Source organism: Anomalospiza imberbis, chromosome 16 (assembly GCF_031753505.1).
Source record: "Anomalospiza imberbis isolate Cuckoo-Finch-1a 21T00152 chromosome 16, ASM3175350v1, whole genome shotgun sequence".
NCBI lineage: Eukaryota > Metazoa > Chordata > Aves > Passeriformes > Viduidae > Anomalospiza > Anomalospiza imberbis.
Window position 1 is genome coordinate 11,766,049 of NC_089696.1, and position 121,896 is coordinate 11,887,944.

Here is a 121,896-nt window from a genome sequence, read left to right on the forward strand (position 1 = left end):
AGGTGGTGTGTGACCCCCATGGCATGCAGGGGCACCACCAGGAGCTGTACCAGGCTCTGTGCATCCGCTGGCATCACAATTCATGGTGACAGTGATGGAAGGATCTGTGTTCCCATTGCTGACTGATAATATTTCACCACCTCTTTTGTAGCCATTTTCATTTTGATTCCAGGATAATTTGTGTCAGTTTATGAAATGTGGCCTTTCTTTCATTGCAGAGGAACACAAACACAACTATGCTGTCTAGGTATTATTGACTTAAGGTATTATTGACTTAAGGCGTGTATAGGCGTGTGTTTTTATTTGATCACCTTCATTTTTCTAATTTTCCCCTTCCCATATTAATTTTCCTTTTTAGTTGTTGGAGGCCCTTAAATAGAAATAAACTTTCTATTTATTTTCTATTTTTTTCTATTCTATTTATTTATTTTTTCTTAATAAAACCCATCACTTATTATTGTTATTCCCTACCAGTGAATGCTCAGCTCCTTCTCTCATTTGTTAGAAGTCTAGATTAACATCTTTTGTGGGAAGGCTGGAAAAGATACCTGAATTTGACTGCAGCTGTACCCAGTTGTAGGTGTGCTAACAGAGGTCAGGTCTCAGCCACTGGCAGTGTGTCACGTGTGGCAATTCCTTGCTGCCACAGCTGGACACTGAGTATAGAAGAGATTTTGTTTCAGGCTCCTGCATTTACCCTGTAGTGCTGAGAGGTGAGAGGCTCCTGACACCAGTGCCTGACCCTGCACCACTTGCTGTCCTTGCTGCTCATTGAATCTCAGCTCAGATCCTTCCCCTCCTGTTTGCTTCAACAGTTCATCGGGAAGTAGGGGTAGAGATGCCTCTGGAAGACACCTGAGCTGTTGTTTACTGTATTGCCATTTCATGGAAAAGCCTTTTGTGTAAAAGACACAAAAATAACTAATGGCATTAATATAAACATATACTTTAAATACCGTTTAAGGCTGTCACTGGGCTAAAATAATCCCTGGTGCTGCATCCCAAGTGCACAGTAATTACGTGGCGAATCTCTTTATTACAGGGTGTCAATCAAGCGACGACGTAGCTGCGAGTGAAATCTCTTTGTGTCTCCACTGATATTCCCAGCACGGAGCTGCATGCTCCACAATGCTTCTGGAGCTCTGCGTGCCTGTGCCCAGGATGTCTCATTAAAACATGGCTCTAGGAAGGAGAATTGGGCACAGCAACTGTGCTTGGCTTTTGGGGAAGGAGATGCTTCAGCAAAGTATCTGTCCAGCTCCCTGTGTCAAAGGAAAGCACACAGAAATATTTGTTCTAATTGTGTGCATGGCCAGGTGATGCTCACAGGCCACTGCACTGCAGTCTCCAGCCTGGATGGCCAGGTGGTTGGGCAGAAGCTGGTCCTGCCTCTGCTGGTCCTGGCAAGCACTGAGCTGTACATGCGGCCAGCCCCACCACAGCCCCAGCCAGAGCCTCGGTGGTGCTCCCAGGACCTGCCTGCACCACGGGCTGTGGTGTGCAGCCTCCCCTGTGCCTGCACAGGGGGTTCTGGGACCATCTCTTGCCATTCCTCCTGCTGGAACAAATGCATGGTGGCCAGGGACAGTGGCATGGAGCTGAAAGACTGCCAGACCTTGAGTGCAGCTGGCTCCTGGCATCCCCACACAGAGGCCGGGGCAGAGGTCAGGGCAGGCAGGTTAATCCTGCAGCCAGGGTCTCTGGACCCCAGTGGGTGGGGTGGATTATTTGGTTTTAGCCTGGAGGATGTTCTCAGCTGCTGGGATCTCATCTGCAACTTCTGCAGAGACAGAAGGCCTTGGGGAGAGACATGGCACGCATCCTGTGGGACTGCACAGCACCAGGGACTGCAGTGAGTCTCTCCCTCTCCCACCCTGCCTGGCCATTGCTCATTGAGGATAAATATTCCCTTTCCTTTTCCACTTCCAGTTGCACTCCTTATCTCCTCCCACTCCCCTGCCCCTCCACCTTTCATTTCTCCACTTTCCTTCTAACACTGCCTTTTCCTTGTCCATGCTCTAATATTGGTGGGTCAGACAGTTTTTGAGCAGGTTTTGCTCTGTGAAGATCTATCCAAATGAAGGGCAGAGAAATGCATTTCCATGTGTTCTTGACTGAGGACCAGAGATGGTGGCTCAGGTCTGGCAGCTGAGGTGAACACAGTTCCCTGAGGGGAACTTGTGTCCAGTGTGGAGCAGCAAGGCATGGGTTGGGCTTGAGGCTGGAGCCACTGCTTTTCCCAGGAGCAGTGTCCCAGCCTGGCCAAGGTCAGAGTTTGCTCTGTCATCCCATCTGTCTATCATCACACAGACAGAGAGGACTGTCTATCTTTTGGGTAGGGCCATAAATCCCACATCCCTGCTGGTTTGTGAGGGTCTGAGGAACCAGGATGTGATTTTCTTGGTCCAAATTCCCCCTTCCTCTCCCCTCTAAGCAGGGTGGTGGCTGCTTTGCTGCTGTTGCTTCCCACCAGGGCCTGTGTTTCAGCAGCTTTCAGAGGACATGATAGCAAATCACTTTGGGGACTGTTTATGATAAAAAGTGCAATACAAACAGATAACATCATCATACTCCACTATTAACAGGCTTAAATCCCAAGGATGGGGAGAAGCTCCTGTGGAGAGCAGAGCTATCTCTCAAACACGCCTGCTGCAATTTAAGAGCACTCACCTAGCCTGGCAAGGCTAATTTCACTTTTTTTTTTTTTCTTTTTTCTTTTTTTTTTTTTTCTTTTTTTCTCCAGGGAGTAGATTTGGGGCTCTCCCTGCTTGAGGCAGAAGCCCTCCATGCTGATTGGATTCAGACACTGGTTTTGGTGATTGCTCTCCATGTGTTCTGATGGAATGTGATGGAGAAGAACACGTTACATGGTTGTCACCCCCACTGAAGCCAAATCAGCTGTGAGCTGGGCAGGATGTGCTTACTGAGTTGTGTCCCAGTGAAATGTGCCACCTGAGGTGGGCAATGGGGACAGCTGGCCAAATTTCCCCTTTTTTTATTGCTGCCACTGCGGTCCTTGGCTGGTCTGTGTGGGAGAGTCTCGGAGGTGAGGCAGGAGAGTCAGTAAAAATAAAATAGAAAATGAGAAGAGCATGAAAAGCAAAAATCCTTTTCATAATTAAGGCAGATATTCCACCCTTTCAGTTTGTACTGAGGGATGGAAATTGCTTTTTCAGATTATTTCTTTGTCTGGAAAGATATTTGTATCCAAATATTGCTGGTGTTGTTGGTGTCTTGACCGGGCCTTTTCATTTCAGTGGCCCTTCTGGAAGAGCCACGTTTTCATGCATTAAATTTGGTTTCTGCTTTGAACAGTGACTCACTGAGCCTTAACCTGGGTCATCCCTGGTGATGCACACGAAGGCAGTGGGAATGCCAGGGATGAAGACTGGATGAAAGGATGTCCTCAGCAGGAGGAAAAGGGGTAGTAAAGATTGAGTTGTGCTACAGCTACAGCCCCATAGTGCCTTCAGGAGAGCATCTTCAGTTCCTGCAGCTCACCCTCCTGCCAACACCTGCTCAATGCACGACTGGGCCTCAGTTCAGGCGCCTCTTAGTTCTGACTGGTTTTAAATCACTGCCTTTCCCTTCTCGATTTCTTTTGCAGTGGGGGCTTTACCCCACTCAGCATCATTTCCCTGCTCATCTCCGGCTCAGACAAGGCAGGAAACATATTTTCAATGTATTAATTAAAATGTCTTTGCAGCAGAACATCTGCATGGAGAGCGATAGATCACCGAAGTGTGCGTGTGCGCGTGTGCCTGTGCGTTGCAGCCTTCTAGATAACGCATTGCTTTGCATAATTTATTCCAGCCAGCACAGCAATAATTTTCATAGCCTGTGATCTTCAAGTATGTGATTATCAACCTGCAACCCAGCTCCATGTGACCCAGACTTTAGATTATTCCCAGATAAAGGAGATGTAGGACATTTGGTGCTCCATCACCTCTGGCCAAATGGTTGTATGGGATAAAATCGAGCATTGTTATGTTAGATCCCACCTTGCTGAAGCAATGGATCTTCTCAGGTATTCATCACTGTCAGCTATTTTGGGAGAGGATGGTCTTTGCCAATGATGCTATTCAATTTCCTGATTGTTCAGCTCATATCAGTTTAGCTTGAAAGATAATAAGATAGAAACCAGAGACTTCCCAGTCAATGAAAGGAAACCTCAGAGGCTTTTTCAGTCTTGCATCTGTCATACTTTGTTGATATTTTAGCTGCTGAGCATTTGACAGCTGGTTGTAAAACTCTTATTTCCTCCTTCGAGAGAATTAAATGAAGAACATTTAATTTATTCCATGGAGGTTTCCCCAATTGACCCATGGAACAGGTCTCTTTCTGGCAGCTGGACCAAATCTGGAGGGATTTGGAGCTTTCTTCACTCAAGGGAGGAAAAAAAGTGATTTCATTAACTTTTTCCTTCCTTTTTTTATCATCAAACCAATTCTGCATTTTCCAGCATTGGTCCTACTTCCCATGAATACCACAAACCATCACTGGCATCTGTGGTGCCAGCCTGGCCCTGCCAGTGGCAACTAACATCTCCCGAGTGGAGAGCTTGATGCAGGATTGCACTGGGGTCCAGCCTCCAGGCGCTGGTGCAACTGGGAATGGCAACTGGGAGCATTTCTCCTGCAACAGGCACAGGGTGCTCCTGCATCAGCATGGGCAGACGCACAGGTGGGCACCCAGCACCATCACTGGGGACATCCCACCCCCTTCAGCAGGTCAGGACTTTAATGGGTTCATGGTTAATGTCACTAATCAGTATCAGGGGAAGGTTCCCTTAGCTGTGCTAAGGGCAGGCAGCTGCTCAAAGCAGCACAATCATTTTGTATAGCCCAAGTAATTATTTTTGTCACATCTTCCTGGCAGGAGAAGACCATTTGTGGGCTGGGTTTAGCTGCCTTCCACAACACGCCTGTGTCTTATTTATCCAGAACAATACACTCAGTGTGATTTTTCTGTCGTCTTTTTCCTTTTAACGTCGTTTCCAGCCCACACTGCTTTTAATTTGGTGAGGTAAATTGAGACTGGGAGGGGAAGCTGCAGAAAACCTCCAAACTCCCATTCTCTGAGCAAAACATTCCCCTGGGAGCTGATGGCACTGCTGAATAGCTGGTCCTTCCCTTCTCAAGGGGCTTGTGAGTCTCACTGGAGACAAATGCTATTTGGGATGGCTGTAGTCACTGCACGGCTGGGGCTCGTCGTGGGATCTGCTCACAGCTTTGGATCCTTCCCAGCAGCTCCTTCCTTACCTGGGGACCTCTGAGTCAGCAGTCCCAGCTGCCCTGTTTTGAATGTCGTGTCAATAAAAGGGACATTACCAGAGTGCTGCCTTAGAGTCCTGCTGCTGGCTTGGTGTGGATGGAGGAGATTGCTCCCCACACTCTTATTTCAAGGATGCACTCAGCCTGCCTGGGTCCAGCTAAAGACGGTGATGGATGTGAAGGTCTCTGCTCCTGGAATCCTGGGGAAAGGAGATGTACCACAAGACCTATTCTGAGCCCATTTCCATTCCCTTCCTGAAAGCGCTCATGTTCTCCTGGATCTCCAGTCAGCCTTAAAATAGGAGAAGAAGCTGAGATGCTGTCATTAATCCCAGATTTGGTGGACTGAGTAGCTGGATTCCCATCTGAATTTCTAATTTGTTCACTGCTTTCAGCCATCTTATTTTTTTTTCTACTTTTCAGAGCAAATGAGTTTAAATGTCCACAGCAGAGCCATAACCAGTCCTGTCCTGTAGCTTCACCTACACATCTCAACTATTCTCTCCTTTCTCCCCATCCCACTTTAGCCCAAAATACAAATGACCCTTAAATAGCCTTAAATAGTGCAGGTGGCCATGGACAGGAACCAGTGGCCAGTCTTCATGGTGGCAGTCAGACAGGGTACTGCCATTTCCCCTTGTTATGGACATCTTGAAAATGCAGCTTGAAGGTCCTAAAGAGGTTTCCTTGTCTGGATTTTGCACCCCTCACCTGTTGTATCCGCTGTGGAGTTACACAGCTTTGAAAGACACCTTCTGTTTTGCATGGGGACAACCTCCAAGTCTGCTTAATACATGAGTGCTCACTCAGAGGTGTCCTTTCATTTACTGCTTTCACCATCAGCAATTTATAGAAGTTTAGGGATCCTTAGGGAATTCCTGGCTTTAGCATCTTTTGCTCAGTAACAGCACAGCTGCTCCTAGTGCAAATGGGTTTCTCCCGGCCCCCTCCCCACCACGTTGCAGCATCGCCCATCCTGTCTTTCTTGGCTTTCTCCCTCCTCCTTCCTCTTCCTCTGGGTGTACTTGCAAAGTGTTTGCTATAACTATTGAAATGGATATAGTGGCAATTTGGGGAGAAGATGCTGTTTAAAGCTCTTTAATTTAAAGGATGCTAATTCACTCCACTCCATCCTCGGGTGAGTTATCCAGCTATGTGCAAACCTCCTTTTCTCTGGGTGTCAAATATGAGGATGATTTTCTTCAGTCTATATTTAGAGACTTTGCTAAGCCCATGGCCCACAGACCATCCTGCAAGGGCAGCTCGGGGAGCAGGGAGCTCGCAGAAGGCAGAGACTCTTTGGGACACAATTCCCATGGAGCTGGGACGCTGCTGGGATGCTGTAGCCTGCACTGGGGTTCCCTGGGCTCTGCTTTGTCTCTCCTGCTTGGGACCACAGAATGGAGGGAACCTGAGGCAGGCTGTGTTTGGCAGCCAGGGATCAGGGTGAAGGCAGTTGCTGGGAATAATAATAAGAAACTTGGCTACAGATCTCTGTCCTAGGTGCTCCAAGGGCTGTAGTTAACCCATGTGAAAAATTGGCTGGAGACCTCCCTGCAAACCAGGTTCTGCCTCCAAGGCAAGCTGGATAAATAGCTCTTCAAGCCAGGGGGGCAGCTCCAAAGAGAAGCCACAGGGCAATTCCCTGTGTTTAAAAGATCCCTGCAGTTACCACCCCAAATGATTCCTGTCCTGGGCCCGTGTGTGCTCCATTATCCCCCACGCTGATCCACGTGTCCCCACAATTGCTCTGCAATTGCGGGGATATTGCGGGATATTCCACTGCATTAGCAAGTCGAACATGTTTTTACTGCCCACTGTCTCTCCATGCAATATTTCACTGTCTCCCTGGCTATTATCCTGGCGGCACAAAGTCCCATTGAAATTCATGGTGCAAGTCGCCCATTTGTTTCCTTTGAGCTTTGCAGGGTTGTTCCATGCAGCTTTATGCATATCATTTTTTGCTATGCAAAGTGAGGGTAATGACTTTACCTGCTCTCTTTCAAAGCACTGAACAAAGCCTGTCCCCATGCTGTAGACTGATTTTGGAATATTTGTTCTAGGGTTTGAGAGGGATGAATCAGAGCTCTTAGGGAATGTGCAATCTGATGCTCTGTAAATAAAAAGAAAGTCTTGCTGCATCTACATGTCTCCAAGGCAGGCGTGTGCTCCCTGTCAACCTTTCTTGCTGGAATCAGCTTCAGGGATGGCTTTGGCAAAACTGAATAGCTTCATTTTAATGACAGCCCTGGAACAGCATCACTTGGTTTGGCCAATGCCACTGACAAACTTTGAACTGGCTCTGCCTTTTGAGGAACAGATGATGTCCCTCATGCAAGAGCAGGTGAGACTCCTCAAGCAAAGGGTCACTGGAGATACCCTCATGGACATCAGGAGCACGGGAGAACCAAGTGCACAGCAACAAAGGAAGGGTTTTGCTGTGAAGACCTTCAGGCTCGGGCTGACCCTCCTCCACCACCACCCCAAAGGAGACTGAACCTTGGGTACCCACAGCATGGCTTTGATGTCTTCAGTGAAACCCCCAAACCAGTGACCACTTGTAAAACTGGGGTTCACAATGTCTGTGCTTGGATCCGTGCACTGCCAGGAGGGCAGAGACAAGGCTTCCCTCTCCACACACTGGTGTTTGGACATGGCTAAGCATGCAGGGTGGATTTTGGACATTGCCTGGGATGCATGGTTTGAAATATGTGCTTTGCTGGACCATGATCAAATTGCTACTTGAAGGTTTGGTGACACTCTCCTTATTTTGAAAGCATGCACAAGCTGAGATTTATTCTCCAAAGAGACTTGTGAATAGCACCTAACAAGTGCACTGGAGAATTTCTCATTTTCTTCATGGACAAGGTATGTGAGATGGAGAAAAAAGAAAAAAAAAGGCAAAGATCTTTAAAGAATTTGCTCATTTTGAATTATTTACTCTGTCTACTTTCTTAGAGTCCCCATGAGGAAGATGCTGTGCAATCTGCATTACAATAGCATGTCAAGGTATCCAGAAGGTCCAAAAGAAACCATCAACAGTGGGATGAGTCCCCTGGGGCCTTGGTGAAGGACATCCAACTGTGCTGCACTGAATCCAGAGTTGCAGATGTAGGCTCCACAGGGATGCAAGCACAGCAGGGAAGCAGTGATCAGCATCAACAAGGATGAAGAGCACCAAATTAAACAATTTTCATACTTAGTGGTCAATACAAGCAGCACACAGGACAGGGAAGTGTCTCTGCTTTGAGAGGTGGGTGAACAGGAATGTCTATGTGGGAACTGCACTGTCCTCATGGACATCTCCTCAGCTGCCAGGCCCAGCAAGTAAGGGTAGATCTAGAGACCAAGCCAGTCCTGGATGTCCCCACCAGCTTCAGGTGGTGAGCAGAGCAACTCACGATGCACAATCACTCTGCACCTGGGCTGTGGGCTGGCAGGAGTCCCTTGTTCCCACTGCTGTCACCTCTTGCTGACTTTCATTGACTTCTTGAGACTTTCAAAGTCAAAACTGAAAGAGAAGCTCAGAACAAATGAGGACCTATAAAAACACATCCAAGCTGCCAAGTCTACAGCAGATGTGATTTGCAATGGATGAGGTATTAATGCCTTGAAAAATTGGAGTAATGATGTGCAGTAATATTTGTCATCACCAAGGCTGAGTATGTTAAACAAAAATGTTTTGAAATGCAGCTTCTGCCTGGGCCTGGTAACTTTCCCAGATGTAAATATTGCAGTTGTTTTCCAAACACTCTCTAAATACCATAAGGCCTTAGTCCACTTACAGCACTAACAACCCATAAAATGTCATTTTTTGTTTTCTAATTAATCTGATGATTTTTAGATAGGATTTGACAACAGCAGTGAAAAAGCATTTCAGGCTGAAAAAAATTATCCCTTGGATGTCAAGTCACCCACAGCCAAGCTGGTGCATCACTGGGTACTGCAGAGCAGCATCCCCTCATCCCTACTGGATGGTGACTCACGGTTGGGCAGATCTACTCACCCTCCAAGCCAGGGGACACCAGCCAGTCTCGCGGGGATGCAAAGGGGGAGATCGCACCATTCCTGCAAGGATCACCCTCCCTTTTTTCTGGTAAGAGCTCCCCTTTGTGGTGCATATTTCAGATGTCCACAGCAGAGAGGGGAGCTGAAGGCAGAGCCCTCACAGGGGTCCCAGGTGGAGCAGGGCTGGTTGGATTTTCACCCTCTGTGAAAGGTGGGTCGTTGCTGTTGAGGGTCTCACTGTGGGGCTTCAGGTGCTTGGGATTTTTAAGACAGTTGAAGCCACTGCTTTTGGGGGGAGATGAACCGTGTAAGCAAGCAAAGTACACCAGACCTCCATCCCTTGCCCACACAGGGTCCCGTGGAGGTTGGTGAGGACTTGTGACTCTCCCCCAGGCTCTGCACAGAGGCAGTCCCACGGCTGTCACATCGCCACCTTGCCCTCCAGACTCCCCTCTTCTGGTGAGTGCTTCCCTCTCTACAAGGACACCAGGTTGTCACGCTCACTGTGACACAAGGAGAATCCAGAGTCAAGCCCTGCTGCTGTGGGCACTGCAGGGGAACAACTCAGTCCCTGCCCTGAGCAAGGACAGAAGAGACATCGCCTACTCAAAGTCACACTTTGTTTCCTTATCTTACTCAACACCTCCCCGTTCTGCATGGGCAAATGGAGCAGTGCCCAGCCAACACTCTGTCTCTTGGCCAGCATTTCTTTCCAGGTGATTCTCAAAAAGGCAGCAGAAGAGCTCTCATTCCCATGCCCCCTCCACATCATCATGGGAAGCAGTCAGTGTTTTATTAACCACCTCTCTCTTCTTGTTAAACTGGGTTAGGACTGCCTGAGCCTGCTGTGTTAGACATCTTCTGCTGGTGGAGGGGAAGGGCTCACAGAAGCTCTCCTGACCCCAGACACCTTTCTCACAGCCCTCCTCCCGCCATCTCGCATAAATAGATCATTCATCCCAGCACGGCTATGTCTTCTTTTACTCCTTCCTGTCTTTAATAATATTATCAATGTCTGGTTTAGATTTTTACTAAATATAGGGACCAGAGTCTGGACTGGCGTCACTTCCTCCCAGAAGAACTGGAACAGCTTGCTCAGAAGTACTTGCTCCTTTTATTAATTTATCTTGGTTTGCAAAGTTGTTTGATTGCACCAAGTCTTTCCACCCCCTGTTGACCTGGCAGCTGGAAGAAATGATGCTGCTTAAAGCCTGTCCTTGATCCATGGGCGAGGCTTGAGGTTTTTTGGGACTGCCTCTCCCAAAGCAACGCTGAGGAGCAGGGACAAAGGCAGCAAATTTGCAAAGAGCCTTTGGCAAATCTTCCCTCTCCTCACTGCTGATGTCCATGGGTGAAGATCTCTAATGGAGTGCCAGTGGCATCCGTGTCCCCTCTGGGTGGTTCTTCATCCAGCTGCCAGGTGTCAGTTGCAGCTCCAGGGCTGACATGAACCTTCAGTGTTTGTGGCTGGCCCAGGGTTTGTGTGGCACAGATGTGGGGGCTGAACCCCAGAACACCCTGCTCTGGCACCAGGAGGGACCTGGCAGTGTCTGTTCCCTGCCCAGGAAATCCAGCCTGTTCCTTCTCCAGCAAAGGCAGAGGAGGGATGGGACCTCTTATCTGTCATCTGTCATGACCCCAGAGCCACCCTCATGGTGGCCCCTGCTATTTCATGTCATTGCCTGGGTATTTTTTAGTCCAAAGCAATTTCAGTGGGAATTCCTTGCCTTTAGGGCATCCCATGGGACATGGGAGAATGGGATATCCCTGCTCCAGGGAGGAAAGGGTCTTCCATGCTTCAAGGGCATGAGCAGAGGTGGTGATGGCAAAGGGGGATGGAAGAACCTCAGATCAACCTACTCACCGAGAGACCAAGCCCCTGGGGACTGGGTCACAGCTGTGGAAGAGAGGATCCATTCTCCATGCCCATCCTCTCCATCATGCAGGGTATCTCCTGCATTCCCACGGGCACTTTCCCTGGGCCGTGTGTCTAATGCAGCTGAGTGCTGTGCCAGGTTGCCAGCTGCCATTTGGAGAGGGGCCATTGCTTGCCTGTTCCCAGGCTGTGTCCCAGATCTATTACTCCACGCTTCAGGTTTTTTGGCTGTGGTGGTGTTGGTGTTGTTGCTATTAAATTGAAAGGAGTAAAATTTCTGTCCTGCACCCATCCTTTTCTCTCTCCCCTGCCACCTTCTAGCAGAGCTGCAAAATGAAATTGCTGCCTAGGAGGTGGTTTTGGAGATGGTTTGAGACACCTCAAACCATCACCAAAAAATACACGGGCTAGTCCTTACCTCAAATGACAGTGCCTGGGGAGAGAAAAGAGCACTTTGGTTCCAAGGGCCAGCTCAGTGCCAGCCACACTTTAATCATCCTGATTAAAGGTGTATTGTGTTGCTAAAACAGCATAAAAAGCCTGCCCAAAATGGGGAGGTAGGATGGCAGTCTCTGGGACAGGGGAAGGGAGGTCTGAGGCAGGAGGATGCCTGGGAAGGGCTGAGCACAGGGGCTGGGTAGCCCTGGGAGCTGTGGGCGGGGGTCGTGGCCCAGCCCCATCAGTGTCATGGCAAGTCCCAGTCCTCGTGCTCCCAGCATCACCTGGTGCTGCCCAGCTGGGACCAAATTGGCCCACGGAGGTTCAGTTTTGGTGTGAGGGGTGGGGTGGCTGTCACGCACACATGGGGACACACAGAGATGTTCGCACAGGCTCACAGAGACACAGACCCGTGTGTGTAAATACAGACACACAGACACACCCAGACACACCCTGGACCCTGCACCCTCCCACTGCACAGATACACCCCAACACACAAACACGATCATCCCTGCACCCCCTCAGGGTGTCACCACACACACACACAAAGGCAGATGTCCCCGACACGGACACTCACACCTTCACAAGCCCTGCACACTCACAGCCCCACTCTCACAAGAGGTGTCACTCACACAGGCAGTGTCACACACACGCAAGTGTCACAAATACAGTGTCTGTCGTGTACACACGGTACCGCGCAGTGTCACACACCCAGTGTCACAGTGTCACACACCCCGTGTCACACTCACAGTGTCATCCACACACAGCCCCCAGCCCCCGGTGCCAGCCCGACTCTGCCGGCCAAGCCGTTTATCGCTCCGGGCCGTCACCGAGCCCCGGAGAGCTCTACCCATCCGTGCCATGCCGAGCCGGAACCGAGCCGAACCGGCCGTGCTGAGCCGTACCGGACCGTGCTAGGCCGTACCGAGCCGAACCGTGCCGTGCCCCATCGCACCGCTCCAGCCGGCCCGCAGCGAGCCGAACTGCGCCGTGCCCATCCCATCCCAGCCGAGCCGCGTCGAGCCGAGCCGTGCCGGTGGAGCCCCCCGGGCCTGGCAGCGCTGCCCGGCGCCGCCTGCACGGGCAGGGCTCTTCGCCTGACGCAGTGAGGAGCTGCAGCCCTTCTCTTCTCGGAGGCCGGGCTCCAGCGCTGGGATTTGCTCGGCTCCGGCTGCGTTTCCCTGCCCGCCTCCTGCCCCCGGCCCGCCCGCTTGGAAGGGCGCGGGGAGCCGCAGCCGCGGGTGCGTCCGCCGCCCATCACCGCGCTTCGGGGCTGGGCGCGCCGCCGAGCGCCGGGAGCCGCCTCCGGAGCAGGTAGGTGCGCCCGCATCCCCCGCCGCAGCGCTCCCGGGCCCCCCCGCCGCCCCCGACCCCGAGCGGAGCCCCCCGCTCTGCTCCGCTCCGGCCCCGCGCCCGGTGTCGCCCCGCCGCGGCGCCCCGCGCTGCCCGGGCGCCCCGCGCAGCCCCCGGTGGCCGTTCCGTGTCGCCAAACTTTTAGCGGCTGCAGCCCAGGTTGGGGCTCCGGCGGGAAGGGAACGCGGGGCCGGCGGCGGGGGGAGCGGGGTGCCCTCCCCTCCGCGGGCGGGGAGTCCCCAGGTTCGGCCGGGGCTGCTCCCGCTGTCCTTATGCCCAGGGCGAGCGGGAGATCGGGACCGGAGCAGCTCCCCACGGCCGGGCCGGGGCCACGGAGCCGAGAACCCCTCCGGTCGCTCGGCCCGTGTTCCCTCCCCCGCCCAAGGGGGATCCCCACTTCGGGGTCTTCCTCCGCCGCCGGGGTGCGCCCGAGCCGGAGCATCCCCCGGGGCAGCCTCTGCAACTGTTGCCTGCGGGAAGCCCCGGTGCTCCGGGGGAAGAGCCGGTGCCGCGGGCAGTAGCATGGCCTCGGGGGCAGGGGTCTTCCGCCCGGGTCGCCACAACGCCGCACGGAGCGCTCGGACAGGGCAGATCGTCGCCCTTACCCCAAATAATGCTGGAGGCTGCGAACCTTGGGGTGCGAGCTGTGGCAGAGCCGCTCTCCGGCTCTGCTCCCCCCGCCCCCCCAATCCCTTCTGCATTCCCACGCCGGCAGTTGGGACCTGCTTCCCCCCACACGCGCTCCTTCAGCGGCTATTTCTGTCCTCGCCAAACGCGCCGCACATAGCGCTTTAATTAAAGAAAATTAGTGGAGGAGGGCGGGGGGGGTGTCCGTGCTCCGAAGAGGGGGACGGTCCCCAGGACCTCGCCGGGTGCGGCTGCCGTCGTCGATAGCTCGGGGGAGGTCGGGGGCAGGTGCCCGCTTGAGAGTTTGAGCCGCTTTCGCTTGGTTGGTTGGTTGTTTTTTTTTTTTTTTTTTTTTAAGGGCGGCGGTGGAGGTGGAGGGTGTGGGGGGAGGTGGTACGGACACACGACGACACGAGAACGTGTTCCTTCCCGGAGGGTGTGTTGCAGTTTTAATTATAATGACAGATGTTGCCGTAGAGTTCCGTCTTGGTTCCTGAATACAGGCATAGCACGAAGCACCGACAAACTCGCCCGTCGGACTGGGGTACTCGCCCGTCGGATCGGGCACTCGGCCTTCGGCGCAGCGGAGTTGTCAAACAGTTTTTTTGGTTGCGTTTTAAACGAGGCTCGGCCGGGTCTGGGAGTCCTCGGGGCGGCGGCGGGGCGGTGCGTGGAACCCGGGGATACCAGGGAGATGCGGGCAGCCTCCGCTCTCTGGGCAGGATCCCTCCAACCAGCCCAAACTCCCGGCGGTCCCCAGTCCTCGTCCCGCTCCATGTGGAGCGTGGCTGCTCGTCCCGTGCGCGGCGGGACCCGCCGGGCAGCCGCGCCCGGTGCTGGGGAGATGCCGGCGTGTCCCCCCCGCAGCCCTTTCCTCCTCCAGCTCTCCCTGGACAGAATCCTCCACACCTCCGCTCATCCCTGCCTTTCCGGCTCGGGCAGCCCGGGGGACCTGCGGTTGCTGCCCACGTCCAGGCTGTGATTTGCAGCCCCGGGAAAGCCCCGCGGTGGGAGGGGAGGGGGGGACTGGCATCACCAGGCTCCCCCGGGCAGAGCCGCCGCTCCCGCCTCCCCGGCCGGGGACTCGCCTCCTCCCGTCAGCTTCGCGCCTTCCGCCGCCGGTTCGCGCTGGATTAAATATTTAGAAGTTTGCAGCGGTGAATAAAGCGATCGTTAATAGAAATTGATGGCACCGATGCAAAGGGGGTGGCACCGGCGGCAGGAACGGCGCGGCTCAACGGGAGCGGGCGGGGCGCTCCTGGGAGGGTTTTTAAGGGGTTTTACCCCAAGTTGAAGGTTGATCGCTCCGAATGCTGTGGCAGCGCCAAAACCCGGGAGCTGCTCTTCACATTTCCGACGATGTCTTTAAAAAGCATGTTTTTTCCGCCCTGCCTGTCTGGAAAGAATAACCCCCTGCTTTCGCAGAGACGAGGCAATCCGCTCGAATTTAGCACCTAAAATCCCCCGTCAGTACCTCCCGCCGTGCTGCCTGACACCAAGCAGGGCTCACACTCCTCTAGACCCTCTGGGTTTGCCATGGCAGCGGGGGTATGTCGGTAGGGACCGGGAGCGTGTCCCCAGCCTCCCGAAGTACAGCTCTGGGCAGTGGGGGGACCCCCGTCCTGGAGAAGGCTGAAGCAGGGATGAAGTTTGCCCGATGACCTGGAGGAGCGAGCGACCCCCGGGGTCGGGTCGGCCTCCGCAGGGTGGGGTGGGAAGGACGCGGGGCTGGCCGGGTGGCCGGTGAGCCCTGGCCCCGCACGCCGGGCTCCGCCGCCCCGCTCCGAGCTGGAGTCAGCGCTTCTGTCAGCGGCGGGGATGGGGCAGCGCTCGGCGGAGCCGGATGCGGTCCTGGCGCGGGTGCGGAGGCAGCGGGAGAGGGCGAGGAAAGACGAGCTGGAATAGGATGGAGGGGCGAGCAGAGAGGGAAAGAGAGAAAGGGCGAGGGTTGCCCGGGGAACGGCCGGGGGTGCGGGCCCACCCGTGCCCTCTCCGCAGAGCTGCTTCTCGGTGGGAGCGGCTTGGCGTGGGGATGGGGAAAGCGGAGGACAGAACGGAAAGCCCTGGGGCCGACCCGACGCCCCTGCTACGGGTGCCAGAGACAGTCTGTACCCACCAGGGCGGGTCGGTGCCGTGCCCACGCCCGTCCACGCCCCTCACCCCGAGCTGGGGGACGCTCCCCCGGCCCTGTGCTGCCCACGCGTGTCCCAGCCCGGCCGCCGCTCCGGGCTGGGGCAGCGCCGCTCTGTGACAACAGAAAGTGGCTGGAAAGGGGCGAGGCGTCACACGGTCTGCCTCCGGGAGGCAGGGAAAGGCTGAGGGACCGATGGGAAGGCATGAATGAATGAATCTCCATAAAGAGCCCCAAGCAGCAGGGAGAGGGAGAGAGGAGGAGGAAGGAGAGGAGGAGGAAGAGCCGGAGCAGGGCAGGCAGCAGCAGACGTGACGCCGGCAGGTAAGGGGGTGCCAGTGCCCTACGGCCCCGCGGTGCCCGGGATGGCAGGTTGGGGGGCACAGCCTAAAGGGGACAGGAGCTACCGGGACCCTGCATGGGTTTGGGCTTTTTTTTTTTTTTTTTTTAGAAAGCATGTTTTCCTCCTGACTCCTTGCAAAATGTGGAGTCCCTAAACTTCCAAGGACTCCTTTCGTCCCCCGGAACTGCCGCCCCGAGCCCGCCGGCTTTGGAGGGTTGCGGGCTGAGCCCAGCGGCAGCTCCCGTTGGGGACCGGTCCCGGCGGCTGTGCCGCTGTGACCTGCTCCGCACCGGGGCAGCCCCGAGCCGGGCCAGCCTGCCCGGTGGCAACGCCACTCGGCCGGGCGTCTAGAGTTACGTTGCCGGGGATATCCAGCTTCTGCCGCGGCCCCTTTGCTTTCGGGGCTCAGTGGGGAGCTCCTCTCCCCCCGGTCTCCATCCCCCTTCGGCGCTCCGTCCCTGCCGTGGTTACATAAGGCAGAGGAGCCCGTAGCCAGCGCTGACGCGGGCCGGATCATCGGGATCGCACCCAGGGATGGCCAGAGCTGAGCTCAGCCTTGTCCGGCTGCTCGCCATCCTCGGTCGCCCCTGCCCCGCTGCCCGCGCTGAGGCACCCGCTGCCTGTCCCTGCTTGCTGCGGGGACTGTGCGGCACAGGTAGCCCTACACACACAGACACCCTGCCCTGCCCTGCCCCTGCCTCTCCCGCAGAGCTGCCCCGCACTAACGCCGCTGGAATGTGCACAGCCCTCGGCGCGCACAGCCGCCCGCACACCCCGTCCATGGAGCAGCCTGGCTCCCGCAGACGGGCCACGCCAAGGCGATGCACACTGAAGTGTTTGCACACAAACAGCGCTGCAGGCAGCACGCGGGTCACGCTCCCGCACACACGTGGGCTGGTGCTCGCCAGGGGCTGGTGCTCGCCAGGGGCTGGTGCTCGCCAGGGGCTGGTGCTCGCCGCTGGCGGCACGGGGGTGGTGGGTGCTCTCGTCGCGCCGGACGGGGCCGGCTCCCAGCCCAGGCAGGCGCTGGGAACTGCTGGGAACGCTGCAGGCCTGGCAGGGCAGCCCTGGCTGGCTGCGGTGGGCAGCTCTGCGGCTGCCCGCAGCTTCCCCCTCCCTGACCGAGGTACTCCGAGCAGGGATCAATAATGCCTTTCTGATTGGCTTCAGTTCCCCATTCAAAGTCACTGCATTAGGACTTGATTTTTCTCCCCTTTGACTCCTGGCCAGATTAGATTGTGAATTTGGCTGATTTCAAGCTACTGGGGGAGGGAAGAGTCATACAGCGAGCAGAACTGAAATATCCTACAGGATCCCCTGGAGGGGAGAGAAATCAGGTCTAGATAAGAGCTTGTTCTCCCTGTCTGGCTAATGCTTCCCTGTTTGATGATCAGAAAACACAAGATCTAACCTCTCACCAGGATGCTTAACTATGAAAGGTCAGGCTTTTGGCTTGTTCTAGGTGCAAGGTTTGTTATTGTGAGCAGTGGATTATGTATTCTGGTTCTCCTGTCTGTGCTAAACACAGGAGTGCATGATGCATGCAAACAGCAGGACGTGGTCAGTGCTTCTGAGGTTTATGAGTTGAGCTCTGGGTGTAACACTGGGGTTGGAGGAGCTGTGATGGGGACAGGACACGAGGTCCATGCCCTGGAGAGCCCAGAGCTGTCCTATCTGTTCGTCAAGTCTCAGCCCCATCCTTGAGCAATTTTTTCCAATACTTATTTCTCCATGTATGTGCTGGCCATAAGTGAGTGGGTTACGCCAGCGAAGCCCTGCATTCCAGAGGGACACAGAAAGCAGCACCCAGGAGCATCCCAGCTGTGCTGGTCGGGATGCTCTTCCCTGCTGGCTGCTCCAGGACCAGGATTTCATGCTGAGGAAAGCCACAGCAGCACAGCATCACCTGCAGCATCCCAGCTGCCAGCACTTGCTGTGAATTGGTGTTAGCTCCAGGTGAAGCAAAAGCCTGGGATGATGTGATTTTTCGGCAAAGGGCACTGGGAAGTGTGGTGGAGCAGAGGGACTTGTGAAAGAGCTGTTGCAGGGCAGTGAGGAGCCTGAGGAGGAGAGGATGTGGGGCTGGGGGCTTGCTGCAGGTAAGCTGTGCTGTTCTGGGCAGTGAGGAGGCAGCTGTGGAGTCACCAACAAGGCTGTGAAGTGCAGGGCTGAGGAGATGGGAAGCTATGTGGAGGCTGTAAAGGGAGTATGAGCAAGGAGCACAGCCTTGAGCAGTGTTTGGCATGATTTTGTGCAGCTGCTGTATTTTCTTGTCGTTGCAAACCCAGGGCTTGGGGAGGGTTGGAGTGAGCCCGATGTCAGGACAGCGTTGGGGTGGAGTATTTGGGTGTGGGGAGTTGGAGATCTGATGGCCAGCAGTAAATTTGGCCCAGAGGAGGCTGGTGGGGAGGAGAGGAGCTGTGTGGAGCTCGATGGGACAGCTGTGGAGTCATACACTGCCCAAACTGTGGGTGAGGAGGGAGGCAGAGCTGTGAAAGCAGTTGGTCTGTGAGGACCTTGGGGTGAAGGGACTGGAGGCCCTGAGCCTTGATCCAGGGTGCAGAGCAGTGCCAGGGGCTCGGTGGGGAAAAAGAGGACAAAGAGCATGAAATGATTTGTGTGGTGTTATTTGGCTGCTGGAGTGGGGAGTGCATGTATCCAGCACGGGGGTTATCTCAGTCCCTGAGACATCTCTGGAATAGGAGCAAATAATAATACATATCAAAGAAAGGAGTTGTGAGAGTTAGCTCCAGGTGAGGGGGGCCTGGAGCCTCATTGCACCACGAGGAGCTGGGGCAGGAGGGTCTGGGGGAGGTGGCACTGAGGGTGCAGGGGTTTATGAGCCTGGGTAAGGAAGCTGGGGGGACACAGCAAGAAGCTGGGGAGGTGGAGGTGGGAGTTGGTGTGGTTATGGCAGGAGCCCGTGAGAAAGCTGTGTGTTTAAAAAACCACCTCAATAAACAAACCCAAAATGCCTATCAGGGCAGGCTTAAATCTCTTTTTTGGGCTTGGTCTCTGCACTCCCTGGTCTGGTCCCCTGTGCAATGTGAGGTTCAAGGTACAGTTAAAGATGGCCCAGTGGCTGTAGAGCCAGTGCTCATGAGGAAAGCCCTCAGCTAATGGAAGTGTGGACAGCTCCCTCAGGGAGCAGAGCATCCCACATCTGTGCCCTGAGAGCTCCTTGTCCTCTCTGGGGACTGATGAGGGAGAAGTGGGGTCCCAGGGCTCTGACCTCTGTTCCTGCTGGGTGGGGTCCTGCCCCGCTTGGGGACCAAACCATCAGGGGATTGTTCTAACACACACATCATATGTGTTCAGGGCTCTCAGAAAAGCCAAATGACCACAATTCTGCTGGCTTCCCCTACCCCTCTCTCCTTTGTGCTTAGAGGGAGTCAGTGGGAAAATCTCCAAGATCTGTTTTTTTTTTTTTTTTTTTTTCTTTCCCATTCCAGCATTTCTTTATGAGCTGGACAAAGGCAATCTCTGAACTCATTCGTATTTTTAAATCTGCAGGAATAAGTGTATGGAAATGTATGTGTTTTACTGTATCAGCTGCTATCAGCTTTTAACTTTATTGCAGTAAGTGCACAGTTTTCGAGGGCCAAACTCATTTATTGGATTTAATGGAGTTAAACTGCAGGCAGATTTGGCTACTTGTTTGTGTATATCTTTGTAAAATGGACAGGCAGAGATCATAAAATCTTATACTCTCTATGGCATCTTTTAGGGAAAAGTCTTCCAATATGTTTTATAAACAGCATACATATTTTGCTACAGTGTATGCTCATACCTAACACAAGGCACTTTAGTGCTGCTTCTTTTTCCCTTTCCCAGAGCTATATGTATGTATATGAACTTGGATTTGCCTGCATTCTTTTCTCTTGCTCCTTTCCTTAAAAGAGTCTTTAGCAGTTTTAAACAATTTAACCGGATTTATTTTTTTTCTTCTTGGTGTATTTGTATATCTTCCTAGAAATGGTAATAAGAACTCTAACTCTTGCTCTGAAGGGCTCAAAATGAGGGAAGAATAATGTTTGCAAAGCCTCATGCTAAATATCCAAAGCACTCCTAAACAATCCCAGCTGCAGATGCATGATCTCAGGACGTTTCACAGGTGCTGTGATACATTTGAGGGCTGATTTTCTGCCCCCACCCTTTTCCCTGAGATTCTGTTTTCTTCTATTTTCACAATGTGATGATATCCATCTCTTGACCTATTCTGGGCTGGGTTTAGATCCTGCATGTGCAGGGCCTTTCCCAGTGTAACATGGAGCAAACCGACACTTGAAGCTTTAGAAAAAATGTATTTCTAGGAGATGGATTTATTTTCTAATGAGGTATTTGATGTTTTTCCAGGCTCTAAACAAATTAGACCCAGATCTGTGGCTGCAGGGCATTGGGAGGGGAAGTGGTTGATGAGCTGAGCTAATTAATTGCACTTACTTATGACTTATCAAATGGTGATCACCACCCCATATGGAGCACTTGAGTGTGTGGAATTGAGGGGAGAGGATATTGATATGTGGGATAAATGTAAAGCAGTGGTCAATGGCAAGGACATAAATAAATCTGGAGATTCTGGTGACATTAAAATAAATTGCGGGTAGTGAGGTATAAGAGAGACTTGATGTTAAAGGAACCCTATAATGTATTTATATTCCCACTTAGAATTTGCTGGGGTTTCTAAATAATGCATTAATTCAATTACACATTCTTAATTAGTGTTTTCTCAAATTGGAGCAACATCATTAATTTACTGCGTCATATTTTTATTTTGCTGTTGTGGTGAGTTTCATTTTCGACTCTTTCCCCTCTCTGGTTTGTGGGACTCGTAGCACTCAGCTGTGATGCTCATGCCACAAGCTGCAGCTTCTTTGGGAATACCAGTTTTCTGTATTATTTTTTAAAAATATTTTTTTTTACGCTGACAGGCTGCATAGCACTGACCTGACCCCGTAATAGGAGGAAGAGGGAGAAAAAGAGCCCAGATCTGAAGCAGCTCCTTTTGAATGCTGAGCAGCATCTGTTCTCCGTAGAGCAGGGCGATCTGCAGCATGCTGGGGCAGGATTAGGCCCTTTGGGCTCCCCCAGATGGGGTTATTTGATGTTTTTCCTCTCTGAAAAGTCATGATGCTTGCAGGGATGGGTGCTCCCTGTCCCTCTGGGGCGAGTGCAACACACAGGGCTGGTCCTCCCAGGACCTGGCACTATGCAGGGATGGGGGGGCACAGGGAGCTGTGTGCCACCCCGTGGGGCTTGTCTGCCTGCTTCTGCGTGGGGAAGGTTGAGGGACAGCTCCTGTGCCCTTCACTGCTCTGTCTGCAGGGAAGATGTGCTCCCGAGAGCTGCTCTCGGGCATTTGTTCTTCGGCAGCTCCTGGAAAGCAGAGCTGGGTCAGTGGCACGTGTGCAGGTGGGTGCTGGTGCCAGGGCTCTGGTCCTCACCACGAGCCAGGCTTAGGGTTGGCACTTGCTTGAAACAAATGTGTTACCTGGTTTATTCAAGTTAGAGGATGGTAGCTGATCAGGGAGACGGAATGCAAGCCAAGACTGTTCCCTCCAAGCGGCGCCTTCCAGACCAACACTTGTCCCAACTTTGCAGAGAGCGGTTTGGGCTTCTCTACCCCCCGCCCCATTTCTTCCTTTTAATTTTTGTTCCTGGCTTTGCTTCTCTTCCCCACCCCCTGCCCACGCTCTGCTCTCGCTCGGAGGCGAGCGGTGCAGCCTCCAAAGCCCCATTCATCACCGCCTGCTCGCCAGGCACCGGCAGCCGCCGCTCCATTGATTGACTGCGGCGGGGAGTGAATTTAAAATCGTTACGCTCCTGAGACAGCTTTTAAATATGAGGAAAATCAAGTCTGTTAAGAAGCCTTGTGGAAAGGGTGTCTCCAGCCAGGGAATTCCATGTGGCACCAGGTGCTGTTTGGATCCAGGGGAGATTCTGCTGCTCTGGACCTCACAGGTGTCCTTGTGTGAGCCTGGGCCACTCCGTGCTGGTGTGATGAGAGTGGGCAGGCAGCTGCTGGTGGAGAATTAAGTAGAAATATTTCACTGTAGAAAACACTATTGTGTAAAGCCATCCATCTGCTGCCTGTCTAATGCTTTGCATGAATTAATGAGCTGATTGATTAGGAGAACCTTGCAGCAGCCAAGTGAGGGAAATATTCTTGTCCTCCTGTTACAGGTGGGGGAAGCTCAGAGGTGCACAGGTTAAGATTAAGGTTTCCAAGCTGGGTTGGATTTTTTTGCAGTTAGTGAAGGCTACAGTTGAGACATTTGTCTGTCTTGATCAGTCTGATTTTTCTGGATGTGTTTTACCTTCAAGAGAAGTTGTGAGAGCTTGCTGTGGCTGCGACTCAGCCCCGGACAGTCTCTCTCAAGATCTGATCTTCCAGCATGTTTGTGGCAAAAAAAAAAAAAAAAAAAAGAAAGAAAAAAAAATCTGCTGCAGTCTCCTTTCTTTCTACTGAGAAAGACAAACTCTCACCATTTGTTACAACGTTGGCTGTTTAACACACCTTCCTGTCGCTCCACAGCCTGTACCAGTCAAAGCTTTCTGTGAGCATCCCCCAATTCCTCACAGTATCTCTCCTGGCCACCTGCAGCTGGCAGAGGCAGGTTGCTGATGGCTGATGCATGGAGCATCCCTCTCCTCCACGCTATGACGAGTGCAGCTTTTCAGGAACGGTGCATTGAGCAAATGTCACTCCACAGCCCCAAAAATCTATCAAAGGAAATGACAGTGGCTGTAAGCATTAATCATCCCCTATCATCAAAATAAAGTTGTTGCAATGGAGTATTGTCAAAGGATAAATGTCTTAACTTCAGCTCAGTGCTGGTTCCTTTAATGCTGGTGGTTCCCCAAGCAGGAGATGGTAGTTGTGTGGCCCAGGGGCTCATCTTGTGACATTATTAATTAACCCTTCCCTCTCCAGGATAAACAGTTGGTCAGTCTGGTTACCAGGAAAAAGCCTGGAACACTTGAGAAGCTGAAGTAGTTTCTTTTCATCATTGTGCTGAGAAATTTGTGCCTGGCCTGGTGTAAAAGCAGGGGTGTGTGGAGCAGCACTGTAGGGACACTTCCCACTCAGCCTTCTGAGCGCTCACTGCCCCCACCAAAAGAAGGGTGGATTTGTTAAAGCAATGCAAAAAAGGCAATGATTAAAAGAAGGTATTAAACATCTGATTTGCAGTGTAAAAGTACCTGTTTCTGCTTTACTCCTGCCAAAAGACGGGGCTGGAAAGCAAACCCTCTAACCCTTGTGTTGGTCTCACCTGCTCAGGGTGAAGCAGGTACAAAGGCTGATGTGGGCAGACATCACGAGTGTGCCAGACACGGCTTCCCTCAGGACCAGTGGGATGAGGGATGGGACTGCTGCTGGATTGACTCCTGGGGCTGAGAGAGGCACTGCAATAATGTCACTTCCAGCTGCTGTCTCCAGGGAAGGTGGTGCTGAACAATGAACTGCAAAGTCTGGTGTGTGGCCCAGCGGGGATGGAGAGCTGCTGGAAATCTCTTTGTGTTTAAAATCTGGGCGTTCAAGCCAGTCTCTTGTGTTTTCTGGCACCACTGAACTTCTATGCTGCCTGGGTTTGAGCCTTTGTCCTGTAGGGGCTGCAGGGACCTGGCCTGTGCTAGGGGCAGGCTGTGCTTTGCCAGCTGTGCAGCAGAGCAGGACACTGAGGGGGCAATGGAGTGGAGCTCTGCCTCTGCCCAGCCCTGCTGAGCAGGCAGGTGGGGCTGGAAATGAGGGGTGCACAGAGGGTGGATGGGGATTCACACCTCACTGAGCCCCTCTGGTTCCTTTTTTACATTTTCCATGGAAATGCTGAAGCCTGGGCTCAGGAATAACGCAACTGCTTGTGGAGAACATCTACCACAGAGGAGCAAGGGGAAAACTTCAATAAATCAACACGTTTCAGCCTCTGTTCAAGTTCACAAAGGAGCAGAAATTGGGCTGTGGAGTTTGTGCAAGTGCTTCATGTATAAAGAAAAAAAGAAATAAGTCTGTGGGATGAGATTCTTAAAGCTTCATTAGAAACCATATAGTCATTTAGGCTGGAAAATAGCCTAAAAGACAAAGTCCAACCATAATGCTTACAAGCAAAGTGAACGTTACAGCCACATCCAAGTTCAGAGAAGTTTGTGTCTTTGTTTACTGTGTAGGTCAGTTGCTGATCTTGAGCTTCACTAATGACTTGATGATCTTGGAGGTATTTTCCAATGCAAATGATTCTATGATTCTCCAACAATTTTGCAGAAAAGTCCTCTTCTATATTACAATCCTTTTCGGTTGTGACCTAGCTTGTAGGTTCTCTAATACCACATTGGCTTTAAGAAAAAGCCCCAAACTTTCTGCATGACTTTTCCCCCCTCTGTCAATAAAGAATGGATGATTCATGTTAGGATTTTTTTTTTGTCCATTCCAGTCCCAGTTTTAACAAAGCAGCCATGAAACAGAATCATCTTGTATAGCCCTTATTTGTGGGGGTAAACAGAATAACACACTTTGTTTTAATGAGGCTGGCTTGGGAATTGTGTGTCACTTATTGATCTTGCCTTTTCTCCCTATTTATTTTAAAAAGCTGTTGTCTTTATTTTCAGCAGATGAAATCTGAAGTGTTGTTGCAAATGCTTTCTTCTGTGGTTTAGATTGCAAGCAGCTCCTCGGAGCCAGGGCCTGTGGGCTCCTTGGAGGTGCTGAGTTACAGGTAACCTGTCCTGCACACAGCATGTAAAGATGGGAAATGACCTCCTGAGCTGGTCAGGTTTTCTGTGACCATCTGAGAACCCCTTACCTGTCATCAGAATGATATCCAGGGAGCTGGCAGCTGCATTCAGTGGGTAAACCTGGAAGTGAAGTGACATGCTCAGGGTTATCTGGGGTGTCAGTACCAGAGCCGTGCTGGGACCAGGTCCTTCAACACCTGCTTCTGCACTACCCACAAGACTTCCTTGCTGTCTTTGTCCTTAGTTTTGCAGTGCAAGGAAATTCTTGTTTAATTTTAAATGTTCTCCTAAATCTTGGTGACGGCAGATTGACGTAAGCGTGTGCTGGATCAGGGCCTGTTCTCTTATGCATATGGATGCAGACACAGCTGTAAGCCTTTTCCATCTCGCGGCTTCTGCAGGGAAAGGAGAGATCTTCCCTCCCTGCCCATGGGTGTGTCCCCTCTCCCATTGCACCAGGAGCAGGAGCTGGCCTCCAGTGTGAGAGCATGGGGGTGAATTTGGGTAGAATGGCTGGTTGCTTGGCTCAGTCCTTGTCCATCAGGATTCCTGGTGAAGCCCGTGTGTGTGTGCAGCCTCCTGGGACACTTGGGAGCTGGGTATGGCAGCAGGGAGAAAGCCTCTGTGTTGTGGTTACATCATCCTTGGACCTCACAAACTGGGAAATTCCTTCAAGCTTGATGCTCTTGAAGGTTTTGGGTGCTATGTCAGCACATGAGCAGCATTATTGCATGTCAGCCATGTCTTGTCTGCCAGCTTGCCCAGGATTTTGCTTTTTCTGGTGTCACCAGCAGCCAAAATGCGGCTGCTGCCTTGGGGTGGGAGCAGCAGCTCCTGAAAAGGGCAGCACAAACAGGCTGGGTCAGGTGGCAAGGCAGGTTGTGTTCATCCCAGCTGGTCAAAAGCGGACTGGAAAGCCCAGGCTCTGCATCTCTCTTCATGTGTGACATCCCTTCTTCCTTGCTCAGCTTGCTTCAGAAAGCACAAGCTGCTTCCTCATCCCACTGCCATATCTGCAACATCCAAGGGGGCTCCATCCATTTACCAGCATGGATTGTGCCCAGGAAGCTCCTGAATCAACCTGGATGCAGCCTGATGAAACTGCAGGGAGAATATTAAAGGAAAAAAAGGTGGTGGAGAGAGCAAGTCAGCCCAAGTCTGTTTATGGCAATTCCATCTTACTTAAAAAGGATAGCAAAGTATAAACCATTTAAATATTTCATCTGCAGAAGAGCTCTGAATGAGTTTGTACTACATGTGCATGTGTGATGAATGACTGGGGGTGGCAGCAGGAGCAGCAGCAAGCACCAGCCCTGCTCAGGCCCATATGCATGTGGGGGAAGTGGTTGTGTTGGTTAAAGTGCTTTACTTAGAAAGGGAATTCATATTTTATTCTTTTGTTGGTGAAAGTTATCACTGTCTTAACAGGTTGGGTCTGACTATCTGAAGACAAGGGCCTTATCCTGCTCCTTGGTGCTTTTTGCCTGCTGGGTGCCTGGTGACTCTGGAGGATGCTCAAAATAGCCCCAAGTCAGAGCCGTGCCTGCCCAACCTTGTGGAGAGTCACGAGGTCACTGGTGTAACTGGGAGGAGAATTTGTCCTTCCAGCTTTAAAAATAGCTGTGTTTTCTTTAATGGCATTTTCCTTGGGGCAGCCAGGAGCCAGGAGTGCACAGCCCAGTTGAGGTGCTGCTGAGCAGGAAGGGGTGCCAGGACACCCCAGTTAATGCCATTTCTAAACCACATGTGTCTCTAAAAATGAACCAAACCACGCTGGATTTCTTCTTCCTTCCAAATTTTTTTATTTGACTGGATTCCTAGAGCCAGATTGATGATGTTTCCTCTGTGGAAAATGCTCTCTGGTATAACTAAATAGGATTCTGTAATCTCCAGCAGGTGAAGTGTTTAGTTAGGGTCCAGGGGTGGTGTTTTTTCATCCCAACTCTGTCTGCCCTTACCAAAGTGCGGGGTTTCTAGCGATGAGCGATTTGGGGCTTATCTCTGGGAAGTGCCGTGAATGCCAGACCCGTGCTTACACAAGGAGAGAAATGCATGAATTTTTCCACATCAGTAGGAGCTGGAGATTTTGCTAAAGGTGTCTCCAGCTGCAAGGAGTGAGATACGTCTCTGCTGGAGAGCTCCGAAAGGCAGAACTGAGCAGAAAATTTAAATGTGGATTTAATGCCTCAGAAAGCCATCTGTAAGGGAAGGTGCAGGTGCTGGCTGGCTCTTGGCCATGCAACAGGTCACTTGGGCTGGCTGGTTGTGAGGCTGCTGAAGCACAGGCGTGGTGTTTAATCTGACTTGGGAGATGTTCATTAGGGAGCCCTGGGCTGTGGCACAGCCCAAGGCCAGTGATGTCCCTGTGAGTGCTCTCCATGCACTGCTTGCACAGGGTCCGGCTGGATCAGCTGCTTGTTGTCCCCATTTTTAAATGGAAAAGCTGCATTGAAGGTTGTCAGGACCTGGGATGCAGATGGACAGACTGACCACAGCCAGGGCAAGGCGACTGGGATGCAGTTGTCTTCCAAATTCCAGCCTCTTGCTGAAGGAAAAGGAAAAGCAGTAAGTACAATCTGTTTGCTGCCCTGTTAGATGTTGAGGCAATGGCTGAACCTCTTAGCCAGTACTACACAGCACTTCTGTGGAGTTACAGGGCGCCTTGGTTAAACCCCAGCTCTGTATGGACACGGGGCTGAGAGATGCACCTCCTCCTGCTGCTCATTCCATTTTGGCAGGGAGGCTGTGCTGGGCGTTTTGGTGTCCAGGGCAGGTCTGTGCAGAGCAAACCCACGCTGGGAGGGAGCAGCACCTCAGCTTCTCAGGCCTGAGAACCATCTGTGCTCACCCCACCACAGCAGTGGTGGTGGTCAAGGTGCAGCAGTGCCCTGTTTGGGGGTCCCTGCAGCCCCCTGTGCCCCCAGCCTTGCTGCTGCTGGGTGCTGCCCTGAGCATCACATCAGCCTTGCCCCTGGCCGTGCCCCCTCCTCACACCCCACCGTGGGGTTTTGTTGCCCAGCACGTAGCTGATGTCAGTTTGTAAAGCAACACTTCAGCATTACCCAGTGAAAACACAGACAGCATTGTACAGCTGGGAGCAACATTGATTGAAGTGATATTTAATCCAAGGAAAATACATGATACATAGTCTAGGATTCCTCGCTTATCCATCACATAATGCAGTTCATGGGGATTAAATATCCCTCCTGTAAAGTTGGTTGAGATCAGTATTGTTATTTGTTTTGCAAATGATCCTGACAGTGATGCTGAGAGCTATTGATTACCAATGATTCTTTAAAAATTACTATTATACTGCAAATTACAAACCTTGGGGGTATCCAGTTATATGATAATGGAAAGGCATTGGTGTGTAATGACACATGCATCATAACAAATTTGGTCTGGCTATATAATGGAGATTGAAAGGGACATGATTTATAACCAAGAGGATTAGCTGCTTGCCATGATACATCTGAGGTAACATGACAACTGTCTAGTTGTTCATTGTGGCAAGAAGTTCTGATGATTAGAACAATTTAAAAATAAATGAAGGGAAAAAATAAAACCAAAATCTCCTCTACTTTTTCATTTAAAATATGTAAACCACTCTCCTAATTAATAAATAGCAAAAATCCCTCCATCACTCTCCCAGGAGCATCCACAAAGCACTGCACAGGTGCAAACCAAGGCTGCCAGTCCTGGGTGGAATTCCTGGGTTTGCCTGGAAAGCCTTCAGAGCTTCTGGCCATGGCTGTGATGGAAGTGCAAACAAGATCCCTGAATCTGCTGGGAATTTCAATGCATGTGTGCCCTTGAAGGCAGTGGAGGACACTCGTGTTGAGTTGTGTGCTCTCGTTCCTGATGATGAATGCCTGATAACACAACTGCTTGTCTTCCAGGCTCTCCTGGTGTTTCCCAGCTCTGTAGCTGAGGACTGAATACTTGATGTGTTTGAGTGGAGCCTGAGGGCTGCTTCAGCCTACGGTGGCTTTAGCAGTGTCACAGGAGCCTTGGCTACTCGGGGGGCAGAGCTGTGACCTTGCCCTGCCATCCTGGGATGGCACAGAGGGCTGGTAGGAGGATTTTGCATTCAGGGAGGTGTGTGGTGTGAAGGTTAACTCCTGTGGCGTCCTGTGCTCTGGGTGTGCTGCAAATACCAAATGCCAGCAATGCAGACAAACCTTTTCCTCATCACCCAGCTGATCCACAGTGGAGCCCACAGACAGCAGTGCCTGGGTCTGTGCTTCTGTGTTAACATGCTCAGCTGGGCATGGTGAAATGCATGTCCAGGAGCCAATGCCAGCAAAAGCACTTGCCAGTCAAAAGGGAGGGAAAAGCAGTTTCCCTTCTTCAGCAGCACCTTCTCAGCATCTTTTGTCAGGAAGCTGTGTATTGCACTGAGAGTCACCAGGCTGCCACTGCTGAGAAATACCCACGGACAGGAAATACCCATCCTCTTCCACAGACACTGATTTACTTTTGCCCTGTGCTCTTTTATTCTTTGGTGCTGCAATAGTAGGGACACTTGCCCAGTAATTTCTTTAAAGAATTTTAGCACTTGATAACACAGCTCTTCAGGTGGGGGAAGAAAGAGGTGCATACTTGTTTAGGTATTATTCTGTACAACAGCTGAAGATCCAGCTCCAGCACTTGATAACATGGCTCTTCAGGTGGGGGAAGAAAGAGGTGCATACTTGTTTAGGTATTATTCTGTACAACAGCTGAAGATCCAGCTCCAGCCTCCCATGAATCCCACTAGCTCACTTGGGAGTGGGATGGAGGAAGTTTGAAATAAGAAAAGGTAACTTGGAGCCCCCATGCACGAGTGGTTGGTGGGAGGTGAGTGCATCCCTGAGCACGGGCAGCACTGTGCTGTTTCCCACCTTATCCAGAGGAATTACTCCCTCTGCCTGAAGTGTAAGCAGTGTCCTGGGATGAGGCTGACAGTCCTCCCAGAGTGAGGAGAAGCAAGGGCTCTTTGAGACCACACCATAGAAGCAGTTTGTGAGATAAAAATCAGTGCAGAGTAAAATCCTCCTCCCTGTGGAAGTGCTGGCCCTTGACTTGCAATAAAGCACTTGTGCTTTTTACTCAGCCCAAGTCCTCTGCAGGTCACCATGTGCTGTACCCTGTCTTGTGGCCTGTTCCTGTGTGTGCTGTGCTTCAGGGGTAATCAACAGCTGCAGAGATGCTGTTTGTTTTTCCAATAAAAATGAAATCCCAGTGTTTTGTCAGTACTTCATATAGGAGAGTTTCTGCTTGTGGAGACAGAGAGCTTTCCAGAGGAGCTGCAGTTTCAAGATTGTGGAGGAGGGTGAACCAGGAGGGGAGGACTCTGGGACTCTGCAGCTCAGTTTCTTTTTTGAAGCAGGACTTTTGCCAGTGGTGACTCAGGTTGGTGTTGACTTTGTCTGGACAAGTCTTAGAACTCCTCCCAGGGTGGATATAGGTGGTGGGCTGACTGCTCAGGTTCCTGCCTTCTGGGGGGAGCAGAGGTATTTGGGGGAACAGGTCATGGGTTTCATCCTGTGACTGCAGACCCAGTGCAAGATCCTTTGGCACTTCAGAAAGAAGGAGGGGCGAGGACCTGAGCTGGAGAAGTTGTAGGGCGTTGGGGAAAGGGCTGGTTTTGTCTGTTTGTTCACCTTCTTTATCACTCCCAGCTGAAGCTGGGTCAGGGTACAGAACTGGACAAGAGATGCCCTTACCCAGAGCGTGCCTGACCTCTGCACAGATGTGCACAGACATGAATGTGCTCAGGAATGATGTTTTTCCCACCATTACCTTTGTAGATGACCTGACCTGATGTCTCTGATCCAGGCCCTCCCAGGTGAGAGGGCTCTCTTGCAGGAACTCTTTGACTAGCAAACACTTCACTGTGGCTCAGGGGAGGCTGGAGTGGGAGGAAGAGAGCCCTTGTTCCTCTCAGCTGCTCTGGGTTGGGTGGATCTAAAAGTAGCAGGTATGAATGCAACTGTCATTACCCTTAATGCTTTATATCACAGCTGGAGTGGGACACTGTCACATGTATGGATTCTGGGAGGTCTTTTGATCCAGCATTGTATCACATTTTATGACAAAAATCAGTGTAAAATGGTCGTGGTTGAGCTGTGTCCTTCAGCCCAGTAACTGGCTGCACAAGTCACCGAGTCAGTGTGCACAGCAGCAAAGCATTATTTTATATTACTGGGTAATGCATAATTCAGGAGGGACCTCTGAGTGACACGGGGACAGAGGGGCCACGCAGCTGTCACTGCACTGTGTGAATCAAATTGGTTGGGTGAGGGTGGTGAGTCCCCCCTGTCCCCAGAACACTCTGGGCAGAACCTGCTGTCCTTCGACCAGCATCACTGGGGTTGTGGTGTGTGAGACACACATTGGGGCAGGATTTGCTTCTCCTTGGAAGAGTTTATCTGGAAAATGTGGGTATACAAGCATTGCTGGGTGGAGTACCCCACCCTGGACCACTGCCTGTCCTTAGGTGTGTGTCAAGCAGCCCCTTCCAGCTCTGATAGCATATCCCTTGCTGGGACAGAGTGGGGCAAAGGGAGCCTCAGGGTGATGTGGCCACGGTTTAGAGAAGTTTGTACGGGATTTGATGACAGCTTAGGAAAACTTCCTCCCTTTCCTGTGTGCTAGTGATAACTTTCCATTTATTTCTCTGCTGTTGTAATGAAAGTCCAAGTGCTACACAACTGCAGAGCTCCTGACATTGGAGCAGCCAGCATGCACTATTTCTCTGGAAAAAAGGATCCATCCAAATGGTTCCTTTATGTCATGCTCTAATTTTGCTGCTGTTGGTTTATTTTTGTTTTTGGCTTCTTTTATTCACGGTATTCTTAAAACTTCCCTTTCAGGGCTTAACAGCTTAACCATTTCAAAATCATGCCAAGCGGAAATGTAGCATACGATTTTCTCACTAAACATTGTGCTGATCGCTCAAATGTATTCTGGATTTGTGGAAAAGCTGCAAAAAACTGGGATGAAAGAGAGTGAGAATTAACACTCAAATGAAGAGCCAGGTCTTTGCATGATTGGGAAAGGTCTGTGGAAGCAAACAGAGTGCTCCTGGTTAGCTTCGTGCTCTGCAGCATGCCACACTGGCATGGCTCACAGCAGGATTGGTGGGCAGGCAGGTGGTGAAGCACAGGTCTCAGTCTTATAACATTGGTCTTAATCCTGGTTGTTAGTCCCTGATATCTGAATTATGCCCCAGGCTCTGCTACCAGATTCCTCTCTGGGCTTCAGCAGCTCCTTCAGTCTCTTGGGCCTCCCTCTCTTCTTCACAGGAAAGGGATTATAGTGCCAAAAATAGCCTATTTTCCTAGGTGGGCCTCTTTGTGACTCTCTTCTGTGAAATACGTCTTTCTCCCTGTTCCTCTGAGTGAAATACAAAGGGGATGTGATTCACCACCAGCGCTGATGTGCCAAGGCAGCAGGAAAGCTGCTGGTGTGCAAAGGATGCTTTGTACCTGCACATGTGCCCTTCTGACACACAGATCCCCTGCCTGGGCTGGTGGCTTCCTGCTCTGCTTGTCCTGAGGAGCTGGAGGACTCAGGGCAGAAATGGCCCTGCTCCTGGTGCTGATGGAGCACCTCTGATGGGAGCAAAGGCCACATTTGGGAGGCAAAGTGGATGGTATGTGATCATATGGACAGTCCTGTCCTGTGAGAACTGATTTGGGATGGGTCTGTTATGACATTTGTTTGGCTCTTGCTCCTGCAAGGAGCTGCATTTTCCGAAGGAGGAGGAGGGCGAGGGACACACTTGGAAATGCAGACTTTCTCTTGGAACTAAATTATCACCATCTAATGACTGATGTGACTGCTGCTGAGCAACCCTGGGCTCCTGGGATGATCACAGGGGTGCAGACTGGCACAGGAGAAGTCAGATCAGTGTTGCAGAGCTGGGAGGCTTGTTTTAGTCCTGACTTTCAAAGACAAGGATAAGAGAGTATTTTTTTTTTTTTTGCCATTTCTGGCTTTTTATGGTTGCTTACATTAGAAGATCTTTTAAGGGTTCCCACTACTTGCAGAAAATGCCTGTGGGACCTTGAGCTGCGGAGCTGGGCTGCAGACCACAGCTTACAGATGCTCCGAGCTGGAATTTGCACTTTCGTTACAGCTCTCAGGCTTGTGAGGTGAAGTGAGGGACAGCTGATGAATATTGGTAGCTTTAAAATTAATATTGGTCTTTAGAACATTTAATCTTTCATTAACAGTGAATACAATACATGCTGGGGCGCATGCAGACCAAGAAACACTCAGGTTCCTGCAGTGCTACAGCTTGGGCAGCCGTGAGTTCTGTGAGCAAGGGATTTTCCAAATCAGCAGAGGATGTGGACAAGGGCTCAGTTTGATTTCCAGAAATCTCATCTGTGTAAATCCTGGACGGGGGACAGGCAAGACCCTCTGCCCTGCCAGAGCCGTGTGTCTGTGAAGCAGTTCCACATCCCTCCTTGCCTCACAGACCAAGAGCTGAACATGGCTCCTGATTTATTTATAATATTCCTGGGAGAAGTGGGAGCACGTGATGGTCTGGACTACAAGCAGAGGTGAAGAACATGGCCTAGGTACAAACCACATTGAGGGTGCAGATTTTGGACATGAAATGAGAACACTGAGTGAGTGACCGCTGTTTGACAAACCTCGTGATACAGGAGAAGGGAGTAGAGGGATTCCTCAATTTGTCTCCTTGCCTATCCCAAGGAAATCCTTTCTGGCTGATGTGGTTGGCATATGCAGAGCATCTTGGCTTGGTGCTTCAGTGGATGGTCTCCAGTTGGGGTAACAGCTCAGAGCTGGTGGGGGGGAAGCATTAGGGAGCCCAGGGGGCAAAATGTCTTGCCATGATCTTCAAAGAACAGGAAGGAAGAGCATTTTTTCTGTTCTTGTTCATATTACAGGAAATTTCCCCACTCTCATTTCAGTTAATAACCACTGGGGCAAGAGGCTTTCCTAGCTCGTAGGGGAGCAAATCTGAATAAACCAGTAACAGTCATGTTGTTGAAGAGTGGTTCCTCTTGAGTTGTTTTTCTGCTGTTTGGATAAATAAGACAATAAGAAGAGCTGCTGAGATAGTTGGCAGAGAAATGGATCCCCCAGGAGACAGGACAATGTTGTTTATTCGTGGGAGCTGCCTGTGCATGAGGGGTCAGTCCTGCAGTTCTGTAGAGAGAAGGGAAACAAACGTTCTCTGTTCTAGCACTGGATTCATTGCAAGGAGGTATGCCAGGGATCATTAGTGCCACAGCCACCATGATCTTTTGCTCAGATTAGTTTTCTCTTTTTAAGGCAAAAAAAAAAAAAAGAATAATGGCAGGTTCCTGTTAGATCAGATATGGACAAAGTAATAGTAGTATCACAGAGATTGAGGTCTGCAAGATTAAAATGTGAAAGGGAGGAGAAATGATAGCTTTGGCCCTGCTTGCTGTTACAGCAGCCATGTGAATAAATGACTCTATGCAGATAAGCAGGGCAAAAATAAAAGGGATGCTTAGGACGAGACAGCAAAAAAAAAAAAAAAAAAAAAAAAAAGGGAACTAATCAGCGGATTCAACCACTGTAATAATGCAGTAAACATGGAAAATTACATTATATTAGCTCCTCTGCTTCCCCTTGTACACATTAGCCACAAAGTCATCAATAGGTGATTCCCTGTGAAGGTGCAGTGCTGCAGAATCCGGAACTCCCTGCTCCTGGGGGAAGGCGTGAGTGGTGCTAAAGGGGAAAGTTGACTTTTGAACTGCCTGAGGAAGAAGTGGCTCAAGTGGAGCTGTGGAAAAGTTCACAGCTCACCGAGTTAAAAATCTGCTCTCAGGAAAAGGATGGCCGGTGTGTTTGTCCTCAGTGCTCAGGCAGCTGTAGGGTTTGTGCTGAGCTACAGCTTAATTGCAATCCTGGGATGTTCCCCTGATGTGGGAGAAATTGGTCTGCTGCAGATTTTTTATTTATATATATATATATATATTTCTTTTTTAACTAGTGAACTGATTTCCATTTTGTTCAATTTCTCACAAAGAATGACAAGTAGCCACTGCAGCTTTTCCCTGCGTTCAAGCAAAACCAGCATGTAACATTATTTGCAAATTAGCTTCATCCCTCTGGCTCCCAGTTAAAGCAGGAACTGCTTGGTCCAGAGTTGCTCCCAAAATATCCATTTAAACCATGTAATGATTCTGACTCTCTCATGCATAGTAGATGAAAGACGATCCGCGATTTATTTTTGAAGCTTTGAACCCCAAACATGGTCAATCATAGAAAAAAAGATTAAAAAAGGAGGAAGTCATGATAATGCAAAGCTGGGAGAAAAGCAGCCCTACACTTCACAGTAAAATCCTTTTTCTTTGCACTTTTTTATTAACAGCTTCAACTATGATCAGTGCATAAATCTACCTGCAACACAGGATGTTGGAAAATTACCGAGAGACAGCAACGTCCTCCCTGCTGCTTGTTGAGAAAAGAAGGATGCACCTTCAGGTATGGACTGGAAAATTGTTTCATCCTCTGTTCCCTATTTGTGTTTCACTAAGCTTGCTCGTTGCATTGATTAGAGGGGGGAAATAAGGTGTTTGCAAAAGGGAAACTTCAGAAGGGATTCTCTAAACTTGTCTCAAGCCACAGAAAAGTGTCTGCCTGCACCCAAGCAGTGCAAGGCTTTTCAGGCTTTAGTGGGGGTTAGTGGTGGCATTTTGCCCTGCATTTGCTGTTGTTCTTTCCCTGCCCTGTGGAGGTTTTTGATCCTCCTTCTTAGTGAGAACCAGATCACCTCCGTTCTGGGTGCCCCCGCGGCCTCCCAGGAGGAGCAGCTCTGCTCTGGGTGCTCTGGCAGCATTGGGAAGCAGAGCACGGGCCCTGCCATTCCCTGCTCCCAGTTCAGGGAGAATCAGCTCCCCTCTGGGTTCTCCTGCAGCGTTGGGAAGCTGAGCACATGCCCTGCCATTCCCCGCTCCCAGATCACGTCGAACCGCGCATACGAAATCGCCGCTTCCCCGGCCCTTCGAAGGGATGGCATGGAGGGCTGAGCAGGATGAAGCTGCGCTGGATGCTGCTGCTGAGCAGCTTTTTTAGAGCAGGAGCAGAGCTAAGCACTCCTCCTGGGTTTTCTTAATCCAGCCTCAATCCATGCACTTCAAACAGGAGCCTTGTTTTAGGGCTGTGCTGAGCACTCTAGTCTCACAGAAAGCTGTTCTCGTGCCTGGAAGGGCAAGCCAGAAGTCAAAAAGCCGGTTTTACTCTCTTTTGAAGAGGATGGAAATTTCTCCCCATGAGCAGGGGAGTACGGAGGGGAGTTGTGGTTCCCAGTACAAGAAAAGGGAGGGTTGGTGACTTTCTGAATGTGGGTTTTTCTGACAGTTTTCTGATGCTTTGGGCTCAACACGGACAAGTCACTGTCCCTGAAATCCAGCATAGCAACTGGATTATAGCTGTCACATCCATCTCCCTAGGGAGAAAAAAGGGGTTTTCTCCCTAGGGAGAAAAACTGAGGCCAGTTTAAAACATGCCAGCCTTCTCCAGCATGCTTCCTAAATGTATGTTTTGTAGCAAACAAGGACCTAAGGGCTACTTAAATCTTGGCAACTGGTCAGCACTGTGATGTTGCAGGTTGGGGTTTCTCATTTATCTAGGTGGGTTGGTTGCTTGTTTTGCCACCTGTGCAAGTGATTTGAGGAAATAGTGGGAATTATCTCATCTGTTGTCTCGGTGTTTATGTATGCCTGTCCAGTGGGAGTTGTTGTTTCTGGTAAAGCTCTTGCTCTTCATCATGTCCATCACTCCTGTTTGCATTTCCCTTATCGCCACGTTTGCTCCCTGCAGTGACCTCTGGGGACTTGAAGTGGACAAATTGCTGTCACTGGGGCTGGTTTTCACCTGGGGCCTCTAGGAAGGTGGCAGTATTGGGAGCACTGGGGTCCCCAGCATGTGACATGGGCTCCAGAGGAAGCCTGTGGTGGGACCTGATGTCCTGACATTTCTGTTGGAGTGTGTCTGTGCCAGTGGGTAAATGGGGTGGAGCGAGATGTGCTGGGGTCAGAAAGGAGCTGCAGATTTGGGGACTTGACTAGGTCTTTGTTTCACTGATGTGTTTCATGGATGTGCTGGCCAGCACCAAGGCTTCCTCGTCTATGGGAAATACTGGCAGTCTTAGGGAGGCAGCTTAGGTTGAGTTGTGTCTGCTGGATGGCGCTGGGTGCTGTCTGGATGTGGATTAGTTAAACAAGTAGTTCTGTATGTGTTTTCCAAAGGTGAAGAAACACAAGAGGGGATGGGTGTTAGAAGTGGGGTGGGTGAGAGCTGCCCTCATGGTACAGGGTCACCTTTGTGCTGAATTTTCAGCTGAATTTCCAGCTTTCTGCCACTTCTGCCTTGGCTGTGATGCTCCATCAGTACTTTGCACCACACTGATCTCTCCCCACTTATTCCTTTAGCCTCTCCCTGCATGACACACGATGCACAAGGGCCTGATGCCATGTGCCAGGAGACACCATGAAGGTGGGGTTTGCTCCCTGCAACCTACTGTTCCCACCCTGCATTTCTTGGGAGAACTCTGGCATCCTGTCAGGCCATGGGGGAGATGTTTTTCACCCCTTCCCACATCCATGCATGCCTTCCTCCCTGCAGGGAAACCCGCCTTGGCACAGGACAATGTCGGATGATGCTGCACATTCAATATGAGGACGCTCCTCTAAAGCAGGATGAAGGCTGAGAGTAACGCCTTTTAATGTTCTTTCTCATAATTATCCTCTTAATTACTCAATGAAATGCCCAATAAAACAAATCACTATAATTTCTATTTTATTCCCTGCCTTTTGCGGGTTATTTAAGAGCTCAGGATACATTAAGGAGGCGCTTTCTCATGAGGGAATGCTTCCAATAGACGATACTTGCTAAATGGTTTTATGTCCCTATCCTGTGTGTTTCAACCTCATTTTCCTTGCCAGTTTGCTAATTACCAGAGGCACTGGGAAGCACTGCCTCCCTTGCTCCAGATCTCTGCTGTGATGAAGTCACAGCTCTGAGTTTGTGACATCCCCATGGCAACAGCCTGTGATGTCACTAGTGGGGATTACAACTTTGCAAAGCATCCAGGCACAGGCAGCCAGGCTGGAACTCTTGGGCTCTCACATGTCTTTAAATAGCAAGGAACTTAAACACAGGGAAGTCTTTAAGAAGGCTTTAGATTTCCCTTTTTTTGCCCTGAAGGAGGGGAGGCTGTTGACTGCAGGGCTGCCAGCAGCAGTCCTGTCCCCTTGTCCTGCAGCAAGCCCAGCTCCCCCATGCAAACCTGGGGTTTGCTTGGGGGGGCTCAGCCCTGCAGTGACCTTGGTGCAGGATTCCGTGCCCAGGGCTGATGTGTTGGGCATCTCCCCAGTGTCCCTGGGGGCTGCAGGTGTCCCCAGCCCTGTGCAACTCCCTTTTGCTCTGTACTTCTTGCTGATAAAGTGAACATAAAGCAAACCTGGGGACCACTGATCCCCACAGCCCACCCCAGCCCATGCTTCACTCCCTCTAAACTGCTGGCTCCACCGGTTTTCTATCATGCTTCTTGTCTAATACTCCTAGTATTTGCATAATAAAACATTGTTCATGCACAGGCAGTGAGGGAGGAAGATTCATGTGTGTGCCTCTCTAGCAACAGGAAAATCATGTAACAACCACACTTTATTTTGCACCTGGGGAGGAAATCCAGCTCCCACGGCTGGTACCACAAACTGTGCAGTGTGTTTAAACACACAGCCCCAAAACTTACACAGGGCAGCCACCTGACTGATATTTATGTACCTTATTTAAACAGCAGAAGCAAATCAAGCAGATGGAAGAGTCAATCACTTTATTTTAGCTTTTCTAAGGTAGGAATGAAAATGATATTTCAAAGGCCAACGTGTCTCAGCTGAGCGGTGGTGGGGAAAAGCCGGTGCCGCAGAACATACTGTCCTGTCTCCTGCTTCCTCAGATCATAACTTCTAAGCTGGATTCAATAGAAATAAATGTTCAGTAGTTCTGGTGGTGGCCTTTGGAAATGGAGCTAATGGAACAAGACAAAAAAATAGTTACAACATTTTGACAAGCGCTTAAATGTTTAATGCTATGCACGGCGCAGCCCAACTGTGGGGAGGTGGTGGGTGCACCTGCAGGGAGCTGTGCCCCTCGTTAGCACGACAACGAGTCCTCCCACAGACTCAGGAAATTAAGCAAATGCTGTTTGAGCTGTGTGGTTGTAAACAGGCCGAGGGCTGCTGTGGCTTTGGCAGCCCCACACCGTGTTGCAGGTGAAGGGCTTGGTGGCCTCACGCTGGAGTTCCCCGGAGGGAGAGGAGGGTGGCCAGTTCTTGGAGAAAAGCAGTGAAGGAGAATGCATAACATCACCCTGAGCTGAGACAGGGGAGATGAAGAGGCTGCAGTGATTAAATTGGATCTACTGAAATCCTTCCAAAGCAGGCTTAGGAATTAAGAGCCACCAATGTCACATTGAGGGTCACTTGCTGCAGGACACCTCCGGCCGGTGCCTGGCCTCCCCGCCCGTGCCTCTGTTTAGCCCCATCTGAGCCTGAGGAAACTCATCCTTTGTTTCAGAGCCCGGTTTCACATTCCCCTCTGCCACAGAACAGTGAATCTCAGCGAGGAGGGCCTCTAAGAAGCCAATTTGTCTGGAGAGGAAGGATTAGACTGTGTATGGCCAGATTTGCTTTGAATTCAGGTGTCATCCGGGATTTAATAATGGGGGAAGGCAGTGGGGACAGAAGCCATTGAACGGGCTGGGCTGACATTGCCTTCGTGCAGAGATCTGCTGGCTGGTCCCTTGGCAGCAGCAGTGATGGAGACTAAGCCCAGGAGGTGTCAGCTGGTGTCCCCTGTGTGTCAGGGACAGCGTGGTTTGCTTGCTCAGACGATTCTTACCATGCTTGTGGGACCCGGCTGAAGCCACCATGCTGTGCTGCAGGCTGGACATGCCTGCCTGTCCCTGGGGCTGGATCCAGCTCACCACAGTCTCACCCAGAGGAGTCCCAGCCCGGAGCAATGCTCCAGCAGCACAGCTGTGCCATGGCAGCCTGCACACACCAGCTGTACCTCAGTCTGGGATAGTACCCCCCCAGTGCCAGCATAGGAATGTTGGTGGGACCAGCCAGAGCCAGGATGGAGCCCACCCATGAAACTGGCAGGCATTCCTTGCCTGGGAGTGAGCTTCCAGTGTGGCTCAGCTGCTTTGGTCATGCTGACCTGCTCTAGACCAGGACCCCAATTCATCTGCTGCCACTGGTGCCACATTTACACACATCCCCATCAGTTCTGTGAAGCAGAGCCACCTCTCAGCCTCATACAGGCACTGAGCAGAGCCCCAGAGGGACTGTCCTGCTTGACAAACCTCTGTCTGATCTGGGACTCCCACTGAAGGGGTTTTTTATGCCCCTCCTTCGCCTTTCTCCTTATTCTCCACAGCTGGAACGACGGGTCACAGCAGGGAGATTTTCACACATCATTAGAGCCAAGTGTCCAATTCCACACAGCCGTCAACCCCAATCAGAGCGATTTAAAAGGCAGCGCTTCCTTTAATCATCCGGGGACGCTCAGATCTGTTAGTGTGAACTGAGTGCTCCCATAGGCACGGGAGAAGCCTGGGAAATGATGCCGAGATGAGACTTGTGGTGTTCAAATGCAGCGACTCCTCACTTGTAGATCAGCCCCAGGGCAGACCTGGAGGGTGAGGTCCTTCCTCCCTGTCTGTCTCTTCTGGTTTTCCTCCATGGATGATTGAGGTGGCCATGGGTCCATGTGTGCGTGAGAAGGGCTGCTGTCTGCAGCTGAGACCTGAGCCAGGGGTGATGTATCAGAATGTTCCTAAGCAGGAGAGAGCCTCAGCACCAGCATTTCTGACTCACGAGGTGGAAGCATCCTGCTGTGTGAGGCCCTGAGCACTGGAGGTGTCCTGGAGACCTGCGGGCGCTGCGTCAACCTGCGGCTCCACGAATTCCCACGGAACAAATGAGTAACCCGAAATCTCGGAGCTCTGCTTCACCTCTGGCTGCTCCAGCCAGCATCCCTGACCCTGGGCCACTGTAAAAATGTGTGCTGGGCTCTGTGAAGTGATGCAGCTCCATGTCCGTGCCAGCAGCAGGAGACACACAGGCACAAAGTCCCTCCTTTCCAAACGGCACCTGGAGCCCGCAGAGCCGTGCGTGCGCAGCCTGCCAGGGGCACGCTGCATTTTCCCTCTGTGCAGCCACACGACCTTCTCCTGGCCTTCTCACAGTCCTGCCACAGCCCCCATGCAATGCAGATTGCACGTGGATATGGGAAGGACAAACACATGAGAAACATCACGGAATTACCAACACACCTGACTGCAGGAAGATGAATGTCCTTCCCAAACGCTCTGGCATGCGCAGAATCACTTCCCATAGTCTCCCTGTCTCAGAGCTTTCAGTGCTTATGATTTGTCCAAGGGCAACTTTGCAAAATGTCAATGTTTTTATCAAAATTCCCTGTGACAGGCTTCAAATTTTAATTAATGGAACTTGGGGGTGTATGTTTGTTTGTTTGTTTGCATGAAATTAGTTTTATTTTTTTCCTAAGAAAGCAAATGTTTTTCCAAGGAAGAAATGACAGCCCCTGTTTTTTTTGGGTTTTTTTTGTTTTTTTTTTTTTTTTGCTACTCTGCCGTGTCTTTCTGGCTAACCTGCTTTCTAAACCAACCTGTGAGCCTCTCCAGCAGAAGACATGTACACACCACTGGCCAGATCCACACATGCCAAGATACTTACAGCCCTGAAAACACAACCAACTGATGCTGTAGATAAAATAAGCGACTTGCAGACAGGGTTCTGCCTTAAAATCCCTGAGACCAGCAGCAACACAGGCAAAGGCTAGGAGAAGTTTTGCCATTAGCCTCTGAAAACCCGAAAATTTCTGCTAAAGAAGCAATCATGTTGGTGTTTGTTCTGCCCTTGCTGCTGCAAATTGATTGGATTGATAGGAATTAAGGCAGTGGTATAAGAGAGAGTCAGAGCAGCCTTCTGGACTTTGATTTGATCTCTGCCTTTCATGGTCTTCCCTTTTGTACTTGCTCATCGCTTTTAAAAGCAACTCTTTGATGAGAGGTGGCAAAATATCACTTAGGCAGAGCTTTTTTGGCAACAAACATTTGACTTTTGGAGCTGCCCTCATCTGTTGGGTAAACATGAAATTATCATCCTTGACTGGAACTGATCCTCTAGAGCCATGTCATTCCACTGGGGAGAGGTATTTGCACCGATTTTCAATGTGGATTATTTCTGTAACTGACTGTAATAGTTTCTTTGGTGGCATTAGGGCTTATTATGTCAGGATTTATTTTGGCGTGAGGTGATTCAACATGCTGTCGTCCTGTAACTTCCCTTTGCTTGCTGCATCCAGGGGCCCATCTCCTGCTCCCACCACAGACACAATGGGAGCAACCTCTCTGCAGCTGGACCTGTCTCCCAAGGTCAGCTTTCCCCCAGCTGCTTCGTAAATGCTGAAGGAGCAAGTTAAGAGAAAGAATTCCCTGTGAAGGACGGGTAAAAACTCACCTAGGTGAAATATCTATATAGAAAAGCCTCCTAGAAAGAGGAGAGGGCAGCAGGGAAGGGATTGCAGCTTCAGAGGAGCAGTGCAGGCTCTGGGAGCTCCCTGGCATTAGCAAAGGGGTTTACTGCAGAAAACACAATTGAGGATTAAATGTGGATTATGCTGCAGCGATCCTGAAACATCAGCAGTGCTGAGGCAACTAACAAAGGACTTTATTTCCTTAGGAGAAGAACTGCTGGGCCCAAAGCAGTTGTAGATAAAACTCTCCAGGAGCTGCTTGTGATGAAGTGGTGAGGCAGTGAGCCTCAGAGAATTTGGCAATGCAAACTGGTGGATCTGCTCCCCAAAACCCCATGTAATATGGGATTTTGGACATCACTTCACCATCAAACACTGCCCAGGCTCCACCAAGTATCAGAAGAAAAGGTTCTCATAAACCTCTTCAGTGCTGTTCAGTAGAAAAGAATGAGTAAGACTGGCTGCTGTTCTCTCTCTGTCAGCATCATTAAAATAATTCAGGACCTTGGGTTTATGGCGCACCTGTCTTGCTGGGATTGGGAGAGGATTGGGCTCATTATTTTTGGTCTCCTCTCAGCCAAAACAAAGGCTTATGTGTAGGAACTCCTCTGGGCTCTGCAGTCAGCCAGACTTGGGGCTTCTTTGGTTTGGCAATTCCAGCTGAACACCTCAGGGAAAACATCAGCTTGGTGGAACTCAGATGGAGAGATGGATGATTGGGATGGATGGACTAGGTCATGTTGAGGTGGCAGAGGCCAGGAAATTGGGACCTCACTTGCCTGCAAACCCTGCCTTGCTCAACAAATGACATTGAGCAACACTGACCTCCTCAAGCTGGAGTTTGGATCATGCTGTGCTTGGGCAAAAGGAGGCACTTTCAGCCTGCTGAGCTGACCCCTCTGGCTCCCTTCTCAGGCTGAGGCCCAGCAGGGTGTGTGCAGGAAGGGGGATGCAGCCTCTGCTCCATAACACAATCAGCAAGGCAGTGCTTACACCTTGTCTGCAGCAGCAGGGCATTTGTCGGTCCCCTGGCATGACCTCGGGGCTGGGAGGAGCAGGGGGCTGTCTGTCTGTCCATCCTCTCCCACCACAGCAGCCAGAGTTAGCCACAGCTTCTTTTGGCAGCCTGATTCCCTGCTCCAGCAAGTGCTGGGCTAATGGGGAGGCGGCCACAGGAGGAACACTCTGTTCAGCAGCTGCACATTCCATTAATTTAATGAGGATTTTCTTTTTTTACAAGGCAGATGGTAAAATAGCTATTTTCTGTTGTCTAATAAATACCATCAGCAAGGCATAAAATGTGCAATCTCGCCAAGTCCTTTCTGATTCCTCGCCCTCCTGTACTGGTGCGTTTCCCTGTTCTCTGCTGGCAGCTGGTGGGGCTGGGAAGTGGGATGGGAGGGAGAGGTGGGACACCAAAGGCAAGTCCAAAATTGCTGGAGGGACCTGCAGATTGAGTTACCAGCTTTCCCTGATTGGGCAGAGCCTCGGTGTCCTGCTGGGAGAGCTGTGCTCTGGCAGCCTCCGCCGATCCAATTCTCACTTCATCTGATTGCAGTAATAACAACTCACACAAATTTCCTGCCTCAACCTGAAATCTTCCAGCTCTGCAATGCAAATAATATAATGTGTGATGAGGAGCCCAATGACGGGGATAATAATAATAATAGTGATGAAGCCTTTATTCAATGAATGAGTGAATCAAGCAAGCAAAAATAAATGGTATTCAGGGCTTGGAAATCAATAGGAAGAGAAATCAGGAGGAAATGCGGGGGGACTTGCATCTCTGGGTGAGTGCTGTCCTTAGGAATGGCGTAGAGGAGAGATGAGCAAAGCCCTCTGATCTGGGCACTCCTCGTCTGCCCGTGCTGCTCCTGGGCTCGCTCCTCTCCTGTGGTTGCTCTGCTGAGCTCACTGCTGTGCCTGGTCCCAGCCTCCCTTGATCTCTTTGGCCCCCTTGATTTACAGCTCTCCTGGGCTCTCTGAAAGTGTCTAGGCAGCTGGCAGGCTACAGACCTGACCTGGGGTTGGGTAATAACTTCTCTTTTGTCCCATGCCCAGGAGGTTGGCCATAAAAAAGCTCCAGACATCAATTTTCCTCTCCACCGGGGTGGAATTGCAAAATGATGAGTTGGTCTTTGCCCTCATTTATCTCTTTTTTCCTTTCTCCTCCTCTTTTTATCTTCCTCTATTCTTCCAACTCTACTGTTCATTGCTCTCTCTCTTCTTCAACCCCTTTCCACTATCTCCTCCATCATTTGCCAGCCTCCCTCCCCTCTGCACATCACTGCTTCTCCTCTCTCCCCCTTTTCCCCTCTTCTGCCTCATTTTTTTGTGTGTTTCCTTCCCATCTCAAAACTTTCATGATTTTTCTTGCTGTGCATAGCAGTTTGATATCTGTACCTGTAATAGCTTGCTAATACAGTAATTCTACAAGAGACCCTTTAAAAACCCAAAGCCTTGGCAGGTAGTAAAACTCACCTTTTAACTTGGCTTCCTCTTTATCAGGGATTCATTTCAGACAGGATTTCTGTGTGCACAGCTCTGCCACTCTCTGTTAGTAAAAAAAAAAAAAAAAAGGGATTAATTCCTGCAACAGGTGAATATGTTTCACAGCTCTGGTGAGCAGGATCTATTCTCCACCTCCTGCAGGTACATGGGGGATTTAATCATCTAACATGGTGCTTCTCTTTGTCCAGTGTGTGTTTAAACTGTGCTTTACCTGTACCTGTGCAGAGACCTCCTGGGGAATGCACCAGTGGGGCCTTCCCATGAAACCTTTGCATTATCCAAGGGATTTTTCCACTTTCTGGAGAGATGCTATGTAGCAAATTCTGAGCTGACATCCTGCTCTCTCAGGTGCTTCTGGTATGGGTTGAGGTTACTGAATGCTCTGTCCCAGCACCACCAGTGCCAATCCCTGCCCTGAACCCACCTGTTGATGTCTCCCATGGCTCCTGCCTGTATCTCCAAGCAGTGCTTGCTCAGGTGAGGGACTGGCACAGCTCCAGCCTGGCAATGCCCCTTCTCCAACCTCTGAGAACAGAATCTTCCATAAGCCTAAAGAAAAAGGACAAGCTTCTCCTGCCCTTTTCTTCTCTAGCCTCTTTAGATGGTGTCTGCAGCTTTGTATTGTGTTTAAATCTATGCAAATATGTTAGTGGATAAAATCTGCAGAAGGCAAACCTGGGAAATTGAATCTGACTTGCAAATGTGCTGGAAAGAGGCATTTGGTAAATTGAAACCAGCTTTTACTCCTTTTGCTCCAACACCTCCAGCAGGACCTGCCCTAGGGCAGTAGGGAATAGCTGAGTCCTGACATCCTCTCCATCTTCACTGTTGTGTGGGTTTGGGGGTAATGAAGAAACCTGGGTATTCTCCTGTATTGTAAATATTGCAGTAGGACTGACTTCTCCTGGGCTCCCCAGTGTCATCCAGTTTCCCTGCTGGTCCCTAAGTGTGGGTGGAAAGGGCAGCATTTGGTTTCTCTGCAGTAGTGGCTGAGGTGGTGGTGTCTTGGTGGGGACATTGAGAGTGATGGGAACAGGCAGTCAGCAGCCCTTGGAGCTGGCAGCAGGCAGTGAGAACTGCCTGCCAGTTCTTGCTTTGGGATTGCCAACCCTCTCCCAGGGTGAGGAGCCCAAATTTCATCATCTCTACTGGGTTCCTGAGCAATGGGGTAGGAGATGGCACTGAGCAGAGAGATGTGACTTGCAAATCTTCCTGTCAGGCTGTTTTCTGGACAGCACAAATCTGGAATAATTCCCCTGACCAGGCTGCCAGCTTTATACACAGGAGATGAGGTAGGAGATAATACAGCATGTCTTGTGCCAGATATTCAAGAATTTCTAAGTGCATTGCAAACAGGGAGCTACAGGGCAGCATTGCTTTTTCCATTTCACACGCAGGAAGGCCCTTGAAAATGGTGACGTTTCCTGCCAAGTCACCCCAGGGACCATAATCTCTGTTTTATATTTACAAAACTTTGGAACAATGGCTCTCTGTGCTTCCCTGACAAGACAGGAGAAAGTATTCGTCTTTTCTAAGATAAAAGAACCTGATCTGACAGAGGTTCCAGTCTGGACTAGTCAAACATGGTATTTTTCAATAGCAAAAGCTGGCTAGCTCCAACCAAAATGGGATTTTCAGCAAGGAAGGTGACCAGAGTTTGTGGAGAGGGCCTGCAGGTAGAAAGACAGATACCCAAACATTGTGGTGAGCCGTATTTCCTTGATAACAAAGTTGTGAGATGCCCGTCTTGCATTGCTGAGCAGAGCAGTGGTTGCCATCTGGTCCTCCTTCCTCATCTTACTGACCCTCACCAAAAGAGTTGAGAGGGGCTCAGGAGCCCTGTTGGGAGGCACAAGTGCCTAGGGGGAGCTGACCCAAGAAGTCTGTGGCTTTCTTGATCTGGCTTGATGTGAACTGCTGGTTCCCTTCACCAGCACTGTCAGACCAACATTCCAGGGCATCCAAAGACTCCTCATCCTGCCAGACAGCAGGATCCAGGTTGGAAAGGCAGCATGAAATAACTACAGCTGCTTGGACAGAGGTGACAGAGCCAAACTCTTCCCAAGAGCAGCAGGCAGCCTCACAGAGGGGCAGAGGGCACACAGGCAGCTTGGGAGGCTCAGGCTGGGCACTTGGAAGGAGATGTGCACCCAGAGTGTGGCACAGCTCCACAGCAGATGGCCAGAAAAGGCTGTGAGATCTCCATCCTTGGAGGTCTCCAGGACTCAGCCACACCAAGCCATGGCTGGTCCAGCATTGAAGATAATCTTGGAAATAACTCACAGGAGAGCTCCCTCCTGCATCCAAAGGACAGCAGACTGTCACCTGCATGCCTGGAAGAGATTTGGCACCCCAAACTGGTGTGTACTTCGTGCTGAGAGAAGAGCCAGGCTTGAAATGTCACCTCATTAGAGCTGATAGGTGAGATCTGTTACAGAAAAGGAGAGCTATCAGTCTTCTGGCTCCTGAGGGGACGAGCTCTTCAGCCAGAATGACTGGGGGATTGTAATGGAGTTAACTGAGATTGCCACTAGGGAGCTCAGACGCTGGCATTTAGCTGAAGAGGAGAAAACATCTAGATTTCTTTCAAACCCCAAGAAAAGAGCATTTTCTCAAAGCAGAAGGAGGGAGCTCCTGCCACGTTGGATTCCTGCTGGAGGCTGCATGTTTGGGGCAGTGAGTGTGGTCAGTCGAGGTTACAGCAGGTGGATCAGCCCTTTCCTTTTGTGGAGGGTGGTCCTGTTGTCCAAGGTTGCTCTGGGTCTGCCCAGGAGATCTGATGGGCTTCCATGGAGCCAGGGCTGGCATGCAGCCATCAGTCTTCCCCTCCTCTCACCCAGGTGGGAAGTCTTTCTTCTCAGTCAGCCTCTATCATCTTGCCTGCAGTGGGAAGCTGATGGAGAGAAATCCTTTACGGGGGGCAGACTCAGGTGCAGGGGAGATTTTAGCAAACAGCTCTGAACTTCTGTGTTAAACAGCATCACCCAAGGGGGGTGGTTTTGCTGCCGATGATCCCTCCCTGCTGCAGAGGTGCCCACCTGAGCCCCGACCCAGCCCTGGCCTGGCAGCTGCTCTGCCCTGAGGGTCCCCTCTCCAGGGGCTTTGCTTCATTAACTTCCTGATAAGTTGAGAGTTCAGCGCTGAGTCTTAAGAAATTGGCAATAACGCCAAGCCTTCATACAAGGGTAAAAATAGCCCTAATAATTTAGGCAATTAGTTAATTAGCCTCATTTACTTGAAAGCACAGAGTGGCGTGGGAAGACTTTTCTGCTGGGTTTGTTATGCTTTTCTCATTCACTTTGTTTGCTTTTCCCTTGCCATTTTCTCTGCTCCCTGACATAGATACAGGGACCCACAGAATTCCAAAGCAGTGGCATGCCAGCAGGAAAGTGAATGCCAGCCAGGACAGGATGCAGGGCAGTGCTGCAGGGAAGCAGGACTGTTTCTGATACCCAGGCTGAATGTGTCACATGGGGAAGTGGGTAGTTCTTTGTGAGAGGGTCTAGTGGTCGTGGTGGCCTTTTCCAGTCTCAATGATCCTGTGGTTTTTTTACATGCTGTTCCTTCCTCATCCCTCCTCTGACCCTTCATTGCAGGTAGAGGCTGTGGCACATTCAGGGTGTCTCACAGCTCTTTGTCAAATACCTAAGGGCAGTACTCCATGTTGATAACATTTCTTGTTTGTTCCCAGTTCGAGAATTCCTGTCTAGTCTAATTCCTTAGACTAGAACTGACTGAGGCATGAAAGGAGGCAAGATAAAACAAGTGTTTACTGGGGGGAACTGGGGTGCTGGAGTAGCACAAGGCTCAAGACTGTGTGGGTCCTTAATATGCTGGCAGAGCAGCCTTCTGCTGTTGGCCTGTACCTGCCAGCCCCAGGGCTACTGCAGCCCTTGGTCCTCACTGTTCCCACCCAGCCCCTCTGCAGCACGTGTGGCTGATGCCTTAGGTTTTAACTTTCATATTTCTCAGATTCTGTGCTGCCTAGGTGTGTAGCTCTGAGCTTCATATTAAGTGTTAGTAAGCTCTCTTCACAAAGTTAGACAAAACAATCCTTTTCCTGCTTGAGACCAAGGACAATTGTTACAAGCTTCAGGACCAAAATTATAAGCAATGAAGAGCTGAGCGGAGCAAACAAGAAGGATGGGACTTCATTATCCGAGCTGTAACTGGACAAGTAACCCCAATATGGAAATGGACCAAAACTTCTAAAAGTGTGAAACCTTGTGACTGGTCACGCATTTTGTGACCATTTTGGGTCCATCTAGGATGTAGCCCTGGCTGGGCTCTTTTGCTGCCCAAGGTGTATCCACTGAGGCCTTTTAATAAATCCCTACTTTATTCTTTAGCTCTGTCTAGTCTCTGTTCCAGGTTCAGCCTCTCAAGACATCACAGCCTCAAGTCCCAGCTGCTCAAAGCCTTTGTCAGTGCCCTTTGCATGGCTGCACAACCTCACCTGGTTTTGGAGAGCTGGTTTTGGAGAGGTCCCCTCTCTCCTCTGACTCACACGAGTCCCATTCATTATTGACCTGGGCACCTGAATGAATTCTGTCTTCCTGAATTATTTCTGAAGACATTAGATCTTCTCGGATTGTTCATCTTCCCCAGAAATGACAGCTTGCAGGCACCTGGGAATAAATGGTGCCTTGGAACAATTTCATTGTTTCTATTCCAGGCAACAGGAATTCCTCAGATCTCAACATCAGTCCCCAAACCCTGGTGTGTTAGCATAACCTCCAGACAGCTACGAGTTTCTTGACCCAGAAAAAGGATAGGATTTATTACGAACCCTGGGAGACCAGTGTCCTTGCAGCTTGTGTACCCTAATGGTGTGCAGCATATTGTGTGCTCCTCTGGTTGGAGTTTTCATGTCGAAACATCTCTCTGTCAGCAAATGCCACTTCCACAAAACAGGCTAATGTGTGTGAAATCAAATCAATGTTGATTAATTTTCAGTTTGGAAAAGAGGGGGGAAAAACCCCGTTAAAAATGTCAAGATGCCTTCTCCTTTCATTCTTGCAAGAAGAGCTTCAATTTTTATCTCTTAATGACCTTTTGTTTAAAGCCTTTGTGTTTTCTAAGAAGTATTCAGAAAAGGACGAAGCAAAATGAAGTGTTAAATATCTTTTGAAGGAAAATGTGTCTGGTTCCATAAGCTCTTTGTTGTAATTATTATTTAAAAGGAAGCAGGAATCACACTTCTTTTCTCTCTGATTTTTTGCCATTTTGTCCCAAACCAAGTATATTTCCAAGGCTCCTTGCTCTGCCCTGGCTGACACGTGGGCCCTGTGCTGTGCACTGTGACACAACAAACAAACTTTTTAGCAGGGCCAGTAGGGGTAGGACAAAGGGTGATGGTTTTAAATAAAAAGAGGGTAAATTTGGATTAGATCAAGGGAAGTTTTTTAGAATAAAGGTGTTGAAACATTGGCACAGGTTGCCCAGAGAAACTGTGGCTGCCCCATTGCTGGAAGTGTTCAAAGCTAGGTTGGATGGGGCATTGGGCAACCTGATAGTGAAAGGTGTCCCTGGCCGTGACAGGGGATTTGGACTTGGTGACCTTTAAATGTCCCTTCCAACCCAAACTCTTCTATGATTTTATAATTCTATGATTTTTTTGCACAGACAGTTGTGGCGAAGCTTTCATATAGAGCTGGTCCACATTGTTTCACTCACATTAAGGGCTTTTGTTTAGGCTTTTTTTTAATCCTGGGAAGAAGTTTTTTTGACCTACATAAAAAAGTTTGCTGAAAGCTCTTGCATCCTTCAAAATCACTCATAAAGCTTAATTTTTTTTTTCCAAGTTATTTGAAACTCATGTAAAAAAAAATCATTCTGGTTTTGTTAGTTTTCTTTCCGTCATCTCGGTTTTTATTAAACTTTATGTAAAAAGCAGAGTAGTGGGGGAGAAAGGAGTCATTAAAGAAAACGGAACATTTCTACTTGAAAGGACAAGAGTTGGACTGGAAAATGTTCTTTCAACTTAAAGAAAAAATCAGGAAAAAGTTTTTTTTTTTTTCTGAAGGGTAAATATAAATGTTTTCAGTGAACATGTTCTGAGGGGAGAATGGTTAATTTGGAGCATTTCTCTTCCTCAGCCCCATGGGATGCCCTTAGTTGTACACTTAAAAATCTGAGCTGCACAGATCAGAGCCAGTGAATGCCTGGGCTCCTCCTTGGGACTGTGATTCCCTGCTGTCGCTTGGGGGGACAAACTGTCTGGGTGGGGGGGTCAGAGTGAGCAGGGGTTTGCTGCCAGACTAAGGGACAGTTTTAACCTCTGGAGCTGGGATTTCACCCATGAACAGGGCATGAGCACTCGCTCTTACGCCTAATGAACCCTCTTAAAAAAACTCTTTACTGATGCTGTGAGGGGCAGCCTCAAAGTCGTGGAGCCTTTTATTCAATCTGCATCTCTTCTTGTTGCACAGAGCTGAGCTCTCCGTGTGTGCATCACTTTTCTCTTTCCTGGCACCACATCCCTCTCAGCCTTCTGACACATATGTCTCTTGCTGGAATTTTTTTTCTCCCAGCCTCCAGCACTCAAGCAGCCAGGCAGCATTTGTGTGTCTCCAACAAGTAGCCACTGAGCCTGAGAAATGCATTAGCTGCCTGACCTGGTTCCATCCAGGTGTGAAAAGATGCAGTGGCTCTGGCTCAGCTCCACCTTTTCTGACCATGTGAGGAGAGGCAGAAGGCTTCTCCTCTCTCCCCCACTTTGCATCATTCAAGTCTATTTAAAAAAAAAAAAAACCAAACAGGATAGGAGTGGTGAGCGGATAGACAGAGCCAATCATGGGGAAACTGGGCAGACTAAAAGGCATTTACTGGATTTTCTGTACTAGAAATGAAAGGAAAACCCTTCAATTAGCTGTCTGCCCGAGGAGCTGAGCAGAAAGGGATGAAAGCTAAGATGCTTTTGCAGGAGCAAAGGGAAATGGCCAGCCAGGAGATGGTTTGTGGGCTCTGAGTCAGGCGTCATCATCAGAGGGGTGTTCAGCATCTCCTATTGCAAGGTGGAGAGTCTCCCTCCGTCCAGCTTTTGTGCCTTCCCCTGCTTTCTTCCATAGCTCTCCTTCTTGGCAGTGTTTCTGCAATCCTCAATTCATGCTCAGGGCTTTGGAGCTTCGCCTCATCAAGTGCTGGTGCTCATGTCTGGAGCTCTCAGCTTGTCCCTGTGCCCAGGAGGGTGATGTGGGTGCTGAGCAGCAGGATTACAGCTCATGGTCCTTGTCCTCCTCACCCAAGGGCCTCCTGCCCCATGCCTCTGTACCCCATATATCAGCACATCCAACCCTCCCAGCCAGTGCTTTGGGCCACTTGTCACCATTTTGTAAAGCAAACAGGTCACCTGGGAAGGGAAGCAGCAGCTGTTCTGCTTCCCAGGGTTTCAGGCATCTGCTCTTTGCACACACACACACAGACACACACAGGCTGCCTTTACCTAACAAACAATTATTTAACAAAGTATGCAAATAGTATAATTACTGTTATTTGTTTAGCTGTTATAAGTGTTTGAAATGTAAATGTCAACTTTGGGATTTTTTTGCAGGGTATATGTGTGTTGCTGGCTTTCTCTCTCTCTTGTGTGTGCTCTCCCTGGATTGCAATTTGATGAATTTCTCCTTGTCCTAGAAAAAAAAGCTAATGTGATTTCTCTGCGATTACAGCTGAAGACGTCGAAGTGGGGATTACTCACAGTAACTCCTCTTACTTAGCAGATCTGAGTGGGAGGCAGGATTCATTACACCGAGCAGAGAAACAACGAGGAAATGTCTTTCAGCTTGTGTCTGCCGAGGCAGCATCCTCACCAGAGCCAGGGCTTCCCTCCCTGGAAGGCAGAGGGTCAGGCAGGGCAGTGACAGCGATGTCAGGATTTTGGCAGCAGGCTCACAGGAGCCTGTTCCTGGCCTGCCACAGTTCCTCCATGCACAGGAGGAGCAGCAAGTCTGAACTCTGCTTTTCTAAGCAACGTTTTTCCTTCTGCAGGAGACTGGAGAAATAGAATTAACATTACAGCCACCAGCATGCTCCAGGTAGAGCCCTGGTAGTCAGCAGAGTGACATTTCCAAGGGTGTGTCCCACTGTCACCTGCCCTGGCTGGCATTCCACACAAATGGAGCTCTGAGGAGGTGCTCATCAGTAGGTCACAGCCTGTACTTCAGGCAGTCGATCCAGGGCTTGTCCATCGCCTCAGTCAGTCTGTACTCTTGCTCCTGACTGGCTTTGCAGTCCAGTCTCAGCAGCTGGTCAGTGCGGGGAAGGCTGTCATGGACAGAGCCGTCCTCTGGAGCTGCAGCATCTCTCTGATATTTCACAGCATCCCATACCTGCTGGGCAGAACCCCGCCGTGCTCTGGCTTTAGAGCTTTCTCAGATGCACAGATCCAAGATGAATCCAGTTGGATTCATCAGCTGGCAGCAAGCCTGGCACCAGCTTTTCCTTCAGTTGGCTCAAAAGCCAGCCCAGGAGATGGAGTGAAAGTGGAAAGGCTGCACTGCTGCCATGTCCCACCCTCCATCCTCTCTGTGACCCCTGTTCATGCAGAGTGCTGGCATGAGGAGCTCGTGGTTTTTATGGGAATCCCAGGGCTGTGAGAGGGGTAAGAGTTTTCCAGTGTGAACCAGAGGGACTGGAAAGAATGAGGCAGTAAACACAACTAAGAGCTCGGCTCCTGGAGGAGCAAGGAGAGCTTTGTGCCTAGCTCAGCACCAAGGGGTGAGCCCCAGGATCCAAGTCTGCTGGGATCAGTGGCTGTGGCTGAGGGTGTGTTGGGGCATAAGCCTGCACAGAGTGGTGGTGGAGCACAACCTGGGCTCTGTGGCATGGCAAGAAGATGCTGAACCAGGCTTTGCTGCTGCTTCAGGTTTCCCCCTGCTCTCTGGCAGGGCTTGAGTTGCTGGCACAGGAACACTTTGGCATACTGGCAGAGTTCTGGGAGTTGGTGCATGGCTCTGACAAGTTCATCTCCTAACTGGGGCTGTCTGTGCTCTCTGGACCAGCTTGTTAGTGCCCATCAGCAAGGCTGCTGGTCCCTGGGCACTCCCACCAGACAGTTGTGCCATGGGGTGGAACCAGCAAGGCCATTTGGTTTTTAGTTGCAAAGAGAGGAATGCAGTGACCTTTGGCAGATTTCATAGCCCAGCAGGCTTGTGTAATTGAAGCTGGTGATGATTTGTCATGGCTCTAAGCTTTCCCTATCTATTTCATTCCTCACTCCCTCAGTCTCTTTTGTTCTGTCTTTCTCTTTCCTTCTTTGTGATCTCATTATCTCCATGCCTTTCTCTTTTTCTCTCTTTAACCATAGCATTTCCCAGCATGGAGAGGTACCTCAGGATCTATTCGTCTTCGAGGGACTTAACTTCTGCCTGTCACAGTATTTTCTCCACTTCACATCCATTCTCCAAGAAAACCTCTTTCTACCCATGACCAGGAGACCTGCACCTGCCAGAAAAATCCAGTCCATTCCATCATAAATAATGCTTTGCTGTGGTCAGTACCCCAAGCAGCCATGAGCTCCAAATCCCAACTTTCCTCCCCCTGTCAGGTGAAGGTTGAAGTGACATTATCACTTTTATTGAAATTCCCTGGTAGAAGGCAGGTTCAATGCTATTAACATATTTCAATTCAAGCCATTCTTATTTTAATTAGCCTTAAGTAATTAGTTCTAATTCATTGCCATTTTTTTGCTCTGCATATTTTGGGTTATTTACTTCCCTTGCTAAGTAACAATTTGATGTAATTATGTGCTACTCATTCTTTCTATTTACATATGCTCACTCACTCAGATTTCCTTGTTGAAATTTCAACAGATCCTTTGAATTCCCTCTTGAATTGTTTTCTGAGTTGTCAGTGGTGTGGAAATTGTGGGATGGAGAGAGAATTGATCCTCTTCTTTGGACATCCCAGGTGCCAAAGGCAGTGAGAGTGCCTGTGAGCACCTGGGCTGGCAATGGGCTGCTCTTGGCAGGGAAAGTCCATTGCCAGGCTTTGTTCCTGGGAGACAGGATTCCCATATGAAAGGAGTTTGGGGACTGTATCCAACTCTCTCTGTCTCCCTCTTGGGTTGCTTTAGCCCAAATGCTAAAGGGACCAGTCAGTGTTGCTGCTTCCTTTCATTTTCTTTGTGCAGCCAAAGATGCTTTGGCTTTCCAGAATGGAAATGCCCTGGATTTTCAGAAGTGCAGTGCCTCTGTTGCTCAAAAAGCCTGCACCCTTTCAAGTCCTGTATTTTTTTAGACATTTTGAGTACTTTGAGCAATTTGTCACATTTACATACGTCAGTGTCTTATCTGGAACGTGCTTTTATCTCAGCAACCATTTTTCTAATTCCTCTGAAGGACTATATTGTTGTCTTCTTCCTTCTGTAAGGATTGCCCTTTTTTTATACCTTCTCCATAGCTGAGGTTCTCAGAGGCTTGTGGTTCATCCATCTGAGGCTGTTTGCTGTTCAGCTGCTCTGAACCCATCTTTTTCATGGCCTCAAAACTTGATTCTGAGCAGTCTTAACATCTGCCTGCCTGCAGATCCTGCAAAAACGTGGATTTCGTGGTCACATGGAGTGTGTTTATACCTGTGTGTATATGCCTCACAACTTTTAAGTGCATTATCCAACTCCAGTCGAATTTGAGAGAGGGTAGCAGTCTCAAAAATAGCAAGTTCCCTCAAGGTTTGAGCAGACAGGCAGAGGTAGAAGAGAGATGCCCTACTTCTACAGAGGAAAAAGCTGCCATGTTGTGCTGAGCCTTCATTTGATGCTGGTGAATCCATTTGGGAGAGAGCACAAATCTCAGCACCCCACCCACAGGAAGGACTTCAATCAGCCCATGCTCCTTCTCGGTGCCGAAGTCAATCAAGCTCAAAGAAAGCAGGAATTCATAGTTCTGATGCTCATGGAACTACTTGGGGGTTTTTTTTTGTTTTTTATTTCAAGTATCTTTTTCACTAAACTCTTACCAGCCGTTTGAATCCATGTTCCATTAGCAAATCCTATTGCTTCATGAATATGCACGTTCACAATGTGTAGCATTGGCTTAACTGCTCCCACTGAAGTTGGTAATAAAATTCCTGCTGACTTCAAAGAGAATAGAGTCAGGCCAATGCTGAGTGCTTTGGAAAATCCCACCCCTTGTTGTTATTTTATTCTTAACTCATCTACTCAGGAGCTGTGGGATGAGACTAAATACTCCAGAATAACTAAAGAGGGGGAAAAGTTAACAAAAAGAAAAGATCAAAGAGCCAAAAATTAAAATCCAGATTCTGAGGTAAATATTTAAGGACGTGTCTTTCAAGACGGGAAGTGAGAGCAGGTCTGCTTTTGTTTGAGGAAGGGTCACAAGGTGCAGCCTTGAGGCAGGACGGGTGCCTCACACCTCACACTGAGGCCATCGGTGGAAGTTCAGATCTGAATGACACAAAGTGTGGGACCTCCGAACTGTGTCAAGGCTACACATGATCATGAGTTGGAGTAGAACTGATTCCTTAAATTCTGTCCTTACACATCAGTTTTCCACGTCTAGGAGGGTCCAAAGAGGTTCTGGTCGCCTCTGCTGGCACCAGGAAAAGGCAAAAGCCCAAAACATCCCATGGGTTATCAACATCTGCAAGTGAGCAGATTCCTCTTAAATGATCTCTTCCTCTGCTCCTCTCTTGCTGTGAATTATACAGGGAAAAGGTGTTGCACAGCTTTACAGCTCTTCACTTGGTTTTTTTTTTGTTTGGTTTTTTTTTTTGTTTTCTTTTTTTTTTTCCCAGATGAATGAAGTTCTCAGGTCTTTGTTTTCCCAGTATTTGAAGCCATAGCTCCAAACTGCCATGGGAAGATGAAGGTTCTCTGTTACCACCCAATTTAGTGGTACATTATGCCTACTGACTTTAAAGAGACATAAACAAAATTGTCATACCCAAATGACTTCCACTGGGCAGACCTCCCTTGGCATGAGCACATTCTTACCTGTTTTGCTGAATCAGAGCACGTTCTTCTTGCAGGGACTTTGTGTTTTAGTGTAGGCTATTTTGGTATTTTCTTCTCCTAAGATTATTTCCACTGGAAAAAACACAGTATTTTTCATTCCAGCAGTATTTTTGGTAACAGTTACTATTTCCTGACAATATGTCTGTATTTTAGGACAAAACCAAATTACATGTTGGAAGTGCCTTTCCCCACTGCAGTTTCTCCAGCACTACTCACAAGCCAGTTACATCAAGAACGTAATCTGGAAGAGGCACAATAGAGGCTATATTAAGTTTTATACAGACTTGCCATAAAATTACATGCAATAGCTACTTGATCGTGTTATATCAATCCATTTTTGCCTGGCCATTTGGAAAGCAATTGCTTTTATCTTGATGGCTTATTTTTTAATTCAGACCTTGCAAGGATTTTACCAAGAGTTTTTGTCCAGTGGCTGCAGAATTCTCCTGGTCACATGGTTTAGTACAATATGACTGTTAGTGCACTGTTGCATGATAAGGGGTATTGGCAAAAAGAACCCTCTCACTGTAGTTCATTTTCATTGTTTTTCTGATTTTTTTTTTGTCTTTTACTCTCTGTTCCTTGACATCTATAAAAATTTTGATAGCAGTTAGAACTGGATGCTATAAAACAGGCTAGAAACTGTGACATTTTTTTTTTGCTCTCCTGCCTGCCACTGTGCTCCAGAAGAATGTGAATTTACCATCAAACTTCTGCAGAGTTAGAACCTCTCCTTTAAGCTTGGTAATAATAGGTAAAATCCTACTCCCTGGCTGCACCATATAATCATTATTATCTTACAAATCCTAAGTGCTTTATGTAATCTTCAAGGATGTGTTCCTAGTACTGTGCTTTAGGAGAAAATAGAGGGATCATAATTGTGGAAAATTGCATTTTGTTGCATCTTTTGCCAATTCCCTGAGATCAAAATGGTTAATTTCCCCCTGCTCTATGCCTTGTACAAACTTTGAATCAGTGCAATTTACTCTGGTGAGCCAGAACAGGGCTGCAGATTTATACTGCAAATTTTTCTTATTGCTAGATTCCTTCAGCTTGGTTGTGGAAAGACCTAAGGAGGTTGAATGTCCAGTTTTGATTAGATACAAATTATTCCTAATTTACCTCCCAAATATCTGTTGTTCATCTGGTCTGTACTTAAACTTGAAGATTAATATTGGTTTTTTCTAAAAAGAGTTGTGAGGTTGATTTTTAAAACTTAATAAAAATTAAGTTTTAAAAATTAAGTTTTTAATATAAAACTCAATAAAACTCAGTAAGTTTTATTATTAATAAAGGCCTGTATAGATATGGTTGCACTTTTTCTTTTTTAATGACAAAGGAATTTTGGATAGCTGCAGAAGTAACCCTAAGAAAGAGGGGAAATGATGAAGGAGGAAGTTCATACAAATGCTGCCTTGTTGGAACCTGTGTACTTTGTTCTACTTTGCAGTTTCATTCTGAAACTTATGCAAAAGCGCCGTATGGGATGAAACTTTTAGGTGTATTAAACCCATCCCATAATGTTTATTTTTGTACATGGACAAGAGATTACAGCTTTTCCATTGAACTTCCAAAATCATCATCAAAAGCGATCGTTACTTTGTGAACACTTTGCAGTCTGGTGTCTGTCCTACACTAGTTAATTCATGTAAATCTAAAGAAGTGGTTGCAGGCAGGATGGCATCAGAAATATGGAAATAGAGCATCTGGGTAGAAAGGGTAGGTTTTTGCAATGTTTCCATTGAAATTATTTTCTCCTGCCAAGTGAACAGATGCAGTGAAAACAGACAGTCTTATCGGCAGCCTTTCTTTTGGGGAGAATAAATGAGTGAACAATCTATCAAAATATTTCTTTCATTTGATTAAACAGATGATATTTATAGCATTTCTAAATATAAACCAAACTGAGGTGAAAAAGAGGAATATTCACAAAGAATGGCTACTCTACAAAGTCAAGTGCTGTTCCTGTACCCAAAAGTATTTTTAAATTCCTATTTCTTCACCCAAGCTGAGTGAATGCAGTTCACTGCACTCTGAGGGTGTTTAGCAGACTTACAGTCCTGATGCTCATATTTTGTTTTGTTGCTGTGGGCTGCAGATACTTTTGCTTATAGATTTCCTTTTGTTTCACATTAGAGTAACAACAATATACCTAAGGGTTTCAAGAGTCTGCCTTTTTCTTATGTTACAGTACAGGTTCTGGAATAAATAGCTAGAAAGGCTGAAAATTTAGCAATGAGAAAATAGAAGAATTTGTACCTTGCAGAAAAATACAAGATTTTGACACTAGGTTGCATTCTGAATAGAATATTAAGTTATTATTAAAATATAATTCAGGTTAATTTTAATGTCATTTAGATATGAATGTATAAAGATTTTGTTATGTGATAAAAATAGAAATGGAAAATTCTCCTGAAGTCTTGCAAATGAAATGTTTATCAAGACATTCCTAATTCTTTTAAAATATGATTTTGCCAGAACTAATTAGTGTCATGAGAAATTTCAGCTTTGTTGAAATGCAACTTTCTGCTGGGAAAGTGAACTAACACTTGACCAGGTCTGCCTGGCTGTAGAGCCTGCTGGTCACATTTAATTATTTTGCCAGAAATTGCATGTTATTAACCCTTTGACCATTCGTATGATGCTGTAATGTAAGGCTTTTTTGGTTTTGCCTTTTTCCAAACTGAGATACATCTTCTTATTAAAATAATTTTGCATTTGTTCTGAAAAATTTCCATATTTTTGTACTTTATATAAACTCCCTTATAATAAGGCAAAGCAAACCCTTTTATCTTGCTGCCCCTTTCATGAAAGTCTCCTTTGGCCATTTTATTTGTGATTTTGCCTTTTCCCTTGATTATGTGTTGAGATTTCTGTTAGACTCTTTAGCATTCTGTCCTGCTTTTGAGTTACAGTATTCATCTTTGGAGCTTGTTGTCCCTGTGTTTCTTTATCAAGGGAAGCAGCTTTTTCACAAATGCATTTTCTTTGCATTGTTAGCAATCCCAAAAACTGTCCTGAAATAAGAGTTTTCACTGCTTAATGTAAGATGTCCTCATGAGTAATCCTGAGCCATTTAATTTCATATCTTTTAAAATGTCTTTTCTAAGATGGTCAAACTGACATTTGTGTTCTCTGTCAACATAGTATTGAGTCTAATACTGTGTGTTCCCTTCTTTTCACTGAGCAATCTGAACCCAGAAGATATCATTATTTGAGCGTTTTTGCTCAAATATTTAAATGCTGGTATGGAAGATGATTATTGACTTTTCACTTAAATGATGTAGTCATTTGCAAAAATCAATTTTCCTTATATATTCACCAGCTGTATTTAAGAACTAGCATTTGGCTAGCAATTTTCACAATTTAAAATAGAAAAATATCTCATGTGGTGGCTTTCCTTAAGAGATCTCTAACACTTCCCTGTCACATTAATCTCTTTTTAAATAGAGGAAAATTGAGGCAGAGATGTTGAAATTTGTCCCAGGAAACTCAGTGGTTGGAGCAGGAAGGAAAAGAGAAACCAAGTCGAAAAGGAGAAACCAAGCATTGGTATCTGTCCTGCTGGAGTGTCATATTGTTAAATGAACCTGTTCAATTCACAGGAGGGTAATCTATATCACTTAGGCTCTAAGAATCCTCTGTGTTCCATGTTTCTGGATAGACAGATGGACGCTCCCTTTGCATGCCTGAGTTACTTTTGGTATCACACCGTGAACTGAAGGTCTTGCTCTGCCTTGTGTTGAACACATTCCCATGAGCACTGCGAATAGCCTGTTAAATATGGATGATCCATCTTGTTTTTCCAGATGAGTCAAGAAAAAATGCTGGGAATTTTTTTTTTGACAGTTGTAAGCCAATTGGTGTAGAAAGCTAAAGTCTCCAAGGCATTTCCCTGGCCCCCAAGGAACCCCTCGGCTTCCAGCCATGGGCTTTTTGTCATCAGCTGCATCCCGTTCCTGGCAGCAGCACACCCCAGGAAAGAGCACAAATCTCTCTCCTGGTGAATTAACACTCACAACTTTTCATTGATTTTATCCCCAATCTTCCTCCACATTTGTTGGCTTTGGAGAAGGGTCCTGACATACTTTTTGCAATTTGTGTGCCCTTCTCAGAACCAGCTGCAACATTTCCTTTGGAAAGCTGTATATGGATGGCAGCCTGGCCTTCCTCTCGTGACTTCTCCTGCCATTTAGTTCCCTATTTGTTCTTCTCATGCTGATCTTTGAAACAGCAATATCTGGTCTTCCTTTAGAGCTCCTGATTCCTGACTTCTGGGTTTTGCACAGATGACTTGTCCCATGTTATATAGCAGGAGTGGAATCTGGAGAGGTTTTGGCAGGATGGCTGTAGGAGGTAGCTTCAATGGCTCTAAGATCTAAAACCTGAGCTGGCACTAAGAACTTGGTCTTCTGAGAGGACTAAAACTGGCTCCCACTGAAGTCATGGAAGGTAATAATCTCATTTATTTATGGAAGACTTATAGCAAGAAACCTCCTAGAACACAGTAGGATTATTTTTGCAGTGTGGGTCATTAGTGACCCTGGACTATGGCAAAACAGAGACATGAAACCTTCTGTCTGCAAAATAGCTCTCCAGGTTGTAAGGAAACCCTTAAAATTGCAATACATGGCTATTCAAGACTGGGAAGATGGGTAGAAGAATAGAGGTGGTGTCTCAGAAATAATTTGGTAATTTGGAGAAGCTTGGAATTGCTAATCTCAGGAAAACCCAAGCTCAGTAAAAGGCTTGGTCTTTTAGGAAGACTGCCTTGAGAGTTGCACACAGTTGAGAGACCAGTCCCTGCTTTCCTCCTAGGACTGCAAAATTACAACTTTCAGGTCACACTTAAAAAGCAATTGGATATAATCTGTACCTTTTGCATGACATAAAAGAACTAGATGAGATAATCAGGCACCAGCAGGTCCTCAGGTCTTTTTTAAATACTGAGATCACTCCAGGGTATACTTATCATGATTTCCCCTCCTGCATCTCCTGTCTGCCGAGGGAACTGCTTCTCTTGTGTCTGTTCACTGTAGGTGTTGGCCAAGTGCTCCCAACCTACCACCATTACTGGCACAACTTGAATTGTCTTCTCTGGTGAAGCACTCCCCGTTTCAGCACTAGAAAGGTGAAGTGTCTAGGCCAAGTTCATCATCCAGACTCCTCAGTCAGTGGAGAAAGTTGAACACCTCCAGAGTGTAATTCATCCCATCCAAAAATAGATGTTTAAGACAGGAAGAATGAATCACTCTCTGGGGGTTGGTGCACGTCTCTCTGTTCACTGATGATAAAAGAAGTCTAGACAATTACCTTAACCTAGACATCCAGCTGTAAGACACCTTCAGCTGCATGAGATCGAGCTGTGCTTTCAGGTCCCTAAGGACTGATTTCCACCCCCCTGTTCAAATGGGAAGCAGTTGTGATTTCACAGCAGCTTTCAAGCTGAAGTCACTGACAATCAGAATCTCAGTGAGCCACGTATGGCAGTTTTACCATAACTGAATAGCTTTTTAATGAAAGGGTTTTTTACCCTCAGTCCCATCTGGGAGTTATCCATGGGAAGTTGATGGTGTTTTGAGGAATATTTCTTTCTATTACTTGCTGAACCATTGCCACCATTAAATATTGCTGCATAATTTCCTCCCAAGGAGTCTGTTGCATGTAGATAATATTCAAAATGTGGTCCCCATTGATTACTTTGATTGAACACATGCCACACATGATGTTCTCCAAGAGCAGGAGCGCAGCTCTTCAGATGGTGCTTGCAAACACTCTCATTTATGAGTTCATTTCTCGTGGTCTGAAATTCATCTCTCATCTTCTCTCTTGCCTTCCATGAGCTCATTTGTTAAAGTATTTGGGGAGAGGCAGACAGGGAAAGGCAATGGATGGCTGCAGAAGGCAACAGAGCACCAAGATCATAAGAAGCATCCACAGAGCCCTGGAGAAGGAAATCACAGTGGAGGCAGCTGAGAGGAGGGAAAGCCTCCAGCACTGGACAACCAAAGAGCTGGAGTTGCCAGTTCCCAGTCCACCACTGCAGTTCCTCACTGCCCACCTTGCCCCATGGAGGTGACCAGTACAGAAGCAAAGCTGGCAGAGCAATCCAAGGTTCTTGGATATTGGCTGCTCCCCTTTCCAGCCCAGCACTTAGAGCAAAGCCACCTTCAGCTGGTGTTCCCATGGAGAGACCAGGGAGCAGGGGCCAGCACAGCCCAGCTCCAGCCCTGTGTGGTTTTCCTTGCCCCCAGGACAGTGGTTCCTGTTGCCACTGGTTGCAGAGCAGATAGGTGAGGATGATGATGTCCCCAAGGGGACAAAAGGTTCCCTAGCAGAGGTGGGCAGATGTGTTACTCCACAGGCAGGGTGAACTGATGGAGAGGAGACTTCAGGGTGCCAATCTGTGATCCTAAAGCTTCCATCCCAGACAGGTTAAAAGGTTTGGAAACTACACAGCTTTGGCATCTCTGCAGAGAAGAACATCTCAGCTTGCCTTGAAATATGTCAAGATTTAATTCCATTGACTTTCACTTTTAAATTATTTTTTGCCCTTACTCTTTTAAAAGTTCAATTTAACATGGAAGTGTTGTATTTTTCAACATGGAAGTGTTGTATTTTCTTCAAGGAAAATACTTGGAAAACATATTGACCAATATGGTTCATGGAAAACATTCCTTTTTTCAAGATGTCTTTTGTCTCTCTCTTTTGGAAGATGGCAGGAAGTTTGGATGAAGCCTGAAATGTTTGGGGTTCTTTTGTTTGTTTGTTTTGTTTTGTTTGTTTATTGGTTTGGTTTTGTTTTTGTTGTTTGCATGTGTATGTGAATTTTCTAGTTGCCAGAAAAAGTAATTTGCCCAGTGATGTTACAGGTGCCTCTTTGCTTCCCCTGCCAAGACATCTGCCCACTGCTGCCTGCAGGAGCCCTCAGTGGAGTCCAAGCCGAAGCAGTGGATGTGATTCTCTCAGGGATTTCCTTGCTTCATCCCTCGCTGTGTCAGAGCTGAACACATCCTGCCAAGATTCAAGCAAAATATTCCAGAAAAGGTTGAGATATTCACCGAGCTCAAACTACTGTACAAGAAGTACCCTGGAGCAAAAACAGAGCTGCGAGACACCGTCACACCGAGTCGCTTCCTCCACCCCGGCAGGCACCATGCCATACCAGACAAACTCCTCCAGATAGGATCCAGGCAGAGATGTTTGCTTAACACAGCAGCTCTTTGAAAAGGCAAATAAATGGACAGTGAAGCTACACAGACGTGTCACTGTGCAGCGATTTCCGTTTAGCATTTACGTTTAGTGCCAGGAAACCCTGACTCATGAATATGAAATCAGAAGGAAAGGAAGAAAGCAGTTGTTCATTATTAGAGCTTCGAATTGGGCATGTGGTGGAAATTAGCATTAAAAAACATGCAGGTTAAAAAGAGAGGTGCTGGCTCTGATGGTCCAGGAGGCTTGAAGAGCCTGGCTCTTCAACCAGGGGATGTGCTTTTGTGGGGGCCTCTCTGCTCTCAGGCTTTGCCCATGGGGAGTTGCTGCTAGAGAAGAGCCCTGGAGCTCAAGGTTACCATCATGAGCCTCTTGCTCATTTTGAAGAGGGGGAAAGCAGGTCCTGAATATTCTTGGAAATCCTCCAAATTTACCTTGAGGTAATGGTGAGGGAAGGCAGGGAAGAAGAGCCTCTTAATTACCAGAAATAAGAGAAATAACTGAGAGGAACCTCCAAGAAAACAGATCAACCTTGGATAGAAACCCTGAGGTCCCTAAAGGAAGCTCACCTTTAATGAGACTCAGTGGGGTAAAAATGAAGGAACCCACAGCCCTGATGCTTCTGCAGGTGAGATATGCCTCTCTCTGCCCCTCACCTGCATTCTAGAGCTGAGAAAAGCTTCTGTGAGCCTGGGGTGAACGTGGCTCCCTTCAACAGAAGCTATCTTCCTTCCAGACAAAGATATATTCTACACTTATTTCTACACATATTTCACCTTGAGAGAGCTGAGCTTGTTCTGCCAAGGAGGAATGTGGGTCAGAATCATAGAATATCCTGAGCTGGAAGGAGTCCAGAAGGGTCATTGAGTCCAGCTCCTGATCCTGCACAAGTTGACCAACCCCAAGAATCACACCAGGCACCTGAGAGTCATCCAAACTTTTCTTGAATTCTGGTAGGCTTGGTGCTGCAGCCGCTTCCCTGGGGAGCCTGTTCCAGTGCCCAAACACCCTCTGGGTACACAACCTCTTCCTAATGTCTCTAAGAAGAGTGATGCTATTGCAGCAAATATTTTTGATGGTACTGGGAAGGAAGAAGCAAATAAAGACATTGCTGCAGGCTGGCAAGGGCTTGTTTTCCAAAGCAGCTCCTTGCTTCAAACCCTGGGAGCAGCTCAAGGCAGCAAGGAAGTGTGTCATCCCCTCCAGTGCCTTCATCTGAGGCCGCCCAGCTGTGCTGTATAAGTACCCCTCCGTTTCCTTGCATTTTGGTAATTCCAGTGCCCTTAAAATACAAGGAGAGCTAATCTGTCAGTGAGGGGCACAGCAGCTTGCAGTAATAGCAAAGCATTCGGCTGATACCCCTGGCCTGGAGGGTGCAAGGTGCCAGGCAGGGGTTGGACAATGGGCTGGGTGGGCAAGTGCCCACAGGACCGGACAGATCTGCCAGGGTGCTCCTCACCCAAAAGTCCCCCTCTGCCCTCAGTGACAGCACTGGATCATGGTTGTTTTGCAGAGGCAGGCTTTGCCCCAAGGCCAGGCCATGGGAAGCTGCTGGCAGGGCTCTGCTCCACCCCATGCAGCTATGACAGCTTCGGAGAGTTGTTAGCAAGCAAGGCGCGCTTGACGTGAATAATTAAAATACCTGCTGTGCTTTTAAATCGTTCAGAGCCAGCCTTGGAGCTGCATGTGTGAGCCATGGCTGCTGTCTGTGGAGGAGGCCAGAGGAAAGAGGAGGGCTGATATCCAGTGGAAAATTCAGGGCTTGATGCTGCTTCTGGCAGGAGGAGGGATGATGCTGGCAGCTTCCAGAGGGATGCAGGCAGTCCCTGCTCCTGAGGGAGACTGGAGGCTGACACAGCTCTCCTTGCTGATGAACAGACATCACAGCACAGAACTCTCCAAAGTCTCCTCTCTGCCAAAAATTTGAGCAGCAGTGGAGCTCAGCACCCACCCTTCCAGCTGCCCCAGGGCTCTCATGCTGGTTCAGCTCTCCAAACCTGTGGGACGAGGACGTGGAGCAGGGGAACAGGGACAGCCCCACAGCCTTGGGTGTCCATCAGCACTGGCAGTGTGGGGCTCCTCAGTTGAGCACACACAGGTGGGCTCTGGGCAGGATGCACTGTCTTTTGTAAAGATTTCCCCAAGATATCAATTAGACACTGAAATCAAAACAGTTTCTGCATGAACAACTAACAAAGAGTTCCCTGCAGTCTCTCAGCAGCCGGAGTCCTTCTGTTCCTACCCCCAGCTGCCAGAGTTTGTATCAGAATAGCACTGAAGGGCCCTGTGCCCCAGCACGGAGGAGCTTCATTGAACAGGGGAAGATATCAAACACTGTGGCTGTGTCAGTGCTGCTGGAGCGTAGAGCTGTAAATCATCTCTTCTCATGAAAAAAATGGCTTTCTGGGCAGGGGATGGAGGGAAAAATGACATTCCCCATGAGTTAGTTTCAGATTGAATTAAACCATTGTTTGACCATAGATCTATATCTTTTATATATATGTATTTATATGTATTTTGCTGTGGAGACCCTGGACAATTCCAATTTGGGGTCACTGTGCAATGATTTTTTTTTAAGCTTTTTTTTTTTTTCACAGCTTTGCCATGATTACCTCCAGGGCAGGTAAAAGCAAAGTTTTTGAGATGGGGGAAAAAAAAATCTGTTTGGGGACTGGCATGGTGAGGAGACAGAGACAGCTGTGTGCTGACAGCTTTGCAACAGTCTGTGAACATCATCCTGATGTTTGGCCTGTTCCCTGGTCCCATGTGGGGTGTGGGAGCTGCCACCTGCACCCTTTTCCTTTGGCCCTTTGCCCATGAAAGGCCAGGGCTCCTGAGCTGAAGATGAACAAATTAGTCTTCTTCTCCCCCATTGCAGAATGTTATCCATCTAAATTATTTCCTTTAATTTAGAGCCATGTAGAGTTTGAAAAGCCCTTCAAGTTCACTTGGGCTGATGAATTGGTAATTGAGTGTACCTGGATGTCAGTGCTGGCTCTGCCTCTCTCTGCATTTGTATCAGCCCGTGTTTGTTTTCTCCAGCTGTAAATCACTCAGAACTTGGAGAGGCTTTTATCAAATCCTGCTAGAAGCCAGTCGTTCTCCCTTTCACAAACACATTGCTAATGCCACGTGGAACCCACTGGCTTTGCTGTTCATTTAAAAACAATGAGGATGGTATTAAATGGGAAGAAAAAAACCTTAGCAACGAGGGAGAAGGAGGAGGAAAAGAATTGCTCCTGTTTCTCTGGAGTTTGCTCCTTTGGTCTAATGTCTGTCCCACTGATCTCCTCATATGCTCTGCTTTGAGAGCCTGATTTATTGCTCCACAGTCCCTAATCCCCCTGGGTGTTACAGCACACGTTGTTCTCAGCTTCTTCAGCCACCAGCAGGTTGGCTCCCAGCCTTGGTCCAGCCTCACCAGTGCTTCCACCTCCTGTGCCCCTTTCTCCCCAGCCCTGGCCAGCACTGGGCATGGAGAGATAAGCAGGTGGTTTTAAGGGTTTAAGGGAGTCAGGGTCATCATCCTAAAGTCTCCAGGTTCTCCAGTGTGTCCTTGGTGAATAGCTCTCCAGTGGCGTTGACGATACCTGGCTGTCTCCATCAGTTACAGAGGGACCACAGCTGGCTCCCTTCCCACATTGCCCATATCCATGGCTCAGTCCAGTAAATGTGCTCCAGCCCTGACAGATTTGGCAAAAGGGAATTTCAAACAAGAGAGGTAACAGTCCCGGTTCGCATTTCTTGGAGCTGCTCTGATCCCTCACCCAGTGAAAGGACTGAAGGAGCAGCACCATGTGTCTGGCATAACCCATCCACCCAGCCTGTGCTTGATTGTAGATTTTTTCAATGAGCTGTTACTTTGCTATTTGCTTAGTGGAAAAAACCAGCAAGTTATAACCGTTGACAAAGAGACATGAGGACTTCGCAATCTGTGTGTGAATGTTTTGTGAGCATAAAATGAAGATTGCCAAACAATTATTCATTAGGAATTGTTCATTCAGCTCTAATTGCTTGGGTCTAACTGTTATTAGAAGGACTGTGTGACACCTTTGTAATATGCAGTTAAGGTCAGAAAAATGCTGGTAGAAATTACTTCATGTTAAGTCAAGCTTTTCTTTGGGTGTAAGGGGGCTATTCCTGCTTAGCTTAGGAAGAGCAGTAAATGATGCTGCCTGGCTTCTTGATGGGCCTATGCAGCCCAGTTAGCTAATGGAGGGTGTTTGGTGCCTTATTGACTCCCCTTTCTCTGTGGAAGGAGTAATTAAATTCACCTGCAGAATCCCCGTCTTCTCATGCGTGGCAGTGTGTAACTTCCCTGCATCTCAGCTAACTAGATTAGAGATTACTCATGCTGATGAGAAAGCACCAGCTAGAAAGGGCCTGGCTTGGCTTTCAGATCCCAGCTGTTATTTGCAGGACTTATGCTTAGGAAAAGCATCACTTTCTTTTGTTTTGCTTCTAACCTGATAACCTTTGTCTGGAAACCCAGAGGAGCCAGCGCCAGGGAGCCCCACTGTCTGTCTTCCAGCAGCATTTTCTGAAATGGAACAGTACTTTAAAGTCTCGCCAGCTCAGCCTTTCACTTCACAGAATATGTGCCTGTCTCTAAAATACCAGCTTATTTTTCCTTACCCCCATAATATTCCCATCCAACATTCACTCTCCTGGAAATCACCAATCCAACATTCACATACCTGCATTCAAACACCTGTTATTGTTCTTGTGCTACTGCTCTTCTCCTTCCAATTTAGAGATTATATTTCACGACTGACCTCCATCTACCTATTGCCGCCCCGTGACACTTCACCCTTGTCTGCCTGATTGATTAGTCTATTATGCTCTGTACTCTTCCTGATGACTTACAGATTGCCCAGTATCTGTCACAGGCTTCCTTTTGTTCTCTAATATTCTTGGAGTTTTGGAACACCCTCCGGCTGCCATTCTCTCTCCATATTCCCTGGTCACCACCTGCCTCTCTTATGAATGTCTAGTTTGGAAAAATGACAAGAAATCTTTTGCAAAATGAACCCCTACCTGCTGTGAGTTCACACATATGCTGGTAAAACGCACTTCTAAGACACTGTCATTTTCAATGGGGCTCTTTATTTTCTTTGCACAATTTGGAGGTATAAAAATGTCACTAGATCAGGCTGTGATCAGTGACATGGCTTGGAAGGCAGCTTTCCCCAGGAAATTTCCTCACCTGCATAAGTCAATGAAGCAGTGACAGAGAGGGAGCAATGTTGTGTTTAATGGTGTGGGGGGTAGGAGGGTTCTGCGTCTGCTGGGGGAGAGGTCTGGGACGTGTCCCAGATCCATCCATCTCCCTGTGCTTGTCAGAGGTTGTCCAGCTCTCTGATATTGTTCCAGGCTTGTCCCAGCTCTGTCCATCACTCTGACATTTAATTAACTGCCCCATTCTCCTGGATCTTGCACCGGATTTGTGTTGTCTTTCTGAAATACCTCTTAGGTCATGTCTGAATGTTACTAACAGGAGGAGTAACAAAATGGTAGTCACCAATATTGCTATTATTGTTACTGTGTAGATGACAATAAAACAAGACATGGAATATCACAAAGATGAGTACTGTTACACTCAGTGTCACTTCTTCTTGCTGTACTGGTTGTTTGGCATCACAGGTGAGCAGGAGCTGACAGTATTGGGAAGCAGAGAGCGCCCTGGCCAGCCAGGCATCCAAAAGTAATAGAAAAACAATGAAGGTGTGGGAGCTGACCACTGAGAGCAATAAAATCACACTTAATATTTCAAAAGACATTTATGAGACTGATCTTCAGGTATAACAAGGATTATTAAACTTATTAAAACCTACACATGCAGGGTGGCTGATGCTGGTGGTGGCAGTGGCTCCTTACTCCTCCAGGAGCTCTGCATTGATGTTTCATACCATCTGCCCTGGGCATGCCCAGAGCTATCCATCTTCCCTGCGTCGTTTTCCATCTTTGTCTGGAATTTGTCCCATTCTTTTTACTTCAGTCCCAGGTCCCCTTCCAGCATTTCTCACAGTCCCAGATCCACTGGATTTCTTTTCCCTTTTAGTTACTCTGTTGAGCAGCTGCTCTCATTTGGACCTCTCTGTGGTCTTCTTCCCCTTCACCTCTGATCCCTGTGTCTCTGTGTTTGATCCATGGCTTAAGCAGCTGTTCTGTCCCTGGGATGGCTCAGTATTAATCAAGCCATCAATCAATCTTTTTCCCCTTTGCTGAAAATCCCTCTTATGCTTTCTCTTTTATCCTTGCAGTTTAAATACTGGGCTTGGTGACCACCTCGTGGGATCCTGAATGCAGTGTCCAGTGTGCCTCCCAGCTCCTGAGGACAACAACTAGGAGACATTCAGGACTGTGGCTGGGACCAGCAGTGACACACAGGCTCAGAGGTGAGGGGTGGCCTTGTCCATGGCATCTCTGGAGTGAGAGGAGTAGCTGGTGTGAGACAGCTGCCTGTGGGAGAGAGCCAGCATGATGGAGCAGGTCTTCCTGGAGAGGGCTGAGTGCTGGGAAATGCTCCCCAGGAGTGGGTGGTGAAGGGCAGCCTCATGGCACTCATTCCCCGTAGGAAAGAGCGTGATGCAGACACGACAGCGAGCCAGGGTTGTGTTTCTCACATTGCTGACCATGGGGTGGTTCCTGGTGGGACTCTTCTCCGAGTGCTGACCTTCCTGGGGAATCCCTGAGCAGCTGAGCTGTGCCTGCTGCACTCCTGACAGCGTGGCAGGAGTGAGACTTATCATGGTTGCATATTTAATTTTAATTTTTTAAAAGGTTGAATTCACGTTCTTCTTTTGATATTTAGGGAATAAAGAAAAAGCACATTATTCCCCTGCAGATGAGAAGTGCAGTGCATGCCTCCATCCCAACTTCTACAAAATTCTGTTTTACAAAGCAGAAAAAGAATATCAGGTTCATGTTGGAGCTGTAGCTCAGTTTTCTAAGACCAGATTTTGCCCCATGTTCTCTGTTCAAATGACTGGCTGTGCTGGGCACTTTGAAATTTTCTCTCTCTTCCTCATCTCCACCTTGACATTATGAAAAGGGTTTTCATCAATCCATTGAAAGAAGGAGATAACTTTTGTATAAAAGTGCACAGTTGACAGGGTTGAGGTTTTGGGTAGTATTTTTTTACACTGTTATTATTTAAAAGATGCTTTCTAAGAGGACAAAAGGGAATAGCTTAATGGAAACAAATTTCTGTAGCAAAATGTGCAGCTGGATAAAAAAAGATTATTTCTGTTATTGCTTGGTTAGACAGGTGAATTTTGAATTTGAGTACAAAAGGTGTTAAAAAGTGTGCCTTAACTTCTCTTCAGTGTGCTGTTGAGATTGAAAAGAATAATTTTTGGTGAAAAACTTTTCTCTGAGCCTCTATTTCCAGCATTGTCAAATCTTTAGCGGCGGCCTTTTCCCACAGCTATTATCATGTTTTCACCTTTTCTTCTTCCATCTCATTTGTCCTTTTTTGAAGAAAATGTAGTGCTGGTGAAAGGCGGGCAGGTCTGTGGGCTGGCAGTGATCTGGAAGGGAGGGACAGCAGAGTTGGAGGCACATAGGCATGTCTGGAAGCCAGACCAGACCAGGGATGCACTCCCAGGGAAAGATGGACAGCCTGGCCTGGGGGAAGTAATTTTGAAAGCATCTACAAGCCTACAGCCCTTAAGACCACCTTTCAAAATGACTTTTAACCAATTAGGAACCTAAGCATCAATGAAGATAAGCAGAACTTAGGTGCTCAGGTCCCTTGGGGCAGACACAAATATCTCAGCAATGCAGACAGATAGACAGTTTGCCTGTCCAGATGGATCCAGACCCAGAGCCAGGCAATGAATTACAAATATAAGTGCCAAAACAGCAGGCTTGGGACACAAAGGATAAAAGACAGTTGTGTTATTTGAGCTGATAAGCTCTGCATCTCGTCTGGAAGATGCTGGCATCAAAGGCTCCTGCAGGGATTTCACAATGGAGTGTTACACCATCCAGCACTGAGCAACCTAAGATGTAAAATGGGCCTTGCAGAGAAAGCTTCATGCCTGCCACAAAGGAGCAGAATTAGGGTTTGTTTTGAGAACTATTAGGCTGAATAATTTGTGATTGATCTCCGTGGACACTGTGAGATACTGCTCCCAGCAGAGCAGTGATTGCCATTAGTGTCTCAGCTCCCTGCCTTTTTCCTCCTTTTTCTCCCCAGCCTTTGCAAGGGCTGGGTCAAACGCTTCCCAGGCAGCATGAGCAATATTTCCTCCTTTTTTGGTAATCATTGTCCCTTCTATTCATTCCTCAGAAGCCTTTTCACAAGCAAGAGGTATTTTCAAGGGTTGTAAGCATTCATCTCAATGTACATTTTTATGCCTATTCTCCTTGGAAGAGCTGGAGAACCAGTTTACTTTATTAGACCAAATGAAAGGAGCTTATGGAGGTAGCCTTTTGCAGGAGGTCAGGGAGCTAGAGAGACCTCTGAGAGTGCTACGGAATTTCTTGCAGGAGCTGAAAAGTAGCTTTTGCTGTTTAGACTGGTGCTGTTCTTCCTTGCATTGTGCTGGCCCTGTTTCCAACACTGAGTGCTGAGGACTTCTACGTGGTCCCATCAGTGGTCCAGCCACGAAGGCTTAGGAGCAGTAACAACTGTAAGTACCTTGGACTGGCAAGCCTGGAGGTAGCCAGGCTCACAGCACTGGGTTGCTCTGCCAGGGAGGAGGTGCCCAGAGGGCTCTGGTGAAGGTTCCCACCATGGGGAGCCCCAGCCAGCCCAGCCCAGGCCACACCCGACTGTGCAAAGCCTTCTCCAAGCAGCTTGATGCAGTGAGCAGATGACTAAAACCCGTCTCCTGGGCAATTCACTTCATTCATCAATTAAATTGTTTGCTGTGAACGCTTTGGCCCCATCCAGCTCCAGGATTTCAGCCTTGTAATTTTGCTGGCAGAGGACAGCGGTGCCATGTCCGTGAAATCTGCCTGCCAACTGCTTCCCCTGCTAAGCATTTTCTAGGCTAACGATCCCAAAAACCTTGCCAGCAGCCCCAGCTCTGTCCCTTTCAGGGCAAGCCACTCATTTAAACGTGAGCACATCTAAATGACTCCATCTGCTAAGTGATGTTGGTAAAGAAAAGATTATAGCAGGAGTTAGTGCTGTGTCCTCGGGTTGTAACCCTGTTATAAAATGGGCTGGGAGAGCAAGGAGACTGTGAGGAGCTGAGGCTCAAAACCACCTGGGTGACTGTCAGCTTGATTTATTTTCTTGCTCATTAGATAAATTAGAAAACTGGCAAAAGAAATCATCTCCCGCTCTCAGCTGCTTGGTAACCTGCCACGTGGCCCGAGATGCCAGCTGCAGGAAGATGCAACTCCTTCCCACTCCCCTGGCCCCTCTCCCCAGGGACACAGGATGGGACTTGGGTCTGCTTGTGGCACACATCTCAATCATCCTGCCACCCTAAACCACCTCATTGACCCATCTGGCCGATTGCTGGCAACCACTAGAGTTTCACTTTTCTCTAATACCGTTGATTTTTGAATAGCAGCTATTTTCTAGGTGAAAACAGCAGCACCAAGTATTGCTTTTGAACACTGGCTTTGACCTCAGAACTGCTTGTCACCCTCATTTCACAAATCAGACCAGCTAAAGCAAAATAACCTGGTTTGTGGCTGTATCATCAGGCAGGACCTGCTGCGCTTCAGAGATGTTGTTCAACACTTTGATCTTGTGGCTTGTGACCAGTCTGCCTTCATCAGCTCTCCCCCTTGCTTATGGACCAGACTAACTTTATCTGTCAGAAGGATGAAGCTTAATGGTCAGACTTGATTTAAATCCTTGGGTAAACGTCACTGTCCAGGAGGTTAGGCTCCATTTACAGCACCTTCTAACCTAAAAACTCACAGAAATATTCAGCCTACATAACCAAATGTTAAATTTGGACCATTTAAGCCATCTTCAGTACCTTTAGCTGTGTCTGATGCACTCCTGTAGTGCAAAATGAGGCCACTGTTATACACATTGTATTTATACACGAGGAAAAGCTTCCAGCCAGGATGAGCTATTAAGAGACTGCAATGCATTTCTCAGCCAACGTGGAGGAATCCCCGCTGCAAACAGATGCTGAAACCGGGGGAGAGCCAGGGCAGGAGCTCCTGGGAAGGAGACCTGGGGGTTCCCAGCACTGCTGTGCCAGTGCAAGGGGGTGGGGGGGCAATACCCACCCTGTGAATGATGGTTGGAGCAGATTTCCTCTGCTGTCGGTGCCCTTCTTCTGCCCGTGGCACTTGTGCACTGCCTGCACAGGATCCTTGTCACCCTGTCCCTGGCCAGCATCGGGACACACGTGTCCCGGTGGCTCAGGCCCCTGCCAGCTGTGTGCCCATGTGTACAAACGCTGCCTGGGGCTAATTCCTTCCTGTCATATGCAAGGAATCGGCTTACTGCCCGGAGCTCCGATTACTCTTAGCCTGCATGATGCTGGCCGCATCCTGAAATTACCCGGATTTTTTCAAAATCCAGGGGATGGCTTGGACTCACCTGACTGCCCGTGAGCAAACTCCAGCCCTGCTTTCAACCCCAGCAGGTTTGAGGGGTTGCGAGTCAGTGCAGAAATCGGGGCATGTGGTTTGAACCTCCAAATGCACCTGGTGGGAAGTGCCTGGGTGTGATGCCCAATCCACCTGAAATACCTGATGGAGTCCCACATGGAGCGACACCAGCAGCCCCTTCCCAGCCTCTGTGCGGAGCTGATTGCTCAGGCAGACTCACCTGCTGGGATTCTGGCAGATAACATGCCTCTGAAACGGCCAGCCAGGGAGAGAGGCTGTCAAGCAGAACATGGAGTGGAATGTTTGGCTGCCGGGATTAAGCTGCGAGTCCCACCTGTCTGCTGTGTGATATGTGGCACTGCACCCTCCACCCGCCACCGCTCCCCATTCCCCATCACTGCCTGCCAAGCCCACCCTGCTTGGAAATTCGAGTGGGGAAATCAAAGTCCTTCTCCACCCACTCCTGCTGTGCCTCTCAGCCACTGACATTAACACCGAACTGGCTGACATTAGCTTTGAATGGATTTTAATAACCCCCCTGTGAGCCTGAATTACCCACACAGCGTGAGGGCCACTGTGAGTGTGGAGATCTGGTGATGAGCAGGGCATCAGGGCCAGACCAGCTCCCCAGGCTGTAGACACAGGACCAGACCCACTCCAGGAGTTGCAGTGGCTTCTGCCAGTGGCAGCTGCTGGTGTGGAGGCCTGCCGGTTGCCCGGCCTCTGGAGAGCTGCTGCTCTGGCACCTGCTGCCGACAAATGTCCTGCCACCAGCAGCTCTGCAAGGGGCTGATGAGCTTCCCATCCCACTGGGGATGCTGGGATGCTGGTCCAGGTGTCTACCTCCATGGGATGTTCTCCCGTCTGGGGTATGGTATGGCTGCTGCAGGGTGGTGAGAACCCCCAGTGCCATCAGTGAGAGCCTCCCCAGTCCTTACCAGTGCATGACATAAAAGAGCAGCCTTGGTTTAGCTGCCTCTGTGCATGGGATGCTAAATGAGATCATGCCTGGCCCAGCTGGGAGTCCGGACTAGTGTATGAAAATCTAGCAAGAAGATTAAAAGGTGTCCCCAGGCAGAAGAGGGTATTTATCCCTTCCTTTGTGGCTGAGATGCACATGGCGTAGGAGTCACAGGGACAGTGACCTCCCCTGGGCACCTGCACGTGGGCAGCGCCGTGTCCCCACGGGGACTGGTCTTGGGGACAAGACACTGACCAGAAAAGCTCCTTCTGAGATAGAGGTGGATACATCCAATCTCCCCTCCTGCACCTGGAAAGGGCTTCCTGCCCTGCATCTTCACTGCCAGCCCTGCAGCTCCTCTGCAAAGGGAAAACCCCTCCTTTTCCTTTTCTTTTACAAGAGGGAAAGCTAAAAGAGATGGTCAGGTGGTTCTCACTTCTTCTGGAGTATGCAGCGCCTGGAAACACACTCTGAAGTTACTTTTCCTCAATTAAAGCTCACAAGATCTGAGCAAGGGATGCAGCTTTCTTGTCCAGTCACAAAATCACATCACCATTTGGGTGGAGAGTGATGATTTCTAGTTGCCATTGAAACCCACAGATATTTCCAATATGGAAACAGGAACATCCACAGGGATATGGACAGGAGATCTCAACTGGGGTGGGCCAGCAGCTTCTCCAAGTAGGGCTCTACAGGGGCCGTGAAATCATAGGCACTTGCAAGAACTGAGTACTGATAACAACCCCTGCAAAAAAGCCCATGATAATGATTGACTTATATTTAAGAGGCTCCTTCATACTAAGTAAATGCAAATAGTTTACTCAGAAAATATTTCCCACTAAGATCTTTTCTACATAAAATGCTAACAGATTGAGATTATGACTCTAATGATTATTTTTATTGCTGGTTTACATTTAAATGGCATATATTTCCCCCTACTGTTCTCTCTTTGGGTTAAATCAATAAAACATATTAAGAAGGTTCTTCCTCTAAGATTCCTCCTTCTCTTCTCTCTGTCTCATCTCCACTGGTGCCCTTTTTATCCACCCACCACCAGAGATTTTTCAGAGCTGCCTCCACGATATTGGTGCCAAGGATTTGAACATCCCCTTTGACAGAATGGAGTGAATCCTGTCTTTGCTGAAATGAGGGACTACAGAGGAACTCCCGTGCTGTTCCTCTTCCTCTTCTTGGGCTGTATTGCAAGGAGATGGAGTTGGAGCCTCTTTTAACATAGAAGCTATACCTGTCTATACTCCTGTACCTCCTCAGCTATGGAAGCTCTTGTGCTCCTTCAAGCACTGGCTGTGCCTCACCGAGGAGGTGCTGGATTTCTGTTTGGAGAGGAATTATCCTGGTATATATGCAGTGAAAACCATTAAGACTCTGACCTTTAAATTGGGCTTCTTCCTGCTCATGTAGGGAGGAGGTGGGTTGAGTGCCCAAATCTTATTCATTTTTATGACAAATCCCTCACACAGAGGCTTTGAATTGCTCAGCATTAATGCAATTTGCCTCCCTCTGCTGCAGCTTGGCCTTGCTGTGCAGGGGATGTCTCTGCTTCCCTCTCACAGTGACAGACCCTATAGATTTGCTCCATAACTACCATGCCCAGGTCCCATTGTGTATGGATTTGTGAGCTTAAGGCAGTGCTAACACAGGGATCTCCATGCTCCTTAATCAGTATCACTGACCTTTCTTTCCTTCATTACTCTCAGCGTCACTTTTTTCCCTCCAGCTTAATTTGCATAGGTCTCATGTTATCCATGTTTTTGCTTTGTGCCTGTTATCCCATTACCCTGGATAATCAAAGTTGGCTGTAATGGAAACAGCAGAAACAATTTGCTTACCCTTCTATTACAAGATATTCCCTTTACTAAGTCTGAGAATACCTGCAGTTCTGTGGTAATGCTAATTAACTGTGCATACATATAGAAAGTAAAGCAAAGGGCACCGGGATCCTTTGGGATGGTGGGGATTAAAGAAAGATGAGATATTATTCTCCTCTTTCCCTGTGCTTCGCTGTCCCTCCCCTCAATGGAAATTGCTTTGCACTTAGAGAATAAAATGTAATACATGGTGGAGGAGTCACTGACTGCAGAGAGAGGCAGTTAGAAGGAGCAGAGTTCTCTCTGCTAGAAAACCCACTATGGAAACAGTGATCCTCCCTGATGTCTTGCTTCTTGTCTATTCCCGGACTGGGGCCTTTTCCCCATGCAGGTCCCCCTGCCTTGAGCGCAGTGCTGATTCCTGGGGGCCACAGCTATCCCCCAGAGCAGAGCTCCAGCAAAATATGGGTGGAAAACCACCTGCCCAGCCTCAAGGATTGGTTGGAATAGTGTCTGTAAATGAATGCCCGTGGCAATGCAGGGTACCTGCTGTTGGAAGTGGCTGTTGTGTCCATCAGGATGCTCACGTATCCTTCACTCTTCTTGGGTGGCTGAGGCAGCAGCAGCTTCAGAGCAGGTGAAAGGCCTGGGGAGAGTAAGAAAGATGGTAATGAAAAAAGAAAGGTCATCAGGAGAGGGGAGACTGTCCCAGCCATCTCTCTTCATTTTGCACTGCACAGTGCCTCTGCCCATCCATGAAGGCACGTGGGGCAATCTCCCACCATTAGTGAGCAGCATCTTCTGAAAGTCCCTCATGAGGCTCTCCTGTGTGTCAGCTAAACCAAGAGTGACTGACACTGCCAGGCATGCGTGGAGGACTGCTGAGCTCTCCATGCAGGAGAAATCCCACTCAAGTCCACCCACCAGCTCCTTGCTGATTTCCCCAGCTCCTCTCCAGCAGCATGGACAGACCACCTCACTGCACCCCTGTGGAGCATCTTGGACTGGCCCTGACACACTGGGCCCCTGGGTATGGACCCTGTGCTCCAGCAGGGTGGTTAGGCAGCCCTTGCTCTACTCCTGCCCCTGAAATTGTGAGGGAGATGTTATTTGTGCTCTGATAACCACAGAACCTTTGATGCAATACTCATGTTTGGGATTTTACCACATCTCTCATCCTCCAGGTCTGTCAAGGAGCTTTATGCAGCCATGACTCAGAGAGAGGCATCAGTGGAGAGAGTCTGTAGATACAGCCAGCAGCTGTCATGTGGAGGGCTTTAATAATGTATATGCAGGCATATATGCATGACCTATGAGCTCAGGACCCTCCCTGCCTGAATGGCACCAACTCCTGTAAAAGATCCCTGCACCATGCCCTGGCTCTGGCCATGCCAGAGGGCTGGGATTACACAGGCATCACACACATCTGTCCGAGGTAAATGGGCAATAAAAGGGCTGATAGGAGCGAGTCTTGGTGCTGCAAGTCTGTCCTGTTCTGCTGGAGCAATGTAATAACTCTTTCCCTGTCACTGAAACCTCCAGTGCTTGCTGCTCACCATCACCCTGTGGGTGGTTTTAGGACTGTGGGTACGACAGTGCCTCGCTCTGCTCACAAACCTGACGTTGTGTAAGATGCTTTGAAACTGCCCCCATGGTATTCATCATTTAAAGCAACCCAGGTTGTTGGTACAGAGGGCTTTTAAGGTGCTTGGGTGAGGCCAAAGGGATTTTCAACCAACTGCACACCAAGGGCCTGAACAGAGCCATGCTGTGCCTTGCAGGTGCATTATCCCAGCAGAGAGCTCAGTCCTGAAACACTTGAGCCTCAGCAGAGGTGAGGATGCTCAGATTTGAGTGCTGGCTGAAGTCAGTCCCAAAGTCCAGCCCAGGCATCTGAGATATTTTGGTTTTGATTAGGTAGCACAAGCTCTAAGTGGAAAAATGGGTTTAAAAATGAAAATACAAGTTTGACTTGTAGAAGGGATGCTTGGCATTGAACATGGAACTGTGTATCACTATGATCAGTTGGGAATTTCTTGCTGACTTTACATAGCTGAGTCAAAGGTAAACTTCCTATTAACTTCCCTGAGCGACTCTATAATGATTTGACCCTTAAAATTAAAGATTTGCAGTTACCAACTCCAGCATAGCTGTGCTGGTGGAGTTCAAGAAGTACGTGGAAACAGCCAGCAGCTGTTGCACTCAGCACTGTTCTGTCTCCTCAACTCCTGACATCATTTGGGGGAAAAAAAAAAGGCAAAGTTTGAATTCACGGGTTTTGTTTCTCTGCAGTTCAAAGGATACAAGAGCCTGGTTTTTAATTGGCACTGAGTTCTCCCAGCTGGTGCACAGGGCAGTCCTGGGACTGACACCCAGCCAGGCAGGAGGAGCAGCTGAGGGGGGGAGGCTGTTTGAAGTCCTGGGTGCCTGCCACCCATCTGCAGGGACTCAGAACTCTCCTTGCTACATCTGGGGGCAGAGGAGCGTTGCTTCATTTCTGATCATTAATGCATTGGTCTCTTTGTTTTCTTTCCACTGATCTTCTCTGTGCACAGTCCAGGGAGAGCCACATATACTGAGTGGTTTGTGCTGGAGATCACAGTGCAGAGATAACAAAGCTGTTTTCTTACCCTTGTTTCCTCACAGTGCAGCTCAGCCTGGTCCCACGTCTGTGCCCAGCCCCAGGGCAGGAGCCTTGCCCTGCAGGAGTGGGCTGCATGTCCCTGCAGAGAGAATGAGTATCCCAGGCTGTGCACACCCTCACCTTATCCCCAGCACCTTGGCCAAGTGGCATTCAGCAGCGCTGCCACACAGAGCCCGTGGAGTGCAGGAGCTGCTGGGGTGGAGGGGGTGTCAGCCAGGAATGGAGGGGTTGACTTTGTTCGGGAAGGCCTGGGGTGCCTCAGTGAGAGTCACAAGCCCTCTGACAAGGGTCACAGGGTGTCTGTGGCACTCTGCAGTGACACCTGGAGCACAGACTTACTTCAAGCACAGCTGGGGTGGGGAGCGGTGACCTGCTTCAATAGGCACTGTTATCTTCCACTCCAATGAGACTTGAAAATCCCCTGTTGACTGAGATCTAACCAAAGCATCTTTCCAGGCCTTTTTCTCCTCTCTCCAGGAGCAAGAAGGCTCTGTGGCTTCTACAGGCAGTGCACCTCCCATTGATGATTTCCTTAATGCTTAGAAAGGGGTCCCACCTGCTTCTCTCTGCAGGTTCAGCATCACTCTCACCTTTCTGGTTGCCTGCTTTTCTTGACCTCACCTCTCCTTGGCGAGCTGGCTGATGGCTTTGCATGCTGCGGACTTCTTCACCCCTCTGTCTTTTCTGCTCATTTGTGGTTTGACCTCAGGAAAGCACCATTACAGGTGCTCTCTGCTCTGTGCTCATTGTGCTCCATGCTCATACCTGCTTTGCCCTAGGTGCCTTTATCATTTCCACCAGCACAGTCTCAGTAAATCCTGTGCAAGACAAAAACCTCAGCAAAGCTTTGTCACTCCACGTAGCTCACGCCAAGCTGGAGATGTCAGTCCCAAAAGCTCAGTGGGGTGGATATACTTATTGCTAGAAAGCTTTATATTTACCATGGCCTTTCCGACATTACAGTAAATGCATTTCAGAGCCCAAGAAGTATAAAAATAAACGGCAAGAAAATCAAGACAGCTAATTAGCCAAAGGTTACTGCTGGCTCTGTGACTGTCAGCCCTTTTGAAGTTCTCCTTTACACAGGCAGATGTGTGTGCAATGCTGCTGCTCCTTTGAATAAATGTCTTGGTTTTCAGAGTGGCTTCATATCTGGATGTGACTGAACACATGTGAGGCCTGTCACAGCGAGCCTGGGCAGGATAATCAGCATCCTTTAACCCTGCTCTTCTCCAGTACTGAAGAGCCCCTCATCCTGGGGAGTGGCTGATCTGTGCTGTGCTGCCTCCCAGCCCCTTGTGAGCGGGGTGAGCTGGGAGGTGAGGAGGGGCCAGAGAGGTGCCTGTCTGTACAGACAGCCCTCTGTCCTGGACCTGCTCCTTCCCCTCTGTGTCCCTGCCCTCTGTCCTGTGGCCAAAGGCTGCTGAGGGTTGCACTGCTCATCCAGGGTTTGGATGGTGCCATTGGAGTGCAGCTCTGTGGGGATGAGGAGCCTGGGAAGTGCTGGAGCACATGCCCCAGCATATCACCCCACATGTCCATCGTTCCTCAGTATCCAATATTCTCCTGAGGGTGAGCATCTTGTATGGAGCTGTGGGTACACCATATGGGACAAGAGGAAGGGGAGTGGGGGTCCTGGCTGAGCTGAGAGCTGAGGGAGGGATGTGAGTGCCATGCCAGAGGAGAGAGGCTGAGCTGGTCATGGCAGTGGTCCTGGTGGACTTTGGTACCGGGTCCAGAGGAGTGTTTTGCTCATGTTTGGGCAGGAGAACCCTGGAGCAGTGATGGAGTTTGAGCCATGTCCCTTGAGCCCAGCCATCCCCTGGCCACAAGCTGTGTGAGCTTTCTCTCCCTGTGCTCTGAACTGCTCCACACAGGGATCAGAGTTTGGGCACAATGACCACAGGAACCACCAGCATCATCTGTGCTGTCCTCTCACTTCTCCTCTCAAGTTTTCCTGCTTTCCTTGTTCCGCTTTCTTTGGGCTCCATTTCCCCTAGGAGAATCCTTTTTGCAGCTCCCTCTTCCCTCTCTGCCAGTTTCTCCTGTCTCCTGCTCGCAGCTCGTGCCGAGTGTCATGTGTCTGCTCAGCATCGCTCCTCCTGGAACGTTAATTTGCTGCTCATTTCCTTACAGACTTTACACCACGAGTTGGGGCTTTATGTGCATGTGTGTGTGTGATTCAATTAAACTAAACACAATAAAATCAGGGAAAACAGAGGGAGACACAGACAGATAGCAATTCCCTGCTCTCTGAGGGCTAAGCTTGTCTGCCTGTGAGCTCGGCCCCAGCATGGCTTTCTGATGTTGCCACATGGATTTGCTTGTAGCAGCTCTCTGGATCTCATGCTTGGGGTTTCCATCCCTCTGCTGGGACCCTGGCACAGCAGCTGCTTCTTCTCTGCTGTCAGAAATTGGGGCTGCTTCACCACATGAGGTGAACCTTGCAGGAGCTGAGTGTTCATTTTGAATAAGCCCTGAAATGCTGAGGCATCTCTTAATACTCAGCCTCCTCCATCTCTCCTTTCTGCTTCTACAGCTCAGTCCCAGCAACCCTCAAGATCCTCCAAGCCAGCAACTTCCTTACCCCCCATCCTGCTCTAGCTGTCTGGGGTGGCAGATTCCGCCTGTGCTAGGACCAAGCTTTCTCCCATATCACACTTTTCCCTTGCAGTGCAACCTGAAAAGCAGCAGCTGTGCTGTGCAGGGCTTTGCCTGGCTGGTGAGCTTCCCTTCCACTGCTCTGTGCCCCTCTCTGCCATGCCCTTCCCTCGCTCACCTCCTTCCTACCCTGTTTTCCTTCCCCCTTTCCCCTCTAATCCATTCATACTGTGAACAGATGCTTTCTTAGCATCCTTTGCTCCCTGGCAGGTTTCTCACCTCTCCGCATGCACGCGGCCGTGGGTGTCTCTCTCTCCTGGAGAGCCTGTTCCTGCTCAGCCTCCTGAGCCTGTTCCTGCTCACCCAGCCCTGGCTGGCTCCCTGGCTCTGCACATTTATTCTGTGAATCCAGCCTCTTCCCCCGGGTGTGCCGTTGGGCTGCAAATCTGACGCCTAAAGTGGGTCAGTGCAAGTGGAAGGAGGTGGTCCCAGGAAGGGCAGAGAGAGAGCAGGCATGAGAGGCAGCCCCTGCCAGATTACAGGGCGGGTGGTAGAGGAGCAGATGCTCTTAAAAAGTGAAAATTTCAGGGGTTTTTAAAATGCACATAAAATGTGATTAACAAAATCCTGGCACTCAGTGCCCTCAACTTAGGAAAAAACATTGACAGCAGAAGGGACCCCCCCCTTTTCCTGACAGCAGCCCTCACCACACAGAGCCCTCCTGGGGATGTGAAAGGTCTCACTGCACCATTTCCCTGGGTTTAACACCCCTCTGAAGTCCTAGGAGGGGTCTTGTGCTGCTGAAAGGGAAAGATTCCCAAGGAGGGCATCCCTGATGAATGCATTAAGGCTTGTGCTTGTTCAACAGGGTAATTGCATCTTGCCCAGACACCCACCAGCCACTCTCAGAGTGGGCTCCAAAAACATTGCAGAGAGATGCTCCATGCTTCAAACCTTTGCTCTCTGTCCCCTCCATGTAACCTCAGAGCTCCTTCTTTCACAATGCAGGGCTCTTCCTAGTCCCAAAGGGCAATCTTTACCTCTGCTTGATCCAGTGCTTCATGGAACAGCAGGAAGAGGTGCCACTCCCCATCCTCTGTGTCATGGCAGTGCTGGTGGCTATGGGTGACACTGTCCCTGACTCCTGTCTCCCTGCATGCCCAGCAGAGGCAGGATGGATATAATGACACATCTCACTTCAGCTTTGGCTCCTGGCTTCCACAGCCTGAGACTGTGCCATCACTTAGACTGTGTGGACCTTCTTGCTGAGCAAAGTCTAAGGATGGAGCCAATGTTCCTGGTGTGCAAGAGAAGGGAAGGAGCTGCCTTGTGGAGCAGCTCCAACTTCCTCCTAAGTTTGACCAACACCTCCACATGGGGACCCCTGGTTCCCAAGCTATTGTCCTCATGGACCACATGTGTCCACAGCACAAAAATAATTTTTAGCTGACAGCAGTACTGCAGCATTTCCTGTGCATGCAGCCAATGCACCTGGAGCCATTCCCAGATGTCTCTCCTCATTAATGCCCCCTTAGCAATTTTCTGAGGACCAGCATCCATCTCCAGCATTAAAAACAGTTCCTTCCTCTTTGATTTATGGATATTAATACATGCCAGCAGGCAAGAGGCATGACATGTCTACATAATATATTCATTATTAAATTGTTCCTTTCCTTTCTCCTCCACCTTCCAAGGCTACACCTTTCTTATTTCTCTGTAACATTTGAACCTGCATGCTGCACTCAGAGACAGCTTGCAGCATGGAGCAGTCAGCATCACTTGGTAGATCAGCCTCACAAGTCTGTGCTTCCTCATCAGTGGCCACAGTCAGGCTCCAGCAGAGAGAAGACCCACTTAGCCCCATCTTTACACAGAACAGGCCAACTGCATGAGCCTGCTGGCAGCTGTGCCTGAAACAGTGCCCAGGCAGGGCTCCAGCAAGGGTTTCTTCTGCAGTCATTCAGATGCTGGCTCCAGATCACTGTTGGCTAATGCTGTCCAGCCCTCTGATTCAGGGGCCAAAACGCAGATGAAAGAGTGTTACCTCTACCAGCTCCAGTCCTCCACCTGCTCAAGCCATGCTCCTGGCTCTGGGTTGGCAGCCACTTTTGCAGCTTGTTGATGACTTCTGTGGTACCTCAGTGTTCCCAAAGTACAGGACAGATCAGATTTAGCAGACAGCTTCCAGTGATCTCACTGTACTATGGCCTGGGAAGAGAGGAAAGGAAGATCTCAGGGTGTTGGCATGGGGCTGCTTTAATTTTCCTTTCCCGTGCCTGTGCTGTATGAGAACTCAGCCTGCTGTGCACCCTCAGGACAGCCCTGAGGCCTGGCAGCAATACCCTTCATCCCACTGAGATGCACCCTGCTCCCCATGGCAGCTTCTGCAGGCCCATCTCCCTGCCCTGGCCACTTGTTCTGGTGTGGAAGGGGAGAACAGGCAGATTTGAGGATCCCATCCATGCACTTCCCTCAGTGCATTTATTGCCCATGTCCTGACCTTGCTAGCAGCAGTGTGACAGCTGTGGTGGGAAAGTGAGGTAGTTATCTCTGTTATCCCCCTGGATAATCCAAACCCAAGAAGTCCCTGCAGCTCATACACCTGCCTGCCCAGCTGCCCTGGAGCATTCCTTCACCTCTCAGCAGTGCCTTCACAGGGACAGCTGCCCACTGGGCTCAGCTGCTGGTGGGCTCTATGTCCTGTAAAAGTTGTGCTTTTCTCTGTCCCTTAAAGGAATGGAAATACAGCCTTGCCTGAATGGCTGTGCTCCTTGAAACACAGCCTGTCCCATGCCTGCCCCTCATCTCCACCCAGAGGTAGCCAGGTTTCTCCACCCACGCTTCTCCAGACCTCCTGTCTCCCTACCATAAATCAGCAGTTAGAGGAAAAGAGTGCAGCTAAAAAAAAACTGATGGCATCTCTCTTTGCAGCCTGGCATAGCTGAGCCTGCTCCAAATCATCTTCCTCCCTCTTGCCCAGGGCTGAAAGGATTGCCCCCACTTGGCACTGCCCACGTGTCCCTGCTGGGGCTCTGTGTCACCGCTCCCAGGGACTGCCGTCAAGACATTAGCAACTTAGGGAGCTCAAGAGCAGCTTAAAAAATACTTGTGTTCTTTTGGTAAGTATGAATTTGTCCCAGTGGTAATAAGGCTGGTTTTGTTCAGCAGGCTCTTAGCAGTGATTATTGCTGTTTTTCAATTTAAAAACCAGACGGTCTATTTATAATGCATAGTGTGTGGACTGAGATTTTTTTTTTATTCTCTTTAACCCAGCCTTTAAAACGTGCTGTCATTTCCACTACTACAGTCCAAGGAAGCAGAGGGACGTCTGTCACCTGCAGAACCCATGGGTGGCATGATAAGTAAAACATAGTTAACAGAGCAAGGCTGCAGTGATGCTTTGGGGAACTGGTGAAAGGTGCCAGGAGGGAGAGGTCTGGGGATGCACCTGGGAGGTGCTTTTGGTGGGGTTGGAGGGGCTCTAGACACAAGTGCTGAGTATTTGGACTATCTATGGCCACACTGTCCATCTCTTTCTCTCTTGTCCAGAGCAGGGGGTGCTCAGGATTTACATCAGCACCATCCCCAGCACAGGGACCAGGGGAAAAGCCAAGCTCCAGTCTTGGCCTGGCACTGGCTCCAAGATGGCAAAGACCCCTGAAAGCAGCCAATGCCCATGGGTGCTGGGGTGATACTGGGAAGGATGGTGGGCCCAGGGGTGCATTAAGGGATCCAGCAGAGCACGGCTGTGGGTTCTGGTCTGGCTGACAAGCTCCTGCAGGCATTAGATGAACATTTCTCCATGCTTTGGGCATTGGCCCAGCTCTGGGCTGGCATGGCCCCTTCCAGGCTAACAGCTTGCCAGCCCTGTGTGCTGCTCAGCTGCAGGGCTTGCTTGGATGTGCCAATGCCAGACATTAGGAGACCTTGGACACTGAGCACAGAAATGCTGTAAGACAGTTCTGCTGTGGCAGCGCTGAAGGCGTTCACTGAAAGCTCCCGTACAGGTGTGAGGGCTGCTTTGGCTCCTCTGTGCCTTGCTCTCCATGCACAGTCCAGCATCACTGAACAGCAGGAAATGTCACACTTGCATGTGAATGACTGAGTCCCTCTTGGCCAACTGCGGCTTACCTGTTGACCCAAGAAGCTTCTTGAGGCAGACTTTGCTGCAGACAGGTGTTCTGAAGGCCAGGTTACCTTGTGTTTGCAGCCAAACTGGAGGCCACAGCTCTGCTGTCTCTGCCATGCCGAGGCTCCTGTTTGTTCCCTTTCTTATTGCAGCTTATCTGACAGTGTTCCTCTCTCCATTTCCCACACAGCCCCTTTTACTGCCACCATTTAGTTATTTTCTTAATTAAATATAGATTATGGCTCTGGGAATAAGGGATTATTACTTATTAATAAGCTACTTAGATTTTAAAGCGTGTGCAGAGTAGAGCTTATCACACGTCTGTGTCTGCATCATTACCATGGCAAGAGCCAAGGTGAGCTCCTGTGGCTGCCAGGGCTTCACCCAAACCTTGCTCCTCTTCTCCCCTTGTGACCTCTGCACCCAGAGGAGCTCTGCTATCTCTTCCTTGCTATCCTTTTTCCAGTCGAGGCTTGCCAGCCTTTTCCCAAGGAAACCATTTCCTCTGCCCTCTCCCAAGCTGTTCCAGCCCCTCCAATACGCCTCTGCTTTGCCCTCTCCCCAGGGTTGTTGGCAGCTCTCTCCCAGTGCTTCCCCAGCCTTCCCGCTGTGCCAGCAGCTGTTTCACCTGCCCTCCACAGGAGAATGGGGACTTGTCAGGAAGCAGCTCTGCAGGAGGTGCTTTTCTGCAAAGTTTTCTAGGAAATTCCTCCCAGTATGTGGGTAATTGTTGACTGAACTGCAGCCCTCCTGAGGGGCAGGAGGAGGAGGCAGAGGAAGGTTGGCAAGCTGGTGGGAGAAGCAGAGGAAGGAGAGTGTAGTGGGAAGGTGGATACTGTTGGATACCCATAATGTTTGTCCAAAGCCTCGTGCTCCTGCAGTGTGCCCAAACAGAAGGGTTGGGAGCTGCTCCTTCCAGCCCAGGACAAGCAACAGCTTCCCAAGACTTTTTCTTTGCCTTAAAGAGTAGAGCACTCCAATCTCTGGGTAATAATAACAATAATAATAATAATAGCAACAATAAAACCATCTGACCTGGTTTGTGCACACCAGGGTGGACTTCTGCCTCCATCTCACTCTAAGTTTTTATGTCCCAAATAGTGCCATTAATGCCTGATGCTGCAGGGCTTCTCCCGGTCTGCTGGCGAGCCCTCAGGTGGGAGCAGGCAGTTCATCACATGCTGACCTGAAAGGAAAGAGGCACCATTAAATCCCAGTGCTCATTTCCCCTCCATCCCCTGCTCCAGGGCTGTCCCCAGGGCTGCAGCAGGGTCCCAGCATCTCTCAGCAGGTATCCCTGCTCTCACCCTTGGGGACCCATTAGCATTTCCATCTTGCTCCTTCTGTCTCCTCCTTGCCTGGCTGAGGTGGCAGCGTGGGGCTGTTCTGTGTGAGCCAGTCTGTCACTGCCACCCGCCACTGTCCCCATGCCTCTCGTGTGGTTCTTTCTGACTATTTTCAGGACTAATGCAAAGCTCTGGCTTGCTAGCCCTGAGGTCTGAAGACCTTTTGTCAACAGAGCAGATATAAGACAAGCTGCTGCCAGATTCCTCTGAGCAAAATGATCTTGATAAATTGGAGAAATGGCCTGAAATCAATACACTGAAATTCAATAAAGTCAAGTGCAAAGTGTTGCACTTAGGAAGGCAATATCAAAATCACAGATATAAGATGGGGAAGGACTGGTAAGCCAGCAGGAGAGTGGCTCAAGCAATGGAGTAGCCCTCAAAGTGAGCAGCAGACAATAACCTGGTGCTTGAGAAAGGGAGAGCAAAGGCACATCTTGCCCACAGATGTATTAATAGTTTCAGATAGAAGGCAGCAAGGTAATTTATTTGGCTCTATTTAGTGCTAGTGATGCATCAGCTGGAGACATATATCTCCAGGCTTTGGCATCACAACTCTAAGAAAGATTCAGACAAATTGAGTGAGTTCACAGAGTTTTGAAAACATGCTCCAGGGAAGATGGACTGAGAGAGCTGGTTTGGGCTCCAGGACTGAGACAACTGGAGGCAGGATGTGTAACATTCATCGAGGCGGAAAAAAGCAGTTATAAAAATGATGCTGATCAATTGGTCAAGGGCTGGACATGCTGTAATAGGCTTAAACTGCAGCCAAGAGGTCTTGGGTTAGATGCTCAGGAAAAGCTGCCTAAGGACAAGGTTGACTGAGAGCCTGTGCAGGCTGTAAAGGGGGTGTGTGGGAGTTCTGTCCCCAGGAGAGCTTCAACAACCAGCTGAGGAAGCATCTGCATGGAGGTCACCTCCACAGCAGGGATGAAGTTTCACCCCAAGCAGCATTAGCCGTGTCCTTGGGATTACCAGGTTGAGACAAGCAATTCGCTTTCTCTTGTCTCATGTCCTCTTAGCAGCCATACCAGGGGCACCTAGATATATCTACAAGCACTTCACATTTATCCACTTCTCAGCTTGCCTTACACCACAAACTGGGAGAGCCAATAAAAGAAACCAGAGACTGAGGCTGTCAAGGCACATGTCACTAAGGATGCTTTGCTGTCTGGACCAACCCCACTGATTTGGTGTTTGGTAATTTGGTGGCTAGCTGCCACCCTCCTCCAGATCAATCCCTCTCAGTTGCATTTTCTGATCATAATTAATGTTTGCTGTGTAATTACATTGATTTTTTTAAATGTGCTCTGAGAGATGAGGGGAATTCTCAGGCCGAAGAAGCGAGGGAGGAGGGGGCGTGATGCTGATGCTGTGCTGAAGGGGAGAGCAGAGGGGGCTGCTTCCAGGATGTGCAAGGGGGAATCTGCTCAAAAAGCCCATGTTACACGGGGGTGTTGCCAAGCTGCAGTGACAAGGGGCAGGACACGGAAATGTTTGCACTGCTGCTCCTTTATTCCCTGCCCAAACTGCTCAGCTGGCCCCTGCTTTCTACCTGCCTGCCCTGCTTGTCTTCTGCCCTGGCAGCCCTGCTGCCATTACCGAGCTCAGCAGGGAACAGGGTTTTATTTATTTACCAAGTCACAGTGGGAAGAGGGATTTTAGGGCAGCCTGAGCTTCCCAGAGCTGTGAGCAGTGGATAAAACCTCCTCCAGCTTTGTACAGGGAGGCTCCTGCAAGGAAGAAACCTCAGCCTGTGCACAGCCAGAGCTGTGTCCCTGCTGCTCCTTGCTCACTCACGCTACCAAGCAGCTTTGTCATGAGCATGTAGAAATGTAAGAGGCACCTGTAAGCTTCCCAGGCTGCTCTGTGCTTCCTGAGCAGCCAAACTGTCAGAGCCAGCACCTGCACAGCAAGCCCTAGGAGATGCTGCAAGGAGGCAGCTTTTGGTAGGCAGCACTCAAGGCTGTCAAAATCATGAGGATTTGGGTGGCAACACCAGCAGTGAGCTCCAGGATCCTTCTACTCATGATAAAAACTACCTGGGCGGTGCTGGGCCTCCAGATCTAACAATGAAGGAGAAGGATGCTGGGCTTTCAGCCACCTGGGGTTGTCTGCTGCCTTCTGGGGTCACTGTCCACAGCTGGCAGGGCCAGGGCTGCAGCAGCTCCTCGTGCCTCGTGCCACAGCACGGGTGGTGACATTTCCCAGCCACATCTGGGATGCTGCAAATGTGCAAATGTTTGTCAGAGCAGGAATGAGCAGGGCAGGTCCCCACAGCAGCTGTGTAAATGGCAGAAGGGCAGTTTGTATTCCTGCTGCCAACAGCCCCCTTGGGTTCAGCAAATCCCAGAGCTGTAAGTCACTGCTGTGGCACAGGCTGCTGTAAAGGGCTGCAAGAGAAGGACCAGCCTTGCCCATGCCCCCCTCAGGGAGCAGGCAGCTCCTGGGCTAGAGCTGGGGACAACCACAAGGTGGATGCCCAGCAAGAACTGGTGTGCAAACACAGCCCAAAATGCTGATGGAAAGGCCAAATCCCCTCTGCCACCTCCTCTTACCATAACACCAGAGCTGGGTTGGCAGCCCAGCTCTCCATCTGCCTGCCAGCAGCATTTGTTCAGGTGAACTACTGCAAACTCACCACCTGCTCATGCCAAGTTTTCCCCCTTTAAAAGGGATGTCTTTCATATTTTTTCCTCAGCACCTTGTTTTCCATCACATGTTAATTACTTGCCCCCCAAGGATCGTTCTTGCCTGAGCAGTTCAGAGGAGGCCACACAGCACTGACTCAGCATTGCCCAGATGAGAATGCTGTGACAATCACTGCTGAAAATCAGCCTTGTCGTGCACAGGTGTTAGGAAGCAGCCACAGATGTTACACAATTTTTTTTCAATTAAAACCCCATAAATTAAAAAAAAAAAAATAATGAGGCAGGCGCTGTGCTCAGTAGAGACAAAGGAATAAGCTGTCAGTGGCATTGTGCTGGGCCCACTCGCCACTCTGGGCAAAGAATGCTTAGCTGGTCACACAGTGCAGTGGCCAAACACCTGTGGGGACTTTGTGTTACAGAGATGATGCAAGGAATACTTGATTTCTCCACTGGCAAAGGCCATCCAGCCCTGCTGCTCCCCCCTCTTCCTGGCTGGAGTTGGGGAGAGGCAGGACCAGTCCTGGAGCTGCAGTGATTGGTGACCACTCACAGCATTGAGTGGATATTGCAGGAATTGGGAATTAGCCCTTTAAGTAGGCTGAGAGCCCATTGGTACAAGAAAAGTTGTGTCTTCGGGGTTTGAGAGCCGTGGTGAATGGAGGTGGCTCTCCCTTTTGTGTTGTGTGCGTGCCCTAAATGCAATTATTTGGCTCCTACCATGTCTGATATTATTATTGTTCTTGCTATCTTTGGTACTTTTATGGCCCCATCACCATAGTAACTGAGCATCTCAAAACCCTGTGAGGAGGGAATATTATTATTCCCCTTGTAGAGTTGAAGGAAGAGAACAACAGCAAGGCTCAGAGCTGGAGGCACAGGAGGACTTGAGTCCACCCATGGCCAGGGACTTTGGTGTCATACTCCTGCTACTTCCAGTTTTAAGCAGCCACACTAAGTTTTCTTAGTCAGCCCGAGGCCACATTTCCATCCCACTTCTCTTCCCCCCTCCCTGAGTTAGTCCAATACCAGCCTCCCACCTGGAGCTGCTCCCTCCTGCTGCCCCCTTGCCCTGTGCACCACCAGCTGATGGGCACTGACCAAGGCAGGGGAATGTTGGTTTGCTCTGCTGAAGACCTTTCCTTTGCACAGACTATTTCAATGCATCTCGGGCCAACCCCTGCTCAAACCCATCTTTAAATATTGAATGAAAACCAGAGTAACGTCAGAGCCAGGTGTGTCAGATTTTCTTCATCCCTGACCTATTCCAGACTAATTTCCACTCTGGGGGTCTAGCTGTTTTTCTTGAGAGACAGCTGACAGAGAGTCAGAAAGAGGGATTTGAAACCAAGTCCTCAGCAGCACAAACTAAAGATTCAACAGGTGAGGACAGGCCAATGTGGTGGCCAAAATATTAACCTGGATTTCCACCTACCTGCCTCTGGCTGTTTTTCTCTTCCTTGGGCACCTTCTCCCAGTGTGATGAGACTGCTCCCTCCCTGGCTTCCTCTGCCACCAGTTCATGGCTTGTGGTGCTGCCATCACACTCCCCGACACGTTGTCTCTTTACTGCCTTCCCAGCCTCAGGTTGTTCTGGAATAAAACAATCTTCAATTATTTCTCTCCTTCCCTCCCCCCCCCACCTTTTTGTGCAATATATCATTTTTTAATTAAAAAAATGCCTTGTGGAAGTGAAATGGGCCATTAAATGTGTTGGTCCATAATTAACATCAAACCCTTGACTTAAAATCTTTATGGACTGAGTGATCTTCATTAGCTGTTGCATGGATAACACTGCACGACTTTTGGTGGCCCAGGGGCTTCAAATCACCCATATTCCCCTGGAAAGGGAAAAAATCCCAGGAAGTCCTCACCAGGGACTCTGTTCCACTCCAGCATTGTGACCCACCTTGGGCGAGCAAACCACCCCCTGCACCCAGCAATTTCCCCTGAGGAAGGATATCAGAAGTGACAGCGGGAGCCCACTCCTTTGCCCACGGGAAGGCAGGATGAGATCCTGGATCCTGGAGGGAAGTTATCTCCCTGCACAAATCACTGCCTGCAAACACAGCAGCAGTGGTGCAGATAACACCGCGCGCGCTCCCCCGCGCTTGTCACGGTGGTGGCAAACCCCATGGCGGTGACAGGCGGCTCAGGGGGGGCTCTGCAAGCAGACAGGAGCGGGCATGGGTTACTGGGGACTTGCAGCACGTTTCTCACCCTCCTTCCCAGCTCCCAGGGGAAGGGTGTCAGCTGGCAGGCTGCCTCGCGGCGTTGTGCTCGTGTTGCGGGTTGGAGACAGCGCTGTCACCGAGGAGGGATGTCGCCGTTGAGGCTGGATGGGAATAATGAAGACTCCAAGTCAGAAGGCGAGAAGAGAACTGATTTGTTTCAAATACACCGCTCTTTTTATAGAGCACATCGTGCAGACCAATTTCATTGGTCTTAAAGTAAAAACATCTCACACCATTGGTGCGCTGTGAATGGTGCACGGTGGCAGAACATATCTATAAACAATGTGAAGAACAAGAGAGATAATGAATTATTTACATTCCTTTCAAACTCTTTCCCAGGCTCACCCTGGTAGAAATCTCTACTTTTCTCTCTGACTGAACTAAGAATATCCACAGGTGGGACAGCAGGGGCCCGTTTGTTGTCCCTGCAGCACAAGCTCAGCAGGCACATTTTAGCTTGTGCTGGAAGTGTCTCCAAATTGCTGGTCCCCACCTCCAGCCCAGGTGTTGGGTGCTCAGCTTCAGCAGGGCACTGATCATTGCTGCTGATGCATGTCCTGGGCACACGCTCGCTGCTTTCTCCAGAGGACTTGGGGGTTTACTTTTGAATCCCCTGATGATTCTAAGCACTTGCTGCAATAAATTAATAGCATTTCATAGCCTGGATCACCAGCCAGCATTGGCTCTCAGCAGAAGAGACACATCTGTTGGGTCTGGTGGCAAATTTCAAGCATATTTCCACCCACACTCTAAAGGTGGAAATAACATTGGCGTTGAAGAAGTGGTCTTTGATCCTGCCAGATTTTATGGATGACCAGCTCTTGTTTGAGCTGATGAATGCAGCTGCCACCTTGCCAATTTATGGTATCATTCTTTCTGGGCACCTCCACTGGCACATTCGTTATGGCCATTGGACACTAAGTGACAACTTCCATATTCCTGGCTTTCTGCACGAAGCTGGAGTTAGGAGATACTGGTGTTCTCATTAGGTGTCTGCTGTGTACTTAGCTATTAACCTGCTCTTGCTTAGCAGCTCTGGACTGTCTTTCAGGCTTTGCTTGTACATGAAATGAGCTGTCAATTCAAAAACCCTTGGCTGTATTTCATAGCCTGGCTGTCACTTAGGCGCCTCATAACAGTGAGGACATCAGAAGCAGGCACTCTCCAAGGTATGAGAAAATGGTCGACTTTCAGCACTTTTATATTTTTCTCTTGAGCCTAAAATGAATTTTTCCTTGAAGGAATCTTGGTTTACCTGGGACAGGATCCAACTGCAGTCCCCAGTGCTACATTGGCATGGCAGCTTGGCCGTCCTCTGTAATCCATCTTCTCTTTCCAGCTCCAGCTCTTGAATGAGGAGAACCTGAGAAAAAGGCCAGGCTGTGGAGGGGACACTCATCTCCTGAGCAAGACCTGCTTGGGACAGCACTGTCCCACCAACATCAACAAGCAAGGAGTGCTGCCATTGTGGGCAGAAGTCAGACTGTGCCACAGGCACAGCTAAGGATTCACAGACTTGGCTGCATGGGCTATGTTAAAATGACTCCAAGTCCCAGTTTGCTGCTGTGGTAGTGTGGGAAAGAATTGGCACCATGTTCCCCATGGCAGGTCTTGCCTGTACCTGGGGGGAACTGGAGAGATATTTTAATAATCTAAGTATTAGTTGCATCCCCAGTCCCCTCCTTGAGACTGATGCTAAGCAGTGAGGCTGAAAATTAATTGCTTACAGGGCTTTAATTTTTTTCATTACTTCTTCATTTTTCTTCTTTTTATTTTTTGATTCTCATCTCAGATGTATTAAACATTAAATCAATAGAATATGGGATATACAGCAGGGATTCTGCTAGCTCTCTTCTGCTCTCCTCCACTTCAGTCTGCAGTCCCCGTGGGTCAGCAACAACATTTGCTGCACATAGCCAAGAGCCTGCGGAGAAAACAAAGCTGGGAAGAGTCCATTTTCTGCTGCTTTGTTTCCAATCCTGCCCAGGAATGGAATAAACTCAAACAGGCACTGTTTCAATCAAGTTTGCTTCTGCTGAGTCAGCTCCATTTAAAACCTGGCCTTTGCAAAAACCTGCAGCTCCCAGAAACCCCGGCCAAGATTCTATGGGTAAATATAAAATGAATTAGGAGGCAGGTTTTTAAAATAAAGGATTGCTCTTGGAACCCAGGGGTAATAATAATTCCTCAGGAGAACACAGAATCTCTTAATCAGTAGCCCCGAGGTGCATGCTCAGCAGCACAGGGAAGTGCTGCTGGGTGGACGTGGATGGAGCTGCTCTTGGACACCGTGGAGGATCCCCCATCCTGGCCACTGGCACAGTGGCTGCTGCTCAGTGGGGGCACAGCTGGGTTGGAAGGGGTCCAGGTTTTGTTTTCTTTTTGTCTCTCTGGTAGCAACAATCCTGTGAGCTGGCTGAAAAACGTCTCCAGGCAAGTCTGTGCACTCAGAACTGGTGATTCAACCACACCCGAGTGCCTGGAGGAGAGAGATTCGTTTCATTGTTGTTTTCAGCAAGGACATTATCAAACAGGTTTCATTTGGATGGTGTCATTTCAACTTGACTGTGTGGCGTGGCTGGGATGCTCTGCTTCGTTTGTGTTACACTTGAGTGACTGAAAGAGATGAGAGGGAAAAGGAAAATCAATTTTGAAGTATTTCTTTACTGCAAGAAAAATAACCCAAAACGTTGACTTGTGCCCCCAGTCTGCTACCAAATCAAATTTTGCCATCTTGAATCATCTCACAAGCCAAAATGTCTGGGGTTTGTCCAGCCAGCTGAAGTGATTGCTGCAGGATGATCTCACTTTGGACAATCCAGGAGCTCCAGACTCATGCTGAAGGTACCACAGGGGCATGGAGAGGGTGCAGCCCTGCCCCAGGACAGCCCCCTCTCCCCATGGATGTTTGCCTGTCCCCAAACAGCGTTCATGTTTGTAGTGACAGAGCCCCTCAATCTCCCAGGTAACCACTGCCTTGCTCCAGGAGCCTTTTTTGTCCCCAAGTCTAACCTGATTTCTCTTGCTGTAATTTAAGCTGATTATTTCTTGTCCTGTCCACCATGGACATAAAGAACAGATTATTCTCTTCCCCTTAGCAGCAGCCTTTTAAGCACTTGAAAACTGTTATCACATCTCTTCTTCCATCATTTCTTTTAGGCAAAATAACCCAGTTCTTTCAATCTTTCTTTGTAGGTCACGTCTCATAGACCTCTGATCATCCTGTTTGCTCTGTGCTGCCTACAGCAGCACCACCTCCTTTCTGATATGAGCTGCCAATACCAAAATCTACTCCAGTGTAGACCTCACCAGCCCTGAACAGATCAGAAAGATGATTCTGTGAGACTCCTAGGCCACGCTGCAGCTCGTACATCCCAGGGCTCTGTCTGCCTCTTGATGAGACAAGGATACTTCATGTTCAGCTTGTGACCCATGATAATTTGTAGACCTTTTTCTGGGGAACTATTGCTTGTGGGCTTGGTGTTTCCCATGAGGTTTTGAGGTGAATGGCAAAAGGCAAGAATGAAGCATCTCGAACGAATGTTGTGTTCTCTTGTATTTGTCAGTCTCTTGCAGGTCCTGATTTTGTTGTGTTCATGCATTCAAAGCACACTTTTGGACAGACTTTTGACTAGGCTGTGTGATACCTGGGTTAGATGTAACTCTGTCCATGCTGAAGACGCGTTATTGATGATCCTTTCAGTTGCTGACTCCCATTACTCATAATTTCTAGTGTTTTATCTCTTTTGTGCATGTCCTTCCACTGTCTAAAACATGCTTATGTTTAGCACTCGTTAATCAGCATTTTATGCAAAAGAGATGAGATTTTCAATTTTCTGCAGCCAACAGAGCATTGAAAAGCCTGTCTCCATCCCTCAGGAGCTGTTTTTAGAGTGAGCTGAGCCTTTTTCCATGACTTGACTTTTTTCCTTAGAAACTGAGGTTTCTGTGCAAAGGACTCCATAGTGGAAAGCTGAAGGCTGGTCCCTGGGGCTCATACCTAAAGGGACTCAGTGCAAGGACTCCAGATGATCCCAGGAGAAGTGCTTCCACCACCCAGCCACTGAATCAGTCTCCAATGAATATTTAAATCGTTTATGCCATGTGGAAAAGCCCATGCCCCAGAGATGGGGCAGCACTGGTGCTGCTGCTCAGTGAGGCGAGGGGTGAAGGAGCCCCCCATGCTGCAGGTGAGCCTGGGCCAGAGCCAACCTGTCAGCAGACCTGCCTGACTGGCTGTCCTCCTCCCCAGGGGCTCTTCCAGCATCAGCTTTGTTCAGTGCTGGAAATCCCAGTCATGCCAAAGGTCCCACGGGGAGGGAAATGCAGGTCACTGCTGGGACAGACATTCCAGGCAGGGGAGCCGTGCCAAGGTACTTGGGCTATGATAGTAATTAATGTGGACATTGCTGGTAATGGCAGAGCTGGTGCTTCAAGTAAGTGCACAGAGGCAGGAAATGAACCCCATCAATTTTTAAGGTGTCAGCTGTTTCATGGGGCAGCTGCAGAGATGGGAACAAGTGGACCTCGTTTGTTAGGCAGGTCCTGCCCACAGCTGGCAGCTGGATGCACACGCTCTCCTCCCATGCCATAGGGTGGGCCTGCCTTGCTGCCTGCAGGGGGATGGCCCTGGGAAGCTGGAAATGGTCCCAGTTCAGTGAGTGTGTTAGCAAGACTGTGGATATTCAAGCATTCAACCAGAAGGTGTGTTTGCAGGGTGATGATTTAGATGAGGGTCTCTCGGTTGCTGTCTGCAGCTATTCAGTCCATGCTTCCAGTGGGTCCCAATTCAGCAAAGCATGTTTGACTGCAGGTGAGGGCATTTCCACACCAACCCCTTCTCTTGCAGTGGAAGAACCCCTTTTTGTCCAGGACCTGAGTGGTATTTGGGAAACCACCCTGTTCCCACTGAAAACCAGGTGTTTCTTGTCCCCGGTTCCACAGAATCAGTACAGAGATTGTCGCAGAGTGGGTGTTTTTATGAACTGGCTGCTCTCTCCCTTCTTAGTTCTAATTAAGTTGTATATTTTGGAAATAAAAATGTCCTTTTTGATGATATTGGTCAGGAAAGCTTTCCAGCATCTCCAATAAAGGGCAGGGAAGAGGCAAGTGATCAAAGACAGGCTGTAATGAGCTATCAGAGGCAAGCCCAAGGTCAGTGGGGGCAAAAGGGCCATTGTCATGCTGGCTTGTGATGCTCAGCTGATTCCCTGCTCCTGCACACTCCCATCCCCATCACTGTAGCTGAGGATTTGGGTCTGAAGTCCCCAAACACACTCTGGTGTGGAGAGACAGTACCTTCCACATGGGCAACACGCTTTAAATCCACTTGGTGGAGAGAAGGGATGCTCGCCTCATTTTAGGGATGGGACAGACACATGCCAAGACCAACACCCTTCTCCCCACAGGGGTAAAGTATCCAGTTGCTCTGGAAGAGCTGGAAGTGATGCAGGAGTCGTCTGCAGGGAGAGACACCATCTTGGCAGCAGGCAGAGATCTGGGGCACTGATGAGAGGAAATCTAGGGCATCAAAGAGCAGAGATCGGGATAATCAAGGAGAAGAGATCTAGGGCATGGAGGAGCAGAGATGTAGGTAACCAAGGAGCAGAGATCTGGGGCATCAAAGAACAGAGATGTGGATAATCAAGGAGCAGTGATCTAGGGCAGGGAGGAGAAGGGGTACAGGTAATCAAGGAGTAACAATCTAAGGCACCAAGGGGTGTTGCTGTAGGGCATCAAGGAGAGGGGATCTGAGGCACTGAGGAGGGCTGTGCAAGATGGTGGAGACAGGGCTAATGTCCAGCCCTGACCAGCATTTCATAGTCCAGGGTGGAGGGGAACTCCCACAAGAAACACTATGCAGCTCAGTAAGCTCCCAGGGCTGTCCAGAGCAGCTGAGCCTCAACTGCAGCCCCAGGCTCCTTCAAGGAGGAACCCTGGAGTTGTTTCAGCCAGTGGGAGGGAGCCTGCCTCCCCATCAGCAGGCAGCAGCAAACATGATCTGTCTGAAAAATAGAGCCACGTTAACAGTTATTGATCTATAACTTTTAACCAATTTCTTTTTTACAATATTGGATTGCGTGCTAATATTAGCTTTTTATGGTCGGCACTAGGCAAACTCCACTCCATCAGCAAAAAACAGCTCCTGTGGGCCAATCTGCACCTCCCATTGAGCTGAATGATAGAGGACTGGAACAATATTTTTTGACAGATCAGTTCCTGTTCAGGGTAGCGGTAGCCATTATGCAAATCGAGCTATAAGAAGTTTAAAAGTCTGGAACCATTATATTTCTTTATTTCATTAACATCAATGCAAGCCAGGCAAGTTAATTCAACAGAGTGATCCCATTTCAGGGCTTGCACAAAATGATCCCCCCATCATTTAAGAGGACTGGTGATTTCCTCTACAGGTGCTCCCAGCAGCTGTACTGGGGCACTGAGGTGTTTTTTGCATCATGCAGCTGGGAGAGGGGTGGGTGACAAACGTCTGTGAGCAGATTAGAGCACAGGAATCCTCTGCCTGAGCTGGCAGATGGCTGGGAGGGCCCTGCTTCTGGCAGCAGGCAGCAGGCAGACATCCTGGAGGATGGGGGACAAGTAGGGGATCCATTACAAGGGCCTGATTTCCCACGGGTCCTTGGGGATCTGCTCCCACCTCGGAGCACCTGCACAAAATCTCTTTTGTGGCTTCCCCACCCCTAATTCCCTGCATGGACTATGAGAAGCTGCTTGGGCAGAGCTGCCCTGAAGTCACAGAGTGCACAGAGCCATAAGCACTTAGGATCCAGGTTTACAAGGCAAGGCAGCACAAGAGTACGGTGTTAAGCCCATTTCCTCCAGCCCTGGTGCTGGACACACATTTTCCCAGCACAACAGCAATATGAGGAGCTAAGCATTGATGTAATACAGGTGTGATGCTATAAAGAGCAGAGATTTGTGCTCCAGCACATGCCCTGACACCCAGGTGGTGGCCACCCTCCTCCTCCTCCATCGTATCAGCACCACCACAGACACAGACCTTGACAGACCCCATCCTCCCACAGCCCCCTCACCTCCACCCCACCAAGGCACAGGGGCATTCACTAAAACAGCTTTGCAGAAGAACACCCATCCCACTTTATGGCCCCCTTCAGCTGAGGGTATCAGCACCTCTTACAATTTGAAAATTAATACACAATGCAAGGAAATTATGGAGTCCTGGGGCTCAGCCCTTGCACCAGTGTTTTAAGGAAGGGAGTGGGTGATTCCTGGTCACCCACAAAAGTCAGCAACCCTGTGAGAAGCTGATTCCTTGCCACAAACTCTTCCTGCCATATAACTCCCACACCAGACACAGCCACGTGCACACTCACACTTACTTATTTGCATAAATCTGGAAAATAAAGATCACAGCCTGCCACACTAATGGATCCCAGCACTACAATAGCTCCATTATAAATGGCAATGTCTTGGAGAATTACTGCTAAAGACTCTACCTTTTAGTGTTGAAACTTTTAATTGATTTTAAAATACACAATCAATCACAGTTAATCAAGGAATCACGAAGAAGCTATCGTACACAAATAGGCAAAGACAGCATATAAACTACAATTAATGACCACTTAAACAATGGGGGGAATGAAAATAGGATTATTTATTAGTGTTTATGGACAGTAATGGATAAAGTAATGAAGCAGCAGCACGGTGGTGTGTTAGAAGCCCAAGCTGGTGATACTTAACACCAAATGGCCATAAGTGACTCTTCAGTGGATGGGTCAATGGCACAGTTTAGAGAAATCTTTTCCAAGGAAGGAGAGGCCTTTCCCCCCTCCTCTAAACATTACCATGGCCCTGCAGCTGCTGGTGGAGGTCATCCATCCTGAAGGAAGGATGTAAAAAGAAATTCCTGGGTTCTCACCACAAACCCCATCTCTGCCCTAGGGCCAGTTAAACCTGTCAGGTACAGCTTTGCTGTGGCAGGGGGTCCTGTAGCCCCCCAGCAAAACCACCTCTGGGCTGCCTTCAGCCAAATGCCCATCTGTCACCTGCCAGGGAGCTGTCTAGTGCAGCTAGACAACTCTGGCCTTAGTATTAGGGGGAGAGGTTAAAAACCCAGTTGAGTGCCCTGTCCCATCCTTGGAGAGCCAATTCTTTGTGTCTCAGGGTGGCAAGCAGCCTGATGGGCCAGAGAAGGGTGAGCAAAGCAGGGGCTGGGGGTTGTTTAAGCCTGAGCCAAGGACAGTGAGCTTGGGCAGGGCAAAGGAGGTAAATTCCATGGAAGCATCTTGAGGCCCCTGAGGTCTGTCCTTGTCCACAGCTCCAGGTGGACTGTCCAGGATTTAGTACAAAAGACTATTTTGTCTAAGCTGGCTTTATTCCCACCCACGTAGCCAGAGCCTTGCAAGCCCAGAGCCAGGTGCTGCTGAGGCACACACTGACACAGTCCCACCTGGGCTGCCTGCAGACCCAGTTTGCTCTTTGCCGTGCTGGATCAAGACCTTTCTGTGCCCCCAAGCAATGCCTGCTGTCCCCAGGGACAGTGAGAGACACAGGGGTGTGGCATTCACACAGGGAGCAGCCTTTGCCTTCTGCCTGTGCAGTTTGCAGCTTTGCAACCACAGCTATTTAGTTCTCTAAATTAATAAGCAGCACCCAGATCCCCACTCTTCCCTGCCTGGCACATGGAGGCAGTGAAGAAACAACATCCTGGTAAGGAGAAGGGGAGAGTCCAGCGGAAAGTTTGTCCTGTTGCACCATTCCCTGGAAGGCCAGTGCCACCTGACTCCAAAAGACACCGCCAGCACAATCCATGTGCTGGTGTCCCTGCACCAGGTGGGGACTGTCCCTCTTTCCCTCCTGGGGCAGGGCTGTGGGGATATTTTTGTGCTCAGATCTTTCTGTAGTGAGATGGAAGTCTCATGCTTGAAAAAGGCTGCTTTTAGCGCTGGACTTAAACTGCTATTAGTCAGATCTCTGAAAGGGAGCTGACGGCAGGTCAGCCCCCATAACCACATCTTCCCTGGGGCTTTGGTGGGGGCTGAGGATGCTGCAGCCCCTCTCTTCCAGCCCTGCCTGCCAGCAGCCTCCCTTCCCACAGTGCTTGTGCTCGCTCGCATGGATCAATGTCTTCCTCTCCTCCACTGTCTCTTTTATTGCCTTGCAAGTTGGCCCCAGGATGTTTTATCACACCACAGCACATAATACAAATGAAAAACAAAGGGGGAAAGTTTGAATCATTTTTTTAATATATTCATCCCTGTGCTGGGGAACAATGATCCGTCTGATTAAATCCGCATGCCAGAGTTTATTAAACCAGGTTGGCCTCTCGCTTTCTCTCTCCTTTAGGCAGGGACAGGCTCATTAAAATGAGCATACTCTGCTCCCTCCCCAGTGCAATCCTGCTTCACACAGTCCCTGTGCTGCTGCTATCTCAGAGACATCACCAGGAGCTGATGAATAGGGCTCTGCAGCTCAGCTTTCCCTGGCAGCAGCAGAGCAGCCGAGCTGTGGCTTTTTTTGGCAAAGGGCAGGAGATGCCTTCAGCCTCACAGCTGATGGGAACACACATCCAAGGAAAGGCCCCTTAAAATTGGAGGGAGGTGGGGGGGCAGGGCCTGGCCACCTCTCTAGCCCTGCCCCAGCACCTGATAGGTCATTTAGCTCCTCCTGGGCTCTGTTTCCCATCTGTAAAATGGGTTTCACGGGCACTGCTTCCCCATTAGGATAATTAGTGGCTGTAAAGCACTTTGGATCCTGCACTAAGAATAAACTCATCAGCAATGACAAAGTGACAAGTGGGCATCTGAGACACTCTCTCCCTGGGACCAGGTGCCTGTGTAGGCTCCTAAGTCTGCCAGCAGCTGCTGTGCCTGCAGCTCCAACTCCCCTTGGCTACCTCAGGAGGGTCCCCAGCCCACCCAGTCACCCTCACCAGGAGGCATTTCCAGCAGGCTGGTATTTGCTGCAGCTCCTCTTCTTCCTCAGGAGCCCTTCAGAGGCAACCTAAGTCTGTTCCACCCTGGCAATAACAGTGGCTTAGGCCCTGTAATCCCTCCTTTACTTGACTTTGGGTTATTTTGAGCAGGAGATTAAAGGCGATTATCTGCATCACCTGAGATGCTGCACTTTCTATCTCTACCCCCTTTCCTCCATCCCCAGGAGCTCACCCAGGCCCAGGCAAGTAAACCCCTCCCTCCTTCCCATCTCCTCTGCCACGCTTTTGTCTCGGGACAGCTGTCTGTCCACAGGGTGCTGCCCTGTGGTGGTCCATCATCAGCCTTGCTTCCTAGATCCAGCTTCTCACCTGGCTACCCATGTGTCCTGCCTCCTGAGCCAAGTCCAGAGATTCCCCACAGGAGGGGAAGACAAAGGAGGGCACCCCAGCACACTGTAGCACTAATTGGGATTAGTTCTGTAGGCTTCTTGAGGAGGAGGTGGTAGCAGAGAGGATAAAATCAGTCCTCCTTTGGGCACTACGAGCTTGGCAGGGTGTGCTGGGTTCAACATCACACATTTACTACCACAGTTGGAGGATGGAGAATGATTGTTTGTTTGGGAAATCCCACACTATTAAAAAAAATAATAATCCAAATAACACAGGAAAAACACTGAAAAATGTCTTTTTGTCTGTTTCATGCCCAAGGAGGAATCCCCATTACCTGGCAGCATCCAGCCACAGGCAGGGAGTTCTTTTCCGTGTTCTGGGGACCACGTGCTGCTCTCCAGGTCACTTCAGCTTGGATTTAGCAAAGCACTTGGTGTTGAATTCCTCCCGAACCCTTGCTGAAATCAGTAGCTTTATTAAATGAAGATATAAACAGGCAGAGCTACGAGCAGTGACCAGAAATGTTAATTTGCCTTCCTTTATGACTGAGAGGTGCTCAAACATCCCAGTGGGGATTAGCAGGTACCTGGAAGCAATTGTTCCCCTGGGAAGCAAACTCCCACGCGTGGCATCGCATCACCGTGTGTGACCTGTGCACACATTCACGGCAAGCCTGCACCTTCACGGGCTGTTTTTCCTCATTTCAGACTACACCAGCCTAGAATCCATCTGCCACCCTGGAAATTAATAGCAATCATTAAACAAAAAGAGCTGGCAGAAAGAAGCCTGAGGTGAAAAGCAGCTATTTCTGCCAGAAAAAAAAATTAAAACTATTTAGACATACAGAAAGTCATTTATTACTGTGAAGTCCTCCCTCCACCTGGGGTTTAAATCTCATTACGGTTTGTCCAAAACAGATGTTACCCTTTAGCAGTAGATTATTAACAATAAACTCCAGTCCTCCAAAGAGGGTAGGTGTTTTGGGTTCACTTGCTTTTTTGGCTTGGGTAACCTCCACAGGAAATGTTTGGGAAAAGGACGGGCAATCCAAACACTGGCACAGCTCCCTGCTTCTGTTGTCTTGCACTCCAAAGTTTCTTTCCACTCTCCGTATCTTCTGGACAAGCAGGGAAACACAGAGGCCCCGAGAGTGGCCACAGACCTGGCTGAGGAGCAGCCAGGATGCTGAGCAAGGGCTTTGTGTGCTGCATGCCCATGCACCAGCAGCTCCTGCTGCTGCACTTCCACCATCCGTTTGGCATGTGCCCAGATAAAAACAGTTTCTTTTGTAGTCTAGCATGTGCACAACCCATTTTTACAAGCTTCTCTGCATCTGGCCACACACTTTTAGGTAGAAGGCTGTTTAGTTGAGCTTTAGGCATGCTGGCACTATAAAGGAAACCCACTGGTCCCTCATCCCTGTAGCTGAGTATCTTCTATGGGCAAAGATGGGTTTTGCTTGTTCCCACCAGTGCATGGGCATAGTCCAGTGGGAAATCAGGTAGTCTTGAGAGAAACACTGTCTGGCACCATGTTTAACCAGCAAAGCCCGCAGTGGGGTATCTGTGTTCTGTTTAGATTTAGCATAATAAAGATACCTGCTCAGGAATCTAGGAGCCTTTTAATCATCCTGTAAACATAATCAAATGAGACATTACTATCAGCTCCAAACACATGTGGCCATCTCCCTGACCATCTCAGGTAGCAGGAAGCACATTCCCAGTGTTCTCCTGAGACACTGCTAAATAGATGTTCACACAATGCCTCCCAGCACGCCTGGGAAGGCAGTGAGAACCAGTTATTTTGGGACTGTTGATGGTGAAGCCAGTGCCAGCATCTCAGGGCTGCCTCAGAAAACTCTTTTTGCTATCAGTACAATTTTTCCTGCACCCTGAGGGAAGCATCAAGAACTCTCCTGGGCTATGTATGTCTGTGAGTACTGATTGTTGAAGAGCATTTTTCTCCCAGCACAGAACATCTCAGGCCTTCAGGCTTTACAGCTTATACCCAATGCCTTCATGGAGCCCTGAGAGGCCCAAGGAGACCCCCAAGAAAGCAGTGCACTCACCTCCCTGCAGGTGCAGGTATTCTTGGGATGAATCTGTTGCACATCTTTCCACGTTGTGTCAAAGGCACGATGGAGTAACTGCAGGGGCTGTGCTGGTGGGAAGAAAAGGCTGTAATTCATGGCTGAAATGAAGCCATTAAAGAGCAGCTGAGGTGAATAAATGCACACAACCATCTTGGGGAGTCTGCCCTCTGCCAGAGGGTGCAGTCACTGCTGTCTCACATCCCTGTGCCTCCTCATGTGCTAATCTGCACCAGCCCTTCATCCTCTCACTTCCATCCCAGACCCAGCTGGAGCACAGACCTGCAACATCCAGGCCACCACCGCCAGGCTGGGACAACTGACCCACCTCCCAAATATCCAAATAAATGGATATTTGTTTGTAGCCTGGGTATCTGACCCATGAGGAGTGTCCTATTAAAAAAAAATAAAAAGGTGAGTGCGTATTTCCACTGCTGAAACAACACAACCTGGTAAACTGCATTTCTGTAGAAACACAGCATCTGTTTGGGTTAAGAGAGCAGGGTTGGAAATGTTGATGAGGACCTCAGTTAACCTAGGGAAGGGTCTCCTCCAAGCGTGGACCAATGTGAGCTGCTCCAGCAGAGCCACCTGCAGGAGCAGGGCTGTGATGGGTAAGCTGTACATGGAAGGTGGTCATGCTTGGTTTCCTCTGCAATGCTGTTATCCTGAATAAACATTAGATTGGTTTTGGAGGGCTGCCCAGATGATCATTAACCTTCTCCTGGCCCATGACAAGAAGCCAGCCTGCAGCACTGAGCTAAAATTAGGCTTGTAGGGCACCGGGGCTTGTAGATATAGCAATATCTGGGCAGAAACCCCCTTCAGAAAGTGGATAGCCAGAGGGTCCAGCCTTTAAGCTGGGCTTCTCAGCTCCAGAGGACCATTAAAATCACAAGATAACCTGGACTGGAAGAGACATCTGAAAGTCTCCAACCAGAAAAGCAGGACCAGCTTCCAAGGTGAGCAAGTCAGCGAGAGGTTAGCAGAGGTATTTGCTTACAGCACAGACATAACAACTCCTGTGTGCAGCACACATGCTGATGGGAGGGTGAATTCTGTTCTGCCTACCCAGAGATCACAGACCATTACCTTGAAGTCCTTCATGAGCTGTGTGTTCTCTTGTCCATCTCTCCACACTCAGCTTTACAGCCTACCTAGAAACTGTGATGTTGCACTGGCCAGAGACCCCTTCACAGGGGAAGGGCAGGACAGAGGGGGAAGTGTTCTTCTGCAAATGCAACCATAAAAATATCAGAGCGTAAAAGACACTTGCACCTCTAAAAATAATTTCTAACAACTCACCATTTCACAGATCCGTCACCAGATTTTCCCCTGTGTAAAAGTGGGTTTTCCCATCTGGGAGGCAAAGGGTTATAAAGGCTTCCTGCAAAAATAAATTAATGAATGAAAGCAGTAAAGCCCTTTTTCAAACAGCAGCAAAGATCTGAGTGAGGATGACAATGCAGGGGAGACAAGGCTCAGCTCAGATTGTCACTGCTGAGGAACACCAGCAGCTCCACTGCCCAGCGTGGGGCTGGCTCCCTCCATTGCATCGGTGCTGGAAAAACATCCTTTGATCTTCAGCACTATTTACAGGGGAAAATGGGACTCTTGCTTCCACACCAGACCTCTGCTTTTCCCCAGCCTACCATCAGCATAACCATCCCAAAATGAAGCTGTGATTCAGACTGATTATTTCTAAGGAAAAATCCCATCAAGAAAGTACTAGAGAGGCTTTCTCCCATGGAAACACATCTTTCTTATTGCTAGAGTAGTACCTGATCATAGCTCTTACTTCTCTACATTCCCTAAAATGTTTTGCTTCTTCACTTTCCCCTAACTCTGTTGCTCTCATCACATTTCTCAGCTCCTTGAGGGCTCAACTGCGCTGTCAGGAGCTGAAGCTGATGTTCCACTGCAGCTCGTGCTGATGTTTTGGAAGGCTGGTTTAATGCACAGGTACCCCAGCTGGGCCTAAGAGGTTGCTCACCAAGAAAATCATTTATGCATTTACTTAAACTCAGCAGAGGCTTCTGCTCAGCAGCCCACAGCAGCATGAGATAGGGTTGTCATCTCAACAGACCCTGGAAACCAAGGAGCATGAGATGGATGTAAATGATTTCAGACTGCAGCTGAGTAACAGCAGAGTAGTCTTATTTTCTGAAATCTCAACAGTTTGTCTTGAAAATGTTGTATTTTTAAAACAGAATTTATCTTGCTATAGGAAAAAAGGTTCTTACAAATGTTTGTGCAAAGAAAGTCTGTTCTGGCCATTCCCAGGCTGCAGGTCTGGCCTCATCCTGGCTTCTGGAGGCACAGTGGCTTTGAACTAGGGTTCCCCTCAGACACTACAGCACCCAAGTTTACTGCTAAATTAAATGGGATTGAATATCAGCTTCCAGTAAAGAGCATAACTTTTTCAATCAAGGCTAGAATAGGAATAAGCCAAGGAGAGATTGGTCCCAACACCGTACAGAGTCCAAGAGTGTTGACATACTGGTGATATTATTGTCCCTGTATAGAGCACAAGCATGTAATTTCTCTTTGTTTCTCCCAGTGTCTCCCAGAAAAGTTATCTCTTTGCCATCCCTCCCACCTGGATACTTGTCATACAGTCTGTGACCTCCCAGAGTCCCAGTAAAAGCTGTCCTGGATGCAATGCTGAGCACTTCTCTCTCAGCTCCCCCTTCACCTCTCTGCTTCATTCCTTCTTAATCTCTCCTCAAACCTCAGTGGAAAATATATCTCTTCTCCCTTGCCTGTTTTCCTTAAATAATAAATAATAGCAGGAGAGAGAGTAGAATTGACTGGAGAACTCTGTTATCTAACACTGTGAGGTGTTTGGGAATAAGGTTGGGATGCACAAAATGCTGCCTAAGCCCTGTCAGTGAATGGTATTGGGATCAGGATGTCTGGATGTAAAAATGAACTTGAATTTTACAGGCCTGAGTGTTTTTATTATTCAGGGAGGTTTTGATTCTGACCAACATCACCCAGCAGGAGTCATGGAGCAAAGACCAGGAGGATGAATGAGGAAAAAACCTGCCTGGAAGCCTCCTTTCCCCACCTGACATATACAGGATGGACATTAGCTATTTACAGGTGACTTCATCACTATAAAAGGTTTCATCTGCCATCTTGGAGCTGCCTCTCCAGATTATCTTGCACATAATGAAGAACCAAGGTTCACTTTAAAATCTAGTTTCTGTTAGCCAAATTTTCCCTCCCCTTCTGTTTGGGTGACCAAACACTTACGTTTGTAATTTACCACTTCCATTTTCCTCTGGCTCTCTTTGAAGTGGGGATAATTTTTTGATAAAACAGCCCAAGTTGCTGAGAAAGAGGACCTAAGAGATGCTGGAGATGGAGCAGCTAGGGAAAAGGAAGTTGTGGAGATGCAGAAATGGCAAGGAGAGGAGCACTGCTGTGTGTATACACACGCACACGCATGCGTAATCTTGTGTTCCCTCAGTAAATGTAATCCACAGTTTGAAATAACTCATTCAGTAGAATAACAAAATTAGGAACTGAGTGCCAGCTCTCTTCCCAGCCCCCACAGCTGTTTTGTTTTGCTTCCTTGCAGCTGCTGCTCTAGTTTAATTTTCCAAGATGCCATTAGTTGGGAAATGGAAGCAAAGACTTCCCAGCCAGCTTGCACTGGTTTTTGAAGCTCCAGCTTTTCCTTTTTCTTTCCACCTCCCTTGCTATGGGTTTTCAGCCAGGATAAGGATGCTGCTGCTCATCAGGGCACAGGCTGCAGCCTCGAAATTCCAGCCATCCCTCTTTGCTGCTGGGTTGCTGACAGGGACCAGGGCTGGAGAAGCAGAGATGGGTAGGAGGGGAGCATATCACAATCAGGGCTGAGGATTAGCAGGGAGAAGCATGGATCTGGGCTCCAGCAGAGATACTGGATATCAGAGGCAATGTGCAGGAGGAGCAAGGAGTGAGGGAGTTGTCATTGCCCCTTTGCTGGCCTCTGTTAGGCACAAAACCCCAACATCATCTCAGCTGGTCAAACCATTTTGCCTCCTGAGAGCAGAAGGAAAGGGAATTACAGCAGTGTCTGCAGGGCCCAGGAAACTGTGCAGGAATGGTGCAGGAATTTCCTGGGTGGCTACCATGGCCTTGTCATGGATGTGGCCTGTTGTCATTGTCACCATGGTGCCACACCTCAAGATATTCTGACAGATTAAACCCATCATTCCAAAACATTTCTATTGTTATTCCACACTCTCTTAATTGCCACATTTTGCTTCATTGTCCATCAGGAAAAGAGACCCCCAAATTGCCATTTTTGAGGTTGTTTTTCATGTGAGAGTCTTGCTGGTTTATTCCCAGGTTTTCTCAGCTCTGTGGGGGTTCAGGGGACTGGAAAAAGTGATGTGCAATTGTGTTACCAGGAGAATAAACTCAGGACAACTGGGTTCAGGTGAATCAGGCAGGCAGGAGAGTTAAACCACTAGAACCTTGTGGGATGCTTGGCACTGGTGTTGCTTGGGCACACCCCCACACCCACCACGGGCTGGCATGGAGGCTCTCAGAAGCCAGCAAGATGAACAATTATGCCTTTTGTGCAAAGGAACAAGACCAACTTCTCCACTCACCAGTCATGTCCCGAGAATCTAATAAAAAGGGAGATTAGCCCCTCTTTCCTCTCTCACATCTCCTTAATGCTGTCATTTTATTCACACTTTGTAAAGCAAATAAACCAGCAAATTGCTTGCTTTAATGAGCTGAAATTAAACTCGGGCTGCTGATAAAATGCCATTTCTCCTTTCTGTTGTTGGGAAGGACCTGGCTGATAGGCAATGTATGGGAAATAAGAGAAAACATACAGTGGGACACTTACTGAACGTGTTTGAGGCATTTACTGCTGCTCTTCTTCATCCCCAACACCTCCAATTAGATGGGGGAAGCACAAAGGTGCTATAGGGGAAGACTGTAGGGGATCAGTCTGGCAAGATCTGTGGGGAGTCTGTCTCTGCTCCTTGCTCATGGATGGTCCCACTCCACAAATTTCCTCTGTGAGGAAAAGGCTGGTCTGGCTCTGCAGAGCCTTCTCAAACACAGGTTTGCCCAGACAGGGTGGTTGGGTCACAGTGGGAGACAGAGGGGACACAACAAATGCTTGCTGAAGAGAATATGCCAAGTGCATCCCTTCCTGCTGCCTGTGCTCGGTTTGGCAGGACTTCCCTTGCCTGCAGGAATCCACAAGTCCATGGAGGAGGACAGGGAGATGCTGGAATCAAGTGCCACCCCAAAGGGACAACTGGAGCAAGCCATTGCTGATGGCTCTGCAGGCCAGGAATACCCTCATCCCGCACCCTTAGGAGCAATACACATCCCCACAGGATGCAGGAGGAGCTGGACACCAGGCTGCTCCCTGTGGCAGAGGAAAGCTGGCACACCTAGAGAGAAAGTCTCCACCTGCAACACAATGCATGTGCTGGGATTTTCACCCCAACAAGAGGAGCTCAGGGCCCTTTGCTTCAGTCCCCCACCACCCCATGAAGTGCTATCATTATCTCACGGTACCAGAGAGGAGGCTGGAGAGCAGAGAGGTTAATTGAGTTTTCTAACACCAAAGGGATGTAGCAGCAGACGTGTTTCAGTCTGGCACTGCAGCCTGTGTCTCTGTGGGGGTGGCAAGAGGAGGGGCACTCACCTGAAATCTGGCAGGGAGCACAGTCCCAGTTCCCTTCCTCGCTGGCTCCGAGGACTCAGCTATGTTAAAATGGACTTCCAAGTACTGGCAGAGCATCTCAGAGAAGTGACAGCACACGGAGGAGAAGGTGGCTGGAAAGTCTCATGTGCAGAGAGCTGATGTGAGAGAAGGTCTCATCATTCATGTAATGGAAACATAACTGTCACCAGGGAACACTCATTGTTCACAATCCAACCAAATAAACTGTTTTACTGCTTATTATTACTGGCCTGTTTTCCAAGGTATAAACTGAATGGTGGACAGGGGTGTCTGCAGTGAAATATGCTCTACTTCCCTGCCTGGTATTGTAGCTGGAAAAGAACCTGGTTTCTTTGGGACAAGGGTCAGAGTATACATCTGCCTCTAAACAATCAGCTCACACAATTTTCAGGTAGGTAGCATCAAGGACAGTCTAGCCTGGGCACTGTAAAATGGTCTGGAATGCTGTTTCTGGGTTTATACTATTTTTCAGATTTAATGAAAGAACATTTGGAAGATGTGGCCCTATCTCCTTCACAATTGCCCAAGAAATCTGCAGTTCTAACCAGCTCTGTTTCCAAGGAGCATTGGTGATACAGTCTGCAGTTGGACAAGGGAGACAAACAGTGTTCCCATTCCCAACAAAGTTCAAAGAAGGATTTTTCTAGATAGGCCATCATGATTTCTCTCCATTTGTGGGCAACTCCATCTCTGCTACAACATCACACTGTCTCCATGCTACCAGCCCAAAGTTCTGTTTGGCAGTAGAGATATCCACAGATTATGCTTTCAATATCTTGTGGAAAAGCATGACCCAGGAGATGCTGGTGGTCATACATTTCCCACCTCTCCACTTTTGCCTTCCTGTTTCCCTAAGAAATCAGAAAAAGAAGTAAGAGCTGTCCGTGGAAATTTATGCTTAGTAAAAAATTTAGGGGGAAAAGAATTGCAAATGTGAGCCAGAAATGAGTTTCTCTGTGGGGAGTGAGGCTGCTGGAAGTCCCACAGGTTTGTGTCTAATGAAGGCTGTTCCTAGTCTTCAAACAGCTGTTTCTGGCTGGGGAGGGAAGGTCTTGTCCCGTCCTCTGCAAATGCTCTTGTTATGCCACTGAATGTTTGCTGGTCTTCCACACTTCTGCATCATTTCACCTGGGAGGGACAGCCTTGGAGAAAGGCAACAAGCCCCCAGCAGGAACAAGGACACTGGGTGGTTCACAATCACACTGGTGGGTTTTGCAAAGGTTCCCAGAAACAGGACAAGCATTTGATGCTGGGCTGAATCCCAGATGCCGCATGACAGTGCAAGAAGAGAGACACAGTGTCCTCGACCAGCACCCCTTGTGTGGGCACTGCTGCTGCGCACACCAGCACATGAGACAGTCGGGATTCCCCTCAGCAAAACACTGCAGCATCAAATCTACATCAGAGCGAGTTGTCTAGACTTCATCTGCTCTCAGTGGAGAGGAACAGACACTTCTGGGGCATCACTCCTCTCCTCCTCAGGTAGACGCCTAAATAGGTCAGACAAACGGTGTGCTGGGTGTGTGTTGGTCTCTCAACTGCCAAAAAAGTGATGCTGGACAAGGGCTCAGAGGGTGACCTTAGTGGTCAGTGACTTCCTCTCCTTGTGCTGCCAAACAGTGCTGGTGGCAGCCAAATAAACCAAAGGCTCCTTGAAAGCTGGTTGCCAGAATGAGAAGGCGCGTGCCTAACTAATAGGGGAGTTGGATGGATCTCCAACACCTCTGACTGCTGACTGTCTTTCCTTTGTGCTTAGTTTGTGCTTGTGTTTTGTTTTGAGCAGGTGAGCCGGGGGACTGAGTGGGGACAGCTGAACACACGGAGGCACAGGGAGATGGGGACCAGTGCCACGATGTGCAGCAAAAAGAAAACAAGGAGAAGTACTATAAAAAATGAGAGGAAGGCTTGTCTCTAAGCCTGAACAACTCCTCTGCACAGGCGCTTAACTTCATGACTCCCTCCTCGACATGCTGGAGGCCTGGTGATGTGGGACCAGCCTCAACCACCAAGGCCTTGGTAGCAGCCCCTGGCTGCTGGCTGCCGAGTACCGTGGGCGCCGAGGTCTGCTTTCTCCACGGATGCTTCCCTCCCGTCTCTGAGCCATGAAGAGAAGGGAGAGGCAAGCAAAGCTTCCGAAGGAGCACTAGCCCAAACCTTCCCGGCCCCTGTCCTGTTCCCCGCTTCCAGCAGACCAGGAGCCCCTTCTCCGTGCTGCCCTTCCAGATGGCAGGTCGCCGGTGGGCCGCGACGTCTGCCCTCTGCATGTGCGTGGCGGCCGTGTCTCTCCTGCACACCGGCGGGGTGCGGGCAGACTGCTGGCTCATCGAGGGGGACAAGGGCTTTGTCTGGTTGGCCATCTGCAGCCAAAACCAGCCCCCCTACGAGTCCATCCCCCAGCAGATCAACAGCACCATCGTGGACTTGCGGCTGAACGACAACAAGATCAAGAGCGTGCAGTATGCCTCGCTCAGCCGCTTCGGCAACCTGACATACCTCAACCTGACGAAGAACGAGATCTCCTACATCGAGGACGGTGCCTTTTCAGGACAGTTCAACCTCCAGGTGCTGCAGCTGGGTTACAACCGCCTGAGGAACCTCACCGAGGGCATCCTCCGGGGCCTGGGGAAGCTGGAGTACCTCTATCTCCAGGCCAACCTCATCGAGACTGTCACCCCCAATGCCTTCTGGGAGTGCCCCAACATAGTGAACATTGACCTGTCCATGAACAGGATCCAGAGACTGGACAGCAACACTTTTCGGGGCCTAAACAAGCTCTCTGTCTGTGAACTCTACAGTAACCCTTTCTACTGCTCCTGCGAGCTCCTCGGCTTCCTGCAATGGCTGGAGGCTTTCACCAACATGACACGCACCTACGACCGGATGCAGTGCGACTCCCCACCCGACTACATGGGCTACTACTTGTTAGGCCAAGGCCGGACTGGCTACCGCAATGCTCTGAGCATGCTCTCGTCCCTTTGCACTGGTGGCTCCTACACTGTGATCCCTCGTTTTATCCCTCCCAGGTACCAGGTGACCACGGTGCCCTCTGAAAGCCCCTGCTCCGAGGAGGAGTGCTCCTCTGGCGACGGCACGACGCCGCAGTTCTCCCTGTTCACGCCCATCGGTGAGACGGAGGTGCGCCCCAACATCCAGGTGAAGCACCTCAACCACAACTCGGCCGTCCTCACCGTGCAGATTCCCTACCCCTTCAGCAAGATGTACATCCTCTCCCAGTTCGAAAACGGCTTCTCCTCCATGATCACCAAGCTCAGGAAGAAGGAGGAGAACATCACCGTGAGCAACCTAGTAGCACAAAGAGATTACACCTACTGTGTAGTCTCTGTTCACCAGTACTCCAAGTACAACCACACCTGCGTCACCATCACCCCCACCAGACCCAACCGCAAGGAGCCGGTGCCCACCCCTTCCACTGCCACTCATTATATCATGACAATCCTGGGCTGTCTCTTTGGCATGGTGATTGTCCTGGGCGTGGTGTATTACTGCCTCCGGAAGAGGCGCCAGCAGGAGGAGAAGCACAAAAAGGCTGCTGGCAGCATGAAGAAGACCATCATCGAGCTGAAGTATGGGCCAGAAATGGAGACCACCAGCATCACCCAGCTGTCCCAGGGACAGATATTGGGTGGGGAGACAGTGACTCGTATCCCCTACCTACCTTCTGCTGGCGAGGTTGAGCAGTACAAGCTGATTGAGAGCAGCGAGACCCCTAAGGCCACCAAGGGCAACTACATGGAGGTGAGGACGGGTGAGCAGCCTGAGAGGCGAGACTGTGAGCTGTCCCTGCCACCAGACACGCAGGGCTCCGTGGCTGAGATCTCCACCATTGCCAAGGAGGTGGACAAGGTGAACCAGATCATCAACAACTGCATCGATGCCTTGAAGTCCGAGTCCACCTCTTTCCAAGGGGTGAAGTCGGGGGCAGTTTCCACGGTGGAGCCTCAGCTGGTGCTCTTGTCAGAGCAGATCCCCAGCAAGCACGGATTCCTTTCCCCCGTCTACAAGGAAAGCTACAACCACCCTCTCCAGCGACACCACAGCATGGAGGCGGCCCCCAAACGCTCCAGCACCTCTTCCAGTGGCTCCATACGGAGCCCCAGGTCCTACCGCTCCGAGGGATCGGGCCACAAATCCGAAGCCAAATACATTGAGAAGACATCCCCCACCACCGACACCATCCTCACTGTGACACCGGCCGCAGCCATCCTGCGGGCAGAGGCGGAGAAGATCCGCCAGTACAGCGAACACCGGCACTCGTACCCCAGCTCGCACCCAGGGGAGCAGCACGACAGCATGGGTGGGCGGAAGCCCTCCATCCTGGAGCCTCTGACCCGTCCTCGCCCCAGAGACCTGGCCTACTCCCAGCTCTCACCCCAGTATCACAACCTGAGCTACACCTCAAGCCCAGAGTACACCTGCAAACCATCACACAGCATCTGGGAGCGCTTCAAACTCAACCGCAAGCGGCACAAAGATGAGGAGGAGTACATGGCAGCCGGCCATGCCCTACGCAAAAAGGTCCAGTTTGCCAAAGACGAGGATCTTCACGACATCTTAGACTACTGGAAGGGCGTCTCTGCCCAGCAAAAGTCCTGAGTCCTCACACAACTCGTGACTTAACACACTAACTGGACCAAAAGAAATCTGCAGCAGCTATTTTTATTCAGACTGTCTTTGAAACAAAATAAAATTAAAAAAAAAAAAGAGAATCAATAAAAAATTAAAAGAGAGAACAAATAATGAAAAATCTATAAATATTCTATATAATATATACAGTGAGATATTAAAATGTCCTCACGTTGGTGAGACGTGCACCAAATTTGAACACAAACTTTGCAAACAAACTGTGGAGTGGGGAAAAAAAAAGTTTTGTTTCATTTTGATTTTTTAAAAAAAAATATAAGAAAAAAGAAAAAATTGAATATAAAATGAAAATGAAAGAGCGGGCAGAGAGCTGAGGTCTGGCGTTTTCCAATATTGCATTGCATGAGTCCCTATTCCGTGATTTTGTGGATTCTTTGTGAACAGTTTGTGTTCTTCCTTCCTTCCCTTCCAAAATCAACAGCGACAAAAACAGCAACAAAAACCAAAAAGAGACCAGAAGGAGCTCCATCTTTTGGGCTGTTTTTGCAAACGGAGTCTTCCAGTTTAGACTTTTACCCGGTCGAAGGCCCGTTCACATTTTCACTCACTAAGAGGTTTTACCACACATTGCATTGTAAACCGAAGTCGTTAATTGTACAGAGAAAATTTCTATATTTGCAATGTTTGCTGTATAATGAGAAAGAGAGAGGAGAAAAAAAAACAATACTACATCTACTAAAAAAAAATATATATATATATCTATATTCACCTGTTTGTACCAGGTTTTAATCATGGATTTTAGAGAAAGAGATGGAGTTTTATTTGAAGGACTTTTTTGTTGGTTGGTTGGTTGATGGGATATCTTTTGGAGGGGGGAGTGTACGGATTTCTAAGTGTTTGTTTTGATTTCTTCCACCAATTTTCTGTGTCCAAGTTCTCATCACTTCCAAGTGCATTGAAGAAAAAAGGCTCGTATGTAGGAAAATAGAATCCCTCACCTTATTCCAGGTGGGCGACCATCACCACCAGGAACTGGGAAGGGGATGAGAAGTGAAGGGCTCTTGGCTGAGCAGGTGCCACCATGCAGTGGGATTTCTCCTGCAGATCAGAAGGTATTGGTCTCTGCCCCTAAACAGATGTGTCTGGGCAGTGGTGGCCCTTGGGACCAGCCACTGAGGGGTGGATTATCCCCCCATTTTCAGGATGGGGAGGCAGTGGTGTGTTAGAGCACAAAGCCTCTTGCTGCTCTGTGGAGGAGGAGGGAATGGAGGGTGATTTTGCTTTTGAGGTAAAAGACACTCGGCATTTACAGCCTGCCCCATACTGAGACACCCCAGGGAGCCCCTGACCAGCCCTTGGCACTCTGAGACTGGAGAGGAAGGGGATGGCTCTGTGTCAATGGGTCTGCCCAAGCAGCCACATGCCCCTCAACCATTGCTGTCCAGCACTGTTCCAAGACTCCACAGCTTTTTGCCTCATCTCTAAAATACTCACATGAGGTGAGAAGAGAGATGTTGAGGCCATGAAGGCACTTCCAGGCCACACTGGTGGCCAAAGAACACTATTTTATCCTGATCAGCTCCAGCTGAGTCCCAAGCCCCTGTGTCTCACCCACCCATGACCAACAAAAAGTGAGGGCTTCATGAGAGTCTGAGAGCTGCCCTGCTCCCAGGTGAGTGTGTGGGAGCCCAGAGAGCCAGCACAGTGAGGCAAGGTGCTAAGCTCCTCAAATGCAGCCCTGTGAGGCCCTGCTGCTTGCCAGAGCTTTTTCCCTTGCATCCTGCTCACAAGTCGCTTTGGATGGACATCCTAAGTCCTGATGGATGAGCACTAGGGCCCAGGAGCAAACCATATCCCATCCTGTTATTTCAATATTTCAAAGTGATTTTGACAGGTATTCTTGCAAAAGGTTATGTTTGTCCAGAAAGGAACACACAGCCAGGAAGACACAGAGCAGGCTGGGAAGTGCACGAGTTCATTCCCCGTGGTTATTTGTGCAGACAACAAACCATTAGCAGGATTTCATAATAAAAGGCAGGTAATTTCTGCAGGAATGCATTCACTCTTCCTCCACCTCCTCCAGGTGCCCCAGATCCTGCTCACAGCACGCAGCTTCCCGGGGCTGTGTCTTGCTCACCAGGCAGTGAACAGGACCTGGAGGGGGGAATTGAGGGTCACCCCTCTCTTGTTTAGTGCCTTCATGGCAGGTCCCTCCCCAGATCTCAGCTCCAGCACCTGGTCCAAAGCAAACCTTCCAGCTGAAACAGCCTTTCCTTGCAAACTCTGAGTGCCTCCTCATAGGACCATAGAATGGTTTGGGTTGGAAGGGACCTTAAAAATCATCTGGGATTATAAAATAAAAAGTCACCATCATTCAGTTCCAACTCCCCAACCATGGGCGGGGATGCCACTCACTAAATCATGTTGCCCAAAGTCTCAATCAGGAGAAATAAGAGTTGGTCAGCAAAGATGGATGATGGAAACAGTAGTGGGGCCTCCTGACACTTTCATGGTCTCATAGGATTTCCTTATCAAGAGGCTGGGGTGGTCCAAAGCGATGGCAGCTCATGAGTTAATTTTGGCTCAGGTGCTCCAGTGTTGACAGGCACTGATAGACACCCAAAGAACTTCCTCAGCTGATCTCTGCATTGAGACCATTCCCACACCAGTTTGGAAATGGCATCAGGACCATCTCCACGGAACTGGGAGCAATGGCCCAGCCAGTGCAGTGTGAGGCCTCGCTGTGGAGGCAGCAGCCAGCTCAGCTCTTTAGCTGGGGCAAATAATTTTGCTCCTCTGCCTCTGTTTTCTCCTCTGCAAATGCTTCCTTGTGGCACTGAGGGCACAGGCTGGCTGGGGAGGCTCAATTAATTAATTGGCTGTCTGTGAAGCCCATTTAGCTCCTAGAATAAAAGCTGCTATCGAAATGCAAAGCTGTTAGTGGTGTAAAACAGCAGGGGCAGATGAAATCAAAGCCTGATTCTGTTTTCACACCAGGATTTCACTGGTGATAAACCAACAGAGACTGACACAGGAATGTGATACAGCAGTGCTGGCCTTTCTAAATTAAACACTTCCCACATGCAAATGGTCTGCAACTGGAAAAAAGGAGATTTAGAAAAAGTCTAGGCCCTTCTACCTCCAAGGTATCTCTAAGGCATCACCCAGTACCCCATTGTTGGTGGGGCGTCACCACAGGTCTCCATATGGCTCCTGGGCTGCTGAGCACCTTCCAGCCCCTTGCCCTCCCTCCAAAACAAAGTGCAGTCCTGGCAGCCATGCTCCACATCCCTTGGCAGGAGATGCCATAAAATGAGCTGTGAAAAAAGCCAGACAAGAAAAGGGAAGAGGTTCCACTGTCCCCAGGGCCACCACTCCATGGATGAGCTCCAGGGCTGGCTCTGCACAGGGCCTGGATAGCTCTGTCCACAGCAGCTTCCATCCCTCCAAGGCAGCTGCATCCCTCCGGGGACAGAGTGGGGATTTCATCACCTGTGACATGCTGGGTGGTTTTGTTCTTTGTTTTGTCTCCTGTTCAACTACCAAAGCTCTCAAGCTGCTTCTGCATAGAGAAGTGGTACCTTGTGTAGCCAGGTTGCTCCTGCTGCCTCAAACTCATCCAAAGGAAGAGGGCTCCCCACCCAGCAGAAAGGAGAGGGCACAGGAAAGGCATGTTGGAGTGAAAAGGAGGGGAGGCTAGGGGAAAAAAAAAATCACAGTTCCCTGCAGTACAGTCATAGCCCTGGGGCCATGTGGAAATGCATTCTGCTGATGCCCTTTCTGTGTCCACAAAACTGCTGTTGTCTCAACAACCTGTCTTCAAGGGCAAAACCAAGGCAGCACTAAAAATCCTTCCTCTGATCCCTCCCTCACCACCCCAGCAAGGACAGCCTCTAGTTGGAGAGTAAATCCAAGCCCCCATTACCCATGGCTCAGTCCTCTCTCTGCCCCAGAGTCAGCAAAGGACCCTGCTGTTACAAAGCCTGTGTGGCATTTAGAGCCTGGATATTATTTAAAAACCTGTAAATTAGGACAAAAACATCCCTTTATATAGAAATGCCCAGGATTCCTGAGGGCACCTGCCAGCCCTGGTGTGCACACGAGGTGTCCATCTGTTCCAAAGCATGGCCCGTGGGAAGGGCCACGTTCACAGACAGAATGTGGAGCAGCACAGGGTGGCAGTGGTGGCAGGCAGTGCCTGCCCAGCTCCCCTTCAGTGCAGCAAAGCACTTGAGAGGGGAGCTGGGGGCTGCCTCCATCTTCAGAGCTGGTGGGTATTGGAGGTGTGAACTGCCACCCTCCCTGCCCTGCATTTGAGCCTCCTGATGGCTTCAGCTGAGTTTGCCATGAAACCAGGTGCAGATCCCCTGGGAGGGGTCTGTGAGGGTGCACAGGGGCCCTAAAAGGGAAGGTGCTCCCATGCACCACCCTGACCAGACGAGCCAGAATTCATTGGCTCTGTTCAAATCAAGCCAGTGACCAGCAGTGCTTCCTGGGTGCTGGCACCTTTCCTAGGGCTGCCAGGGAGCCGTCCCTCTCCCAGCCCTTTTGATGCTTATGGATCAGCATGCATCAACACCTGGGTGATGCCCAGGGTCGCTGGAGAGCCAGAGGCAGAGCAGAGCCCTGGGCTCCAGCATGTTCCCTCGCTCCCAGCAGCCTCAGCCAACTCCCCTCTGCCCATTTTTGAGGTCAGTCCTTCCTTCAGTCAGGGCTGGGTCTTGGCGACCCAAGAGCTGCGCTGCCCGATAGCCCCAAACATCCCGGTGTCGGACGTGGCTCTGCAGAGGTCGGAGCCGCACACAGCCCCTGGCCAGGTGTCGGCTGCAGCCGGGCTGTGGAGCAATAAATCACCTCGCCAGCAGGAGAAGGGGGTCAGCAGGGGTGGAGGACAGTGCGCTGGAGGTGGCCTCATCGCACAAACGCTTTGGGCAAGGTGGGGCCCGGGGAGGCAGCGGAGGGATGGGATGGGATGGGATGGGATGGGATGGGATGGGATGGGATGGGACGGGACGGTTCGCGGCTGGACCGGACCCAGGAGCGCGGATCGATGAGGGTGATTGAAGCCAGCACACACTGCGTTGGGCTATTTTTAGCACAGCCAGCAGAGCGGGAATTTGGGAGCCCAAGTCAGAATTTATTTGCATCTGTGAGTGCTCGTCAGGGGGAGGACCAACAACAACCACCCAGCGGGTGCAGCAGTGCCCTGCTGCGCGTTTTGGGACCTGCTCACCTTGGCTTCAGCTCCTCTTGGGTCCACATCGTGTCCCTCTCCTCTGCAGTGCCCTTTGGGGACAGTATCATTCCCCCCCCCAAAAGCTTGGAGCTGTGAGCACGTGGATGCACACGGACGCAGGATGGGGACAGAGCAGAGAGGGGAGGGGATGGACTTGAGAGGATGAAGGGTTTATTTGGGAAAAGCACTGATCCTACCTTAAATGCACAGGGCGTATGAACAGGTCTTGTAGCATGGCTGCAGCACTGCCATGCCCAGACAGGTGTGGACTTCAGAGGTGCCCCAGCCTCTCCTCCAGCTCTTCTCTCCCATTTTCCTCACCACAGGCTTTCAACCATGGGCCTTGGGTCAGTTTTTCTGGGTAAGTGTTCTGAGATTAAATTGTTCTCCAGAGAGATGAATATAGCACATTTCATTTCCTTCACCTCCCAAGGCACTGAAGATGGTGAAGGTGCTGGTGGACATGGCCAGTGCTGCTGGAGAAACCAACCCAACTCCTTGGCTTGGAGCAGTGACTTTGGCTTCACCTGAATTTACTTAGGCTCCAATTTTTCGTATCTCCTTTGTGTCCCAGCTTCTGTTTTACCCCTCTCAGCCAGCTCACCAGCACCACCAGAAGGGTGGTAGAAATTATACAAATGCTGTCTTGAGAGTTTTACTCATTTCCCATCTTCCCTCCAACTCCACCCAGAACTTAATAGTGGGAAACCATTTGATCCAGAGTGAAACCAGTTTTCTGGACTCAGTTTCTTCTGTGCAAGGATTAAGAAGACACAGAAGTACCAGGGATGTGGATTTTCATCACGTGGGGAGTAGCCAAGCAGGATGTCAGTTTTTACTTTAGTTTTGCTGCCTTTTTTTGGTTCAAATTGGATGTGAACATGTCTGTATCCATCCCTCTGCAACCTCCCTGTCCCTGCAGAGTAACCAGAGGAGTCTGCCAAGTCTCCAAGTTTGTGTGTGTGCCTTTTCAATAATTCAGTGGGAATGTTA

General features: G+C 49.3%; 1 protein-coding gene and 1 long non-coding RNA gene across 3 annotated transcripts; one reads left to right on the forward strand and one right to left on the reverse strand.

Annotated features, from left to right (window-relative positions):
- Window positions 1-12,655: 12,655 nt before the first annotated feature.
- Window positions 12,656-115,830, forward strand: ELFN1 (extracellular leucine rich repeat and fibronectin type III domain containing 1). Of its 2 annotated transcripts, none has more exons than XM_068207069.1 (4): window positions 12,656-12,909; window positions 35,146-35,258; window positions 70,302-70,436; window positions 112,849-115,830. In XM_068207069.1, the coding sequence occupies exon 4, from the start codon at window positions 113,289-113,291 to the stop codon at window positions 115,677-115,679; it is 2,391 nt and encodes a 796-aa protein (XP_068063170.1). In that variant the 5' UTR covers window positions 12,656-12,909; window positions 35,146-35,258; window positions 70,302-70,436; window positions 112,849-113,288; the 3' UTR covers window positions 115,680-115,830. The 2 variants fall into 2 exon arrangements, with proteins under 2 accessions (XP_068063170.1, XP_068063169.1); XM_068207068.1 differs by lacking the exon at window positions 12,656-12,909 and adding an exon at window positions 15,838-16,030.
- Window positions 76,412-80,055, reverse strand: LOC137483372 (uncharacterized). Its single transcript, XR_011004443.1, has 2 exons — window positions 79,501-80,055; window positions 76,412-78,010 (listed from the first exon to the last, which is right to left on the reverse strand). It is a non-coding gene; the product is annotated as an uncharacterized lncRNA (long non-coding RNA).
- Window positions 115,831-121,896: the final 6,066 nt, after the last annotated feature.

What these genes read in the sequence shown, in the direction of transcription:
- ELFN1 (XM_068207069.1), top strand. Translation starts at nt 113,289, where the DNA reads ATGGCAGGTCGCCGGTGGGCCGCGACGTCTGCCCTCTGCATGTGCGTG.